This window comes from Rhipicephalus sanguineus, chromosome 7, assembly GCF_013339695.2.
Source record: "Rhipicephalus sanguineus isolate Rsan-2018 chromosome 7, BIME_Rsan_1.4, whole genome shotgun sequence".
Lineage (NCBI taxonomy): Eukaryota > Metazoa > Arthropoda > Arachnida > Ixodida > Ixodidae > Rhipicephalus > Rhipicephalus sanguineus.
Genome location: NC_051182.1, coordinates 98,634,455 through 98,746,021, shown reverse-complemented (window position 1 = coordinate 98,746,021; position 111,567 = coordinate 98,634,455). Strand labels below are relative to the sequence as shown.

Sequence of the window (111,567 nt, the reverse complement as noted above, 5' to 3'; positions counted from 1 at the left end):
TGATCGTCATCGGCGTCTGAACTCATCAAAAAATCCTCGTCTGTCAAACTGAAATCCAGAGAATCAGATTCTGATTCGGCACTTGGGGAATAGTCTGCATCGGAAGAATCGCTGCTCGACTCACCAGAAGCAGAGCAACCGGCGCGCGCTTCCATAGCGTAAGCGAACTGCGTCAGTGAGCGCACGGAAGAAAACTCTATGGTTGTGCGCCCGTTCGGAAAGCAAAACGAGTGAAAAAGCTACAGTAACCCTTCGTCTTATCGCCAACAAGACGTAGTTAGTTTTTCCGAGACCCCAAAACAGGAAACGCAATTACGGAGGCGGCGTTTGTGTAATTTAGCGCGGCACGGAAACATATGTATTCGCGCCCCGGGGAGCAATAAACGAGAGAGTAACAAGCGGTCACCCTTTGAGAGATTAGAAACCAAACAGCCATCAGCTTCGCGGGCGCAAGAAGCGAAAACCACTCGAAGGACAAAACAAAAACCAGCCGGACCGCGTGCGCGCGTTCTGATGCGCAACTGAAAGCTGCCGTGGCTCTTTGGAAAGCAAAAAGAAAAGACCGAGAGACATCGGCGCAAAAAAAATTCCACGTATTCCCGAAGCGTTGCAGCACGTTCCAAGCAAGAGAAATGATCGAAGAAGGCGCGTGCTTGAAATCAAGTGCGCCGCGGGCGCGCTCGGTTGCGCAAGCGATAGCCGGCACGCCGTTTTGCGAAGCATAAAAACAGCAACAACGGAGAGACATCGCCGCATGAAAAAAATTCCACGTATTCCCGAAGCGTGGCAGCACATGCAAAGGGAGAGAAATGATTGAAAAAGGCGCGTGTTTTAAAAATAAACGCTATGCCGTACATGTACGACTAAAACCCTTTGGTACCAGAAAGCTTCTGCCGTACATGTACGGCGAAAACCCTCAAGGGGTTGATTTCAACATGTGGTTGTGCTTTTGCCCAATGAGTGGTCCCAGAAATGCTTGGCACGATCTACCAAACAAAAAAAGAAACAACAAATGAGATGGCCTAAGGCAGGCATGCCGTCCTGTCAGCATTTATAAGACAATGGTAATTAATTACATTAAGTGAAACGGAATAACATGCCACTCGAAGCAGAATAGCCGGGGCTTCAGCTTCAGCGCCAATGTCCAGGGGCAATGCGTCGGCACACACTTGGAAAAGAAAAACACCTCATGACCACTATGTCAGCTGTAGAACACCGCTATTGTGGGGTCTTCGTGCTGCACAGTGAAGAGCACCTCACGAAACTTGTCCAAAAGAGCGAGGAGGTTAGATCGACGCACATTCTCGTAGTACATAATCTCCTCGAGGTGGTCTTTGCCCTTGAAGCGTGGGCACAACCTGAAATAAGGGGTACCACTCATTCAGTTATGTTATAAACGTCACACAGAGCACACAGTGATGTAGAATGCAGTTTAGATTTGAATCTTGCATGTTACGAGCCAAAACCACTGAAGGATCATGAGCCACACCATAGCAGGAGGCTCCACATTTATTCTGACCACTTGAGGTTCCCACCTAAACCTGAGTACACAGGTGTTCTTGCATTTCATCCCCATCGAATAGGAAGTGAATAAAAGGGTCACACTGTACTGTAATAAACTGTTGAAAGTTTTCACCTTTTTTGTTTCATTGTCATATGCAACGCTATACCAACTAATGGCATACCAACAGAACCGACTCTTTGTTTGTCAACATCAGTGTCAAAGTTTTATGCAGGCCCTACTATTATTCGAACTCGCTTTGAAGTTAAACAGGACTAATTAGTACTACTGTATTCACTCCGAACCAAAAAGAGTTATATTCACAAAGCCTCTTAATATGCACCTATATCTAAGTACATAAGTGTCTTACATTTTGTCTCGAACGAAATGCAGCCGCCACGCCACGTGCAGGAATCGAACTCGCACCCTCGCGCCTAGCAGTGCAAGACCTTAGCCGCTGCCCTGAGTGGTATACTAAGTGCAGCTTATAAAGTGAAGAAAGTAAATGGAAGTCCATGGTGTGTGTTGCTAAATGTCTATTTTCTGTAATTTCTCATTTATGCTTGCAAAGGAAGAAAGTTGAAGATACCGTGCCACCAACTTCACATGCCACACTCATAAGAACAAACACTATGTAAATAACAAGCTCACTGTTACAAGGATAGAGAGATGTTGTAACCATCCCATGCAATATTTCACACGGGCAAATCGCTTCTACTGAATTTCCTGCCTAATGTACATCCAGCATTATAATGCCCACTAAGCAAGACATAACAAAGCAAGCACAGTACCAGCGATTAAAATAAGATACGAATAAACGTAGAGTAAAAACAGCAAATGTAGTTATCAAGACTAGATAATGCAAATCTAATACTGTAAAGTCAAAAGAACATATAGAGAAAACACAGTAATCACACAAAAAAAACGCTAATTCAGTAAACAAACAAAAATTTAAATTTACAGCATGACTGATATGGTGTATAAAAATACACGTAAATGTGCAAACTGCACGTGAAAATAAAATACATTATTGACTAGCTACCAAAGTGGTGTTTTTAAATAGTTTTATGGGATATGCTGCAATTGACACACACTCAAACCTCATTGTAACAAAGTTACATCTTACACGAAAATAACTTCGTTATATCCAAAAATTTGTTATAAACGTTTATTTGTAACACTGCAGCTATGACAAGACTATTCTTCATTTACTTCGTTATAACCGATATTTCATTGCATCCTTTTTCGTTATATCGAGGTTTGAGAGTATATTTGCAGCAAGAAATCTCGCAAGGCACACATCCCCTCGCAAAGAATCCTGTGGATGAGACCAGTTTAGAGATGTGTTCCCATAATGTGTGACAAAATACATTGGCATTTCTTCCGTTATGTTAGCGCTGCAGTGCATAATAAGGACTTTTGTTAAAAATGTATGTATATAAGTAAAACAACAGCAGATTTTACCGCAAGTTCTTTTCACAGAGAAGATGTGTATGGCTAGGTTCTGGCGGATTGCATCTTTGGACAAAACAACGCCCCACCGATGCCTCTTTCACGAGTGTTACGATACTCAGTGGCGGCACATCCCACCAATCGTGGTGCCCCTCTGTCTCGTTACGTAGAGATTGCGCTAAGCGCTGTTATCAGTACAGTAAAAGCTCGTTAATTCGGATTTCTAGGGACCGGAAAAAATGTCCGAATTAACCGAATGTCCGAATTATCGAATGGTCGAAATAAACACAATAAATGCACGAGTTTTTTCAACATACCTTTACTTAACAAAGTAATCGCGGATGCTTGTGTTTTCGAGCAGAAATTCGCGCGGACACAATTTTCCTGAGCCCTTCAAGGTGCTCAGCAGCTCGCATGATGTCTGCATACCGCAAAAGTTTCACCCGTCATCCACGCTTTTCGGTTGGCACGGTAATCCACGGGAAGATTGTTGTTCTTAAAGCAGCGTGGCTTTTGAACCTTTCCGATAACGAGAAGCGGCAAGCGCTCTGTTCCCGTCACGTTGGGGGATAAAAGTACGGTTACTCGTTCCTTGCTTCTTGCCGCCGATTGAAGGATCCCCTTTCATCACTCTTCATCACTTCTTGTCGGGAGAGCCCGTTATTCAGAGCACGCAAAATTTCTACTTTGGTGGTGAAGTCCTTGGCCTCGTACTTGGGCCGCTTCGCCGGCGTTGCCATCGGCGGAGAGTGCGGTCGCACGAGAAGTCGGCACAAAAGCACCAGCAACGATCAAGCTAAAGGAGCCGTACTGAAACTTTCCTCGATAAATCGGCGATCAACGATGCAGCACACCAACGGGAACAAAGCAACAAAACCCACACGCGAAAAAAAGGCGTTCAACCAGTCTCAATCCAAGCCAAGTCGATAATTGATGTCCATGGCGATGCTGCGTTTGAGCTTCACTTCTGTCCCGAATTGTTCTTTTTTCGTTTTCGAGCCTCGCCAGCGGCCCGAAAGTCGCCGAATTATCCGATTTGCGGTCAAATCTGTCCGAAATAACGAGCGCCCAGTCTCATAGAGTGATGCGTATATTTACAGGGACCAGATGACGTGTCCGAATTAACCGATTTTCCGAATTAACGAGAGTCGAATTAACGAGCTTTTACTGTAGTTGCCCTTAGAATTGGCTATTGGACGGACGCGTGTCATTTGCTTGGTGGAACAAGAGCGGGAAATGAGGGAGTGCCAGCATGCACAGAAGCACGAATGGGCGTGAAAACGATGTGGAGTTGTTGCCGCAGAACGTGCAGTCTCAGCCACTGGCTTTGCTCGCTTCCATCTTCGCACTAGGGGAAGGGCTTTGAATTTTTTCAGAACTGGTGCGATTTCAAAGCTCATAAAAAAATGTAAAAGTGAACATGCCTTCACAACTGACTAGGTTAAATTGAAGTAATAAATGCTATAAATAATCAAAAATTATGGTTCGTGAAAAACTGTTAAATAGTCTATTATATTCGGTTTCACAGCTTCCGCAAGCAATGCCTATTTCAAGCCCTCCAGCTTAAAATTAATGCTTTATCCTACAGGCTATTACTTATTAGCTGCCTTAACTCTAAATAAGAACCCCTCTATAATGATGCTACCAGATGGGTAAAAAAAGCTTTAGGTACCTGAGGAAGAGTTTTCGGTCTTCAAGGTTTCGGTAAGCGGGCACCCTGGCCACGGCCTCCTTCTCATCCCAGGACAACGCAAAGCGCCCATCAGACTCTGCCGGTGAGAGGTCTTCGTCGGAGCCACACTTGGAAGACTGGCTTGACTGACTCGGGCTACCAATCATGGAATCCTCACTGGGCACTGTAAGGATAGCAACAGCATCGGGAATAGAAGCTGGCTTGCAAAGATGCAGCTAGTTTAGAGGTAGGAAAATTCAGACGCAAATACACGCTTAAGGTTGCCAGCACTCGAGTAGACAAAGCCGATTATGTAATGTCCAAAGTCTGGAAAAAAACGTGCAGGCAGTGCGGGGGTGGGACAAAGTGATGACGGAAGCATATCATGGAAAGAACAGAAAACAGAAGTTAATTTTGCCAAGCAGTGCAAGGAGAGTACTGTATTTTCTCAGATATAACCCGCCCCTAACCTGCATAAAAATTTTAAGATCCCCGTGTATAACGCACACATTCTAGCTACGCAAACTAATTCTACACCTCGATAGAAATGGTCCACTAACAGACTTGTACACGTTACAGAAAATAAGTAACCGATTAGAATTACAATTACTTCCTTTAAAATGTAATTGATTATACAGTCGAAACCCGCAATAACGAAATCCCGAGAGAACGAAATTCTCACCGCAACGAAATATTTTTGGAGAATCGGCGAGTGCCCGTAGGAGTCAATGCATTTCGTAACTCGCGACTACGAAAGATATTCATACCGCAGTCCCTCATTAACGAAATTTTTGAAACACAAGTGCGCAAATAATGTACGCTCGCAACATTAACTACATTCGAAAACTGCTGAAATACATTCATGCTACACTTAAATTGCGCAAAACTATCGCTACAGCGCACTTCAGAAGCAGCCGCCATCATTGTTTACAAAATCATAAAGCTGGCGACAATGATGACGATGATGGCTAGCCGAAACACCTGCCTGTGCTCGTTATCGTGGACTACGTAGCCAAATCCACATTCCTCATGGAGTTTCGTTCATTGGCTTGGCTCTGTGCTTGGCTTTGTCGGCTTTGCGCGCACATGGTCGCGTGTGTGGAGCCATTTGTGGAGCGTTTGCTTGGCCACTTGGTGCAACATGAACTGTGTTTTGCGATTGCTTCGTCCGACTTTGCTGCCTGCGAAGATGCCGCCTCCAACGAAAAAGCGGAAGTTCATCACGCTGGAAGATAAGGCTGCAATCATCAGTGAGGTGGAAAAGGGAGGAAAAAAAAATGGAAATGGCGTGCAGCTCGCTGTGCACGATTCTGTGCTGATCCGCGCTGATCCAGCGGAGCCGGAAGGTTCGCCTGTGGGCGCATTTGATGACGGTACTGGTGACAGCGCAGTGCCGCTGTCACTGACCAGTGCATGAGGCGAACTTTGTGCCGCGGCAAACGAGATTCCCGATCGACAGGCATGAAATTGCTACATGGTAAGGCCCGCCAAAGCAAACTTACTGACTTTTGGAAATAAAATGTGTTTTTGTAAATTCCATGTCTTTTCTGCCGCATTCTGGCGCCGACGAAATTCCCGCAAGAGCGAAATTTTGTGCTTTCCCCGCCGATTTCGTTATTGCGGGTTTCAACTGTAGTGGTCAATTACAGCCCCGGAAAAGCAATCGAGCAATTACAGAAATGTAATCGATTACTTTTGCGTTACTTTCCTTCAAAATTTTATTGCCAGAACACAATAAAACAAGTTTACTCAAACTACAACAAACTACTGTGGCTTGCATGGTAGAGGGAAGGCTGGAGGCTTGCGTGAAGGCTGGGAGGCTTCATGGAAGTAAGTAGCGCGAAAAGCAAGACAACGCACAGAGGAAGAAATGACAAGAACAAGCACCTGACTTTCAACTAAGCTTTTCAACAGTGAATCAGAATCAGAAGTAAAACATATATACATACATCACCCAGCTGAACGGTGCCTCGTCTTGCTTTTCGCGCTGCTCACTTCCATGGATCCATACAAACTGGCCCAGCTATCTACACTTCTGGGAGGCTTATTGCGGCTTCCATGACATAGTGTTACACGTTGTTAACTTCCAACAGGAGTTGTTTTGCAAGGTTGTCAGCGCTGATTCTTCCATGTTTCCTTGCTGAGAGGTCAGTTGCTACACTGAACACTCTCTCAATGCATGCACTGGAGGGAAGGGCGGTATTATAACATAGGAAAACCTTGCGCACCAGCTCGTAGTTGCGCAGTGCTTCGATGCTAGTGACCATGTCCTCTATGAAGTAACGCGCTCTGCTATTGCTTGCACTCGGGTATGGCGTTGTAGTTAAGGTCAAGGAAAAGGCGAAAAACTAGGCTCTGTACAGAACCCCCCCACCCCCGTCTGACAGTACGGGGGGCGGGGGGCCCTACCAAGCGGTCGCATATTTTTTGGGACGAGAGCTGCCATAGAAGCCGGTTTCCAACTTGATTTTAGAAAAGAAAGTAATTGATTACCAATAATCAATTACAAGAAAATGTAACTGAATTACCTGGAAGGTTACAGTTTTGAAAAAGTAATCGATTATATATTACAAAATTACAAGGAAATGTAAGTGATTACAAGTAATCGATTACTTTAATAGATTACATAGAATTCTGCTCGCTAACTATGCCAAAAGAGAGCAAAAAATTTTATTTTTTTTTCAGTTTAAGTCACCATTGCCACTCCCCCGTCTTTACCTACTGTTTCATCTGTCACTGCCACAGCCATCTATGCTGCATTGTTGTGAAGCCACCTAGCACACTGAAATTCGCGTACAACCCAAACCCCGACTTTAGCTCCAAATTTTCTTTTTCTTTTTTTTCTTTTTTTTTGTGCGGGTTATGCACAAGAAAATGCAGCAGTTCACTGCTGAAGTCCATCAATTTCACCTCTGACCTGAGCCGCTGAAGTCCGACTGGCTGGTGGCCGGTCGGTGACTCAGGTGAGGTTCGGACAGGTAAGGTCGCGACCCGAGGTAACCGTTGCTAGGCTGCTCGGTTGGCACGAGGTAGACGTAGGTGTGCAGCTGCATCAGGATCCTCTCCTGAAGCATCCACACCAGAATCTGCAGCAGCTGCTTCTGCATAGTGACAATGCCCATTAAAGGCCTACTGCAACCGAATTTAAGTTCACTTCACCTTTATCTTTACAGAAACAGTGGTGAGACCTGACAGAGGCACCTGCACAAGATTTTGGCAGCAGCGAATAACTTACACGCAGTACAAAACTCAATATACACAAACCTCAGTATAACGAACACGGATATAACGAATTATCGGTTATAACAAATTATTGGTTATAACGAAGTAAATGAAGAATAGTGTTGTCATAGATACAGTGTTACAAATAAACGTTTATGACGAATTTTCGGATATAACGAAAGTAATTTCGTGGCTGATGTGACTTCGTTATAATGAGGTTTGAGTGTTACAACATTGTCAACTCACGATATAACAATCAAAATCCCCGTCCCAGCACTCCGTACGGATGGTTAACCAGCAAAGCTGAAACATGTGGCCATGGTGTTTATCACAGAATTAATCCCGACGGTTCATTAAAGTTTTCCTCAATTGTTGGTTATGTCTCCCCAGAAATCTTTATAGATGTTTGCCTACTGTGTGCTCCTTTCTTCACTTTTAGTGGACCAGTAGTGAGTAGTGGAGCGTGCCCAATTCCTGTGGCACATATGTGCTAGGAGTTCTTGCGTACATAGGGCAGACGAATTTTGGTTTCGCCTAGCCATAAACAGCTTCGCTGTAAAAAGAGCACCATCAACTAACACATTACAATAATAGATAAGTACTAGAGCTGAAATCAATCGTCGTTTTATGATAAGCGAGCTACAGCAACTACAATACATGTGCTGAGAATAATCATATCAATGTAAATTTCACACGTAATATTGATACAATAACCAGGACTAAACCGATATTATGTAAGAGATTCTAGACATTTCAGGTCTTTACCTGAGTGAAAAACTTGTGTAAAAACTTCGGCAGATCCCACGTGCCGTGGGAATCGATGTTATGTGAAGCATGCGGCGGGAAGATGAATGTGGCGTAATTTTGTACCCGGAGCGAGACGTTACGAAATGACGCTAAAGATAAAGAAATGACCCAAATGGTATACGCACACACTTATGCAGAAAAGTCGCACATGGTTTATATAACCAGTTCTTTACAGTTGCGTAAGTATGCCTATGGCAATATGGGTATTACCAACACCAGACGCAGTAAGCTGATACGCAGGGCTTGTACTTGTCCGTTATAATGGAGATCGCACGCACGTTTCACGAACACGTGTGGAAGGGCTTCTTGACAGTTCTCACGTAGATGGCGGCGAGCGCAATGTCTGTTATTGTGATTGATGTGCGCAATGCAGACTCGGCAATTCCACTGGTTGTCTGTATGTGTTCGGTGTCTGGCAGCCAGCGAAGTGGGATGCAGCCTACGTTGAAGTTGAGCATCGCCGTGTTCTTATATGTGCCACACCACCGCACCTGCAATGAATCCGCTTGCTGTGGACGACACAACGGAATCCCGTGATTGCAGTGAGTTCATTGCCCGGGTTGCAGAAAGTGCTAATGCGCCAGTTTCAGTGAGCAGAGCGTCCTTTTTGAAGTCGTGCATGTGCGCGTTCACAGACTACATTGAGAGCACCGAGCGTGAGGGGATTGTTGTGGTTGTGGCACCAAATGAATGTGGTAGCCCGGTTCAAGACAATGTCTAGAGGCCTGTTTGCTAGCCGGATCATGCCGTCCACCGACTGTCTGTCGACAGAGCCAGTGACATGTCGGAACCTGAAGTCACCTTTTGCGTTGGTGAGGTATAGGCTGTCGAGGCTGGTAGCCCTGGAAAGTGCTACGCAGACCAACTTCAGTGGATGGCACTTATAGTATCCATAGACTACAAGGACCTATGTGGTCTTTTGTGACTTTTATATAGTTATGGCATTTGCTTGCATAAGGGGAAACTGTGTCCTCTTACACGAGATACTTTGTGGCGTATATCGTGGTTGTAGTGGTTCACAGTCCCATGGGCACCCATTTCAATTCTACTGAGGGGTGTGCGGTAGTGATGTGCTTCGTCAAAGTGGCTCTCAATCAATGTGAGGCCATCCTCGGTTAGCATGAGGCCATCGCCCATCCTCATACGAAATCAACAGAACAGTGCGGCATGCTGGCGGACCACGTGGATGAGTGGATGGCAGTCGAGCGCCTTCCAGGGGTGTTCTGTGTTCAGCTCCTTGACTTGTCTTGCATTTCAATGTGTATGTTCGCGGTTACTGTGTTGATTGAGACTGTGATTCACCTGTGGCACATACCCGCATAACATGAACTGTGGTATGCGGGTATATGCCACACGTGACTGAGGGAAAGGGTTTTATGACGTACACGATAGGCGTTTTGCGTTATTCATGTCATAACCAATGAATCTTGTTCGTCATACACTGATCCCCTGCTGTGCCATTTTTGGTATATTAGAAGGTACGGAGACGACCAGGAGAGCGCCCAGACGTAGGCGACTAGATAGATAGATAGATACGTAGATAGAAACGGCCAAAGTGCCTGAGGTTCGCTAAGAAATGCTTCGCATAAATGAGCAAAAAACATTACCAATGATTCATTTACAGAGCCCTTTGAATAGATAGTGGGAAGCGTAATACACAAGGGAGAGGCTAAATATGTTATGAGTAGTAGCAGTATACACAGTTGAAGGCGACACGTGCAACCAAGCATGCCACCTACGAGACGTTGGGAGCCCCCTCATCTCGGAGGCATGCGTTCGAGGTCATGCACTTGTTGTGTGTCACTCCTGCCAAGCAGTAATGGTGGCATCTTTCTCAGTTTCAGAAACAACCATTTCTGCAAGCTATTCCCGATGCTTCCGCTCGCATTTCGAATGTCAAAGTTTCGCACAAGCACTGCTGTGCATCTACGCCATCTGAAACCAGGCGTTTGATGTGGTCTGAAAAGTTTCAATGCAGCTGGCCAAACAACCTAGCGACAACTTTATTTGCGACTCTCCGCTGCTTTGAATTTTCTGTGGGACACCGCAGCTGAGCTAAGTGAATGAGCAGTCTCAGTAAGTAGTTGTACTAACGCGCTGCACGACCTCCTTATGTTATCACCACCAAAGTCCTGCCCCAGTTGGAGCAACATTGACAATTTCTTGCCAGTCACCAACTACCTTGCATGTCATAGCAACATATCGAGTAAGTTTTCCAAGCACCCAAATCATGAATCAAGGTTTACAACAAAAGAATGTTAAGCTGGTTGGCAATTATTCGTCGCGCGAGAGAGGGTGGCTGTGCAAACACGGACACTGGGGAAGAGAACAACACAAATGCCGACCTTGTTGTCTCATTCTCGTCCACTTTTATAACAAGGTTTACTACCCTCAGCCTCTGGCCCCACATTTCGGTTATTTAGTGGCAATGGTTTTTAATGCCACAATGGGTGTTGTTTAGAGTTAGCAGGACTTTATTAACTCCGCTTAATATGACATTCAATGCCCCTTAGATGCTTAGTTTTATCGCAGTCCACATTTCATGACTCTCATGGAGGTTGCAAACACTTGTACAGCACACAATTTTTTGAAATATTATGCATGCTCACAGATAATTACATTAGCATTAAAGCTTTAGTTAAAGCCTTAGCGTTAAAGCCTTTTGTATAAATATCAACTGCACATAAAACACTAATAGTGGCAGTGTCCAATCAGTCACATCTATGCCAATATTCGAAACCATCATTAGCCTTATTTCATCGCAATGCACAAACACCTCCTGGAAAATTGCAATTAACTCAGTTCTGCATTAAACAAGCTCGCATAATACTAGCCTCAAGTTTTGAAAACCTTAATTTATTTACTGTTAGTCTTACTGCTGACATGGCTTAGCTACAGAGCAACATATTGTCACATGGTTGTTATTGTGAAGAATTCTTCATTGGGCGAACTTACGCCCAGCAAAACAGAACATTGACAATATGAAGCAAGCACAGTTGTTGGTCATCGAAAAAGTTATGTGCAGACCTAATGCGTCAGCAATTTATACACACATTACGGTACATTTCCGGGCAATTGCTGGTGGTATCATACATTCCAGAATGTACTCCAGTGTCCAGATCATGCACGCAGTCCAAATGGAACAATAATAAAATGTCGGGATAAATTTGAAGTGCAGCTTGCATAGCGTGATAACATGTGCAAAATTTTTAATCAGTGATACCCCACTACATTGAAGAAGAGATGCAAGTACAATCGTGAGCAATATGAGAGGAAGCACCAAATTCTGTTTAGTCAACAATCACTTGTAATGTACCAATAGTATAAACGTGACGTACTGAATTGCAAGAGATACTTTTTTGCTCGAGGATTCAGTGTCACGAACACTTTTGCGCTTGCCAACTGCGTTTAGCCGCTACGACCTTTCAAAGGTAATTTCAGTGTTCCCTCTCATATTGGCTATGACTGCAGAAGTAGCAATAAACAGGCAATTCAAGGACAGCATTAAACGCAGCCAACGTTTAAAGAAAACACACAGGTTTGAACTAGACATAACACGCACTCGTTCATTTTTCAGGTCCATGGGGTCATTCAGCTGGGACAGTGAGGTAGGCAGTGAGAACTTGGACATAAATGCCGGTAGCGAGACTCCAGGAAACATCTCGGCAAACCTCTCGTGCACAGGAGACTTTCTGCAGGTGACAGAAAATGCCCATTTCAATTGCTTTAATATCCCCATTACAGCAAAGCATAAGTCAGTCAGACCAGAGCATTGAAAAACACAGATTTCATTTGGGTTCTTCCATATTTGCCATGTTCATATACAACAAAAGCATAGGTTTTCTTGTTGAACAGGAAATCCTAGAAGGATTGTAAGCTACCTAGACCACAACTATGCACGAGAACATTGCGTACCTCTTTGAGCTGCATAGACGACAAGATGTTCACAACAGAAAAACAAAAAATTTAGGACTGTAGAGCCGGAAAGCCCAGAAAGATGTGCACAGAAAGCCATCACAGCTTTCTGTGCACATGAATATTAGGCTCATCGATACCCAATATTCACGTGAATATTAGGCACCAGTGAAGGATATCAGGTGCACATGCATACAGCACTTTAACTTCCTTCTTTCGTTTCACTATGCGGACCCGAAGGTCACAGGATCAAATCCCAGCTGCAGCAGCCGCATTTCGATGGCGGCAAAATGCTAAAGGCCCGTGTGCTTAGATTTAGGTGCACGTCAAAGAAACCCAGGTGGCTGAAATTCCCGGAGCCCTCCGTTATGGCATAGCTCGTAATTATATCATGGTTTCGGGACGTAAAACTCCAACAATTGTTGTTTCCTTTTTCTCCTCCCTGCTCCAGTGTAGGATAACAAACAAATGACAACCTAATTAACATCACACCTTTTCTTTTCGCTCTCACTCTCTGCATCACGCAGACAAGTGAAAGTTGTAGCACCGTCAAACCCACTCACATATCGGTCGGTGCATTTGGAGCGAGCACATAGCAGTTGCTCTCGCACAGAGGGTAGATGATGGTGGCCTTGGCCCAGTAGACTAGATGAGCTGACAGCTGAAATACCTGTGGCAAAACAATGCTCCCGTAAACCATCCCGATAAACATGGCCCGTTGACAATTTTCGAAAAGTAAATGATGGCACAGCAGCGCAAGAACTTGACACTCTTTCAACACCTGATGCATAACATAACACAGCTACAAATCCACGCTTCATTAGAGCACAGGAATTGCCATGACTCTACCACAATGCCTGCTCTGATTAAAGGCCATGAAGTTAACCTTAAGATTTAAAGCTTGTTCTCTGAAAACCTCAGTGCAAAGGTTTGACACTGATTGATTGACTGATTGATTCGATTGATTGATTGATTTAAAAAGCTGAAACATATTCATGAAGTCAAGAAGAGAGATGACAGACCTGGCAAGTGCCACCAAAACTGACACAACTATTTCTGTACAATATTATAGTAGCAACACAACAGCCATGCTACAAGGAGTTCATTTCTGCATGGCGGCACTAAACACAAAATACTTCACTAATACATCACTAAATTATTCAACTTTTCATGTCACACTGCTTTGTAGACCAGGAGCCACTTGTGCAACAACGATCACCATGTTGCAAATCACACTAAATGGAATACAGTTAAAACTCGACCCAATGAAACCAGATTTTACGAAGCTTTCCCGGAAATAAATGGCTAAAAAGCGGTGGTCTCTTTCTAATTATGATGCCGACTGGTTTTTCAAAAGTACGCTCTGACACTATCAAGTTAAAACATCTAGCCACCCTAGTCAGGGCCCTAGTTTTACTTTGTGCTCACGGCCAGAGCAGACTCAACAGTTGGATGGTGCTAGGGACAGTGGCGGTTAATTGTGCGTGTAACTGCTCCCACAGGAACACTATGGTGGTTGCTCTCCTTGCTTCACTGCTTAAGTGACTGATGGCACTAATCTTCTCACAACTTTCTTGCTCAGCTTGCTCGCACAATCACTGCATTCATTCGTGCCGTCTTTGCTTATTGGAAGCCTGTTATCGCTTCAAGTGACCGTCTACCTGGCTTGCAATGCCCGCAAATGGGAGGCTCTACTATGTTACAAATTTAGACTTTGAAGGACCGAAAAACCCCCCACCTCTTGATTTTACAAACTTCCCAATTTAACAAAATAATTTCAGCATGGTCATCACTTAATTAAATTGAGCTTAAACTGTAGTACATAACAAAGACAGGTGGAACAGCAACGTGTCACAATCCCCATAACCGGCTCCATTAATTTCCCATAGCAGCTTAAATGACGACAATTTCAGACATGCCTGTCTCAGGGTAAGATCCGTATCCGCAGCCAGTTGCACGAGGCTGCGCATTGGGCTGGCTGTGTGGATGAGTCGGACAAGTGCGGACGATGCGTCCGTAGGCAGAGATTCTACCAGCTCCCTCGGGTCCACCAGAAGGAGGAGGGCATGGTATGGCCTGGAAGGTATGGCACGACCTTAAAGTACTATTGTGTTCTCCTAATTATTGAAGATGAATTCAACATCTTTTCTTTCTTAGTATTTCGTGCTAGCATTCCTTCTTATTTATTGCTTGCATAACTGCATATTATTCAACCCCAGCACCTACAAGAGGCAAGACGCACAAAGGTGTACTGTCATCACGTTATGCACAGGGAAAAGTTTGCGCAGAATTTGCCTACAAGTAACTGTCATAGTGGTCGAAGCATTTAATAGAGTGAGGCGAAGGCATACTGGTGGACATGTATTAAATGTGTAAGCATTTCTATGCCAGCTTAAAAAAGAACAGTGTTACGATTACGAACACTCTGTCAAGCAAGACGAATCACTGTAAATCAATAAATACAGTAAAACCTCGTTACAAGAGACACTGTCACAAGAGACATTTGAAAAATGGTTATGTATGTTTTCCTAAGTGTGCCATGTTAACGAACCCTCATACATGAGACATGGTTACAAGAGACACTCAGTGACTAAGGACAAACTTTATTAGGCCTTTAGAGTAAATTCTTCCATATTTACAGGAGAAACACAACCCAGAAATGCTCACAAAACGTGGCCGACGTCATAGCACAAATCAGTATGCACTGCCATTTTCACTCTCTTAGCTCAATTCTGTTTCAGTCCAAAGCCAGATATCATTCCTCACATGGTAGTGACTACCAAATGGACCAAGTTTTCTGTCCTTATGCTTTTATAATCACTGTTGTGCCCTCACACCGACTATGTGACAGAGTACCAGTGAGCTGGATTTCTGTCACAGCATGTGTGGCACTGGTCTTTTTGCATGCGGGTGTTTAGAGCAGGTTTCCGGAGCCATCCGCGTGTTTCTGTGAGACAGCTGTGCTTGAATTGTCGGGAGTGCCACTAGCTCAGCTATCTCGCTGGGAACATTTTCCACATCAGGACTTTGATGCTGATGTACAAGGAAGTGATCTTGCCCAACTCCTCAGCGTTTTTAGAATTTTTGGTTACAAGAGACACCTTTCCCAGGTCGCTTGAGTGTTTCTTGTAATGACCTTTTACTCTGAAACAAAATAAGTTTTCTTGGCAGTTCTGGGTTTCGAACCTAAGGCCCAATGCTCTGCAGGTGAGTGTCTTACCAACTAAGCAACACATCCATGCTTGCAGAATGTGAATACATCGAACCCATATGAATGCGATTTATTGGTGATACCAAACAAACGCAAAAGGCTTTGTTGAAATATTTCACGATGGTAGATTAAAAAAACGCCCTCCCTATGACAATGTATAAAGCTGACACATCATAACAATTCAGACATTGCAAAAGTTCAATGCCAAACACATATTTCAGTGATTGCTGGAGGAGCCTTCCAATGGGCCATTTGAGACACTGATGAACGCTAGGAGAAAGATGAAAGACACTGAGTTGACGCTGCCCCAATAATGTTCCAGGGAATGTTGTAACTATGGAGTTTTCTACAAAAAAAACTCTACGTTTACTCACTACTTAAATATTATGGGGAGGGGGGGGGCTCTCAAAATATAGCAAAAAAATCTTTAAAAATGTCAATTATCGGAAACCATGATTTCGAAGTCCTTACAGTCTAAAGTACTCTCTGTCGAAATATTATGCTCCGGCAAAAAAGTTTGCCTTTTTCTTGCAGGCTCAACACATGAAATTGCAAATGTTCTCAAAACTTTGAACGCAATTTTCTCGGCTTTGTTATTCCTGTGAAGTGCCTCTGCGTTACGGGAGTTTTGAGGAACTTTCCATGAAGAGATTTAAACAAACTTCATATCGTTCTTTTCAGCAACAACTGAACTACAGGCTAAAGCTTTTCTGTTTTTCATAACCTTGATGATGATGAATTAACTTTATTGATTGCCCTGCGAATTGGTGGGATGGGCCTGGATCCCGCCTAGGCTTCGGCCAAGGGTTGCTGGCCCTTGGCGGCTTCCTCGGCTCGCTGGACGGCCCAGAGTTGTTGCTCCAGGTCCGAGCTGAGCAACGCAGACTCCCAGCGCGCGTGGAGGCTGTCGCTGTTTAAGGCTGCATCACAGCTATTGTTTATTATGTCTGGACATCCCCATAGTATGTGCTCTAAGGTGGCTCTAGAGTCACAATGTCTACACTTGTCTGTCGTGTATACGTCTGGGTGTATTACATGCATGATAGCTGGACTCGGGTAGGATCGGGTTTGTAACTGCCGCCATTCGACAGACTGTTTCTTGCTTAATTTCGGGTGAGGCGGTGGGAATGTACGCCTCTGCAATCTATGGTGTACTGTAATTTCGTGAAATGTGGTCATTCTATCTTCCCACTCCCACTCATCGGTATTCCCTGAGACGGCACTAATCGATGCTCGGTCTGTAAGCCCTCGAGCCATGCGGTGCGCCGCCTCATTACTACCTTCTGATAGTGTGTGAGCGGGTGTCCATATCAGATGGACACTTTTTTCTTGATTATTACCGAGTTGTAGAATTTGAAGTGCCTCTGGGGAGATTCGGCCGTTTGCAAAGTTTCGTATCGCCGTCTGCGAATCACTGACGATCACGTCCGCTTGTGTTTGTGCTATGGCTAATGCGATAGCTATTTCCTCTGCGGTTTCTACGTGTGGCGTACTGACGGTAGCACTCGTCAAACATTTTCCCTCATAATTTATCACCACGGCTGTGTAGGCGCGCTTGTGTCTGTATCTAGCTGCATCTACGAATACGGTGTCTATGCTGTGACCAAATTTCTTTTGTATATCGCGTGCTCTGCTTTCCCGTCTGCCCTGATGGTGGGCGGGATGCATATTCTTGGGTATAGGAAGCACGGTTATCACGCCTCTAATATGTCTGGGCATATCTACTTTGACGCCATGTTGGGTGTGATAAGTAATACCAAGCCGATCCAATATTTGCCTGCCTGTTTTAGTTTTGGATAGGCGTTCGTATTGAGCGATGCGTTGTGCCTCGATTAGCTCATCCAGGGTATTGTGAAGACCTAGCTGCAGTAGACTATCGTTGCTAGTGGTGATGGAGAGTCCAATTGCTTGCTTGTATATTTTCCTGATTAAACAATCTAATTTGTATCTTTCTGATGAGTGCCATCGTAAGTATGATGCTACGTAAACTATTCTGCTTATTACAAACGCTTGAACTAGTCTAAGCAGATTGCCTTCTTTCATTCCGCTATATTTGTTGGCGATGCGTTTAAGTAGCCGCATGATTTGAGACGTTACAGCGTCTAATTTGCGTATGGTCTCTCCATTATGGCCGTTACTTTCAATAATGAGTCCCAACACTCTGATCCTGTCCACCTTGGGTATAGGTTTACCATCCGCCGTAGTGAGGTGAATTTCCAGGTTGTTCTTTCCTCGTAATAGCGTGGTTTTCGGCCGCGTCGTGATGGTTTATAAATGAGGAGCTCAGATTTCTCTGCCGAACACGCCAGCCCGGTTCCTGATAAGTATTGTTCGACTGTTTCTATTGCACGTTGTAATGTATTTTCAACTTGTCCATCACTGCCATCGCTCACCCATAAGGTAATATCGTCAGCATAGATGGTATGATGGAGGCCGTCGATTTCCTGTAGCTTTGCTGGTAAGCCAATCAGAGCAAGATTAAACAGCATCGGAGAGATTACTGACCCTTGGGGCGTACCTGCGCTTCCGAGCTGTAGTTCCTCGGATACTATGTCTCCTATCTTAATACGTGCTTTTCGGTTAGTTAGGAAGTCTCGAATATAGGTGTATACTCGCTGGCCTAGGCCTAGCTCTGTTATTCTGTTTAATATTGTTTCGTGCGTAACACTGTCAAAAGCTTTCTTGAGGTCTAATCCTAGAACAGCTTTGGTGTTTCGACTTGTGTTATCTATGATTTCATGTTTAAGTTGGAGCATTGCATCCTGTGTCGACAACTTTCTCCGGAAGCCCAACATGGTTGGCGGAAGAACGTCGTTGTCCTCGAGATAGTTTGTTAGTCTTGTTAGGACAACGTGTTCCATAAGTTTTCCCAGGCAGGAAGTGAGCGAGATGGGCCTCAAGTTCTCCAACTGTAGCCGCTTGCCTGGTTTAGGTATTAGAATAATCTGAGCCGTTTTCCATTGTTGTGGTATTGTGCCTAATTCCCAGCAGTCGTTAATGTACTTGGTAAGTTGTTCTAGAGAAGCATCATCGAGATTTCGGATCATCTTGTTTGTTATACCGTCAAGACCTGGAGCCGAATTGGTATTAACCTTTTGTAAAGCTGCTCTCAGCTCCGCTTCACTGATCTCTGCGTCTAGTTGTGCGTTTTTGGTGCCTGTGTAATGTGGGTGTATTGCTGGCTTATCCCGAGATAAATACCGTGCGGCTACCTCATCAATAAAATCTTCTTCGGTGTTTTCATATGCGTGTAATATTTTGTTTATGTTTTGTCTATACGTGGCTTTAGTGTCCTCGGGACTCAAAAGGTACCTGAGAAGGTTCCAAGTTCTGGATAGCCCTAACTGTTTATCCATAGAGGTGCATGTTTCCTCCCAGTGTTGTTTGCAGAGCTGTTGTGCGTATGTTTCTATGTCTCTGTTAAGCCGAGATAGCCTTCGTCGGAGCGTCCTGTTGTGTCTCTGGGTTTTCCATCTTCTCAGGAGACCTTGTTTTGCTTCCCACATATGTAAAAGTTTACTGTCTACCTGTTCCATTTGCGCTTCCTGGGGGATGACTTGTGTTGCTAAGTTAACATCCTGTTTAAGCTGCGTGCTCCAGTCCCCTATATCTGAGATAGTATTATCCTTTTCCTTGCGAATTTGTCTGAGTTTGTCCCAGTCTACAATTTTGAGCTGCTTGCCCTTAGACTTGCGTGGCCCTGCTTTTACAGTGATTTCGAGGATACTGTGATCGCTGCCTAGATCTTGTAGCGTGTTGAGCCATTTTGCATCCTTAATGTTCTTGGTAAAGGTGAGATCTGGCGTAGTATCCACACTAACACTAGACCCTCGCCTCGTAGGAGTCATAGGGTCTGTGATGAGAGTAAGGCCCTGTTGTTGTGCATCTAGCCATAGCTGTCTGCCTTTGGGGTTTTGATATTTGTATCCCCATGCCATGTGTTGAGCGTTAAAATCCCCCCCAATAACTAAGGCTCTGCCATCCGCGATAGAGAGGGTCTTGCAGAGAAGTGATCGGAAATTGGGATGTCTATTTCTTGGGTTGCTGTAAACATTAGAATAAATAAACTTTGATTGTTTTTCCTAGGAGGTATTAACTCGATTAATAAATTATCTACATCCGCAATACCTGTATCATGCTGTACGACCGTGTGGTGACGTTTCACTAGAGTAGTGACAACTCTTGTCTCCCCGTCAGCACTACAGAATGATCTGTACCCAGATAATTTGGCCTTACAATGTGTCTCTTGTAACAATATGACATCAGGATGTTCCTTATTAATTAGGTATTGATGTAAGTTGGATCTCTTTCTACTGTAGCCTCGACAGTTCCATTGCCAGATAGTATAATGGTCGTGTCGATCCATGGTGGCAGTTACGGTTTTCCGGTCCCCTCCACTGTAGATGTCGAGGGTCTCATATATGGCTTACTGGTTGTTTTGATGAGGCTGCCTCCACTGGTTTGAGGTCCCCACGTCTTCACACAAGTCTCAATATCGGTAAATCTAGTAGCTATTGTGTTAAATTGTTGTTGTATTTGGGTCATAATAGCCTGTGTAACTTGCTGGGTAATTTGTGCAGCCATGTCTTTAAAGCTTGAATCTAGGATATCTAGTTTGTCTTCTAGACTGTCAATTTTCCTGTCGAGTGCATCCTGTCTTTTCTCTATAGTTTTATTGGACTTAGTCTTTTTAGCTGTGATCGTCTGGTTATCGTCTGTGGCCTTGCGTTTGGCTGGCGTGTTAGCCTCTTCCTCCATGTCTGCCACTTGTTCTTCTATACTATCTATTTTGATACCTCGCCCGTTTTTGAGAGTGGTGTTTTCTGCCCTCAATCTACTGTTTTCTTCTTCTAGAGCTACAATCCGCTGATGTGTTATAACCTTGATGCAATTTAAATTATTTGATAAGTGGGCTAATTACTGGAAGCTAATTTTTACCTTCCAAGTTTGAAAATTATCAATGAAATAGCTGTTTGGCATTTAAGGGGGGAGGTGGGGATCGAAGCTGAAATTCTTTATTTTTTGTAGTAGAACAATGAAATTTGGCATGCTTATTGGGAAGTGCACTGAATGACTATTTACAAAGTTTCATTAAGATATCTCCAGCAGTTCTGACATTATAAATTTTTACTTGCATCATTCTTGTACCATACTTGCAGAAAGCCTGGCGTGACAACAAAACATGGTAAAAGCCCAAAGTCGCCCTTATATTTTAGCCATAGGAATGGTTCATGCTGTGACATTCTCCAAATATTTTTATTACCTCAACTTTTTTTTACACGAAACATTACATCCATGTTTGCATAATGCATTCGTCATCGTCACGTCAAATTAGCTAAAGAGTAAAAAAATGAGAGAGTAATTCAAAAAAACATGGTTGATCCCTCTGTCATAGGAATCGGTATAACACGAAAGTAAAACGTGTCTTCACAGACGTAGTTGAGCGTTTGTTGCGCATTGTTTCGCCCCGACAAGTTGTAATGTCACGCGAAGAACGGCAAGCAGCTCGAAACTTCCGACGCGTTGCTCAAGCAGAAAGGGCGCACGGAACGAACATACACAAGATGAGCGCGAACAAACAACTGTCACAGCTCGACAGTTAAAGCGCGCTGGTCAAATACAAAGGAGGACGCACGAAATGAACGCACAAGTATACGCAGGATGAGCGCGAACTGTCACAGTTGTAGCTTATTCGTTTGTGAGCAGCGCGCTCCTTTCGCAAAAGCGGCCGCTGCGGTGAGCGAAATGACCTTCGTGCTCTCTGTAACTTGAACGCAAACTTGCGGTGAGAGCGCAAGACGTACAAGATAAGCGCGCGGGCAGGAGCGACCACGCCCTGTACACGTTGTACAGACACACGCTCATCTCAACGCGGGGGGGCGACGACAATTAAAGCGCGCTCTTCGAGCCCCGCGCCATCTCGCTAGTGATAACGAAAATACGCTGATGTACCCTGATCTCTGAGTACCGCCGCTGGTAAGTGGTGTATATAAATAGCACGCCGTCAGTATGGCGAAGAACGTGCTGTTTGTGGCGCAGTCGTTTCGCGCTGCGTGCTGGGGATCGAGAGGTCGCGAGTTCGATTCCAGGTGACAAAACTTTTCCTTCTAGTTTTTTCTTTGCCATATGTTAGTCTTTATATTTTATAACGTCATATCCGTGACGGAAATGCGTCAGCAGAGCCGTGGTGGACCCCGGCATAAAACACTTTCGTGTTAAAATACAGGAATGTCACAGCGTAGAGAATTGACTAGGGAATACAATGCAACAGACCTCATGAAAATCCATCAAGCCATAGTTGTGCTACGCTTTCTGCAAGTGAGACAGTCGGGTCAAAACACACTTCTGAGAAAACGGGCCCTAAAGTTGCACAGCCAGTACATGTAAATCAAAATGCCCTGGGGCTGTAATATTTAGTGTCTTTGCTTCCAGGGGTTTTCTTATGTCCTTGATCTTTAATTTTTCTGCACTATGTGCTTTCCTTTTTCTTTATTGGTTATTTTTGTCAGCTCTTTGAAGGGTGAGCCTATCAGGTTTAATGCCCAGACTTGCACATTACAAGTCTGTGGCATGCAAATTTAGGTGTGCTGTGGCAGTTATGGCCAAGACATTAGTGGCACAGGAATTTCTGCGTTGTACTCAATGAAGCGAGTTTGGCAGATAAAAATTCATCCACACCTTTACACAAGTTCATTTGTCACCCCCGCCTTGATACGCTTCATCATTCACCCGGTCGTGGTAATGGTAGTCGGCGAGGCTTTCATTATTTTAGTACATTTACAAAAGCTTGCTGCGAAACCATGCACGGCTTGAAGCGCGCCTAAATTACATCACCACTGAGTGCTTATTTCACCGCGAAGTGCTCGGCTGCGGGGTTCGGGAAGTCGGTGCCCGATATGCTGGGTGGCGGCATTTGGTGGCACGCACAATATGCCAAGCCGCAGCGATGAAACAGCGGCGTGCGATATGCTTGGCCTCGCATTTTGGGGCGCCGACGCGCGAAATTGTCGCGGTGCTTCGAGCGATCGCTGTGCGACGAACTTCGGGAGATCGAGCGGCCGTGGCCGTGGGGTCCGCGGCGCTGCCGATCAGTGATTCCGAGCTGCCAGCGGGCGATGTCATTAGTTGCTTGCAACAAAGCGCATTGCAGATTGTTCGCTTTCGCATGTTTGCTAGCACGATGTTCTTCCTCGCAAAGTTCGAATTCGTCGGCGCCGTGAACGTAGTTAGGCCTAGCCACGACTCCGAGCAGTAAGCACGGTCGCGGTGTGCGCTGCCGCGGTGCCCGATGTTTCCGAGTTAGTCATGTTCGATCACGAGCACAAAAGGTCGTCCCGCGGTGGTCTTCGTCACGAGGTCCGAGATGCCGACGGGCAGAACTTCTAACTGCGGGTCCCACGAGTGAACGCGACGTGCTACTGCGATGTTCGCGACGAGCGCGTCGGGCTACCGCAGTCTGATACACGGTCTGATGATTGAGCTTCTGGGTGCAGCTGCTAACGCGTAATTATCGTCGACCAGCGAACACAAAACAATACGAGTGCGAATGCTTCTGTAATTAGCGTGATTTTTGACAGCCGTGACCCCGCAACGCGGAAGCCGCAGACGACGCACACCGAAAGCGACCATCGGACCAATGGCGAGGCGCGCTGGAGCATCATGGCGGTCGCGGCCAATCGGGGGCCTCGAAACGACCTTTAAACGTTTGCTTTTTGTGCGCTTGTTTTTAAATGGAGGAGCCAGCTGACGCGGGGAATTTGAAGACTGAGAAATGCTCTTTCAGACGAGCCCTAGATGGTGGTGCTTGGTCGCGTCGTTGCGGAGCTATTATTTTTTGAAAAACGCTTTCTTTTTTTGCGATTTCCGCGATAATTTTCGCCACCTCAGCGGGCGCAACAATTTTAATAGCACTTCTACGTGGTTTTCAGCGACGATATTTTGGAATTAGACAGAAAAAGGGCTACAGAAACTGAAGATGTGATTCTCAGAAAATCGATTTTTTTGTCATTTTTCGCGATTTGATCCCCGCGTCCCCCCTTAATTAGCTTCAGCCTTGTGGGGTGAACATTTTAGAAGAACCATGTGGTTCTGAAAAGTAACTTTTTGAACTGCTAATTACCATAACAACCCCTAAGAAACCATGTAATAAAATGTAGGATTTTGTCATAATTCTTTTCTAAACAAGATATTTTAAATCTATTTACAGATTTGAAATCTCCATTAAATTATGCACATGCATGCCCATTTTAATCAAGATAGAGCAATAAATAAAAAAACCTTTTTTTCAAGAGCCTCCTTAGTTAACACCCAAAGAAGATTCTACATGGAGTTTTAACTTTATTACATTTTTATAACAGTGAACAACTCACATTAATGAATAGAAAAGATCAATTAGCAAACACCAGCCAGCACAAGTCGACAATTCAGCACAATTCACACATCTGTGAAACATTCTTGTCACATCATTATCGCAGTGCTGGCATCTGTCATGCAAAGGTGCTTTCCTTCCAGCTTCCTCTGAATAAGGACACACCAATGACATTAGCCGATGCTCTTAAGGTTGCCAGAGTCCCATTTGTGAAGAGAAAGTACCGATAGAATGCTGCATAATATCAGACATTACCGGAATGACATGCTGAAGCATTTGATAGCTGTGAGAATATGTCCCTAGCCAACATTGGCCCTTGCTGGTGCTATGTAAGCAAATATGGCACGCTTCACACAAGCTACACTTTCTTGAAAAATAATTGTTGTTTTAATGTACATTTCGCCTGGATAAGAGCCTTATATGACAGCACTACAAATGTGCTAGTTATCAACCCTACAGGCTTTTTTTTACTGCGCAGAATTTTGACAAACCATCAGTATGAACATTCATGGAAGGCATGATTAATATATGTGGCCATGCCTTCAAAAGGAACTTTGCAAAATCCGCTGATAACAATGAAAAGGAGTCAAGGTAGTTGCATCTCTCTTGCAAAGTGAAAGTGATTTCTGTTAAACAAGCATGCAGCCCGTCTACAACACTTGAAACTCGATATAACAAATCTGGATATAACAAACTATTGTTTATATTGAAGTACATGAAGGATAGTCTTGGCACTGACACACGCGTTGTGAATAAATGCTTATAAAACATTTTTGAATGTAATATAAACTTGAGTCAACTGCGCCTTCGTTACACTGACCAGCTTTGACTGTACGCATCAATGCAGGTTCCTTACAATATGCAATTAACGATCTGCATGTTTCTAGTGGAGCACTAGAGGTGACTAGAAATGCCCACAAAGTTACAAAGAAATGAACTGTAGAAGTGTCAAGGCTAGTTGGTATACATTAATTTTTACAGCGCAAGAAAAGACGGGACAAAAGGAGAGAAGCTACAACACAAGCGCTACAAAGAAAGTAGCGCTCCACATGCAAATTTCAGCGTGCGTAGGGTTCACACAAACACGCAATACGAATGCTCACCTGAGTTGTGTCAGGCACTTCTGAATAGCTTCGGCCTGTTGAAACAGTAAAAAGTGCGCAGTGTGATGGACTGCAGTGCGAACACGCACACGTGAAAACAACTGTTGCTTCCAACCACAAAACACGCTTGCAACACAACCTCTTCAGTGTGCTCCTGTCTCTGCTGCACCAAGTTACAACATCTACGCAATGCCGCACCCTCAAACTGAGGTATTACGAACACGGATATAGTGAATTGCTGGTTATGTTGTCCTGGTCATGTCGGATTATTTTCACAAGTGTGTTTACCGAGTAAGACACCACTGTTATACAGCAGCTGCATATTAGAAATTTTTTGTGATGGATGCAATTGTGGTCGATCTTACGGGAAGAACTAAACCAATTCTAAACAAAAAACTTCTGACGAACTTCCATATGTAGCAGTGATGAAACTAATGCAAAGTTTATGAAGAACGTGCATGTTTATTATTCAACTTTCACTTGATATCTCTTTACACATTTCATTGAACATAGCACGCGGCTATCACATTGGAAGGTTGGGAAAGTGGTGCCGCTCTTTATATTTGGGAACAGGTACTCTCATCTCAATTACCGACTGACTTCTTCAAGTGGTATCCCATGCAAAATTTTTGAAAAATGTTATTTAACTTAATCCCGTACCAAGATTCAAATGACTTCTTTTTCCCTCCTGCCAACGTGGAGATTTGAGATTTCGTTTATTTCACCATAACAGACACAATTGTAACAAAGATGAAGAACAAGAAGAAGGAAAAGAAAAATGTATCCACCAAACGTACCCAAATGCATCCACAGAAATGTAAAAATGTTGATTCAGAAAAAAAAAAGAAAGAAAAGAAAACCTATTCACGCTAAACACAACTTCTGTTCTTTACTCGTCAGATCGCACCATCCCTAAACTGAGGTTCTCTTCTTTAGTCTACTTTTCAGCGTTTTTTTCACTGTATGTTTAGGGCATCCGAAAACGTAGATATAAGGCAGAGAACCTGAAGCTCTATGCTCTCTGCCTTATACACACTGTACTATTCCCAATAAAAAGCAGTTGATAGTCAGCACTCTGTCTAGCTTGTTCTTTCGCTGTCCCTACATTTGTGCTACTAGTATTTCATTGTAAAATAGCACAAGATGGTTAGAAACGCTTTGACAAGGGCTAAATGGTGTGACCTCTCTCAGTTTGTTATCTTGACAATGAGCAATGACAATTGCTAGTGTGCACTGTCTCCACGTGTTTCATGTCTAATGTGAATACTCTATGCGTGTTTCATGTCTGTGAATGTGAATGTCTGTGAATGAATGTGAATACTACGCGTGCTTCATGTCTAATGTGTGACAATTGACAGCATTACTTATCCTACCAATACAAGATGCTGCAATGATGCAAAGTAAAATAAAACTGGCGGATCACTACGTACTGCTTAACGGGCGATTTCCAACTCTCTCGCGACCCTTGATGCTTATCATGCCAGCACAGTTCTTGTGCCTTTGAATGGTCAGCTTTTCGGCATAACAGGCACACAATGGCGCGAGTTCGCATAGTTGCACAGCTACGACAAAAGATGGCACGTGTTACGATGCTAGTACCATGCGATGGTGTGCATAACTTTGGCATGATTCGCTCTTTTCTGGCTTCGGACATCCACCTCTGCAGACCAACAAAGCGGTTGTTGGCACCATAGAGTTTCCTATAGACACACTAGAGGGAACTGTGGCGCTAGGGTCTATGGCAGCTTCAACGCATGGCACTTCAGCCAGCATTGGAATGATGGGTAGTATACACGGATTTGCCTAAACTTCGTCCTTTGGGCTATGTTTGGCTCCGCGTCGCCTGCATCCACTTTGTCGCAAGACGAAGTTCAGCAAAAGTCAGCAGATCCACTTCACCACTTTAACCTTCTTAGGCTCACCAATTTAAACCTGGTCACAAAGTTCACAACGGTTCATTATTTTATGCGAAACGAACGCCAAGATACAGCAATACACAAAGCCACAAGGGCATTTGAAGCCGCAAGCACGAAGATTAGGCAAATTCGTGATGCAACCTATCATTGCCATGGTGGCTTAACGGTCGCAGCGCCAGAGTTCTCTCTAGGTAATTGTAGGAAACTCTATGGTTGGCGCACTTCACATCACTGTCATGTGCAAGCGTTCTCATTAAGTTTCAATGCAACAGATCGAACACTTGCTCCGGTACAGTTTGGTTTGCAATACCGCACCCACAAGCCACTCATGCCGCAATTTCCAGCACATAATGAACATTAACTTGGTTAACGTGGGACTTGAGCTCCCTGGATTTCTCGGCATGTCTTAACGAGGAACAATTCCTTGCACAACAGTAAGCTAGCACTGTATAAGAGTATCAGTACGTATTCATCTGCGTGCTTGCACTACTGTCCTGCTGTTTGTTACCCCAATCTTTTTTTCTACCAAGCAGCTTAGAGTTTGAGTTGATGCTTGATGGTTCAAAATAAAATTATGTCACCTTGACACAACTCCTTGCCAGCTGTAGCCTGTGGACCTTGTGTGGGAGGCAGAAGGAGACATTGATCCAGCGGTTGATGTGCAGCTGCACCGAACCACTGCTGTGCAGTCTGCAATGACCACAACGTCCAATGCAAGTTGCCAAAAAAAAAAACTCTCGAACAATTCTTTAGGAACATTACTGGAAACATGGAAAGTTGTCTTTAGCAGCTAATTAGGTCATAAAGACCAATGAGAAGCAAATGAGAAGGTGATGTGAACGAGACCTGACGCTGTTGCATTGCATTCTTAAAGGCAAAGCTTAAGCATCCTCCAAGTTTTTTCTGACGCAGCTGACTGTGAAATAAGACTGAAATTTCATTCAGTTGACTCCAGCAATAAAAATAAAGAGTTTTAAACATGCATGATATAAAACAAGGGCACTCCCTGTTCCGTGTGTGCATAGGTCGGCAAAAAAATTGGGGCTCACTCAAACTCCCTCAAGAAAGATATTTTGCTCTGAGGGCTCACTTGGACTCAGACTCACCAAAATTTTCCTCAACCAGACTCACTCGAACACAGACTCACTAAACTTTTTCTCGACCGGACTCACTCGGACGCAAACTCACCAACATATTACTCAGCCGGACTCACTCAGACTCACGGCTTGACCTGAGTCTGAGTGAGGCTGAGTGAGTCGAGTCACGAGTCCATTAGCATAAAATTTAGGGGTGTGCGAATAGTGAAATTTTATCTCGAATCGAATCGAATAGTGTCGAATAATGGCCAAAAATATCGAATCGAATATAGAATGCAAAGTATTTCATTGAAAATTGGAAGAAAGAAAGAAATGAAATCTGCTCATGTCCTCGAGCGCATAACGCGGTGAGTGACTGCTACTGAAAGACTACAAATTGTCATGCAGAGGCACAAGCTGTTCTACAGGACATGATTTCAGGCTCTCTCGTCGTGATGTTATGGTGTTTACGGCTCATCTGACAATGGTAATGTAGTGCTTCATCGTGCTCCGGGCGCGCAAAAATCTTCGAGTGCGCGCCGGAACGATGGGAGTTTCTGAGCGAGTGTTGCTGTGCGGCAGTGGCGACTGCACAACGTGAAGCCAATCACCGAGGGCTTCCAGGCCAAAGCCTGGACGTTTTACGGTGCATGCGGCTTACACGACCGAACTACGCAAGGAGTTTGTGCATTTGTTTCGCAAGCGAAGTTGTGAAGGGCTTGACGGTTTTCTCATGTGTTTCTTCCTGCAGAAATGACGTAATCTCTTTAAAGTAAACATGCGCTCGCTTTCCAACCAGGATATCAGTGGAAGTTGTAACGAAAAGCCTACTGTAACGACGTCAGCGTTAGTTTTAGCCACCCCACCCTGACCAAGTTGCACCATTGGCGTTTATCACGTTTTAGATATTCGACCCTGTCGAATTATTCGAAACTTCGAATACTAGCAATTCAAAAGTCGAATCGAATTATTCAACTATGTATTATTTGATTCGAATTCGAAAGTCGAATATTCGCACACCCTTAATAAAATTAGCTTTTTAACACGAAAGTGTTTTATGCCAGGGGTCCACCAAGTACATCCGTCACGGATATGATGTTGATAAAATGGACGCCAACGGGTGAGAAAGAAAAAAAACCAAGAAAAAGATCCCCCGCTGTGAATCGAACCCACGATGTTGCGGCCGCGACGGCAAGCGCCCGACGCCCTACCGACTAAGCTAACTCGGGAGATGCTGGACACGGCGCGAACGTGCCTTATATCTTTCACACGTTCTCTTTCGCGGCGGGCGGAGCGGGGCGGTGCCGCCGTCTGTGAGATGTGAAAACAAGTAATGCTTCACGATCGACACTTACTAGCGCTTACTCCGAGATTGCACGCGATATCGGAGGTCATGGTTAAAGCGTCTCGATACGAGAGAGCTAGACTGGCCGCGCTGGTGTCCCCGAGGCACCCTTGATGCAGTTACGTTCTTTGCCTTTGGCTTCGTGTTAGCGTGCGTCGGCTCATCGGAGTAGTGCAGCTTCCACGTGCACCAACGGGATTTCTCCGCCGCCGACTGCTTCAATTGCGAGAGCACCGACTAACAAAACTGCTGCAATACGCTTTGCAGAAAGGACGCGATTTCGACGGGCGAATGTCGTGCCTTGGTGGAGCGAGAGCAGCGCCTGCGAGACAGAAACCAGCGGGACGCACGCGTTTGCGGCTCAGGCTACGAACCTCTACCTCCCGTGTTGCTGAAGCGCAGTGTGTGTTATGTATGCATGAGCACAGGCGTCGGCTACCCTTTACTAGAAAGCGCACACCGTGCCGTTTCTCTCCTTAATTGACGACGCTTTGAAGAAGTGCATACCGGGTACCAGTGTTGATTATGAGCTTGATATCATCCTTATGCGGGATTCACGATTCGCTATGTCCAAATATGTGTTCACACCGTCAGCTACCACAACGGTTTAATCATGATCATGGGCGTTAGTCGTCGCGATAGAGACATGCTGTCAACATGGGTGCATCCACGTCAAATGGTGCTATAGCTGCCAAACACGAATAGACATTGTACAAGCTGTCATATATCACTACACAATAAGCACTACTTCTGTGAAGACATGTTTCACTTTCGTGTTATACCGATTCCTATGACGGAGGGATCAGCCATGTTTTTCAATCATGGTATCAATGCTCTTTAACGACAATATCTCATGTAAGCGGTGCTCTACGATATGCCTTTTGATCTGGTACCTTCAAATTCGTGTTGTCAGTGGTTTCAATCCAGTAAGGACATTTTTATGACATATGCGACTCACACGAAACATTTTTATCAAGAACTTCCTGTGAAAGAGCTTGCGGGGGGAGGTCATGGCAATTTAACTGATCACGCCTCTGATCAATAAATATCGAGGTGGCGCAAGAACACTCGTGTGGCGAGATACATGTGCAACACTTGAGTATAAACGTAAGCCAATATAAGACTGATAGAAATGCTGAAGATGAGTAGATAGGGCCATAGGTCGGCAATAGAAGCTGGAGCTCACTCAGACACAGTCAAGCAATATATTTTGTGCTTAGGGCTCATTCGGACTCAGACTCACCAATATTTTCCTCAACTGGACTCACTTGGACTCAGACTCACTAAAATGTTCCTCAGCCGGACTCACTTGGACTCAAACTCGCCAAAATATTACTCACCCGGACTCAGACTCCCAACCCAATCTGAGTCTGAGTAAGTTGACTCATGGGTGAGTTTGCCAACCTATGCATGGGTGTATGTATCACCCTTTGCCCACTGTCACAACTTACACTTCAAAATTTCCAGAGGGTGTTCCAAGGACAGAGTTTTAGTCAGTCAGCTTTTTTGGTTTTTTTTTTGCCCATAACATGTCATTTATGCCCCAATGCACCACCAGAGCACTATAAATGTAAAGAGGCCAACTCACTCATTGTATGCACGCTGCAAATCCCTGGCTAGTTGGCTGCGTTTTAGGATCAGGTAGTACGGAGATTCCCCGATGTCTGGGCAAGTGACAAAGATACAACTTAATGGTCTGTAAACTTGCAGCAAAATGCACTGATGTTCTGTTCCAAATGTTCCTGAAGAGCCCTCTCTATTCGATACACAAGGACAAAAATACATGGAACGCCAACGTATTTCACAACCAATATTGGCGCCAAACATTTCTGAAATGGTGGCAGCCTCAGAACTTTTTCTTAGGCAGCCTCAGAAAAAAAGGAAAGAAAGTGCTCAAAGTCATCACAAACAGACGTTGCTTCTTGGCCCCTTGTCATTCCTCCCTGCGTAGCCTTCAGCATGCTCACTGGTATGAAAGGAGAGAGAAAACGCTTAAAGCATGCGGCAAATCTCTTTAACTCTGCTTGTACTTGACAGATTCGAAAAATTTTTGAGCCAGTCGATTCGTGAGGCAATCAACTCTTTAACGAAGCCATTCGATGATTACTTGGAAAAGTGTTGCAGGGCCCCTTTAAACACGTTCTCTTGGATCAACAAAACGCGAAGGCTTCAGAGAGTGCTGCTGAGATCAAAAGCACCTTGAAAGAAAGCTTTTCGACGCTGTATACAATCCTGCCAAACAGCATCACGGGCAGTTTCAAAAATCAAGAAACTGAGCGTAAGGCTGGCTCACCTTCAGGCATTGCGACAGTGTCATCATGGGCTCGTAGCATGATCTTGAGTTCAAAACTCAGGTAATTGCAGCGGTTCTCTTCCGAAGACAATGCTATCGCAATCTTATGTGTAAAGTCGTGATAAAAGTTGACGATGTCGTGACTGGCATTGGCCTGCACAGAATGTGAAAAGATGTGAAAGAACAATTGGCACTTTTTAATTTGGGCAATGCTAATTCAAATGCACTGTGAAGTCCCGGTGAGTGGCAATAATACATTGTTATAGAATGAGACGTCAATTAGTTACGAGTGCAAAAGCACCCTACTTCAGGTTATCAGACCACCACCACCACCCCTTCAGGTGTTCAGTGATTAATAAAAGCAAGAAAAAGACGAGAAATTCAGCAAACAGTGCTTTTGTCTCTTTTGAAGGTTTTGTTAGTAGCACCAAAAGAGTGTAGGGTTCTGTAGGCCGCTGACCAACGAAGACAACAGAAATGTGACAGTACAAAGTTGAGGTAGCATTTAAACTTGTCAACACCCTTCACCGCATGCTTGTTAAGTCACACTTCGGGGTCAAGAAGCAATTTCAAGTCAAAACCATGATACAATTGTTAGGCACACTGCAGTGGGGGACTCTGGCTTAATTTCGATCACCTGGGGGTTCATTAACATGCTGCTAAATCTAAGTACACAGATGGTTTTGCATTTCACCCCTATTTGAAATCCAGCCGCTGCGGCCAGGAATTGCACCTACGCACGCGTATGAAGGAGCAAAGAGACATTACAGGCTTTGAGAAATAAAACGGATTTGAACTTTTTCATTTTACCTCAGTTCGATCAATCAGCCTTCTCGATAACTTAATCGGATCTTGGAGTTCTGCAACAGCTAAATTAATGGGAGTCGCCTGTCTTAAAGTGCCCCGTCTCGGTGGTCTAGTGGTTATGGCGCTCGACTGCTGACCCGAAGGTCGCGGGATCGAATCCCGGCTGCGGCGGCTGCATTTTCGATGGAGGCGAAAATGTTTGAGGCCCGTGTACTTAGATATAGGTGCACGTTAAAGAACCCCAGGTGGTCGAAATTTCCGGAGCCCTCCACTACGGCGTCTCTCATAATCATAGCGTGGTTTTGGAACGTTAAAGGGACTGACAACCAACGTTTGTGGTACCCGTTTTCTTGAGTGCAACGAGAAGCTTACCGGTCAGAGCTTCTAATCACGGAGTGGTAACGCGGAGAACGCCGTAAAACATTTGTAATCAGAGTTTTTCTATCTGCAGCGATTACGCAGTCTTATTATCACATGCTGCAAACAGTGAGAGGTGAGCGCGATAGCGATTATACGCCAGCAGTGGTGACAAGTTATGCCCTAAGTATAAAAAGGCAATGTTACGTTTGCAAAGCCTACGGTGCCGCGACTACTGCTTTCTAGCCTATTAAATTATTTTACAATAATTATAGCGTTTTTCTGGGGCTTCTTATAGAAGAACTTTGGCTGTACACAGGTCGCTTTATCACATTTCAGTCAAGCCAAGCCAAGCTAAGCCTTCGAAAACGAAACAAGTGGTAGGATACACCAGCAGTGCTGTTCATGAAGTGCTATAGTAATCCTCCACAGAACAGTAAGTCGATGGCATTTTGCGAGCAGCAGTGCAAACTCGCGTGCTACTCTTCAAAAGTCCGATACGACGAGAGCAGACGAGAGTCGAGCTACGCGGGAAACGCCGCCGGACGACGCGCGCATGCGCCGCAGCCTCCGTTTCACTGGAAGCCACGAAAGCAGCGCCGCATCTCATGCTTTACTTCTTTTACCTTAGAAACAAACGGGAATTGACAATAACATACATATTCAAATTTTCAGCCCTCATTCTGGTGCGTGTAAAAGCATTAGACTACGTACAACAAAGTGCTTAAGACTGCATACGTCTGGTTCATGGTGCTCGCGCTAGGCTGCGCGGCATACCGGTTTTCGCTACTTTTAAATGCGATTTAAAAATATAAATCCTACTCAGATCGCGAAAAGTGTTCTGGAATCTGTCACTATAATTCACGGCCTTTTCATTTCCACCAGGATCTAATCACCCGTTCTGGCCAGTTGTCGGTCCCTTTAAACCCCAGATATTATTATATTATGCTTTAAAGTAGTACAATTTTACGTTCTGACTAACGCTTAGGAAGCAAGCACAAGTCCAGTGTATTATTGACATTTTCATGACAAGTCTAAAGCATCGACCGCTGACCCAAAAGTTGCAGAATCGAATACCAGCTGCAGCGGCCACATTTCGATGGAGGTGGCATGCTAGAAGCCCACGTACTTAGATTTAGGTGCATGTTAAGGTACCCCAGGTGGTCCAAATGTCCGGAGTCCTCCACCACGGTGTCCCTCATAATCATTACACGGTTTTAGGACGTAAAGTACCAGCAATTATAAAGTCATAAAGCAAGCGAAGTGTCAATAAGCAAAACGCTGGCCACTGCTTTCAAACCCTATATATACCGTATTTACTCGAATGGAACGCGATTTTTTTTTTCAGATTTTTGCTACTTAAAGTTGACCCTCACGTTACAATCGAATACCGAAATAACTATTTTTTCTACCTAGATGCAATGAAAAGTCACCCCTCGTGCTACAATCGTGGTCACGTTAAATCGAGTAAATACAGTACGAATGTCCCTCTGGAACACTTTTTTCACCATTTTCGTAATGTCATACCGACCTGGCCAGCTTGTCATTTTGTCACAATGCTGTAACCTACTGCGAACAAGTGCACATGCATTCAGATTCTGATATATGAGCCATACTACCCTGAGGGCGAAGACAACGTTGAACATGAGAAACGTTGATGTCTCGCGCTTCGAACACAGCTGGACGGGGTGTCCCACAAACCGCACATCGTTCACCTTCAGTTCGAACTTTCTGTTGCAGAGTTCGCTCTTGGTGGCGAAAAGGTTCGACAGGGCTTTGTCTGTGATTCTGCCATGAGCCAAAGAAAAGAAACCGTTTGTCAGTTATTTACACACAAAGATATATTACTTATCTCAGCAAAGCTTTCGCGAGAAGGCATGTGAAAGCACACACATGCTTAAGTCCTTCGAAACACATACTGAAAATGTAGTACACACTACCAATGAAGGGTGCCTGTGTAGCAGCAAATGACTTTCGTGACAGTTTGGTTTTGCACCCAAGGTATTTCAACATTTAATATAGTAGGGGGGATTGGCACCAAGAAGAAAGCAGGTTTTGAACTCAAGTGCTTTTAGCTATTCACAAGTCGATAAGGCCATCTTTACTCTTTCGGTGTGTTATCGTCGTAAAGAAAAACTGCCTAAATAACGCTGTATAAAGTTCTGTAATTCGTGCATTTACAAGGAAACTAGGACTAAGATATACTTACAAGACTAAGTTTTTGTCTGAGATCTCTGAGCAGCTCCTGGCTCTGAAATTGGACGTTAGGAGTAAATAAACAGCGTCAGATCAGCTACGAGGGAGCAGTTGTTCGCGGCACTTTAGAAAAGTTTAATGGTCCGCACCTTGTGATATTCGACGTGTCTTCGTTCGGAATCAGCGAGTACGGATTGGTCCGTCTCCCTGGAAGAAGAGAACAGTGAAAATTCGGAGACGGATCGCTGCTCCACGTGGTCTTTACAGAGCGTGCGCTACAGCTGACGGACACGCCGAAATGCGGCCGATACAGCTGTCGCCGCCGCTGTAGATCATTTAACTCACTGTTGGCATGGGTGTCACTTTCCGTATCGACTGCGTACGGGTAACGGAACAGTAACCGGTCCCCTTTGCTGCCCGATTTCACTAGGTAAACGCCTAAGGGACTGGCCTCATCCATGATCAAGTCGTGACGTTTTCTGCACCCGGCGGTGTGTAGGCCGACGCCGAAGCAGTTTACCAAAGTAGTCCCACGTGATGATAGCGTAGGGATACAATGTTTATTGACGTTCGGGACAAGTCGATCTATTATTTCAGCATTTTCCCCCGTTAAATGTAACACGTACTTACGGCGCGTCCTTAGTGACAAATTCCCTTTCAACTGTACAAGAACCGTCGACTTAAATGCTGTAATTTCGGCGTAGAACTATGAAACTACATTTCGCACGCGGATGTGCGATGTGCGGCGCAAGCGAAACAAACATGCTCTCCGTATCGCACTGAGCCATCAAATCCCGCTCGGCGTGGTGTGTTTTTTTCTTGCTCGCGTTTGGGGCTAATCTGACCGGCGCGACGGATTCCTTGACAGCCTGCATTCAACGCATGGAGATAAACAAGGCGAAAATTCTCGAAGAGAAACTTCGGGAAGCGGCGTGCTACGGCGATGAAGACAGCGTGATCGCGCTCATCGAGCGCAATGTACGCGTCAACTCTCAGCACGACATTAACGGATGGTGAGTCGAAGGCGCAGTAGTATGGTTCCAAGGCCGATTGGGACTTCCAGACGCGCGCTTAGCGAGTGATCTGCAGAACTGACGCGAGAAAAACAAATCCTCTAGTGCGGGGTCTCCCGAGGGTGGGTCTTCGGCGCAATGCTTTCGTGCCGCGCCATGAAGCCGACCGCGTGTTTTGCAGGGGCGTCAACCTGACCTACGGTGTACTCGTGATCATGCCGCAATCCGAGGCTCTGGTGCATACTAATGCGCTCATATTTGATTGACCGAGCTGTGTGCTAACATGTTCTTGTTTCCCCTTGGATGAATATTAAGGAACCGCCCCTGATTTTGTGGGGCACGACTGCGTGTTATGTAAGTGCGCCTTTGCCGCGTTACTTGCGTGCCGAGCAAAGAAGCTGCCCTCTCCGTTTAGAGTGGGCGGAAAGTACGAATGTTTTAAATGTCACTAGAACCTTTTTTTTTCTTTCTCTATGGTAGAACCGCGAAGAAGTGTTTATGGTTCGGTTATTTTACCAGAAATGCTTAATCATTATGTCTGGTACTTTCTCTATCGCGATGCTGTAGTCGTTTAACTATACTGACTTCATCATTTATTGCACAAGGTTTTATAAACATTGAATGAGATATTACCGTGCCGCCATGTTCTGACATGACTTTCGGTTCAACGTAAAAATTATAGTTGCTACTGCGTAAGAAAATTTTGACGTGGCTTGTTTTTTCCGTCGCCCTCATATTTATAAAATAAAAACAAATTCAATTGATTGATTCATTGATTGATTGATTGATTCATTCATTCATTAATTGATTGATTGATTGATTGATTGATTGACGACTGGCTGACTTCAGTCATGAAGTAAATCTCGCATACCTACTGATATGAATCAAGTACATTTAAGTATTTTTTGTTCTTTCAAGGTTGAAGTAATTATTGGTATTAATTGACAAACAACAGAGCGTGTACGCCCACTGTAGTCTCTGCTACGATATTGTGTTCAGTTGCTCCATTTTATCATCTTTAAAAATACACATACTACAAAATGTGACATGTTGTGCATGTTGTCCACATGAGATTGCATACTTTCAATAACAGGAGTGTGCATGTTCAAAATTTCGTATATGAATATAACAGTCTTTGCTGTTTGATTCATACCGGTTTCGGGAATTCGAGGCTGCCTAATATTACTTTACATTCAAATATTAGGGAAAAGCATCATATAATGGAGTCTATGAACAGAATTACGAATTTAAATCATGACTGTTGAAGTGATCATATGTTCCGCGATCATAAAGGCTGCAGTAATTGAGGAAACACATGGAGTATCTTGCATATATTCAGTAATTCACAGCCCGTCAATTAGCATAATTTTTTTATTTGAAACAGCACTATATTTGTTCTCTGGATTTAGGCAAACCAGTTTTTATCATTTGTGCAGTCGTACCATGTTGCAATTCGCATCCCTTTAAAATGATGCACGTTGCTGTTTTAATATTTCACTCCACTCCTTCAGCATCGTATGAGTGCCACAATCACTGAGTGACACTCCTGTTACTCTTCCAAGCACGAATTCTGGTCGAGTATTTACTTATGGCTTTTCGCATATTCTGAAAAAGACCTGCAAAACATAAAACTGGTACGAAATTAGTAGTTCTGCTTAAAGTTTGGAGTTATATTACATACATATGATATTGTTGCATAAGTTTACTTAATATACGTGCCAATTAACTGTCAGAATAATTTTTTAAGTTAATGGAATGGGTTAATTGAAAAAGAAGACAGTTTACTTGTGAGCAGCTGTGATCATTGCGCCACCTGGTGGAGCACGTCTCAACCGCATACTTCTTTGTAGTGGCCTCTGAGATTCGCTTCGACGGCGTGACGAAACACACATGAATGCCAAGGCACGAGTGCTATCAGGCACCCTAAGTCGAGGATTAAGATCGCTTCCAATTCTTGTGGTTCCTTTGTTTCACGAGGTTACATAGGTCATGGCTGGCCATACAATAACCTTTCATTTGTTTCTCATTTGCCAGCTTTGCAGACTAGGAAAAAACATTCACTCGTGAACAGCTTTACGTGTATCGTATAATATCAATTATTTTTCTTTTCTTTTTCCTCCTGAGAACTGCATGCAACCTTTGTATTTCAATCAATTTCTAAATGAGAAAGCATTCAGTTTAATATTGGAAGTAGGTTTTTAAAATAAGTATTTGTATTTTATTCAGTTCTGAAATTCTGTTATTCAGACACCAGTAATTTCAATGTGACACATTGGAATTTGTGGTGAAAACAAAATTCTCTAGTGATGTAAACTAGGACATGCGGACTACCATGCCCTGTAATCAAGATGAGGTATGCATTATGACATTAATTAATTTCGATAAAGTGTATAAGTTTACTTGAATACTGCTATATTTACCCACATTGTACCAGCGCTTGTTAATGGCAGTAATTTGGCTATGTCAACTATTCAATCTTACAACGTAGTGATAAAGTAATGTAATAGTACATGTGTACCACTATGCGTCTGTTTTGCCTTAATAAATGCTTCACGCACTGTGACAGTTCCTCTTAGGGAAATTCGCAGAAGAATATTTTTTTGTAAGGAAGTCTAATAAATTAAGATGCTTCACTTAAATTCTTACCTGTTTGTGTACAAGGTTTGGATTCGCATATTTCATTGTTCGTGCCCCATAATTATAGTGGCATGACAAATGTAACGTGGCCTCAACAAGGAAGAACACTTGTTTAAAGATCCGACGGTTGTTTGAGTGTTCATCACTGTATTTACAGGACGCCACTGCACTGGGCTTGTAAGAGGGGTCACATCGCTACCGTGCGGTACCTGCTGAGCCAAGGTGCTGACCCCACCATAACGACATTCAAGGGAGAGACACCAGCCGCACTCACAGACAATGAGGACATCAGGGCTTTGCTTGGAGGTGATGATACGATGTCTCGCAAATCAACAGCCATCATCAGGCGGTTGATTAGCCTAGAAAGATGCTGGACAGTCCAACATACTTCTGTCCACTTGCATTATTTTGTAGTGTGATATGCTAGAAAATTTCACTGATGCACTTAATGGTGGTTAGAAGTTCAAGAAAGATTTGCTGTTTTCCTCGTGGTTGCAGTAGTAAGTACTGTAGAATCTTCTTAAGGGTACGCTAAAGTAAACAATGAATCGATTTAAATTGATTTACTATGAACACTCTAATGTCTTTAATGTCACGATCATAGCCTTAAAGGGGCCCTGCAACACTGAGAACACGCGAGCCAAACATTATAGCGTAGCACACTGCGTGGAATTTACAATTAATTCTCAGTCAGCTAGAAATCGCGCACTCTTCTCTCTACAAATAATGCCATATACCAATATTACTGCACCATATACCCCAAAGTCCACGGCCATTGGCTGATTTGAGCATCGTGAGCTGCATAGTTACCATGGCTGCCGCAGGATGGCGCCACGTGCCCATGCACACGCTCACAATCACACTGAACGTAAGCCGCGCAATCGAAGAAAAAATTAAAAGAAAGTGCTCAAGGTCATGACGCGCACCGACGAAGGAACGCATCATCTTGCCCCCTTGTCATCCCCCTCCCTGCGTAGCTTTCAGCGCGCTCGCTAGTACGAGAGGAGAGAGAAAGTGCTTAAAGCGTGCGGAAAATCCCTGTAACTTTGCTTGTACTTGACAGACGCTAAAAATTTTTGCGGCAGTCAATATGTGAGGCTACAAGCTCTTCTAATGAAGCCATTCCATGATTACTTGCAAAAGTGTTGCAGGACCCCTTTAATAGTTGTGGAAGACAGCTGCATCTCCGTTGTCCAGGCCTGCAGTCCGCATCCACCAGCTGAGCACCAACCACCAGAGCACACCATGCACCACACGCACCCTTCGTCATCTATCTGTTTCTTTATATAGAGTTCCTTTGGCAGTGTTCCTATATGTGGAGCAAATCAAGGTCATAGTTCTCACTTCTAAATTTTTGTGCCAAGAATCTTAACACATGATGTCACGAATGCCAAAGTGTTTTTTTTTTTTGTATTTTGGCGACATTGGCTCAACGAAATTTACTGAAACTTCGTATGTTAAGGCTCTGGCCCCTCTTAGAGGACAATGTACTTCATTTTCAGCGATTAGCAACTATGTTATGTCACCCCTAGCAGACACCATCAAAATGTATGACGTTATGGCGATTGGTACAGGAACATCAAGGTGGCGTTGCTACCAGCATTTTCTTTTTGCGCGTTTTTCTCACTTACCAAGTGTCTTCTCGCGGAAAGCGTTTGGTGATTTTGGTATTGTGAAAAAGTATTTTACGAATACGAGAAAAATCGGTTTTCTCTTTAGTGTCCCTTTAAATGCAACCTGAATAGCAGAATCACAGATAGGTGGCCGAGTTGGTTTGGGTTCATAATGAAGGGACAAGGGGGCAGCGCTAGGACGAACACAAAGGACGACATGTCCTGTTTTTATCTCGTCCTTTGTGTTCTTATAGCCTCAAGAGCTTATAGCCTCACAAATTGACGATATGTCCTGTTTTCATCTCGTCCTTTGTGTTCGTCCTGGCGCTGCACCCCTGTCGCTTCATTAGCAACCAGAATAGACTCAGAAAATATGCTCCATTCAGCAGGAGTTTCGGTCACTGGGAGAGATCTATAGGTGTGCAGCACCCAACTACAAAACCAACCGAGAGAGGGCCAGTTGTTTCATTTGAATCGTAACTCCATGTGAGCAATTTTCGTTTATTAGAGGAATACAGCTTCAACAGAAAGGCCTTTATGGTTGTGCGTTTCCACTACGCAGAGGCTGGACAGGGTGATGCACCCAGCTCCACGCCATCGCTGCCGATCACCCCTCACTTTCTAAGTCACCCCAGCATGGAATACAAGGTGGACCTGTCGGAACTCTCGCGGAGCACCAGAAACGTCGATGCAGACCTTCCGGGAAAGCACAGCCTGCCCCACGACAACGGCCAGTCAGATTACTCCAGCGGCCATCAAGGTATGACACTGCTACGCTCCATGACGGGTAGAAATGCAGCAGTGAATTTTCTTCGACGGGAACAAACACATGCTCTTTGTCAAAATTATGCCCACCGTCTCAACTGAAGTTTTCTACTGCTAAGCTCAAGGACCTGAGTTCGATCTTCGGTTGTGGCAGCCATATTTCCTGTCAAAATATGTAGACCGTGTTGCCTGCGACTGCCAGACTGAGTACCAGGCAGTGCCCAGGCTCTTCAAGGGCATTCCTATTGTATGGAACAAGTTTCAACTCCTTGTAAAATGAAGAGAGCTGTTGTACTTGCCAAATTGTCAGGGGTATAAGGCATCGTAGTGCCATGAGATGGAACTGTGCAGCCGAACAACGTACACATTGAAGCCATAAGATGGTCCGCATACTTTTGACAAAGCCTGTACATGTGCCTGTGTAATACCTTATCGCAACCTCCTTTTCGTTCATTTTACTTTGCAGTTCTTGAATGCGTAAGCTGTGCTACTAAGGCGACCAACAAATGACCAGACTCAGTGATATATATTAACTCGTTCACTGCAGCGTGCTTTCGTGAGGTCTCATTTTACGTGCGGAGTGACCCACCAGTGGGCCATTCGGCATATTTTCCAGGTGCGCCGTGACCCACTGGTGGGTCACGGCATAGAGTTTCCTAAAATTAACTAGAGGGGACTCTGGCGCTGCGATCGTTCAGCTACCATGGGAATGATGGGTAGTACACAAATTTGCCTAGTCTTCGTGCTTGCGGCTTCAAACGTACTTGTGGCTTTGTTTATTGCTGTGTTTTGGCGTTCGTTTCGGATAAAAGAATAGACCGTTGTGAACTTCATGACCAGGTTTGATTTGGTGAGCCTGAAAAAGTTAAAGTGGTGAAGTGGAACGGCTGACTTTTGCTGAACTTCGTTTTTCGACAAAGCGGATGCAGCCGACGCGGAGCCAAACGGAGCCGAAAGGACGAAGTTTAGACAAATTTGTGTACTACCCATCATTCCCATGCTGGCTGAAGCGTCATGCGTTGCAGCTCCCATAGACACTAGCGCCAGAGTTCCCTCTAGTAAGTATTGTAGGAAACTCTATGGGTCACGGCACCTGTGTATGTTTCACTCACTCCAAAGAGATGGTGTTGCACCTTCACGGCTGGCGTTTAGTGTGTTTGTTTGAAAGATGCAGAGCTATTGTTCGCCTTTGTTGTGTAAGCCTTTGCTGAAATCCAATGTGGCTGGCACCAGAAAATACAAACACACATTTGTTTCCTCTGTGTTGTGCTTTCTTTTTCGTCTGTAAACGGCATGATGATCCATTAGTCGCCCTAAACTTTTTTGGGAGCAACAGGAAGAATGCTCGTACGTATTCAAGTGAAGCGTATTTCAATAACCACGGCAAAATGGTGGCAGCACAACAGAGAAATAGGCCACCACTCCCATCCTTAAAGGGCCCCTCACCAGGTTTGACAATTTTGAGCTAACGAGCGCAATGCATACACTGGGCGTTCACGATCACGTCTGCCAAAATTTGCAACGCTACGCGCCGCGGAAATGGGTCAAATTTCAAGGTGAACGCTGCTTGCCCTTCCTCTCGCGGGCGCGCGCTTTAGAGAATGAGGGGATGACGTACATGAGAAAATGGCCCTACGTAGATCGTAGTGCTTTGACGCCGCTCCTCTACGTAGGCGACTGTGCTCTGACGTCGCCAACAGTAGCACGTGACACTGCGATAATTATTTGACGCGACATGTGTAGTTTGTGTAATTTGTTGCTTGAATAGATTATTAAAACTTGAGAGAAATAATGAGACACACAAAGGGAATGTGTGCGTCTCTTTCATTTTTTTTTTCGTGAATTGCAGCGAGATGCGGGGCTAGTGTGCCTCCCTTTCCCATGCGTTCGTGCCCCCGCGGTTAGCGCATCGAGCAGACGCCAGCCCTGGAAACGAAAGTAATGTTCTGGCGCGTTCGAGCACTCATTATGCTCATTTATTCCACCGCGTCCAACTAAACGTTAATGCGGCAGTGGCTCATGATACCGCCACTCTCGTGCCCGTACAAATGTCTCAACTTTCATGCCCGTCCCGCAGAAACAGGCAGTACACCACAGAGAACGCCTACAAAACGCCCACGGCCGCTACATAAAAAAAAAAGGTAGCGGCCGTGCAACGCCGCTCGCGTGCTCGGGCTGGCTCGGGCACGTCATGCGCACGTGACCATGCATGCGCATGACGTGTTCATGCGTATGTGTCAAGTGAAGAGGGCAGGGAAGGGATTTGGCTTGCTAAGGCTACACGTGGCGAGTGGCAAGGGTTTGAAACTCGCCTCCTCTCATCATGGTTTCACGCCGCTACATATTATTGTTTTTCTCAGCTCGTAATGAACCGATTTGAAAAATTCTTGCGGTATACTGCTCCTCATTTGGCACGCAACAACTTCCAGCGTCTAACTAAAATTTGCTACGTGGCCTGGTGATGGGCCCTTTAAAAAAAGCAGCACCATCCCACGTCCAACGCAATAAAAATATTATACAGGTTTTTTTTTTTAGACAATACAGATTTTTTATAAAAATCCTATGACAGTAAGGTTCCTGCCGTTTTTGCACACGAAGTCCATGTCGAGGCGGAAATACTTTGGCGCAGTTAAAATGATGTTGATGTGATAGCTTTTTAATTATTGACTTGAGGGCAGGTGTTTATATTACAAAGTTGTAGTGCGTGCGAATTTACAGCATACATATTTTTTAGAAATCACAGCAGTTGCACGTAGTTCGAGATATTCATCATCGAATTTCAAGGTCGAAATCGAAACTGATCGCGCGCGAAGCGCGACTGTTCTGCTACGTCAGACCGGAACTACCCGTCACATGGAAGTGACGAAATTTGAATGACGGTGAGCCGCGGCCGTATGTTTCTGTGAAAAGCTGCAAGTCATCTCACTTGTGCCCACGCATCGCTTTACTTTTGCGCGTAGTGTTTGGTGCTTATCTGTTTCTTTCGAACTGTGCACAAGAAAACTGCAATATCAACCTTTCCTTTGTCTGGGAAGCATAAAACTCAGGGGCGGCCAATGCGGCACTTCTTCTTGCAGACAGGCAAAATAGTTTTTCACACCTCTTTATAGTTTAAGACAGGAACAGATAGGCACCACCCATCGCACGCAAACATTAAGCTGTCTACTAGGGTATTTAAGAATGCTTGCCAATTTTTCTGACCAGGTTCTGCTTTGGCACGCCTTCATTCAAATTTCATCACTTACCTGTCTCGTGTCATTCCGGTGTTCCGCCGCACTTTGTGTGCGCCGAGCGCGATCAGTTTCGATTTCACCCTTGAAATTTCATGATGAATATCTCAAACTACGTGCAACTTTTGTGATTTCTAGAAAATAGGTTTGCCATAGATTGGCACACACTACAACTTTGTAATATAAACACCTGTCCTCAATTAAATAATGAAAAAGTTAATTAACGAGTCTTTGTTAATTAATCGCGTGAACACCATTTTCGCTACGGGAAAGTATTTCCACCTCGACATAGAGTTAATGTGTGAAAATGACAGCAGCCTGACTGTAATAGAATTTTTATAAAAAATCTGTATTGCCTAAAAAAAAACGCCCTGTATATTGGTAGCATTTTCAAACCTTAGACGGCAGCATATGATGAAGAGTTCTCGAGCGTGGGTGACCAATGGGTCACATTGCAGGCAGCATGAAAACGTTTTCAATGAGTGCATCGTGGGTCACCGGTGGGTCATGTCATCTAACACCAGAAAAGTATTCTTCTGGCTATTTATAACCTCTTGCAGCAGGAATCGTACCTCTGCGTTCAAGTGTGATGAAGTTATCGCATTTGCAAGCAAAGGCATACTCATAACATTGCAACCACATAGTAGGAGTACTGGCCGTGACCCACCGGTGACCCATGACGCAGTGGACATGTCAACATGTTAATGGGAAGTTCATTTGAAGTTTACACTGTGTAGAACCACTGTACAATACAGGCTCCAGACATGTACAAGATACTTAAAAATGTACTTAAAATAAGTTACTGAGTCTTGCATGAAGAAGGTATTAAAAATGAGTACAAATGACCAAATTCAGAGTAGTATCTGAATAGAGTACAAAATACTTGGAAAAAAATATTCATTGCTTTAGAGATTTTCCTGAGATAACATTCTCATTTGAAATTACTTCACTTTCAAAGTATTTCCAATACACCAAATACTCTGAAAAGTATTTAGGGCAGCATAGCTTTAGAAGAGTGTTTAAGGTATTTACAAGTCTGATATGCTGCCAGCAGGGGCAGAGTTGCACAATGATCCTCTATTTCCACAAAAGACAAACAAAGGTTTTGAGAGAAAGTCACTGGTCATATTCGCAGGCGGCAAGCTCATTGCGACGTGAACACTAGAGGTCCATCTGTGTCCTGCCCACTTCGAAAATGATGAATGAGAACCACTGGATCACAAGCTTGAAAATATGAGCTGCGGTAGTTGCTTGATTTCATCTGAATAAATAGAAAACATCGATTTTGATGGATGCATCATCATGACCATGTACCTTGCACCCAATTTGTCGAGTGGGAATATCAAGACATTCATTGACACGGCATTGTGTAATTATGACAAGTACAAGAATAGACCATTTGTGTTAGTTGGTGACCTGAATGTCGATATTACCGAAAAGAACAATGAGTGGTTAATACAACATATGGCAGCCAAATATGCTCTCACGTGCACGTCCTTTGATCATATGAAACCAACGACCATCCAAGGGACGTGTATAGACCTGGTATTTTCAAATTTCTTATTGCAACCCGTACAGGAACCGCTATCCCTTCATTTCAAGGACCATAAAGCCGTGATAATGAAGGGACAACACAAGCCAAGCATCATCTAATTAGGAAAAATAAATGTTTGATGTTTGTAATACACACAGTGTTTCTCACTCTTTATATGATGATTCATGGGGTGTTACACGGAAGATTCACGGTTTACCGATGATTCCCTCCGGAGCTTCGCCCCACTCATCATCATTCACCACGTGGATATGCTGTGATTTTTTTATTCTTAAAATTCTTGTTAGTGCTTGGCTCAAGTTGTGTTATAATGGCCCTGCCAAATGGATTTCCATCAAACAGTTCATTGCACTTCTACCAAACAGACAAGGCAGATATCCACACCGAATCACCCAACGAAAAAGTGAATCAGGACAAACTGTTTTCGTTAATTTGCCCAAGTACAGGTTTCTTATGAATGTGAAGCAGTGGGTGCTGTGATGAAAGCTCTCTCTTTCTCTCACACACTTTTCTCTCTCTCTCTCTGACAGAAGAGACAGACCTGGTGCTCAAAGTGAGGATTGCGTACCTTGATGACCCGGACTTCATCGAGGTGGAGCTGCCAAGAACAGAGCTGACATTTGCCAACCTCCTGCGTACCTGCTGCGATGAGCTGGGTGCTGATTTGAAACGGGTTAGTCGTCACACCACACAGTTATGATCGTCAAGCTTAGAACGACGGAAAGTTGACCTAGTTAGCAGGGATACATCATGAAAAAGGGTAGACGTGCAAGCATAGACGGGGAAGAGAACGAGACGACACAAATGCTCTTTCTTGCTTTCTGCAACCATGTTCGGACTTGATGAAGTGATGGACCTTCTTAAGCGTTCAGTGACAGTGGCAACTGCAATGTGATGATGACCTACGTCTAATAAACTCGCAACCTGAGAGTTATAATATAAAAACGTAACGTAAGGTCGTAGCGTAAGAATCGTAAATCTAATAATGTAACGTAAGACAGTGATGTAAGTGTAACGTAAGAATTGTGTTTCGGTTCAGGCTGTGGCAATCACATTTTGATGGAGGCAAAATGCTAGAGGCCACTGTACTGAGCAATGTCAGTGGATGTTAAAGAACACCAGATGGACGAAATTTCTGGAGCCCTCCACAACGGCGTGCTTCGTAATCATATTGTGGTTTCGGCATGTAAAACGCCAGATATTATTGTTATTAGTAAGACTTGTGTTTGCACAAAATGGGTGCCAGCATTAGTGCGCAGATAATGCATTTATGAGAAGTAGGTTTTCCTCGTGTTTCACCATCCACTGTCACTGAACGCTTTAAAAAAGTCAGTAAATGGCAGGTTTTTTTTTTTACCTTTGGTGTCTACGATGCAACGCCCGAGACCGTATGGACTTAGTGAAGAGTATGGGCACTGCAAACAGTGGCGATAAGTTCGTCAGCGGCTTTATAAGATTCAGAGGACAGTAGACACTCGAGAGGTTAACAGAAAACAAGACAGCTTATATTTATAGCACTTTGTACAGAGCGTGACAGAGTTACATATAAAAGACACTTAGAAATGAATTATCTGTCGGGCATCCCTACTTAATTTGGTGCTGCTTGTTCAGAATGATAAATTGCAGCAAAAGAATGATAAGCCGAACACCGAAGCCACCTTTCATAGACCCGATGCTCTGAATATTCTCACCAGCGATTCGTCGCCAACTTGCCCATGACTGAACAGTTAATCCACTAGTTGTCCCGATCACCCCAATCGACCAGCCCGATTGGTGAATCCACCACCCTCAGAATGAACTCATTCGAGGGGAACTAATTCTGCACGCATTTGGGCCCGTGCTCTTCGCGCAAAACAACACACAAACAAGAGCAAGGTCACCCAAGATCGAAATAATGAAGGCAAGCTCAGTGCGTGCATTGAGCCTGATGCACTGAAATTCCATGTACCATGATTTATGGCATGAGAGAGACGTCAGACTCGTTGCGAGAAGTAAAACAGGCCACCCTTCTTTTGGGGTAATGCTTCTTGCAGTAAGCTAGAAAACGAAGGAGTTGGCCATATTGTGATCAAGAAGCTCAGTCACGATACACGTACGAATCATGATTGTCTTGATCCGGATCCGGATCTGGATCTAGCCCTGCTGTTATCAAAAGGAACCATGTGACTCTGGCGTAAAGCAACGTTAATTAGAACCGACAGACAATCAAGCAAGGAAAGTATAGGAGATGTTATTTGTAGTGATTATGGTATAAATGTGAAAGTCAGAGTGGACAAATCAACAACTTGCCGCAGGCAGGGACCGGCAAGTTGTCTTTTCGTCCACTTTATTTCTTCACATTTATATCATAATTACTACAAATAACATCCCCTATACTTCCCTTGGAAGCTGTGTCTAACAAAGAAAAAAACGGACCCTTAAAAAATTTCCCTTTCGTTGAGTATAAAACACTAATGTCTGCAACATCACCTTAACCCTTTGAGACGCTTTGGACACATTTGAGTACACAACTTGCTATTTGTGGCGACTAGCGGCTAAGAAAAGGCAAGATACCTTGGGGTTTGGATGAATTGCACATCCTGCGTAATAAATATGCCTTCATTTTGTTGTGTACTGCTGCATATGATCACTTTGCACTACCATGTTCCACGGGTCATTCGACGTGCCACTTTCTGCGAGCCACGTTAAAAGTAGCATTTTTCCTTGCTCAAAATGAACATAACCGAAAACAAAATTGCATTATATTTCCAGCCTGAGATTTGATTCTATTTATGCAAAAACAAACCATGAATGACTTCAGGATAAATGAATATTTCATTACATTTCAGTTAAGCTGAATTACTGTAAAACACATAAATCAACATACTGTGACATAATTTTTGTTGCAATAGGGCAGGGACGGCGCCAGGATTTTTTTACTGGGGGTGCACCCACGACAAGCGAGTTCCTTCAGGAAAGCAGGGAGCCAGAGAACTTAGGCGTTGTGTTTTGACTATGTTTCCTCTTGGGGGGCAAGGGGGGGGGGGGGCGAGAATTTTGGAGGGGCTCCAGCACCCATGGGCCCCCCGCTGGTGCCGCCCCTGCAATAGGATATCGAATGTCTCGAAATAATTTTGTGCAGATTTGACACATTTACAGACAGTCCTTCATAGGTCACATCAAATTTGTGGCTTGCACATTTTTTGTTGCAAACGCTTATCGCTTCAGGAAGCATGATATGTGCTCCGAGATTCATGTGTGCTCACTGAATAATTTAATATCGCCTTATTTATGTGAATGAATTTCGGTATTGGTTTCTGGGCACCGAATGGGACAGTGACGTCACTGTGTAAGAAGCTTGAACACGTGGGCCCACAAAACTGTGACGCATGCAGTGCTGCATGAGCTGCTCTCGCATACACAAAACAAGCAACCGTCCGGATGCCTTCAACACTCGCTAAAATTCTCTCATAGAGGATATTAGCATGTACAGTATACCGGTATACGCACAGGTGTTTGCGGAGTACCGGGTTACCGGACAATGGTATTGACATCTTGTCACATTTCGTGCAACCACAATTATAGGTGCGTTTCTTTGTTTTCACTGAGTGACCGTGACACAAAAACTTTTTTTAAAGCAACGCATCCTGAATTACGCCACTGCCAAGAATTTACGCCAGCAGACTAGTAGAATACCTTAGGTTTTTGCAACCGCAATTCTGTGTTTGCCTGGTTCATCTTAGCACCACCAGGTGGCCCACCGCGGCCTTCTACATCTATGGCTACGGTAAGCCAGTATGCTAATGCACAGAAGTGTGGAATTGAACTAACCTTCTCTAATGTCGCCTTCACAGGGTCACGTGACGATGTGAAGCACTTTGCAAAATGCGAGCAAGTTTGGCTACTTCAGCAACAAGCTCAGAAAAAATTAGTGTAGTTCGCAGCTGATGCTCTCTTGGCTTGCCCGGTGCAGCAGAGCTGTAGTCACACTAATTTGGTTAGACTAAAACTTTCGTTACGCTTCCTATGCAGTGGCATCGATGTCATTCGCACTAGCGATGGGTCTTGATCGCGAGAATGAGCATTTAGGCGCACTTTAGAAGCAAATTAAAATACATTCTGAACATTTGCTGCGTCCAACACTTCGTGCTGAGTGTCCTTGCATACAGAGGAAGCCTACGGCTGGCTTTTTATAGCATCAGAATTTGGTTACATCACCCCTTTAAGCATCCGATCAGTGCTCGCAACCAAATGGCAAGTTGGGTTAGTTGGTGGGTACTCATTTTCTAAAGAAAAACAGCACACGAAAATAACATAGACAAGAGTGGGAAGGCACACAGCACTGTGTGTCTTCCTGTTCTTTCTTGTCTACATTTTTTGTGCGCTGTCTTTCTTCAGACTATTAATGCTCCCGACAAACATCTCGCAGGTACGCAAGCTTCGCAAGCTGCCCAACACCATTCTTCGCAAGGACAAGGAAGTGCAGAGGCTCTCTGACTACCAAGAGCTGGAGCTGGTGTTGGACAACATCCAACCAAAGCCGCAGCCGAGCACGAATCCAGCTCTGCCCACCGTTTCGGGAGGGAATGTGAGCACCGCCCTGAACCCCGTTGTTCACCTCGCCGGCCTGCTGTCGGGCGCCAACTACAACTCGCCGCCGGGATACCTGCCCAACGGCAGCGGAGGACCGACACCGGCTCAGACGGCGTTCGCCAAGTCAGCTTACTGCGTGAACGGAACCATCCTCTACTGAACGAACGGGTCCACGTAGTATAAGGTTCGACGTCGGCTTGCTTTAGGAGCGGTATTCCCTGTCGATCACTTTCAAGGGTGTCGCTATCGGCAGAGGCTCATTGACTGAGCCAGCAAGCAGAACACCCATCATTCTAGTAACATATTCTGTTTGATGCTGTGTCATGCAAAACTGAAAGTTCACCCAAAAGTGACCGACCGAGAACATGGCACCTGAGCTAAAGCATTCCTTATGCAAGTGCATCTCACGGTTAACTGATGTGTGAGCATGTCTTAAAGGGGTACTGACACAAACTTTTCAGTGATCGTTTTTTTGCATCAAATGAAAGGCCAAGCCCGCAAGGGCCTGAGAAAATGCACTGATAAGCATGAGTGGGTCCTGAAAAGTTACACATTTTTAAAAGCTAATTTTGGCTTCTACGGTACTCTGACGTGACGACATGGCATGAGCTTCTCATCACATGCTCACGCAAATATCAGGACGTTTCCACATGCACGCCCGCTCCGTGGCTGTGTTGGTCACGCACAAACGACTATTTTGGATGCTTTGGTACCTGACGTCGTCACAGCTAGCCAAGCTGGTGCATGAAGTTACCAGAATTGACACTGTAGCCTGACGGCACGCTAGTGTCGATGCCAGTAGGTGCACCATGCGAAAATTGACTTTAACGTCCAAGGAAAATGTCTTATCAGCATTTTCTGAGCTTTTCTTAGCTATCAGCATTTTCTGAGCGCACTTGCGCAGAGCCGTCTGTGAACGCTGGAGATTTGTATGGCGGAGTAAACTCGCCTTCTAAAATTGGTGTCAGTACCCCTTTAATGATGGATCGGCCAACGCTTGGATGCACGTTTACGGGATGTTGCCGAGAGATGGCAGTGGCATCGTCTAGTCACCACTGACCAGCATCTGTGTGCTGGCTAATTATGGTGCCTAACTTATCTCGGGTCGATAACACATGCTAGTCATGACTGGTGTACATTCACACGCTGTTTTATAAGTGATGGGAAAGGGTGCAAGTCAGTTGCAGTCAGATGACATTCGTGCAGTGGCCTGTTACAACTGGTCTGGACTCGTGCACCAACTAATTTGGAAAAGCGATGCAATAGCAGTAACTGTGAGCGCTGTAGCTTGCCACTAAATGTGCTCCAGCTAGCCCCGACAATTGACAGCCTGACGGCCAAGGCATTGGCCAACCACAGTTTCTGTGCAACACTTCCATGGCTGTGCTATGCAATGGTTTGTGAATGTTCAAAAATTTCGGATAGTGTCCATCTAGTTCAGTCTTCGAATCGAATTGCGATTATTTACGAATTACAAACATTTCAAAATGTCTGCTGCACCTAAATGAACACAAGATTGGTGCAAAAGTATGACAAATTTCACACACGTGGCATAAAACATCCGAGCTTACATAGTGTGGCATGCTACATCACTCGAGGAGCCAGACTTTAACGTCTGCACGACAATTGTGTGCACTCGCCGAGGAATTGTGTACATTCGAGTAATCTGTTTATCCGTTCACGATGCTCCATTTCTGGTCTTAATGTTAAATTATTAATATTGTGATGCGAATATCATATATATTAATTTTAAGAACGACTTGCTTGGAAATATAAGGTTGCGCAAATGAAAAGACGCATTCACAAGAGAGGGTACGTGGACAGGTGCAAAATGGCTGTTCAGTATTAGGAGAATATTTGATTCAATTCGCCTTCGGTACTGTTCCATTTGTATTAAATTCTGTTCCAAAAGTTGCTGCTTGCACACACCTACTGTCATGACTGACAGCCTAGGCACCACTTCAGTGTGAACAGCCACAAAGTCTTATCAAATGGATAATGCATGCCACGGTGGCTTCAGCCTCTTGGCTTTCAGCATAGATTGCATAGGTGTGTACAAACGTCACCCAAGCAATGGTAAAACGAAATGTCAGAGGGATCCTGCAACGCCTTGCTGCGTTATCATAGAATGACGTCACTATTTGACTCTGTTATCTTATGAATCTCCTGCCGCAAAAGTTTTTCTAATCCGTCAAGTACGAGCGGAGCTATCACGTGTTATCACGGGATATGCACACTTTCTCTCACCTTACGTCACCACAGACGTGCTGGAAGATACACAGGGGGAGATGGCAAGAACGTCATGTGCGGCCCGAGAGCTTTATTTCTCTATGTGTCATGTCTTTGAGTAGGGATGGGTGAATATTCGAACTAATATTAAAGTATTCGAATTCGCTTCGATACGAATTTAGATTATTCGAAATTTCGAAGTATTCGAAATGAACGAATATATGTATATATTTGACCGCACATAACCCCTGTAAAGGTGGTTTCACTGCAGCGTGTGGCTGCTGTGCCGTGAAACAACCCATCCAGGGAAAATCTGCACTGCCGCGAAGCCACACTTCGAGGTTAAACGTACATAATTTTTAAAGTTTAAAAAGCGTGTTATATGGGCTTACATGCACTGTATAGTAATTTTTAAATTGTAACTTATTGCACCACTTATAACTTGCACCCTATTCAAATCTTGATACTATTCAAGGCTGCTTCATTTCAAGCCAAAAAAGTGACATTCACTCATACCTAGTTCCAATCCTTAAAAATATTGTGCAAGGGTCATGACAAAAATGCTCATTTTTCTTAATAATATGCGGTACATACTATTCAAACTATTCGATACGAAATTATTCGACCAAATCACTGTTTGCTTCGGATTCGCTTCGAACCTCAAATTCACTATTCGCCCATCCCTACCTTTGAGGCCTCTGTTGTCTTAACACAAAAATATTTCATTCGGGGGTCCACCAAGAACTAATATCACTTCCGTCACCAAAGTGACATCAATAAAAGGGCGCGTAAGTAGGTCAGGTGTAAACTCAGAAGAACAAACTTTAGCCGCGTTATTTGCCCAAGAAATCAAACCTATGACTTCGCGACTTTTAATCTTAGACCACCACTGGATGATCAAAGGAATCCGCGTGCCGCGTCGTGTGGGCAGAATGCATGTCTGAACCAGACGTAGCGGCTATTATGATCAAAGAATAACAATAATAATTGCTGGGGTTTTACTTGCCAAAACCGTAATGTGATTACAAGACTTCTGGAAATTTCAACCATTTGGGGTTCTTTAATGTGCACCTACATCTAAGTACCCGGGCCTCTAGCATTTTGCTTTCACCTAAATGCGACAGCCACAGCCGGGATTGCACTCGCGTCCCTTAGTTAGCAGCCAAGCACCGTGACCACTGTACCATCGACATGGCATGATCAAAGAAGAAAGGAGAGAAAGTGCTTGAGGCTGTGAGGCATGGCGATGGAAGTCTGCTTGTACTCAGTGGATCAGAAAAAAATTTTTTTCCTAGGTAACGAAACATGAAGGGATGTTTGCAGGGCCCCCTTTTAAAAAGTTACAAAAAACATTGCACAAGAGTCTTGGTACATTCTCTGAATCCGTTTCAGCAGCATTTGATGTAATTTATCTGTGTATTTTTTGTCAAAACACAATTATGTTACTACACGAAGGATCCCAAATCTTACCTCGTGGTCTGAACACCGTTACGTCTGGCATAATTAAAACAAACTGATTGGCACACAATAGCATGTCACAGTGCAACAAACATGGAACATTTAACTAGTAATCTGCAAACTAATTGTTTATCTTCACCATTTAACTCATTATCTCTAACATCGAAGTTAGTGTTAGTCATGTGTTAAATCAAATTCTGGATTGGTGTTAACCATCGGGCACTGAATTCCAAACGATAGCGCATAGAAAGTACAGTAATCTCTGCTGAAATGTATCTTCATGGACTATTAAAATAAGCATCACTGTAAAAATACAAAAACATTACATCAAAAGCTGACTTCAAGCTAAAGATATAGCCATCTCGTAAAACATGCTGGTCTTAAAGAGTTCGAGAGTGTGCGAATTTCCAGGCATTGTATTACAATGTAAACTATGTCAGTGTTGAGTACTTGAGACAGATTTTATGTGCAAAGTAAGCTCATGACTCTCTTCTTATCTTTCAAGCCCGGCTGTGAACACTATGTGTAAACAGTGTTAAAACATTCTGGTCTCCACATGCTTGTGTCGCTGTTTCGACCCGTGACAGTTGCTCTCACACGATAGGTTGTGATCCCAGGACCCAGGCATATCCCCTACGTGCTGAGTGTTTTGACTGTACATAAAGTGTGGGGGCAGTTTGTTTTGTACATAATATCTAGGAGGTCAAACTGTGTTTGTCACTGATTTTTCATTGTCACGTTTCGATATGTACATTATGCTGGATCTCCCAGTCCGACACCGCACTTTGCTTTTCTATGCGTGTTAACTCATGAAAAAAATGTGGGTTGTTGCGTACGCAATTCTCAGGTCCACTGAGGGCGACTTTGTATACTGTGTTGCATTCTGCTTGGCATTGCGTAGCACAAAGTGGGCATGTAGCTACTTACTACTCATTGCTAATTAAATTAAACTTCATCGCTAACTATATTAAATTAGGCGTTAAACTTTTCTAAAGTCTGACTGCTACAAAATTCCAGACCGCACGCAAAGCCTCTGCGCGAAATACGTTTTCATTAGAGTTAAAGTGTCAAAAAGCAAATATGGGAAAAATAGCAGTTTTTGTTATTTAAACATAGAAAGAAAAATGCCATTAATACCACTTTACCAGTAGTGATGGCCTTAGAGATGAAGGGCAGTAGAACACCTCAGAGGCATTGTGCCTAGACCTACGTTACACGAGGTGCCCGCGATGTTCACCTAAATGCTGTTTTGAAGACTGCTAACAGGAAAAATGTACCATTACCAGCCTTGCCGCCTTTTCGGGATTGCTTTCACTATTCAATTGTAATAAATTTTGCCCAAGTGAAATTCCGTTGCAGTTGGCCTTTAAGGAGATTAAAATGGCATTTTAGGCACATTAACAGCAGACTCAAAAGGAGCTTAATTTTTGCACTTTTAATCGAGTTTCCGTGCCTCAGTCTTCCGCAAGTCTGAGCGAATCACGAGGTTGTCAGATGAGGCTTGATCTGAGGCTGGAGGCAGAACTGCATCACGCTTTTGGGGAGTTAGGTTCAGAACTTTGAGATTTGCAGAAAGTCTGCTGACAGCTATCTACCAGTGGCTTCATCGAGAATATCATCCGTGTTGCTGCTTCAAAGAGCACATCATCGATACTGCTAACTTCCATAGTAACGGATGGTACGCAACGTTAAACATCCTTCAAGGTGATCGCCTCATATTAACTGCTATGCACTCATTGTGTAAGTTGTGCTTTTTTTTTTGTACACAATTATTGCTCATTTCAGCTGGACACTTGGAAGAGTTGGCATTTTAAAACTTCATTCCGCAGACATATTTTTTTACGATAACTTGTTAACCTCTCGACTGACGTTTTTTTAACAGATGAACACCTTTTTTCGGGCTCACTTCTTTGCCAACGCCTTTACGAAAAAAGTGCATGACTGGCTTTTATTTGTGGCCGTTGTCCACAAAGCTGTCTACTGTGTGTACAAACATTTTTTTAATGTCCTGCAACAAGTGATAAATTGCGACCGTTTGCAGTTTTTTCTTGTGGTCTTATCGGGGTTAACTTCATTGTACGGCATGCGGGTCTGTGTGTTGTCTCAAGTATTTGCACAGAGAAGTGCCTTTTATTAAAATGTGTCGCTCCATTGCGCTTTTATTTTGAAACAGTGTTCCTAGTTGTCGTCAGTACGCGATGTGTTGTGCAATGAGAGTTCCGTCTTACGTTAACTGCACTTCTTGTCGTACTTGTAAACGTTATTTTTTTGTTTTGTCAAGGAAATGTCGCTAACTGTAGATGACATATGGTGGTTTTCAAAAATGATCCAGTCTTTCGCAGCTTCGCAAGCATTTTTCACATTTCCCCGAAAAAGAAAGATCGATTAATAAGAAGTGCACGATAGCTGCGCGACACTCGTAACAAGATAAAAATTCAAAGAACAAAAACAAATCTGGTGGTGGTTAACTGTTCTTTAACACAATGCAAACTAAAGTCTCGTATAAAAAAAACGTCCTTCAATCTCACTCACCAATGGCAAGTGCCCTCAACTAGTCATGCGTTACCCTTTAATGGAAAGTCTTAGTTCCTTCATAAACGTCTTGCCATTTGCAGATTGCCAGTTGGTGTACGGCAATAGCAAAGCTCGTAGCGACACATTGTGCCGTTATGAGCAACTACAATATTACTCGAAGAGTCTTTCACGTTGCTTTATTCTTCTGGTGGAGGAATAAAACCATAAAAGCACTGCAACTAATGGGTATTTCACTGGCGATAGTTTACTCGAGCAGTAGCGTAGAATATGCAAGTCAATGCAGGTTTCACTGTGCACATTTCTGGTGATAGTCGGCGTCAGCAGTTGTTGCTACTTGTGTCACTGCTGCTGTACGCTTCTCTGGCAAACCAATAAACTGCAAGTGATAAGTTTACGGGCAAACTAAGACTCTTTACTGTAACCAATCTTAAAAATTGGTATTGTCAGTGAAATGCCACAGTTATGGACCATTTTTGAAAATGCCATTGTACATTTGTCGAGTGTATGTATTCATAGAAGCAACGATGTAGTGCTTTTTTTTTTCAAGGCAACCCCAATTTTGTAAAAAGCTACGTTTATGTTTATTGAAGTAAAAGAAAAAAAAAGAGCTGATCACGCTACCTTTAAAGGGTTCTCATTCAAATGACATGCGCAGGGATGCAGCTGAAAGTGAAGCAGGTATCCTAGCGGCTGAAAAAAAAGTGCAAGATCGTTACTAGCAAAGTAGCTAGTAACGAACAGTTACTAGCATCAGCTGCTAGTTTCACTTATGCTTTTGGGGACCAAGATGTAGGATTTGCAAATGCAAGCTTCTGAAAAAGAGTGCTTAGTGGAACCTCTGTATGATATACTATGTCTGCGCGAGCAAAGCGATGTAGCTCCGCATAAGTGTATGATAAAAGCACAGCCGTTGAAAAACGTCTTTTTTTGTGTGTGCTGTATTATTTTATCATATCTAATGTATGGTGCATATGCTTGCGCATATTCAGAGCTTCGTATTTCACTAGATCAAATGGTTGATTTGAATAGTGTTGACACACCCAACTTCATTTGCAGCACAATGCGAGTGCTAATTTCTTAAAGGTGTAGATATCCTTTGGCTCTCCTTTGTAGGCGATCAAGTTGCAACTGCATAAAATGTGTGTTCAACTCATTTTGAGTGCGGCATCTCTCGGCACTGCTGTTTTCGTTTCTTACTGTGCAACGGCAGCACCGGGATCCCAAAAATGTAGCGCAAATCTAATTCTTATGTACATTGACACCTTACTGTAATGATGTTGTACCCGATGATAAAATTTTCACAATGATATTATCTGTGAAAAGAAATTTGCAGTCAAGTCTGTGCAAAATAAGCACAGGCATGCTTATTTTGTACGACAGCACGTGATGTTATACGTGCGTACAGTACTAATGGATTGTAAAGTGAAAATTTAGGGCTAAGTAATGCACATTTTCATCTCTACCTTCTTCAGTTTGGGTCATGCCGGCATAATTTCGACTCAAATAGAATGCCTAGACCAGAGCCAACATTATCCTTAAAGGCCAGATTCGTAGCAACATGTTGTGGTTACCTCGAGCAGTTCCTCATACCAGTTGTTAACTGGAAGTTTTGATGTCACGTTTCAATCCACGAGTACTGTACATCATACATATGGCAACGTATGATATTGCACACAAGAGAATGTTTTCATCTTTGTTTTTGCTATATGACCATTTATTGCCATATTGAATGTTGCATTAAAAAGTTCTGTGCATTAGACACATGACTGGAAAAGGGCAGGTCATTGACATTGCTTACTGTGACTGTCAAATGCTGCCGGGATAAACAAGAAATGCACTGCTTGCCACTGTAAACGCACACACCACTGATTCAAATGAGCGGCAGCCAAAGGAACACTTCCATTGCGCACACAGTAACATGAACGAATTATGATAGCAGTTTTTTATCTATCTGTTTATTTTTTTTAAATATTAGTCTCATTAGTTTTGCATACCAAAGCATGATGCTGTAGCCATCTGAAAAAGCTCTGATCTTTCCCTTTACGACAATATCAAGCCATTGCGTCATCAAAAGGCTGCGTAATCTGCTGTGCGATGGGGCATTCCAAGTGTCTATTTTCAGTCCACGTTATGTCTGCAGTGCAATAGAAAGACACGCAACTTTATCACGTGCAACTCGGACAACAAAAACCAGAGACTAGACAAACAGAAGTGCAAACCTTCGAGTGAATATTATCTACGGAATCGATTAATGAAGTCTTGTCCGTAGATGATGTCTACAGTTACGAAATGCTACAAACTTGTCCAAACAAGTGCCCTACTTAGAAAAATGCGATTTTCTATTTCTACTTAAACTTCTTTTTCTACATTTTTCTGCACAATAAAGAAACAGCTCGGTGTGTCTTGAAATATGAAAGAATCAGAAACATTGATCAAATTTACCATTGCCAAGTCCCCACTGAAAGGGACGGGATTTTGACTGACAACTGCTATTGCACGGCATGCCTACAGTAAACACTCTAGCAGTGGAACAATGGCTTGAAAGTGTATTTCGTGCAGCTGCCATGTCACATATTGTTTTAAGCTCTGCTGCATCCATTCTGTTATCTATTCCGCTACTTTTCTGAAGTGATAGAAAGCACAAGTCTCCGGCATTATCATTAGGGCGAATAAGATAAGGGGAACAGACGCGCAGAAGGAAGAACAATGCGTGTACGTCATTTCATATTGTCATTCCTAATGGGATTTGTCACAGTGGCACTTACAAGAAACCAGTTATGCCAGTGAGCCTTACCAAAGCAGCATATTTCAGGCATCAGTGAATTCATTATCCAGGGCTTCATACCGCCATGCTACAAAACTAGCGCAGCTGTTTTGTCTGGCGGCAGACGTCATGTGCATGATTTCGTTGTGTGCATGAAAAAATAATGTCGATCTCCGTCTTGTCATTTACTCACTGGAATCGAAATTTCTTTCTTAAACAACGAAAGAGATGTCAGGTCTTCTAGATGCTTCTTCTCACCCACCAGCAGCAATGTGACAAAAAAATGAGGAATATCGTGAAGTGTTGACGGAATGTCTTAAAATATCTGAAACAAACATCACTGTTTTGTAGGCATTTTGGAAATAAAGTGTTTTGTTTTCCTTCGCCAACCAAGCATCTTGTTCAATTCCACAGAGACTGTGTTTGTGTGTGCCAGCACTGTTTCAAATCATGACGCTACGCACCGTCGCAATCATAAGGGGCGATATAACATCACAGGAAGGAAATGCTGGGCGATTTGGTGTTCTACAGTGAAGTGGCAGCACAATAAAGTGGTGATGCCAGTGCAGACTAGTATCAAATAAATGACATTGTACGTATAAAAAACAAAGTATCTGAAGACGTATTTCTGTATTTTCCACACATAGTAGCCTGCATGGCAACTATTGCAAAAAGAAAAGGTGCCTGAATGTACGTGCACAAAGGAAAGCTATGCGTAAACCATGCTACAAAGCTGAACATCTCGTGCACGTAACAGGACTTTTAACAAATGCTTTGGCAATCTCTTGTACCTTCTATCCAGTTGCACGGACTGACGTGTTTACACTTGATAGTAGCAAGTTGTAATACCATTCTTCAAAGTGCAGTGGTAAAGTCAAAGGTAGCTTACTCCTCAAATACGCTTTGTAGTCGTTTCAACACAGGCCAGTCTTAGAGTAGTGATATTTCCCAGATGTGCTGCTCTTTAAATAAACTTCGTTTGTTTCCACTGAACCTCGATACTCAGAGCTTCCGTCACCACTCCATTCTATGTGCATGCCACTGCGTATTCATCATTGCTGCTAAACTGCAAGGCTTAACACAGGTGATGGTTGGCTAGCAAAGTGTGACTGCGTGAGAGACAAAGATTTTTCGCGATCATTGCCTTGGCATAAATTCCTCAGCTACAGCTGTATAGTGTCATTCAGGAAGCTGATTTTTTATTCAATCACATTGTTCACTGTAAGTTTTGTGCCAGACCTGTGCCGTCCGTATGCCAAGAGACTTCTTCTATTACTCTGGAAACAATTGTTTGCACTCATGAAAGGCGTACATACGCACTTCAGATAAGCTGCTCAGCCCGTACTGATATGACACCTGTGACCATGTGCATGATTATAGACTCTGTGTTCGAAGGATAGATAATTCGCTCTAATGTGGAAGGCAAGATGAGTGCTTAGGTGCTTCACAAATGTTAAAAAAGAAAAGTGGCGGACACAAAGCGAGCTGCTTTGACCTTTGTAGGTTTCGCTGGAGGTCAGTACTTCCGTTATGAAATGGTCAATTGACAACCACCTGTTATAGCACGAAGCTACAAGGAAGTCAATACAGATTTCTCAAAAAAGAATGCACCTAGCTGAAAAAAAAAATTCGCCCTGGTTCAGGGATCGAACCTGGGACCAATGCATTTCCGGGGCAGTTGCTCTACCAACCGAGCTAACCAGGATGCTCTCGATTGGCAGCGTGAGGATGAATTAGACAACACGAAGCACATGGACACAGAATATTGCTAATGAGTTTTGCGGAAGCCTGCAAGATGGCGGGAGGGTTATGAAAGCGATAATTGACAACCACCTGTTTGTAACAGGAAGCCACAAGAAAATCCATACGGATTTCTTATGGATTTCCTTATGGCTTCGTGCTACAAACGGATGATTGTCAATTGCCCCTTTCATGACCCCTCCACCACCTTTGCAGGTTTCAACAGAACTTATTTGCAGTACTCCAGTCATTGAGATAGAAGACGAGTATAAGCAAACTGCATTCTCGGCTAGGCTGTCACTTGCACAGATATCCAGATCTGATGGTATTTTTAAGCAAGAAAACTGGTGCAGGCATGTGTCGAAGCGACAACATTATTGCTCCACAAAAAGAAACTTGGAGGGGCGCTTAAGCTTCACCTTTAAGAGCGCGACGCGACAGCATTATCAGGCCCCATTTGCTTGCCACGCTTCGCATCTCGATGGACACCTCAACTGTCCCATGAGGGAAGCAACATCTGTGTGAGTGACAATGGCCATTGTGAACTCCCCCAGGGTGCATACTGCAAGTGTGGTTGCAAAGAATCCTGCTATGCGCCTGTAAAGCCATATGCACATCAACTGATGCTGTGGCTGATTAGGATGATGATGAATTACGGCTGAGCCCATCATAATGGGTTGGCAGCTTTCAACCACCCGCTCATTATGGAGTTCACATGGTGTGATGCCTGGTGCGATTGCACGCTTATGCCTCGCAGTGGTATGTTAATGCGACTTTACACCCGAGATTATGACTGTAGAGGCTCTTTTTCTGAAGCAGTTTCAAGTGCCGGTGTGGCTCTGTGGTAGAATACTTGGCTGCCAGGTAGAAGGCCTGGTTTCAATTTCTGGGTGAACCCTGGTTTTTAATCCTTGCATTCATCGGTACTTTTTGCTCACAGACAACGCCACCAACGGCAACACGCATTCTCTGCAACACAGGCTTTCAACGCCTGTCACGTTAAAACACCACGCTGGGTTTCCCTACTATTTTTACACCCTTGGTTTATCAGTTAATACATCAAATACCCCAGCAATAGGTTTCACGAGGGATGGGCTATTGCTTAGCGCGATTGATTTGGTGGCAATGTTGAAATTGCATTAATTGGAGTGAAGCACAGGAGCCTATTCCAGTCCTCCGCAGTCTTCACAGAGGAGGCGCACAGATGTGCAGTAGTCTACGCTAAAGAGGCGGTAGACTGTTTCAAAACGGTTTGTGCGACAGGAGGTACGACGAGCAGGCAAAATTAACAATGTGCTAGAGGAGGAACAATTACATTTGCGATAACAGCATAACCTAAATGTTTGAAACCTTAGGTCTAGGTTAGCAAGATGCACTTCTGATTTTAAGTTTTGTTACGCTGGTGTGATGGAAGTGACCAGTGTAGACGTAGCGAGCTTTGTGGTTTTGCCTCATTTTAAAGGCTGATGTATTACAGCTTTGCGTGGATACAAAGGTTGTTACATTAATTATAATCTTTTGTTACTTCCCCGTAATGACGCAGTGACAATGGCCGAGAATCAAACCTTCGACCTCGATGCTCGGGCAACCCTGCGGATGTGGTTACGTTACACAGATGACGAGATCTGAGAGTATATAAAAAATAAAACTGGGGCAGGCATGTGTTGAAATCATTATGGAAATCATTAAATGCTCCTTCCTCGCGTCCCATTGCTGGTTGTTGCTATCGTTTGCATGTTAAAGCACATAAAAAACCCTGGAGCCCTTCCCCTATCAAGGAAATGGTGGTAAGCAAAGCTTGGCATGCCTGACCCACTGCTTTTCTTTCCTTCTTTCACACTGCACAATGCTCCCTCCTAACATAAGAGTCGTTTCACCATGGGTTGTGGTCATCCCCGGAACGTTGTTTTCAGGCAGAATCGGCATGGCATCTCTCATGTTCCTTAAAGAGTTTATGAGCCTCTAGAAAGGCCCATCATGAGATCATGGAAATGCAGTTTAACAATTCAATTTTCTTGAAGTCGGAATTTTCCGGAAATGTTCTATTCCCGGTATCGACCTTACGCGTTGTCCAGCAGATCGCTTTTAGTCTGCCAACACGAAATATTTCAATGACGTGCCCATAGCAAGTGTACTGCTTCCCAATCGTTCTCTGCGTCGGTTGGTAGAATGCATTTGTATGCTTCAGTTCAGTTCACATTGGTCAAGCATGGGTGTGTGGCCTAGTGGTCAAGGCACTTGCTTTTAAACCATGGGGACCTGGGTTGAAACCCCAGCCCCGGAAAGAAAATTTTTGTTTTATTATTTCCTTGGTGCGTGCAAACTGCAGGTGAGGAGGGTTTTCGGGTGAGAGTGTCACGTGCTTTTTCCATGTTGGTGTGTTTTTTGGAACACTACCAGCTTCACAGGTCAGCCAACACAGCTTCGCTTGACAAAAGCAAAACGACGCTAGGGCAGCACATTTTCGCTGCGCTAATGTCTTGACTCAATCTGACTGAGCAGAAGAGTATGTTTGGTTCACAGTTGCAGGTGGGTAAACGTGGTCGCAAGTAAAACAAACTGCTGTGAGTGCCAGCATGCATCCACGATCCATGGGTTATTGGCTGTGCCTTCACTCGTATGCGAGCAGATTAGTTTGTCTTCCTTCATTTCGCCACTGTCACAACCTTGTAGGTGACAGTAGGTGCTTGCGAAGCGTCATTAGTTCTAATTGTGTCCGTGTTGGCACACCCGCCTTTCCGTACCATGTTGCATATTGTCAAGTTTCAGTTCCTCCAAGGACAGAAGCATGACGTGCTAGTGTCCACAGTTTTTTTGCTGCAACGATGCGTTGTTCTGTCATGGCTTCGCTGAAGAACAGTCTTGCGCATAACTGCACGAGGTATATGTAACATAGTCATTCCGTAAGTGATGAATGACAAATAAGTTGGAGCATGACTGTGCCAGAATGAAGGTCATTTGACGGTCACAGTGCCACAACGGGATAGCGCTTCACTTCGTCGACTCGGACGAGTTCGAAGTCATTAGCGGCCGCTCTGGCGCGCAGTCGCTGCCACCAGGCGTCCACGTGCGGTCGCAGCTCGCCGTCGAGAACGACAGGGAAGCTGAAGGAGTAGACGTCGTCATGCGCGGTCGTCCGCCGCGCCCCTTCGGGGCGTCCGACAGTCGCCGTTACGGACCGCACTCTGACGACGTTCAGTTCCTCCATGGCGAGGCAGTTCCCGGCGTCGGCGCCGCCCTCAAACCAGTAAACGACAGGGTATCCCAAGAGGACGCCGAACGCCGTGCAGAGGTTCCACTCGCGGTCGGCTTCCAAATCGGCGAGTTTGTCGTCGCAGCGTGAAGGCGTCGAGGCCATTTCGGCCAGACGTCGTTCGAGAGACGACAGCATCGCGAGCACGCCCTCCGGCGGAGACGCCGGCGACGTCGGGGCGGGCAGGCCTGCCGAAACGTCGACGAATTTAAAGGCGAAGTCTGCGAGCCTCCGAAGAGTCTCGGGAACGTTGCAAACCAGCACGTCATCACGTCCCAACCGGAACGCTCTGACGTCGTCTTTGCCCGAGTCCGTCACGCAGAGGCGCAGGCATTCGGCGACTCCGCGTTCGGTCGGTTCGCCGACGTCCCAGAGGTAGCACGGTTTGTAGCCTCGCGCCGTCCACAGTACGCCCCCCGGACGGGAGGCCGCCACCGTGCGACGTCGATTTTCTTTTTGGTTCGCGGAGTCCGGGCATCCGCGCACGACGTTCTCCAGCATGTCCCCAGCGGTGCTACCAGTCTACAGCCAGTGCGACGTAAGCGGCTCAAGCACATGCGAGAACGAGGAAAGCGAATATTTTCACCTTAGCGTTTTCTCTACGATTTCTTGCCTTTCTTTTTCTTCAAATTTTGATTTCACGTGGCGCTTACTTAGTGGAATGGAGTGGAGCAACCAAGAATGATCGAGTAGCATTTTGCGTCAATACACGTGCCATGCGACTTGGCCACTGACTTGGCTTTATATGGCTTGGCCGTCATGCTAGACAAGTCAACGGCCAACATCAGCCAACATCAAAATAGTAATCAAAATAAGCGCCTTAAAGCGAGAAATAAATGAAGCTGCGTTTGTGTGTAGTAAGCGTCACAGTAAGTAAAGGCATACAAATTTAGTTTTTTTTTATTGTGCACGTCACACAGAGGCCGCTGCTGTCGCCACGTGAGAGAGAGAGAAAAGGAATATTCTAGAGTTCGTGGGTGAGAGAGCCCTAAAATTTGGCGCGCAATCACGCAATCCGCGGCCGCGCGTTTTGTGCGGTTTCGTCTCGAAAGAGGTTTCTTTACTGCGTTGAAAACACGCACAACAGAAGACGAAAAGTACAGCGCCTCAACAGTGTCAACTCTCCGAGCACTGCTTCATCCACGCGGGTAGCAAAAAAAGCAGCGGATATGACAACTCCAGCTAGTTTCGACCATTGGTTTCGACTAAAGCCCCTCCATGCGTTTCCGCCGGCTGCAGACGCGATGGAGCGGCAGCAGACGCGATGGAGGGGCTTTAGTTTCGACAACGCAGTCCGGGCACTTCGGCAAGCAGACACCGTCACCCGTTGCATGGAAATATTCGCCGGCTGTTTGGAGTCATTCGTCGGCGGACCGTCCCGCCTCGTGTACGTGGGTCTCCTGACGTTCGACGATGAACTGAAGCCGTGTTTGGCCCATCGCCCGGGAGACGATCGCTGGATGGAAGAGGTGAAGCCGGCGATCGAGTTACTCTGCAAAGACCTGGCGATAAGCAAGAACAATTCTTCGATTAACTGGTGCGAAGCCGTGCCCCAAGTGAAACGACGCGACTTCGTCGGCAGGGCTGCTACGTTCGATTTCTATCTCATCGGTTGCCACGGCGTCGTCATAGTGGGCGCGCTTTCGCCGTTGCAGCCCGAACCTCTTAGGCGGGCTTTACTAGAACTGGCCACAAGGATGCGTCAACTGAACGTTTCAAAGAGGGCCATGGACGCTGTGCGAGACCCGCTTACTTCGTTGCTCACGAAAGCCGCCTACCGCGAGAGAACCGAACTCGCGTTCAGTCTTGGCTCTTCAGTGCCGCTCACCCTTATCGGTAGCCATTCTCGACCTGGACAACTTCAAGAAACTCAACACCGTTCTGGGCTACCAGGAGGCCGACGAAGTCATCCGCAGTCTGGGACGCCTGATCATCGAAACCGTCGGTGACGACTTGTATAGGACTGTGCAGGTGGGTAGGTTTGGGGGTGACGAGTTCATGTTCACGTTCATGGGAGACGGCGAATTCGCCAGAAGCCTCCTGGAGCGCATTCGACGGGGCGTCTCTAGTCTGGAACTCAAAGTCACCGAAGAGAACCGTGCGGAACTGGAACGACTCGGCGGCTGTAGCGCTTCCGTGGGTATCGCGACGTGCCGATTTGACGGCGCGGTCGAAAACTTGCACGTCAAAAAACTAATAGACAATGCCAACGTAGCCTTGAATAATGCCAAGAAACTCAAGAACCGCGTAGTGCTGTACGATTCGCTAACGGAATCGGAAAAAAACGTAACTGCACCCTGAGGTCTTAATCGCCTGCACCACCTGGACCAGTTCACTCGGTGCTGCACGCTGTCGTTCGTTTCCAATAGTTTATGCAGTATGTTCCTACATTTAAAGTTACGCCTTTTAATTCCAATTAGTAGTCGTTACAGCCACAGAATGTTGTCGCATTCTGTGGTAATCTGTTCCTATAATTGAATGTGGTGGTTGGTGTTCGCATAGAATCTTGCACAGTGCGGTGTTTACAGACTGCATTGTCTGAAAGAAAGGAAAAAAGACAGTTGGTCGAATATTTCTACAGCCTGTTACTCAAACGTTTCTGCAGTATTGTACTCCTTTTCAAGCTTACGGTCGCACACTGTTCAGAAACGTAATGTTTTCTCAAATATCCTCTCATATGAAAAGCATATTCATTCGTGTTGGCACAAATAAAAAGCATTGTTGGTAGTTCAGCGTCTGGTCCCGTCTGTTTCTTTCTGTGTCGTATTTTTTGCGCTGTGTCCAACCCATGAAGCCTTACCCATAAGCTCAGACCCATACCCTTGTAAAGTTTATTTTTAATCCTTGATGCCGACTGTATGATAAAAATGTGCTTTTTTATTTTTTGCCTTGGATGGTATTTGCTAATGTGACTGAGTGCCTCATGGGGTTGCTAAAGTGTTGCATACGTTTGTAGTGGTTCTTCATTACATTTGTGTTGATAGGTTTCATAATGGCAGTGCATGCTATTGATCAGCACGTTATTCAAGTTCATAGGCAATTTGAATACCACACGTTTCAGTTTTAGTTCCTTATTTGTCATAGTTCCTACATTAAAGTTAAAACGTACAAGTAGTGTCTCCCATTATCTTCCTTAGCTTCATTGTCTATTGGTTTCATGAAGTTGTTGTTAACAAAAACGAGCCCTCGATAAATACCCCCTTTTTTTGTTTTATTCAGCGAGGGTCTCGTTCCGGCAGACTTGATCCCTTAGGTAGTAGACGAGGGTTTATTCCTGAGCTGCCACCTTGTGAAAAGATCACGTGCTACATGATGCCTCCTGGCAACAAAAGAGTGTTCCACACTCGCCGTCATGGCTGCGAGCAGCGCTGGCTAACAGTCCCAGGTTTCCACGCGCACAAGTACCCAATGAAGTGGATGGGAAAGCGACCGCCGCTGTAGCTCAATCTGTAGAGCATCGACGCGTTACCCGAAGGTTGTTGGTTCGATGCCCACCTGTGGCAAGTTGATTTTCATCACTCCTTTCCATTTATGGCATAATTACTATACTACAATTAAAACATACAAGTAATGTCGCCTATACCTTCCTCAGTTTTAATGTCTGTTGGTTTCATTACGTTGTGCCTAACAGAAGAAACGAGCCCTGAATCGATCCCCCCATCTTACGTTTCAGTTTTAGTCCTGCAACCTCTCCTGCATATTTATCAACCTATAATAACTTTCATAATAATAGTTAATGAGTGAATTCCCCTTTAGAATGGAGCAGTGGCACATGCACCACCATACTAACAGCGCATTTGGAAGTTTTCATTAGAAAATTCTCCAATGCTGTATTTATGCAGCGTTGAATGTTGCGCCAGTTAGTGCACCGTTGTAATGTAGAGCGGAATTCAATGCGAGAATAAACTTTGTGGACAGGACGGACCCTCATTTACAACTGAAGTTGGATAAAAGGTCTCCAACGAAGCGAAGTGAGCGCGCTTGCGATGTCATAAACGAAGCTCGAGTGTAAGCGCATCCATAAGTCTTGGAGATGCTAATGCCTAGTTAGATGGCAGAGTTCTTTATCCGTCAGTGCGCGCAACTGACAGTACACTCACACACGCCTTATAGTGTGTCCATTGGCCAGCCTTAACAGTCTCTCACTAGATTTGTTTACAATTGTTGCGTTCTCAAAGAGCAGTGTGCAATCTTTATGTGTACAGGTAGGTGCATATCATTCACCGCCAATCCCAAGACTGTTGTTTACATATCGACCAGTTTGGTCAATGTAAAATTTACCGCAGCTTAGCCAGAAGAGATGCGTAAAGCCCTGTACAGCTTGCGCCTCCAAAGACGTTTGCAAGATCCTGCTAAGCTGCAGTAAACTACATACAAAAGCCTTGTTAACAAGGCTTCCGTAAACGTAATTTTGTTTGAACTTTTATTTGGTCGGTGCACTTCCTTTTCGTTAGCTTTAGTTTTATTTCGCAACCATGCTCTACTATTAAAAGAATAATCACGACTACTAACTTACTATAAACAGTCGATGTTAAACCACCTGGTTCTCTGCTAGTTGCCTGTGTTTAAGCTACCAAAGAGGAACGAGAATAATAAGATCTATTACATCACTTGGTGTCATAGCAGCAGCTGCAAGCTTCAGCAGTCTTCAGGACTGAGTTGACTGTCAAGTTCTTGTACAGAGCTCGTCATCTCCACAGAAAGATAGTGTTTGATAGGCGCTGTAGGCTGAAGTTTTCCAAATGTGACGGCAGCGCCAAAACACAGAGCGTAACAAAGCAAGATTTGGCACTGACTGGACAAGAGGCAAATGTGATGCATGCGTCTACCCCACCCCCTTTATTGCCGCCATGATTAGGCTACAGTGTATTAGTGTAATTAGGCGGACCATGCGTGTGCACATCTGTCTATTGCGACTAGATGGGGCTACGCAACGCCCTCCGGTCAATGCACGGCACCTATTTCGCCATTATTGAGGCATCACAAGTGGCATGCATTCTCAGGCACTTAAGAGAAACACAACTAGTTTAGGAAAAACACATTATTCATTGATTAATCTATTCACATACGTGTATTTCACAAGAAAATGTTGATTACTGAAATGAAACTTAATAACACACTTGCCTTTTCTCAATTTCATGCCAGAACTGCAGCTCCGTTGGCATTTCATAACGCCGTGACTAGTATGCAAATATTGTGTGCCCTTTCTCTGGCCCAAGGTCCAACAAGACTTCACAGAATCAGCCCTCGATTAATTTCAAATGTAATGCGTTCATATTTCTTGGGCGAACATTTGCGTACCATCACAGGGTAGCTTGTTCAAGGACTTCAACATGGTGTTGCCACTGGATCTTCACAGAACATTTGCGCAACGTTGTTCTTTCTGTCAGGCTAAACTGCTGCTAAAGATGGGGCCATACATTTAAAGTTCGAGTGCTTTAAATTGTAACACTACCTTTATCTTTTGCCTTTGAAGTCTATTTAATGCTGCTTGGTATCAGCAATCCGACAGTACTGGCACATTCATCTAGGCATGGCCAATATACACCTGGTGCCACCGACTGCCAATTGGCAGTGCCGTCACAGCTGCTTCATTTGAAATGTAAAAGCTGTTGTGGCAATTGGACAGCTTTTTTCTCCATCACCAGATGACACCAGTATTCTATGGGCCAAGGTCGCTGAAAATATTTTGTACATTGCCAGTACGTTCCGGAGAATGCAATCACTTCCTCGAAATCTTTCTAGCACCTAAAATGCCGCACGGTGCGTGATTCATCCAACATGAATATCTTTATTTCGAAATCTGTCACAACTTTATTACGCTGTTTTGTATATGAGGACAGGCACAATCTGGACTGATATGCTCTCACTGGTCGATTTCTTGTACGCTTTGCAGAATCGCTCAATTATTCAGACTTCCTCGTGGCAGTACCACCATGTTCACAGCATCAATGATGAACGGTGACTCAAAGAGCTGGGCACTGTGCTTCGTGCCACTCAATTATGTTGCTGATCTGTGCACTGGGTTGGCAATGTGAACAGTTGACGTCACTAAGGCTGTCACCGGTGCCTTTAATTTCACTGTGGACAAGATTCCTTCGTCATCTTTACTTAATACTAACCCAACTCGTTTCGCACAGTATAATAACTTCATTCTTCCCAAAGTATGAGTTAATTATGGCAAACAGACCTTTCACTTTGCAGCCACATCATTATGGAATACAGTACCATTTCTAATAAAATCCAAAAAACCCATAAATTTCGCCTTGAATTAAGGAAATTTTTATGTGACATGCATTCTTCTGTATAACTGTTTTTTTTCCCTTGACCTGTTATTCTTTCTTCAAACTGTTGCCTTTTTTTTCCTCATTGTCTTCTTTAATGTTATTTGTACTGTTTATATTACCGATGACACATTGTTGATGTTAATATTGTCATTTTGTTATAACTGTATCTCAATATTTATAATTTTGTAATCTTGCTATCTTTGCTACTGTCATTGCCGATCAAATATTTATGTTTACAGCTCACAGGAGGTCCCATTTCAGTTTACACTACGGGACCTCCTCCTTTATATCCTTATCTTGTACACTGTATTATGAAAGAAAAAAAATTGATTGATTGATTCCAAGTGCTGCATGGCCACTGCTAATAATAATATCTGAGATTTTACGTCCCAAAACCAAGATATGATTATCTGAGAGACGCCGTAGTGGAGCGCTTCGGAAATTTCGACCATCTGATGTTCTTTAATGTGCTCTGACATCACACAGTACACGGGTCTCTACCATTTCGCCTCCATCGGGACTTGCAACCTTGCAACATCGGGACTTGCAATGCCACATGTGCACTTGCTTGACTTATGTCATAGATGCCACTTGCTAATACATTATTACACTCAAACCTTGGTATAACAAACATGGATATAACGAATTATCGGTTATAACGAAGTAAATGAAGAATAGTCTTGTAATATATAGTGTTACAAATAAACGTTTATAACGAATTTTCGGATATAACGAAGTTATTTTCATGGCATATGAGACTGTTATAATGAGCTTTGAGTGTAGTACCAACTGTTGCACGCGCTGCACCTGTCGTATTGAAAATATTGTGAATTGTGAACGCTGTCGTCAGTTTGACAATGAGACACAAGCATCCAATTGGACTGCGTACATGATGAATTGAGTAAATCAACCTCAACTACATTCAAGCACCCCTGTTATGGAATATACGATGATCCACATCCTGATTGGTGAACAGAGAACAAGTTTTAGCAGTGCAATCAAATTTGATGGCCACCAACCATTCAGTACAATGGAAAGTTGTGCGAGTTGCTTTTGACTCATGATGTAAAAAGGTGTGAAAAATATGACGTACAATAGAAATCACAGGATGACACGTTTTATAGCAAGTCGTCCTGTGATTTCTATTCTGCCTCATTACCTTTTTCGCACTTTTTTTACATCAACCGTTCTCGTCACTACTGTCGTAACATGATTTCGTTGATTTCCAGGCCACAAGTTCGCCCAATGCATAGTTCAGTTCCCTCGTTCAGACTGTCAGCCACAGCTTCCATCTCTACAGTGTCACTGCCCTTGGAAAGAAACAGTGCACATTACATTGTAAGAGCTGAAAATGCAGTATTTTAACAGCAGAGGCGCAAATTGCTGACTCATGTCTGTGCCTTCTTTAGAAGATGGTACAGACATGAGCCAGCGCTTGTCCCATCTTCTTCCTTCGTGTTTCGTCCATTTGTGCGCTACCCAACAATGGATGGATTCCAATTCGCCCACGTTTCAGTCCTACCATCATCTTCTTCCTTAAAGGGGCACTGACACCAATTTTCGAAAGTGAGTTTACTCAGCTATACAAATCTGTATGCAGCGACCACACGCCGCATGTGTAAATAAATGTTATTTCTCTCTCTCTGGCTCTGAGCAGGCGTGGTGCTCAGTAAATTCTCATATTTTATTTTGACATTAAAGTCTATTTTGCGTGGCACACCCACTGACATCAACACTATCGTGACGTCTGGCTACAGTGTCGATTCTGGTGACTTCACACTCAAGTATGGCTAGTTGTGATGACATCAGGTACCAAAACAAAACATTCAAAATGGCCACTTGTGCATGACCAACGGAGCCATAGAGCAGACCAGCCATGGAAACGTGAAGATATCTTGCACGAGCATGTGAGAAAAAGCTCATACCATGTTGCGAGGTCAGAGTACAGTAGAAACCGAAACTAGCTTTTAAAATTGAACATACTGTAATAACTTTTTCAGGGTGCACTCACGCTTACCAGTACATTTTCTAGGCTCTTGAGGGCCTTTCATTTGAAGCTAAAAAAGAACAACTGAAAATTTTCGTGTCAGTACCCCTTTGAGAACGGGTTCGTTTTTCAGCAAAAGTGATGCCATGGACATACTGAAGCACTTGTGTGTCTTTATGTGTTTCGTATAAAAGTGAGTCATCGTGGCTAAACTGCTGCACTGCTATGCTAGAGGGTTTGAATTCAATTCCTGTCCATGGCACATAGATGGGGGCAAGATGCAGACACCTGAGCACTTAGATTAAAGTGCTCATTAAAAACCCCAAGTGGTCAAAAACTGACCCGGAGTCCTCCACTTCAGCATGCCTCGTAATCATATTGTGGTTTTTGGAACACAAAACCCCAGAACTTCCTTTCTTTAAACCGCGCTGTTAATAAGATGTGCTGATTGTTCTGCTTATGAACATTAAGGTCATTTCTTTATTACTATAGTTTACAGCGTTATCTGTTCTGTTTCCTCACTCTGTATTGGACGGTAGCACTGCAATATATGAAAGCCCCATTTAATGCGAAAGGCCACGTGCATTCTTCCTCAGCTTATTGTCGCTTCCCACTGACTGTAACTTTCGTTCCGCAGCTTAGTTTCCTGGGAGATGGGGCTAGGGAAAGCTGTGAAGTGCAGCTCTTTTTTATCACACCTAGCAACTTTTCACATATTCTTGTGTACTGGCCATGTGGTTGAATGGATCCAAACTTATCTGTTATCTTTGCTTGATTTATTTCCCTCTAATCTTCCTTGAATCCCTTAACCGTTTTGGACGAGCAGTGCAGCTTGTCCTTGCCGCACTGTGCCCAAATCGTTTCGGACGAGTGTGGCTCGTCTGCTTGAGATAATATCTCCCCATGAGCAGTTTGAACGACACTCGCTCGTTTCCAAGCTAGTTCGTACGTCGCTTCACTGATGGCTGCACTTGCCTGGCGATTTCTTTTATTTTAACCACCATTTCACATTGTTTCGCGACTTGTGTTAGAAAATGTTGTCCAGGGAAGGTGACGCGTGCTTTGCTCATGCATTGTCGCGGAAAAGAAGGCTTTTATCATCGTACAGCTCTTCAGGTGCTCATTATTCAGATACTAAAGTTTACTTTGATGACTTGACGTGTTATATTCGCCTGTTTCTCAATAAAGACATTATTTCGCAAATCGTGAAAGACACTAATGAGCCATGAGACAATAAACTTCGTTATGCTAATTTGACTTAATATACGCTTCAATGTTTTTTCTGTCACTCAAAACATGCTTTTCAGAAGCAAAATGTTCAATATCGTTGAAAAAAAAAAGTTTTTAAACAGAAAAACTCTCAAAAAACAAGAGTTAAGGGGTTAACCAAGGTCACCTTAATAAATTACAGCCAGAACAAACATGTGAGGCATTGTTGTTAGTTTTTTATTTTTATGATCATCGTACGTGGCATAGTTGTTATACAAGCACAAATTTTGCTCTGTCATAACAACTTAACGACTACAGCGATGCAACGACCAGGCACTTTGAGACCCATCTTTAATTTCAAATTACAATGTGCATTCGTACTCGTCGAATGCCAACATTTATTTGCAGGAAGCATGTGCCAGAATTCTGACAGCTTCGAAATGATATGGCATATTTGAGTTCTAAGTGAACCCCAGACAACACCCAATATGGGGCTCTGGGGGCTGCAGTGATTCTAGATCAGATGTAGAAAACTTCTGCATTCCAAATAATTCAAAAGGAAAAGAAAAGCAATCCTTAAACTTCAGCTTACAAAAGAAACTTGGCTTATATACCTGCATGCCAAGTTCAAACTCATAAGACTAATTGCTAATTGAAGATGAATCAACTGTTCCCTCTCATTCAGCTCATAAGTGTATATCCTATTATACGACACTAATAATACATTTGGCTGATCAAAATCGAGCACTATGTAAAGGTTCAGCTGCTTCTCAGAATGCTTGGAGGCATAGGTGTGTGCATGAGGGGGTGCGGGCACCCCCCCCCCTGTAATCATCAAAGGCGGGCACCAAGTCTGTTCCGCATATGACCACAAAGGTTTTTGACGATAATGGCGACCAAGGACGCCTCATGTTGCATTCCAAAACTGTTTAGTACTTTCCACTTTTATCCTCGGAAAGCCATGGATCAAAGGCAGGCCATTGTGAGAAACACGTCATCGCTTCATCTTCACGTTTGCATCATTGTGAAGCTTTTCTTTTCTTTGGATTCGACCAATAAGAGCAATAAGAGGGGGGCGGGGTGCGGCGGCGAAACTTTGCCCCCCCCTCCCCCCTAATGTAGAACTCTGCGCACACCTATGATTGGGGGCGCTCGTGCCCTCGGCCTGGAAGCGGAACAACGATGCAGCAGAGTTCCGGTCACATGGCTGCGGCAGCTTCCACAGAAGTTGCGTCTGATATGACACCATTTCAATGGCAACACCATGAAGCACGCACACCTTGTTTTTCTGCAACAGAAGATGCGCTGGCATGTTCCCTGTTCCAGCCTCCAATTGGCTAGCAGCTTCACATTTGGCTCGTTCACACTTTCTCTGGCTTCGATCAGGATTGGGGTTCCATACCGCTGTGATTCAAGTAGAACACGGGTAGGCACCAGTCAAAAGCACTGTCAGGCTCCAACGAGCCAGTTCTGTCCTTAAAAATACAGGCTCACTTCCTAACCTGTCTCATGCAAGATGTCTCTACACAACACTTTGGCTCACGCTCGTGACGACACGGATAAGAGCGATGACGTCATCACCAACGATGTTGAGCGCAGTTTGTCGTCTTCTCCAGGGCGTGGTAAGTAGTTCTCAACAGCGTTGCATCACCACTGCCACCAGTTCCAGTCGAAGCGGGTCCTCGAGACCCAGCCAGTCGCGGTACACGTCTAGCACGGCCGTGTTGGCGCCCGGCGGCTGACACTGGACCTGCATTGTACTGCGTCTTCGACGCGCCTCAACAGTGCTTTCGAGTCACCGTCAGTCCGGTCGCAACTGCGCTCCACCATTGAGGCACCCTGCATGCATGAAATCGTTAAAAAGATATTAAAGAAAAACCGCCGCCAGCGCCCCATGAGCGTGGCACGGAAGTCATGCTGTACATGACATGCGTGTCATGATTTTCATGGTGACTCGTGTTATTTATGTTCGTTACACAGTCACGTCGCGCAATACCAATTTCGGGGTAGATCAAACTAGCGAAACGGCCGCCAGCGCACCATGAGCGTAGCATGTAAATCATGCTGTACATGACATGCGTGTCATGATTTTCATGTTATGACTTGTCATTTATGTTCGTCATACAGTCATATTATGCCATACCAATTTTGGTGCACATTCGATGAACCAAGCGACCAGGAGAGCACAAAGTCGTAGGCGGCTCGATGGATGGATGGATGGATGGACGGACGGATAGATAGATAGATACGCTCAAAGTCGCAGAAGTTCGCTAAGAAATGCTTCGCATTTAAAACACGGAAAAAAAAAGAGAGAAAGGTTGAATAGGTCTGATCATTTCTACATGCAGTAGTACTTGACACAAAGAACCTGTGTTGGAGGGCTAGTTGGTAAGACATTATTTCAGGAACTGAAACTGCACTGGGGATCACAAGAGTAGAAAAAGACTGATCAAACACAGCATCCCTCCAGTCTTTTTCTATTATTGTGGTATTTCATCCCCAGCACAGTTTAAGTTTCCAAAATAATTATTCGACACAGTTTTGAACAAATGGCTATACTACTGGAAGTTTACATGTGTGCACTGCCCACACGCCAGCCTGCACTGGGGCTGCGTGACGACAGGCATGAAAGGGTCCCTTTCATGCTTTAAAAGGTCTTTTTTGATTTTTTTTCCCACTTCGCACATGCCATACTTTTACCATAACCGTGTCTGAAGTCTATGTTGTAAAAGTAGGATGCTTTGAAAAAAAAATTACACCATCTCCCGCTAAAGGGGACCATGAGGCGATGCGAAGCCGGAGCACTTGCACGTTCGCGTTCCGATGGCATTCGTTGGGCATGCTACCAACCTCGTGTCGTAGAATGCGAAGAGGAACACTACGCGTGTCGTGTCTTCCCTCTAGCCTGGCCGTTAATTCTCACAGGGCGAGCAGGAAACGCGGTCGACAGGCGCGCGAGAGGGGGGCAGCGTAGGAGAGGAGAGAGAGGGGGAGGGGACGCGCATGCGCTGGCGCTCATCGCGGCGTTGCGCAGGAGAGAATTTCAGCATGTCGAGCCCGCATTTCAGAAGAGTCAACTGAAGCAAGCGCTGGACTGAACGCGCGCAGCGCTCTACCACTTGAAAGAGAGGAGACTAGAGGAGGAGAGTAGCGCATGTGCCGTGAGAGCAGAAGCGAGAACGCAGGAGAAGCTCAAGCAGCTGCTGGGAGAGAAGTGCAGAGAGTAACGCGCAGCAGTTGGAAAGAGGGAAGGAGGACAGTTGCGCATGCGTAGTGTGAGTGTGGACTACCAAGCCGTGGGACATGCCCCTGAGCAAGAGATGCTTCGCATCTAAAATGTTGTGTGATATGCGGATGCAGTTTTCACGGGTAGCATAGGAAAATCATAAGTGCACCCAAATATGGTCATTATAACTGATAGATCATTACAAGCTGATGTACAAGACAGTTGGGAATAAGAGACACCAGTGTGCCTACATCAAAACAGAGGTTGATCAGAACATGAGATTGTGGTACCATGCTTTTGGACACCTCTTATAAGGGACAAGAACTGCTCTCCAGTGGGTGTCTCTTATAAAAGGGCTCAACTGTATCTCAGATAGTTATAAGTGGGTTCAAATACATATCCTTCACCATAACTGACAAAGTTAGTCCTTGTTCAGTTACTGGTGCAAGTGTTTCTTTCATCGGCAATGAATGCAACACATTTTCATAAAGCTTGCACTGCTTTCAAGAAAAGTGACAGGAGAAGATGAATCCCTGGCCAAGGCTTACCCGCGGGACAGGCCATGATCTCGATGAAGTGGTACGGACACTTTGACCGCTTCATCTTCTGCACCACGTTCTGGATGTTGCGGAAGCCATTGGCGATGGCGAAGCGCAGAACGGTCTCCCCACCAAGCTCCAGTGTCACTTCACGAAAGTCCTGGTTCCTGCGGGGTTATTTAGGGGCGAAGCACCTTAGGGCGTGTCAGCGTGCATCGTCGTCTGCTGTCGTGTCAGTCCATTTGCTTGAACGCAAGAGAGGGCGCCACCGCCTCAGCGCTCGCCATGTGGCGAGAAAGAGCAAATGGTGCGTGTTGCCTATGGAAACGCTCTTTCTGCGATGAATGCTGAACTACCAGCTCACGCGAGAGACAATGTAAATGCAGGCAGCGTCTGCTAGCAAGTTTCTTGATTGAAAAATCGACTACTCACGCTGCACAACTTGACCTACAATGTAGTGCTGGTGGGAGATTTCTCTTGTGCGTAGTTGAACAATAAAGATTCGCAGCGTGCACGTTAACTAAAAGTGGACTGCGGGCCCCTGTGTATAACACAATCTTTCTTCTGTCTCTCGTTGCCCATTAGCAGAGATTTTGCTGTGGGAAACACCAGTGCACACTGCATGCATCACCCCTCCACAGGTTTCACGTTAGTGCAGCTGAAACACCCTTCCCTACATGCTTCACCCCTACCCAATTTTTTTGGCTGTCGAACCAATTAGTACCTGAATTTCAGTGTTATCAGAGGTGCCATTATTTATAAAATGTGCGAGCCTCACTTCTGCAACGTGCACGTACAAATCCGAAAATGAAAGAAAATGATTTTTTTAAAAGTCATTCGGAGAGTGCCAGTGACTGACCATAGTGAGGATACGCACGGTCATTGGGCCAAAACTTATCAGAAATTATGAAGTGTTGTTGGGAATTACTTCTGAAAGCTATGAAGCTCATACAGAACTCCGCTCCTTGAAACCAAAGGCTGCTATATTTTGAAAGACAAAGAACTGCGAAGAGTACCACGTACGCCACGGCTATGATAAAATCCTGGTTAACAAGCAGTAGATAAAACGGGCCACCTTTTATCGCCGAGTTTGCAACAAATGTTTTCTCATGGAAGGCCGCGCTATCAGATCCGAAATTTCTAGCGTGTAGCTTGTCGCAATTCACCTCACTTTTAAAGCTTGTCGTAGCGCTCATAAAATTTGCTACAGCTGTAGTTTGCTCAACACCATCTGATGCTCTACTAATAGAACTACGGCAGTCGTCATCCTGCCGTCAACTTTGTATTTGGTATTTATGTGCGTGCAAGCCTGGGAGTGTTAGCCAGTGCTGCTCACGGTTATGACAGAGAGTGTGGAACACACATCTTTTTTTGCCAGCTGGCTTCACGTAGCATTTGATCTTTTTATGATCTGACAGCTGACCAACAAACCCTCGCAATTGGTAGAGCATCGGACGCGTTATCCGAAGGTTGTAGGTTCAGTCCCTACTGGCGGCAAGTTGTCTTTTCGTCCACTCTAACTTCTTTACGTTTATATCGTCATCACTAAGCTACATTTAAAGACTACAAATAAATATTGTCCCCTATTGCCGCCTTGCCTTCATGGTCTGTTGATTTGATTAGGTTGTATCTAACGAAGAAAACAAGCCCTTGATCGATTCCCCTTCTTTCGTACACTACATGCAAGCATCATGTAACACAGCCTTTGTACGGGAATCCGTTTCATCACCTGAGTGTCTTGAAGACCACCTCTTCGGGTCTGCGGTGAAAGAGTAGCCTCGCTGCTTCCACGAAGACGTACTCACAGTAGCCGCCGGATCCAGACCCCGGGTGCCTGTAGGGACGGCCACCAGTTTCGCAGCGGAACCTGCAAGGCGTTGCAAAGTTTATTAAAGTGTTTTAGAAGTGATAGCAATACCGTGCCATTTACACTACGATATAACTGAATGGATATGGAACAAAAATATGAAAAAATAAAGGCATTCAAATTCAACTCAGAAAATGAGACTGCTCCGATAAGCAATGTTTGTTTCACATATTTTTGAACAGATGGCTGTATTTTTGGAGGATTGTGAGCATGCGGTGGCTGCATACCTGTGAGCACGGAGTGATGTCAAGCGTGCCAGTGATGGTAGCACAGTGTGCGCTTTCCCGTCCTTCTACTTCCCTTTCTCCGCCTTTCCTTTACAACCCTCTCTAACCCTTCTACAAAGGCATTGAAGACGTGCCCCTTCCCAGGAGCATTGCTCGTTGCCGGTACTGTTCCATAAACTCATTGATTTCAGGGCAGTACTTAAAAAGAAACTATTCCTCCATGCCCAGGCAGTACTTAGACAGCTGAAGTTTCCACTTAACAACTCAGACTGGTGTAAAAGTAAAAAAACATGCGCTGCGGCACTAGTTAGCTAATCAGCAGCGGTGACTGTCCACTCACAGTGAATCTGATGCTGCTGAGGGCAATTCACCAAACGACTTGTCTTCTTTCACCAGCATCGATTCAACTTCAACTGCAAATGAAAAGAAAAGCTCCTGCTTACACACTGAACAACTGAGACGCTCCTTAAATCTACTGATACATACAAGCAGAGAAAATTGTTTCGAAAGTTTAAAATGACATGAGAAGAACGCCTCTAAAGAAAAAACTGCAGTAGACTCTCACTAAATGGAACCTGAAGGGACCAGGAATATATGTTCCGTTTAACAGGAGTTCCGTTTACTGAAATATGAAAAGGGGGGCGGAGTTCAAGTATGAAACCAATCATCTTAAAGGTAATTGTTCCATTTGAGGAGCAATTCCACTTACTGAGAGTCTACGGTATGTGGTCCAAAATGTGGCATCTTAAGCAAGTGAAATAACTCAGAAATTGCATGCTGTGAGCAGTCAACTGGCATTTGATACAAATATGCACGTACACATAGCAAGTAATCACATACATATGTACCAACACACTCAGCTCTCTACCTCACCAGAGTGTATTTTCAATGTTTTCCATCATGAACATATGAATTACAAAAACTTTGACTGCATAAATGAGGTTTGACCAATATATTATTTCTGGGTAATGCAGGCAATGTCTACACATACTGATGCTAGCACCAAACATGACTTAACGACTTTGTGGCACTGAGGCTTACTTCCAGTCTATTTCATGAACAGTGTTTGCAAGTGCTATTTTGCAATCTGCAAAAACAAATAAATATCAGGACTGGAGAAAAAAGAAAGCAACAGGGTTGGTCATTGTTTGCAAAGTGCGACCAATTGTTTTGCGACCACACATATTTCGCAGCATTGGCACGGCATTTCCACTACCCGAGTATACGTTTCTAATGTGGCCGAAAATTTCTCTGCAGTTCACCTTTAAAGGGCCCCTGAAACATTTCTTTTGAATTATGGAAGAGGCCAGGTTAATATCTAAAGCAAATTATCCATGTCATAATTTAAGCAAAGCACCTAGTAACGAGTGATGCAGGGGCGATTAAAGGTTAGGTTGCCATATTCAGTATTCGTCTAGTTGATCTCTCTGCCACCAGATGCCACCACGAACCTAGCCACTCACATCTTCTCTTCGGTACGAATACATGACTCGCACAAGTGAAGTCCCAAAATAAAGATGGCTGAACACTCAGTGCTGTGGTGCATTAAGATCTGTAGCGATGCGGATGCTTAAAGCCTCGTAATAAATCATACTTTATGTAAAGCGCTTCAACCAGGTTATTAGTGATCTGAAGAACCCTTGCTAATAGCTCAATGGGTTTGCAAAAAACTGTCAAAATTATTTGAGGGTTCCTTTGAGATCCTCTCAACCGTAAAAGATCGCTGTACATTTTCCCTTGAACAAAGAAATACAAAATCACTTTGTTTTGAGTTAGCACATGTTCTTTGCTGCACTTTCATGGGAACATGCAGTTAAAACATAAAAGTACGCAAGAAAGCCAAGACGAGGAACACATGTCGTACCAGAAGTGATGACGCAGTCAACATCTCTCGTACTGTATATCTCATCGTAGAAGTCTGCCCGTGACGCTTCCAGCTTCTTGTCGTAGCAGGGCATCACGCTGACGTGGTAAATCTGGGTGCAGAATACAATGAAAGGCAAAGCTCATGTGAAAGCTACCTACAAGCTAGCAATGACATGTCAAGCACCCTCTATTTTAACAGGGGAGCTGTTTAAACTCGAGGTATAGGGAACCCAAGCTCAAGTTAACGGCGCGACAACAGCGCCACACTGCAGCTCTGGAGAGAAGCTTTAGCGAAACTGGGGGCAGGCGCAGCCGACTCAGCCTGTTTGCCAGCAGCGGGAACATGCTCGTGCTTTGCTCAGTCGGTGCGGGAAACTGGGGTGGCGTGCTGACAGCTTGGCACGCTGAACCGAGAGGCTTGCTGTGTGAAGCTGCATTTCCGTGTTGGCAGAAGCGACCCCGTGGAAGCGGAAGCAAGGTATTGCTGTGTCGTGGCCTGCCACAACAGTGCAGACAACACCAAGGCACGCGATTCACGTGTGAAACTGTATCGGTTCCCGGACATGTCGCACGAGAGATAAAGGCGACAAGCGTGGATCACCGTAGTAAGGAGAATCAAGTATGTCCTGCTGACAGCGCTGTCTCGCCTTCTGCTTTGGCAGTCTCAGTTCATCGCTTTCGTTCGTTTTGATTACCTGAATTGGTACGTGACACGGCACATGCACACAGCGACTACAGTAATGATTACTCGCTGTCTTCTCGCATTGTGGAAGCCCAGTTACGGTTGTAGGTGAAACAACTTTGTGTTTTGATTCCCCGTGTTTGTGAGACGTACCCGTCGTTGAACGTTCACATTCGCGTTATACCACTAGTGTTGCGCAGTTGGTTGAATTCAACTGAACTCGGCACATTGTCAAAAGTTCAGTGCCTGCAATTTACGTGTCGGGAAGGCTGCTTTATCACACCGGAACAGACGTCTGTGCATTTTCAGCAAACTTTGACATCGTTCTGCTGGTTCGATTTGTTTTTTCACTTTATTAGGGTGATATATTTAAGCCGCTAAATATAGACAGGCACCTGTTTTCTACTGTTTCATGGGATGGTGTAATGAAAACTGTGGAAACTGATCACCTTGGAGATAACTACCTACACGCGTTATATGCAGAATATGACGGGATATGCCGTGTCATCTACAATGAGAGAGATCCCTTACAGGGGCAGGGACAACACTGAAGGAACTAGTTTTGATCCAGCTTTCTGGATGTGAGGGAGGGTAGCTGAAAGGTAAATTAAAATCTCAGGGGGGCACTGCCTCCCCAACTCCTCCCCTGGTGCCACCCTAGATATGACCGCAGTTCCACTGTTCCCTCTTCATGTGATCGCTCTCAACAAGCTATTGATAAGATCATCATCATCATCCTGACTACACCCACTGCAGGGCAAAGGCCTCTCCCAAGTTTCACCAATCAACCTGGTCCTGTGCTTGCTGCGCCCATGTTATACCCGCAAACTTCTTAATCTCATCGGCCCACCCAACTTTCTGCCTACCCCGCATGCGTTTGCCTTGTCTTGAAATCCAGTCTGTTACTCTTATTGACCAGCGGTTATCTTGCCTATGTGCTACATGCCCTGACCTATCCATTTCTTCTTCTTGATTTCGACTAAGATGTCCTTAACACCCGTTCGTTCACTGACCCACTCTGCTCTCTTCTTGTCCCTTAAGGTTTCACCTGTCATTTTCCTTTCCACGGCTCGCTGTGTTGTCCTCAATTTAAGTAGAACCCCCTTCATAAGCCTCCAGGTTTCTGCACCGTAGGTAAGTACCGGCCGGTATAATGATATTAAAGTGCTCAACACCAACACTCTGTTCACTCACCTGGTCAGGCTTTTTTCCCAGCCTACCGGCCAGAAACTTCTTGACCAGCGACCCCATGATCTGCTGCGGTGAACGGGCTCGGCTGATGTGTGGGAGCAGTACGTCGCCGTGGGTCTTCTCGGCATAGCAAACAAATCCTGGACAAATAGTGCGGTTTGTGCTGAAATGCAGTACAATGGTGCACCACCCACCTCAATTAGGTTTTGAAGAGAGTCACTCAAGGCATAGGTCTTAGTTTTTGTTGCTTTTTCAATCTCAGTGAGGCCTGGTCGGCTAATTACATTAACTAAGCACAGCGGACGAGACTGCTAGTCTTGAAATTACTTTGATTAATCGATTTACGAAGTTTAATGGCATATCACCTGAATTGACAAGACGCAATCTAACAGACGATGACTACAAGAAACCATGAATTCTGTGCGAAGCCAAAAGGAAGAACCACGGGTTCAAACGGCAGAAACACACATGACTATAGAGAACTAATGACGCTAAAAAGAAAAGATATCTTTTTGTGTCAAAGAAGGATAGATGGGACACTGATGCACAGATCACCAGCTTGGTGATTCATGGTTGGCAATTCATGGTTTGTTGTAGTCGTCAGTTATATATTGCATCTTGTCAATTTAGGTGATATGCAGTTGGTGCTGTCCTTTTATATTTATGTGCTTCTTGTTTTCAATAAAATTTCAGTTGCGAGTATGTGCTTGTCCGTACATCTTCTTTCTTCGTCTTTGTTAGTGTTGCGCTACCAAATAATCAAAATGGAACCGTACACCAACTCGCCCATATGTCTACGCTTCCACAGTATATTTCGTTCTGATCACCCTACCTGGACACGATGACGCCAAGAGAGGCAAGGCAGTTCGGTCGCTGTCCCTCCGCGCCCATCGCTCAATGAAATCCCAAAGCACCTCGATGAGGGCGAACTCGCGGCCAAACGTCGAGTCCAAGACATAGTGCGCCCCTGCAGTGGCACAAGGAAGACTTGTTAGGTTTCATTCACACTGGTAACTTGCAGTGGTTGTGTGAGTTGCGAAATAACCAGTCGCAACTGGTCACTTTGAAACCCAGAGTTTGTCAGAAATCCTTCTAGTTGGGAGTAGACATTGCAAGTAGTAAAAGCTCCTATAATTGTTCATTTTTACAGCTGGTGTCTAACTATCACCTACTTACAAGTGATGAGAACTAACAGACAATAATGCCAATGAAAGTGAGGACTCTTTTTTTGAAAAAAAGTGTTCCACACTCACCACCATGGCTGCAATCGGCGCTGACTAACGCTCCTAGGTTTAAATGCACACATATACCCCATAAAGTGGACGGGACGATGACCGCTGCCGTAGCTCAGTGGTAGAGCGTCGGGCGCGTTATTTGAAGGTCGCAGGTTCAGTCCCTGCCGGCGGCAGGTTATCTTTTCGTCCACTTTACTTTCTTCACATTTATATCCAAATTTCTACAAATAACATCCCCTATGCTTTCCTAATAATAATATCTGGGGTTTAACGTCCCAAAACCACGATATGATTATGAGGGACGCAGTGGAGGGCTCTGGAAATTTTGACCACCTGGGGTTGTTTAACGTGCACCTAAATCTAAGTACACGGGCCTCAAACATTTTTGCCTCCATCAAAAATGAAGCCGCCGCAGCCAGGATTCAATCCCACAACCTTCGGGTCAGCAGTCGAGTGCCATAACCACTAGACCACCGTGGCGGGGCCCTATGCTTTCCTTGGCATTATTGTCTGTTAGTTCTCATTATTATTGTGTCTAAAAAAGAAAAACAAGCCCTTAAAAGTCATTTTCTTTCCTACTTACAAGTGGCATTTTGGCACAAAGGCAACCGCCATGGGCCACTTGATAACCGCTCAATTTTTCAGTTGCACAACAGCAGTCACAAACAGTGATGCTACCGAGGACTTCTGATTTGGAGCAATTTTTGGAGCAGCAAAATTTCCGTTTTGGAGCACTTTGGAGCAGCAAAATTTTCATCTTGGAGCACTTTGGAGCAGATAATTTTGCATCTGGGAGCACTTTGGAGCAGGGAATCTTATATCCTGGAGTGCAATACAGAAGCATATTGCATTAACATTCAAGCACCTGAGTATTATTATGGGGCTCTTATGCAGGCTAGAAATATTTCGATTCATTGCAAATCTCATGGAAAAAGTTATCTCAGGAGCATAGGCGTGCGCACAGCCCCCCCCCTAATCACCTAAGGGGGGGGGGGGGCGAAATCTGCCCCTTACATTGACCCTTGCGATAGCAATTATATGGACACTCTCGGCGGATTTTTGCCGTCGCCGTTGCCGTAATTTTCCGTATAAAGTCCAAATTAATAACATCACCACGCGCATTCTAGCCGCGAGTAAAAGCTCGCGAGCGTGGCGACGAACGCGGCTGAAGCGGAGATTAAACTAGCCGGCCGTCTGTCTCCGCCGCACGAACAGCGCATGAGATAACATCTTCCGGCGTGCGGGCCTGCCGTCGATTGCTCATCAAACAGAGGGGAAACGCCCCGCCTGTCTTTCGTAAGGAGCATGAGGGGACGCCAGGGGAGCGGAAGGGGGGGGGGGGCATCGCTCGAAGGGCGCAGTCGCTTGCGCGCGCGCTATCTCGAGGCATCAGGAGACGGCTCGTAAACTTGCTGTGCTCTCAACGCTTACTTCGCGTTTAGAAAACTCGGAGCAAGAAAACGCTTCGGTTCCTGGAGGGGCCATATTCCCTTAAACCAGCGTTCTGTTGAGTTACGCGAGATCGGATCCAAAAGAGTTAGCTGCTAGTCTTACTTCGTTTCACAATACAATTTTTTGGTATCGCATTCATTTCTTCGCTCTTAAGCGAAACTTAGTTTTTTTAACCATTAGCTATTGACCCCCGAAAGCAAGGGGCGGACGTGTAACATGGCGTAGCCGCTTCATTGTGGGCCGTCAGCGACGGGCCCGCTACTGACAGCTGCGCATTTGCGGCTGCTCCGACCAGGAGATGTGATTTTACTAATGAGATGACATTTTAAAAAAAAAAAACAAGCAAAAAATTCGAATTGGGCTCGAAAGGGCAGGGCCTTTTAGGGGGTATTTACCGCAGAGTGATTACAAACTCAGACGTGCTGGCGGAAGGAATTACGAAAAAGCTGTTCTGGATGAAGATCCATGGATAAAGTATATCTGAGGAAAAGTGTCAACGCGTTTCCACCGTTCGCGTGCTCTTCCATAAACACGAAGCAAGGAAAATTCGATATTGTCCCATATATCTACTGCGAGCGATATCCCAGATTTCATTCCGCGATGTCCGGAAACAGAAGTGACAGACATTTTAGCGGCACTCATGTAGTTGTTACTGAACATTGCTTTCCTTACGTGCCATGCGACGCTTGAAACGAGCTATCAGCAGCGTTTCTGGAACAGACGATGTCCGCCGAAGAATCGCCGTCGCACTTTCTCGCTACCGATAGGCCTAGACGTCACGAGCCTCTGGGGAGAGCGCGTTTTGCTGTCGAGCCAACTTGCAAAACAGGAGCTGCGTCGGCACCGTGCATGGCATCGTGGCTTACTCGGAACGCACGCGCGAGCGCTATTTATTCAGCGGAATAATTCTTGGTCCATGATTGCGACTTTAATGGCAGCCCCAAGATCGAGCTGCACATGTTCTGACGCGCCGGCGGTGCGATTGCCGGTGATAGGCGCCCCCAAACCCGAGACTTTGGCGAAGTTTGGCGCAAATTTCGTCGATATTATCAGGATGGCGCAGTAGATACAATTTGGCGCACTTTGGCGCAGTTGGCGCAGGAGTGGAATCACTGCACAAAGCTGCTGAAGCAACAAATGCTGCAAGGCATCTGTATGCACTGAAGCTTAATTTATATTATTAAAATGGTTTGAGTATATGCGAACGGTACCAATTACTGGACACTATGGCATGGCGACAGGCAGGGCAAGTCCCGCTTGTTGGTCTGGAACATCGGTCCACAGAAGATTGCAGTTGCACTATATAGAACCTTTCATCGTTTACAAACACAGGCCCTGGAAAGCTTCCGGTTTTGTGCGTTGACGTAGCCTAATTGGCGGGGAACAAAAAGCATTGGCGAGTAGCCTGCAGATTTTCAACACTTTTTCTCTTTGTCTAGCTGAATATTTCAAATGAATAATCTTCTAAGCCATACGCAAGATTAAAAGAGATAACAATTGATTTTATGCACCTCCATTTTACCTGAAAAGGCAAAAAGAGACTTTCCTTATTCTGAGACTAATTAAAAACATGCTTCCTGCTTTGGTGCTAGAGACAGATAAATGAAGTAACCAAAAGTTTTTTGGGGCACAACACTTGCTGCTACTATCGCAATTTTGAAACTGTCCATAGCTCAGACACATGGTATAGGTGCACAAACCTACGCAGAAAACTTAGACACAACAAGCGCTTCTTGCATCTATGTTTTTGGTGTCCATGTGTTTACGTCTTGACAAGAAACATCAGTTTCTGTCCGTCACTCCTTGCTAATCAGCAGTTTGTCAGTCACTCGGCCTCTGTTAATCACCAGTGTGAAAGTTCCATTAGAACACCATGACGTCAGTGTAACTGTATGGCGACAGTGACAGCTTTCTCATTTATAGGCACGTCAAAGTGATGTAACAAACATAAAGCAGAGTTAAGTGAAAATGTTGGCAAATGCTGATTCATGCAAGTTCCCACATTGCAGAAGAACCATGTGGTGGACAATCCGGTGCACGTTAGCGGCTTCATTGGGCAGAACTGCACCTCTGATACACAAAGATATAAACAAAGCAGCAGGACAAGTGTTAAACCTTATAGTTAAACTTAATTATTCTTACAAGCATAAATCAATGCAACAAGATAAAGGAATCTCTAAAAACATGAAATAAAGGAAAATAACAGGAGCACAGCAATGAAAGTAAATGGAAAAGCAAGGAAACAAGACTAATAACTGCCTTCGCCAACACATATACAGAAGTGCTTATGACACTGCACCACATTCAAGCGAGTGCTGTTAACATCCATTAGTGACTGCTTGTTTTGTATCTGAGCAAATAACATTGGCTGGTTGTCACTGCTAGCTGTGCGAGTCTCCGTTCATACGTTTCTCGCTTTTATTGCGCTGTCAGAACAATGCACTCGATACCATTCATGAAATTGGTGCAGCTAGGCGCTAGTGGTGCGAAGACTAAGGATACAGCAAAGCTGGCGGTGTTCCCCTCCCCCTCATTTCCCTTTCCCACCCCTTGCTATAATATACTGTACAGGACTATGCTATGCTTCACCCTCTCCCCTCATCCTTTCCCTCCTCGTAACCCTCACTTCCCTTCCCCACCTCTTGCTATACTATACTACACAAGACTATAGTATGCTTTATTCTTTCCCCAACCCATCCTTATTCTTCTAGTTATTTCACTCTCATGGTTCGGCTCCGTGGTTACTACCTGTCCTATGTAGACGTACTCCTTTACAACTTCCAGTGTCTCGCCACCTATCGCAAAGCGCTGTTCTCTACCAAGATTGTTCCACATTACTTTAGTTTTATGCATATTAATTTTCAGACCTACTCTTCTACTTTCCGTATCCAGTTCAGTAATCATGAGCTGCAATTCGTCTCCCGCGTTACTCATCAATGCAATGTCATCAGCGAATCGTAGGTTACTGAGATACTCTCCATTGACTCTTATCCCTAGCTCTTCCCAATCTAGGGCCCTGAAAACCTCCTGTAAACACGCGGTGAATAACATTGGAGAGATCGTGTCTCCCTGCCGTACGCCCTTCTTTATTGGGATTCTGTCGCTTTCTTTATGGAGGACTATAGTGGCTGTGGATCCGCTGTAGATTTCTTCCATTATGTTTATATAGGCTTCGTCGATGCCTTGATTCCGCAGTGCCTGCATGACTGCTGATGTCTCCACCGAATCAAATGCCTTCTCGTAATCTATGAAGGCTATGTATAGGGGTTGGTTGTATTCCGCGCATTTCTCTATCACCGGATTAATAGTATGAATATGGTCTATTGTTGAGAATCCTGTACGAAATCCTGCCTGGTCCCTTGGTTGATTGAACTCCAATGTCGTATTAATTCTGTTAGCAATTACTTTTGTAAATAGCTTGTAGACAACCGACAGTAAGCTTATGGGCCTGTAATTTTTCAGGTCTTTGACGTCCCCTTTCTTATGGATCAAGATGATGTTGGCATTCTTCCAAGATTCTGGTATCCTCCCCGTCGAGAGGCACTTCGTATACAGGGTGGCCAGTTTCTCTAACATAATCTCTCCACCGTCTTTCAACAGGTCTGATGTTACCTGATCCTCACCAGCTGCTTTGCCTCTTTGCATTCCCTTTAGGGCTTTCTTTACTTCTCCTGTCAATACTGGTGGGATGTCAGATTCCTCTGCGCTATTACTCCTTCTTACGTTATCATCCTGAATGGCTCGGCTGCTGTACAGATCTCTGTAGAACTCTTCCGCTACCTCAACTATTCTATCCATATTGTTTGTGACCTTGCCTTTCTTATCCCTTAATGCATACATCTGATTTTTGCCTATGCACAGTTTTGTCTTCATAGCTTTGAGGCTTCTTCCGTTCTTTAGAGCATGCTCAATTCGGCAAGCATTATCAAATCATGAATGGTAATCTACCACTATCCCTCAAGAGGAAGGTATATAACAGCTGCATCTTACCGGTACTTACCTACGGAGCAGAAACCTGGAGACTTACAAAGAGGGTTCAACTTAAATTGAGGACGACGCAGCGAGCGATGGAAAGGAAAATGATAGGTGTAACCTTAAGAGACAGGAAGAGAGCAGAGTGGGTCAGGGAACAAACGGGGGTTAATGACATCATAGTTGAAATCAAGAAGAAGAAATGGATATGGGCCGGGCACGTAGCACGTCGGCAGGATAACCGGTGGTCATTAAGGGTAACTGACTGGATTCCAAGAGATGGCAAACGCGTGAGGGGGAGACAGAAAATTAGGTGGGTAGATGAGATTAAGAAGTTTGCAGGTATTACGTGGCAGCAGAAAGCACAGGACCGGGTTGATTGGCGGAACATGGGAGAGGCCTTTGCCCTGCAGTGGGCGTAGACAGGCTGATGATGATGATGATGATGATTCTTTCCCCTCCTCCTTCCTTCCCTTTCCCACCACTTCCTACACTGTACAAGGCTATGTCATGTTCTACCCTCTCCCCTCCTCCTTTCCTTTCTACTCACCCTCATTTCCCTTTCCCACCCTATTGCTATACTATACAAGGCCCAAAAGGGCAGACTGATGGGCTAGTTGGTAGTGCATAATACTGAACAGTAGTGCAAAGAAGCACACGGACGGCGACAGATCAAGACGGATCACAGCGCCAACTAACAACTCAGTCCAGACAGGCAGGTGCATGAATGATCGCTTGCGGGAGCACCGGTACAATGTCGAAAAACTCGTCTTGTCAGGCCACCTTGCCACGCATTGTGCACGTTGCGGTTGCAAGCCACCGTTCAACCGCGCACATTCGCTAGCCGAAAATTCTGACCAGCTAACGAGAGAAATTATTGAAGCAGCAGAGATTAAATACAGAGACGCTGCAAGTTGCCCTTCAATCTGTTTATGTTTATCGGAAAAGGAGATGGCATTTTTGTCGCGTCAGCCGCCTGTTTGATATGGTGGGTCGATTGCCTTGTGTACCCCTCCCCCCCTCTCCTTTTCCTTCGCGCGGTGTCGTGTGTATGTATATGCAATCACGTGCAATAAACATCTGAGGTGCTAGTTAGCACTGTGTCCCGTCTTGATCTGTCGCCGTCCGTGTACTTCTTTGCGCTACTGTTCAGAACTATACAAGGCTATGCCTTCTTTTTCTCTCTCTCTCTCTGTTTCTTCTATCTCTTTCTCTGCCATAGCGAGGCGGAGTTTTCTGTACGATCCACACGGACAAGTGAAAAGCTTAACAGCTCTGCTGTAAAAACATTGTTACCGCAAGGTCCAAAACAAAAGCAGCCACTCAGACCCACCCAATGTCTTGAAAAATCCAGTCAACCTCGCCGAAGCACTCTCGTAGCCAACGCCATACTTCCCAGCGAATGAGGCCGCCACCTGGGGGGCCACGGTGACGACGATGAGCTTGCGTTTTTCTTCAGGCTGTAAAGTATTGATTATGCACATCACTTGTACTGTTTGGCAAAATATTGCATTGCAAGCAACCACAGTGAGGAAAACAACAGTTTTTGTGAAATTAGTGCACGGAGGTTACATCAGAAGATTGTAATTTACAAGCGTTAAACAACGTAGAACAATTTCAAGCCACAAACAAACAAGTCACAACCATTGCACGGAGACAAGATGGGTGTTCCACGGGATCAAAAGCACATGGTGATGCTTATACAGCAGTGTCTAATGAGTTTATGGTGCAATGTACCGATATTAACTCGGCTCACAATATATCTATAGATGCTTCGAAATCATAGGAGGAGCAGGATTATCTTTTCTTTATCTGGGTGTTGCAATGTATCTCAACGTGATATTGGTGTCATAATATCTTAACGTTGTATGGGTGTCGTAATATCCTAACGTTTAAAACCCGCCGATCCAGTGGCACAGCCAGGGGGTGGCAGACTGGGCACGTGCCTCTCCCAAAATTTCTCTCTGCCATGGGGCACAGAGAACAAAATGACACCTGACCACACTTGCCTGTGCAGTTCCCACTTGGGATTAAGGACGTGCCCCAACCGGAATAAATTTCTGACTACGCCACTGCATGTGTTGATGTGGCCACTGCACATTACGAAATAATCACTGTAGGCACACTTCAGACCTTAAGATAACAGGATGCAAAGATTGCAGATCTTTATTTACTTGAGATTATGGAAAGATCAAACATCATCTATTCGATCCCACCAAGCAGTCGTGTGGGCATGAACTGATTAAAGTTTTTTAAATATCACGTACAAGCTTTGTTACCTGGAATTAATAAAGTTCATTAATTGATTGAACAGTTGATAATTTGCTCAGGGGAGGCTAGTTGGTGCCCGACTTTTATACCAAGAGCAGCACATGTTGACAAAACACGAAACGGAGACTTCAGCTGACTTCAGCTCATTCATGCAGCAAGTACACAAGCTTGCAAACACACTGTGAAACGCCTCCGCTTCTGCAAGTTTGTAAATCTAACAGTGGTACGTGTCATGCGAGAAATCGAGTAATGTGCACGTGCAGTCCTTGGTTCACGCAAAACAGTCAGGTGCAAGTTAGGATAGGCCTTAGGCGCTACTGCGCTTTTAACCTCTGTCGACTGCAATTCTTTTCACATGCTGCAGTTTGAACAATGACGGCTGAAAAAGACAGCAGAAAACGCACTCACCAGTTCTGCGTTTTCCTTGAGCACGGTGTAAAGCTGCTCAGAGCTCTGTTGGGTGATGAGCACGGTTTCCGCCGAAGTCACGCAACCGCTGCACGCCAGGCAGTCCGTGAGCGTTATCTGCGCCTTTTCCAGCTTGGATGCCTGGCCGGACTGCGCGATGCAACACCCACAGCGATCACTTTCCTCAACCGCATTTGCTGTTGAGTAAGACTGGTTGCACTGCTGCACGGTGCGAATTCAGTCGCAATCGAGCACGATCGGGATCGACTTTCTTGATCGCGGTTGGCTTATTTGCGCAAGTTGCGGAAGGGAGCCAATCGCCATCGGGAAATCCGATCCCGATCGGGCTCGACTGCGATTTCTCGCTCGCGATTGGCTCACAAACTACGGAGAGCAGCCACTCACCGTCGAGGAACACAATCCGCGCAAATGCTATTGGCACCTTTCCGCAGCGTGTGCAAGTGAGCCAATCGCTGCCGAGAAACTCGATCCGGATTGGGTTTGATCGCGATCGAAAGTGGCACCGTGCGACACGCGTTTAGGACATCGTTGCGAAATGCCCGCTTGTCTCACCTCGTCAACTTGAAGATAGGAGCCATCGTCCCCGATTTTGATAGACCCGAGTTTTCCGGGTCGTTTCTCTACCGTCACCGGCTTGATGCACTCCTGCAAAAGCGGAATAAAAGACGCGGAAAGTTGCGGAAACTTTATCGACAGAACAGGGACGTTCGCGTTTCTGAATAATCGACATTTCCGAGAGTCGACACTGCGACACTCTAATTATTACAGTCGCTTCGTCCCGGCGTTGGAGCCTTCAAAACTGCACTCAGCGTGTCGTGACACGCACCTGTGAGGGCCCAATAAAGTCATTTAAGTCCGTAATTCTCAACACGCCGCTAAAGCCGTCTGCCATTCCGTCCGAATCCTGCGTACGAGCTAAACAAGAAACTCCAGCCAATCGGAAAAATAAGAAAAGTTGACTGCGGTATCCAGCTGCGAATGACCAATCAGAGAGTCAGTTTGCATTCGCTGCGGTATCATTGTTGTTTCGGAGGAGGCAGACGAAAAACGCGTAAAACTCGGCGCGGACCGTTTGCGCTGCCTGTAAATCGTAATTTTCGTTCTGTATAGTCGCGATTATGGTGTAAGTGGTACGCGGTAATGAAAGACATGGTCGCGGACGGCGCGGGCGATCAGGTTATCCTGGCGACGGGTGGCTACGACCACAGCATTCGTCTCTGGCAAGCGCACAGTGGATTGTGCCAGCGGACGCTCCAGCACGCCGACTCCGTATCCTTTTCACGCGTTTGACGGATCTGTGTCGCGATCTCTGTTGCAAAAGTGGCCTCTCAAAAGTCGTCGTCAGAATTCGTTGTCACTTGGCCTTAGTAGGCGCGATCGGGAATGCTTAAGTGCACGGTATTCGGCTAAACGTCGCCAACACTAAACACTCCTCACGTAAACTCGAAACGAATAAGGTCGCATGTGCTCCGTCTCCAAAGTACGGGAACACATAATGTACCAAATCTGCTCTCGCAAGCCATTTAATCTTGACATAAGGTCCTTAATGTACGCCCGAATTGAACGTTCACCAAAGACATAATTCTTGAGCTAAAGACAAACATGGTCTGTGCGTCTCGCTCGGCGAAAACACTTTTGAATATTCTTAGAGGCGCTTGTCTTACTGAGATACTCTAGTGTGTTTAGGGTTGTGACCTGTTCTGTATGTTACATGTAGACGTAGATCCTAAAATTTTCGCGCTCTATGTATGTATCCCACTCCATTCTTCAACATTTCAATCTGGAGTGGCATTCTAGACGTGCCGCTAAGGCAAACCTCTCCAGTTCTCATTAAAGAACACCCCTGTCTTTCTTTCTAATATTTGTTTCACGAGTTTGTTCCCACTAGCAACGGCAATGCACGGCTTGGTATTCCATGAGATTGCCGTTCTGTGACCTCAACTCACTCACTCGTTCAGCAAGTGAACGTGCTTGAAATCACGCCTGATCGCCAGCACATAGCTGCTGGAGGTGAGTTTATAAAACGCATACTACTTCTAGTATACCTCAATACCTCAGATTCGCGAAGTGAATGTAATCTTTCTACTTTTCAGTAAGATTCATTTTGCTTTACTAATTTTTTTTCTCAACGGGTTCGAGCTACAAGTTTGATGCGTGCATTCTGACACCGAATGCCATGAGAACTTGAATTATAATCAGTCCGGTTACAGCTTGTCGCCCATCAACCACATTGCATCTTTCATGCATTTTCATACTAGCAGCCGCGTACTGCCTGGTAGTCAACTCTCAAATGTTTCTGAAGCCACCATCTAACCTCCAAACGGCATCTGTGCATCTTTGTTCTTGACTTCACAATAACAATACACTTTGTGAACCCTGCAGCCCAGTGTGAGCTCAGAATACACATCCCGTAATAAGTTCATGCTTTAGTTGTGTAGCTAAATCCTTCTGGTTAGTCGAGTTTCGTGCTTCTGTTAAGAATACATGCCAACTCACACGTAAGTCAACTACTACTACCCACAGATTCGATTAGGTGGCTCATTAACTCGTTTAAACGAGATGTGTCACTTAGTTCATTACTTCCTTTAGGGCCCACAGGCACTATGTAACGGAAGGCAGTAACAAGTGATTCAGTTGCTTGGAAAATTACTGGAATGACAAAATACTGAAAGAAGAGGTCTGGACACTGACCATGTGTCCAGATCTCATCCGTTTGGTCGGCGTTCAGATCCCTTATTGTATGTTTCACCCCAACCAGACGGGCTTCCGTCATACTATTGACCTTAACTACATGATAAAAAAACAATAGGAAACCCAAGAGTGAGCAATAGGAAGGGATTGAGATGCCCGTTTTTTTTTTTAATTATTATTGTTAGACGCAACCATGAGAATACAGCCAACAGAAGCATAGGGCTTGTTGTTTGTCTCCATGCTCACAAGTTCCAGAGCCACACATTCAGAAATAAATAACACTTCAAGGGTTGCGTGCTCTGCGCGAAATAACCAAGAGAGTGGATGGAGGAATGACCACCGCCATGGTGCAGTGGTAGTGTGCTGTTGGCATAATGCAGAGGTTATGGGTTCGGTTCCCACCGACAGGAAGTTTTTGTTTCGTCCACTTTCATTTCCCCTTTTGCCTCATAATTACTTCTAGTCAATTAGAAACTATACATAGTGCCCCCTACACTTTACTTGGCTTCATTACTTGTTGGATTCATGTGGTTGTTTCGAAGCAAAGAATGAGCAATGGAAGAATGCCAGTTCAGTAACTTGTATGCATTACTAGTCAGATATGTTTGTTAATTGTGACAGCTAATTATATAGCACTACCATTGAACTCAATACACAGTGCTTATGATTAACATGATTGATAATTAGTATGAGAAGTAGAATGCGCATCAGTCAACAAAGCATGCATTTGAAAGTTTTTTTTAGATTTAATGGACCTAATTAGGCAGGATGTAATGTTGGTGAATGTGTCACTACATGCAGTCATGCTTTATGCGGTGCTTTCAGGCTACCAGCACATCCGCACTTACGACATCAACTCGACAAACACAAACCCCATCATCAACTACGAGGGTCTCGGCAAGAACGTCACTGCATTGGGCTTCCACGAAGATGGCCTGTGGATGTACTCGGGCGGCGAAGACTTTTCCGCCCGCATCTGGGACTCAAGGTGATGAGCCAACATTTGGCAGCGTAGCCTCATTGAGCACAAACTCTACTGACACTTCATTAGATAAATTTCTGTGTCCACAGTTATCAGTGCTGTTCGGTGTGCCATTTTAAGCAGTACTGAATTACGTGGTCATGGTAGCTTTTGAAACAGTCATGAACCACCCCTGGGGCTTGGTGAAACGACGCATTCAATGAGCAGCCAACACTGCTGTCAACAGTACAGACAAATTTTGTAGCCTTGCGTGGCACGTAGAGTTTACAAGCGGAGTGCAAAGTTGCCACTTTCTCAAACACCCTCTCTTCATACAGAGTCTCACTGCTCACTCGCTTCAGAGCTTCTGGCACCTGTTCTCTGACGCCAGTGAACAGATTGCTGCTATTGGCTGATAGTTGACATAAATCAGGAGTGGCGTTTCGATCAGTTGCGCTTCTTGTCACGGGATATCGCTACGTGCCGGTGCCATGCTGTAGTGTGCTAAAATTCACAGTAGCAACAGTAAGGCACCAAGGAATCACAACGGGTGAGAGCTATCACATTGCATGGTTCGCATTCAAGGTCATGATGCGAGCAGATGTAAGTGTCCCCATGTCATCCCCCTCTGTGTAGCTTCCAGCGCACTCGTTCGGATGAGAGAGAAGAGAAAATGCTTAAAGTGTGCGAGAAATCTCTGTAACTTCGCTTGTTCTTGACGGATTCGGGAAATTTTTGTGCCAATCAATTCATGACACAGTAAACTCCAATACTGAGGTCATTCAATGATTAGTTATTAAATGTAGTTCAAGACCTTTTTAAAATCTGAATTGGTGCAGGGAGGCTCCTTGTCCAACGCAGATTGCTATACACACAGTTTCCGATTACAAATTAATGAAGCTAAGTGATTGGTTGATTGATTCATTCATTCTCAGTGCAACAAGACAGCATATTAAAACCGCTTATAAGCACCAATCCAAACTTGTGCAGGCAATAGCGAACACACATGCAAAAGGTGGCACAACTCTCGCCTGACTTACTAGCAGCGCCATCTGGGCACACTTTTGTCTCCTTCCTTGTCTCCCTATGCACACTTTACAGTGATGCTTAAAATGGAATGGATCGCCACCACTCTAAGAACACTTACAATCTTTGGGGCATGTTTCTTGTCGCACAACAATAGTTCTTGTTTGGCTTGCTTGTGTTTCCTTTCCTATCAAGAATGCTATGTCATGATGATAGCCCACGCTCCTTGACGTAAAAGTACCAGACATGCGATGAGAAAGTATGGAAAGGCACTCGGGATTATTGTCGTGCAACAAAAAGACGTCCCATAGAGCCACACGTGTTCTTGTTCAACTTTCATCCACCCTGGCACTCACCAATGACTCTTCTGTCGTGTTTCTGTTCGCCTCAGAGCAAGAGCGCAGACATGCCAGCGGGTGTTTGAGACCAATGCGCCGGTCAACTGCGCCTGCTTGCACCCGAACCAGTGCGAGCTCTTCATCGGAGACCAGAGCGGCAGCATTTACGTCTGGGACCTCAGGAACAATCACAACGAGCAGTTGGTGCGTGCGACACTTGTTCTCCACAAGCTCGCCTGTTTTGGATGCCCGTTGGGTCACTCCTCCGCGCTGTCGAACCTCCCTTCTCTTAAGCATCGCTTCAGGTTGCAGTGGCGGGTGATTTAAGAGGAAATGTTAAGGCCTCGAGTGGTTTGTTCTAGCGCACCAGAAATTCGAGGTTAAAAGAAATAAGCTCTGTGCACAACTGGTTATAATGGTCGTCTTCACTTTCACCACCTTTGTCGTGGATTGTGAAATGAAAACCATCATTCTAGCACACTACGGGCGCTTTGTCGAAGGTAGTAGCAGATGCTCTCCCCACCTGGCACCGGCACAAAAAGACAATGAACCGCTGTGCATGGCGTTTCGTCGCCGCCGTCGAAGCTCCCCGCCGCATCACCGCTCGCACCTCTCTCCCTGCGCTGCGCGCGCCGCACACTCACTCGCTCAGTCATTCCCGCCACCGAGCGCAGCAGACACTCTCCTTACCCGCTCCCCACCCTACCGCCTTCATGAAAGCCAGCAGCGAGATCAGGCGCATAGTCGTTTGCGTCCCATTTCTAAGAAACTTCGCTCATCGGTTGTATTCGTACACGGAACAACTGCTAGTTTTCAGTGTTTTTCTTGGCGAGGTATTCTCAGGTGATAAGTTTTGTCAATACTTGCACTTTTGAGAGATTTCATGGGACTCGCACTGGACTATTGTGGTGTCTACGGGCCACATCAGCCTGGCACTGTGCCAGTTGTACTAATACAGCGTACAAGAAAAGTTGCCGCTTGTATACATCAATGCACCTGATGCTATTCTTGTGAAAGTTAAAGTATCATTGATTATGATCGACCTCAGATTACTCCTGCCCCTGTAGTTGAATAGACATCTAATAGTCTGGCTAGATGTATGCAGCATTGCAACTCACTTGACAGTTGGTCGAGTCATTAATGTAATGTGCTTCGTTGCAGTGCAAAAGGATGCAGTGGTAATTTAGACACACAAGACGTGATGAGTCAGAACTCGTCTTTTGTGCCTAATTTACGTCAATGCCTCTTTGCAGTGCGATGAATTGGTGCAAACCATTCTCAAAAGGCAAGCGCTTGCATCCTTCATTTTGCTCTACAGCAATATTAGTAGGTTTGTAATGCAACAGGCATAGTTACAAAAAAGAAAGAATGGTCTACAATAACACCTTTTTTTTTTGCAAAGTGTTAAAAGCTTGGTCTCAGCTGCTAACTTTGCCTTTAGAGAAAACTTGCTCTATTAGAGTTAGCCACAATTTTTTGCACAAAGAATGTGATGGTAACATGCAACATGTTTTTGCTATGTCTCGCTCTTCAGCTTCTCCGTAGGCCATTATGTTCTTCAAGGTTTCCAACAAATGAGCTCACTGTGGAAGATTTGAAGTGTGGGCACTGGTGAACTTTGGAGAAAAAGATAAAAACCCTGTACTGCTCGCCAATGTCAACCTCAAACCTGAAAGCAAAAAGAGTTCGACATCAAATGAGGATGCAATTTTGAGTTCCTTCCAAGTTGTTCAAGTGTAATTAATACTGAATCATATGACCAACATAACTGGTGTGGCACAAATGCTAAGGTTTTGTGTTCTTTCTATAATGAACCTAGTGGCTATGTCTTAAGACATTCCCTGTCTTAAGGTTCTTCTCTAAAAATTCAAAAATTTTAAAGTATTCAAAATGACGAATACACGTGCATTTTACCGCATGTAACGTGCCTGAAGACTTGGTTTCACAGCAGTGTCAGGCACTATGCCATGAAAACACATATTCATGGGCAAATCCGCACTGCCACGAAACACACTTCAAGATTAAGTGTATATATTTCCTGCATCCTGATTACTTCTTTTAATTTGTAAGTTTAAAGGTGTATTATATGGGCTCAGTGTGGCAACTTTTAAAACTGTATTTTACCACTTGGAACTTGCACTGTAATACTATTCAAATACTGTTATTGTATTCTAATTTTCTTCGACTTCGCTTCAAACAAAAAAAAAAGTGACATTCGCACAAGCCTAGTTCTAATTCTTAGTAATGTTGTGACACTTAGTTGGGTCATCGTAAAAATGCTAGTTTTTCTTGATAATATGTGATTTGTACTTATTTGAACTGTTCGGCTCACTTTTTTTGACCAAATCGCTATTTGCTTCGAACCTCAAATGTACAGTTCACCCATCCCAAATAATTAAATAAACAAATAAATAAGTGAACAAACATTCGAGAACGTTCCGATACTTGAAGGCAAGCCTTGCACCAAGTGGTAACATTTTAACTACTTTTAGCCAGTGAAAAATGATCGCTAGAGAATGACAGCCTATTAGTACACTTGTTAATATACCGTATTTACTCGAATCTAAGCCGATGTTTTTTCGAAAAAACGATGTGCGAAAGTGAGGGGGTCGGCTTAGATTCATGTACAATGAATAGGTTTTTTGTCTTTTCTGGCCTTGCGGATTTCGGGGGTTGGCTTAGAATGGGGGCCGGCCTAGATTCGAGTAAATACGGTATCTGTTAAAAATACGCCTAGTGACAAGCCTGGTATGTCATTCCAGGTGACATTGTGAACGATAAAACAAATGGAGCAAGATGAAACGACACGCAAGGCCAACATGCATGAACACATACTACTACAACAATGCAAATTTACCAAGAGCATAGGTACATCCTGAACTCTTTATATCATTGGTCTTTTGCCACTTAATCCTAGAGGTTAATGTCTGGGTGACTGGTGTTGTTTGCCAAGGTCCGGTGTAGTAATTAAACCCGTGGTTCGTAATTGGCTACATTGAGTGCACATCAAACGAACTCGGTACGAGCATGTGCATAACGGCTTCTCCCATTCTTTTCCTTTGCAAACCAGACATTAGACTTGGATGTGTCTGTCCAGCACCTGGACATCGATTCCACTGGCCAGTACCTGGCTGCCATAGACAACAAGGCAAGCTGCATTTTATTTGTTTCACTTAACCCCTGCGTATTTCTTGATGTTTGTAGGGGTGTTTGAATATTCTAAATTACGGAGATGAACCGAATAGTTCTTACTAATGGTGTTTGCATTGCATTTGAAAACTGCAATTCTTGTCCCCTCCGAACCTTGTCCGATTTTATTTCACCATGGGAGAGGGGGGCGGGGGGGGGCTTGCTCGGGATTTTACAGTACAAGCACCATAGTTCACTGGATGCCCAGTAGTGGAATGCCATTGCATGTAGTATCATATAATTTAGACAAGCCTCATCAGAAGGAATGGCAATAACATTTATGTTTGAATTTGCTTAGAAGTGAGATAATACTTTAATGTTCACATCAGTAGATGGACGTAAATTTTCCCCAAATATTCAAACATTCCTAGCATCTTCATCTTGTGTAGTATGTGGCAATGACGTTCTTGTACAATGCTAGGTTTTTGTTTGCACTGCGGAGATTGCGGACACTTTGATCTGCAGCGCTTGATTCTGCATGGTAGCAGTCGTTTTGATCTTGGACAATGCAGACACGCTTATAATGTGAAGAGAAGTGATGGTGTGATCCCTACGGTGAATTCGTCACTTCATTGAAGAGTCTGCACATCACTTAGCGACAATGATGTGATTCATCATCAACCTGACTGTGTTACTGCAGGGCAACGGGCTCTTCCACGTTTCTCCAATTATAGCCCGGTGCTGTGCTTGCTGCGACCACGTTATACTCGCAAACCTCTTAGTCTCGTCTGTCCAGCTAACTCTCTGCCTCCCCCTCGCACTCTTGCCTTCTCTTGGAGTCCAGTCAGTTACTCTTAATGACCAGTCGTTATCTTGCCTACGTGCTACATGCCCTGGCCCAGCCCATTTCTTCTTCTTGGTTTCAACTAAGGTGTCCTTTACACCCGTTTAGTACTTCACGTGATTAGCACTTCGTTGAAATTGCACCTTCATGTGTAACAACATGTTTTTAATGGACTCAGTCACGTTGCAGACGTATATTCCTTGTCCTTTACTTTCAGCTGCTCACTCTTTTTTTTCTTTCACCTCATTTTCTTGCAGGGTGTGTGTTACCTGTTCCTTCTGGGTAGCGGCAGCGACAGCCAGATCTCCAGTCCCGAGCGAATGCTCAAGTTTGAGGCGCACAAGCGTTACGGACTCAAGTGCCGCTTCAGCCTGGACTCCGAGTAAGCAGCTCGCACGATGCTTGAGCGTCATCGCTTGATGACTCATAGGATTAGCCCCATAGCTAAGGGGGGTGTATTGCTGCATTAGCAGTTGTTTACTTTTGATGTGACTTGGCTGTTTTGTACTGAGCACATCAATTATCGTCAGGTCACTGAAGCTAATGTAACCTGACAGGCATTGTGCTTGGTTAATACCTTTGAGGAGGATTACTTGGAAGCATTTTATTTTAAGTATTTTTATGCTAGTAGATATGGTAGGTGTCTCGCATACTGTGCACGTATACCAGAGTTGAGTAATAACCTATTTACTGGATTGTAACGCGACCATGATTGTACTGCGAGGGGCAGGCCTGTAGCCGGAAGGGGGGGGGGGGGGGCTAGCCCCCCCCTCCTCGAATTTTGGTGAAGTAGGTGTTTTTACCTGAAAAGAATAATGAAAATAGGTGTTTTTCTCAAACAGTCAAGGTTTTCAGCAAGTGCCCCCCCCCCCCCCCCCCCCCCGAAAAAAATTTCTGGCCAGGGGTGACTTTTCGTAGCGTCCAGGAACTTGAAAGAAAAAGCAAGCGTTTCGGTATTTGATTGTAACGCAAGGGTCAACTTCAGGTAGCAAAAATCTGGAAAAAACTTGCGTTACATTCGAGTAAATACGGTATCCTAGTGTACATTTTCGTCTTGATTAGAGCTTTGTATTACATGCAGTATTATACATGTTCTAGTTTACATCACTACAGGCTGTTTATTATTTTTTTTTAGCATTCTGCCCGTAAAAATTTTGTTTTTATGTGGACCCAAGAACTTCTTATCAAACCGCAGTCTAATACTACTTCCCGTAGAAAACTTTGCATTAAACCTTTGCGGTTCGTTGTCAGGCCCCTCCCAACAATGCAACATGGCTGCAGCAATCTGCTGTTGGGCACCACATGCTGTACAAATAATGCTGAAAGACTTAGGCACAATGTCAACTGCAAAAATGAACGTCTGATGAGTTTTTCTTGCACAGTTGTTGTTTTTATTTTGGGTTGCACAAATTTGGCACATTATTTTAGGACCAGAACGGCTGGAAGGTACGTAAGAGTTCCAGACCGCACAGGGTTAATGACATAGCAGTTTATTCAACTTGCTTGGTTGTATGAAGTCTCGTTGCAGTCTGGCACTTTGTGATCATCGTCTGTATATTTTTATGCCATAATGTAGTTCACATGTGCCATAAAGATCAACTGATTAAATTGTGACGAACGCATTCTGCGGCGGCAGGCTCCTGGCGACATCGTCGGCCGACGCGACAGCACGCGTCTGGAAGGTGTCGAACCTCATTGCCTCCGGCGACGACAACGGACCGGAGCGACTGGTCCGGCGGAGTTCTTCACAGTCGTCGACGGGGACCCGCGCTTGGAAGGTGGCCAACATTCCCCCAATGTCCGAGATGAGCAACGTCAACCAGCGCTGGGTGTGGGACATTGCATTCAGCTACGACGCTCAGATCCTCATCACAGGCAAGTGGCTGGTTTTCGTTATTGCTATCAGATTTTGCAACAACAAAGTCATGCCTGGCATGGGAATATTTTCACGATATCCTATATTGAAATTATGGTGTTTCGTGTAGTAAAACTAGGTGTCGCCATGAGGCACGCTGTAATAGGGTGGATCTAGATTCATTTTGACCACCTCGGATTCTTTAACATGCGCATGTCAGTATACAAACTTTTCTAATAAGTCAAACCTCATTATAACAAAGTCACACCTGTCACGAAAATAACTTCGTTATACCCGAAAATTCGTTAGAAACGTTCATTTGTAACACTGTATCTATGACAAGACTGTTCTTCATTTACTTTGTTATAACCGATAATTCGTTTTATCCATGTTCTTTATATCGAGATTTGAGTGTAACAGTAATTGTTGGGGTTTTGCATCCCAAAACCGTTATATTATTGAGAGATACCATAGTGGAGAACTTCAGAAATTTCGACCATCCAGGGTTCTTTAATGTGCACCAAAACCTAAGTGCACGGGCTTTTAGCACTTTGCCTCCATGGAAATGCAGCCACTGCGGCTGGGATGCGGTCTTGTGACCTTTGCGTCAGCTGTCAAGCGCCATAGCCACTAGACCACTGTGGCGGGTACGAGCTTCTCTGCATTTTGTCTTAATTAAAATCAAAATGGCTGAATATAGGAGCTTGCAACCTCGTGCTTGGCAGAGTAACACCACATCCCCTAAGCTATTATGGGGTGTTTTATCCTGCACTCATTATAAATGTACTATACTGTAATAGCAGCTGAGAGATTGATTTGTTATACACTGAAACCTGGTTATAACAACACACTGGATATATCAAAGTAAACAAAATTTCTTGGAAATTTCCATACAGAGACACTTATTAAAACCTCGGTTTATCGAAGCAGAATTTACCTGTCGATGGAATATAGTGAACTAAACTTGTCTTCGAAACGACCAAGTCCCCATGGTTTTGTGACAACTGTATCTATATCGTTGATGAACAGCTTCCAGTATTTGGTTGCAGTTTCGCACGGCAATTCAGTACTCCTGCACCCCATGACCGTTGCATGGCAAGACACACACAAGCACCAACTCACTACTTCCTCTTTACAGGGCCCTAACGAGGGGGTTGGGGGTGTTCTGACACCCCTTCCTCGAAAATGTTTTCATGCTTTAACTTTTCAGGTGATACTAAAATATTTACACGTCTGCACAGCGACCACCAGCTACTAAAGTTAGCTGTTCTACACACAAACTCCCTCCGAAAAAAATTCCTGGGTACAGCCCTGCCTCTTTAATTGCTGCCATTGCACTTTCCCTCTCTTTCGCTACACATGCTGGACAGGTCACACAGTAGGTGTGGTCTGGACATGGCCTCCGAGATTGAATCACAGGAATCTCGGAGGTCACATCTAGGTGCGCAGAGCAATGTCCAGCAGTAGAGAGATAATCGCAGTGGTGAGCTGTTGGTTGTGTGTGGCAGTGAGAACGATTGTCATTTGTTGCTCTTGTTGTGGTGGCCTACGAGCACTACTGAATGGTGGTATGGCCAGGCTTGGTCTCGGAGACTGCATCAGTGCCGCAGCAACTTTGGGTGGGGGCCGCAAGCTGTCCAAGCCAAGCCGGCACAGCTACGTTCAGTCTAGTGTGTTTCATTGACACAGCAGAACAGACGAGATAGGCGGCAAAGTCAGCCTGGTGTGTTGTGTACCACGTGCTGTTTCGCTCATGGCGGAAATTTTTTTTTGCTCACTGCTGTTTGACTAATTACTGTTTTGTGACAAGGGTGGAGGCTTGGGCTTGTTGGAAACTTATGACAGTAGACTTAAAGCGCGAGGACAGAAAGACAAGTGAGAAGACTACACACTGTGCCGATTTGTGGCACTGTGGACAAGCAAGCTGCGAGAAAAAGGTGCATTGGAACGGAAGTTGGCTGTGATAATGGTGGTCATGTAATTTTTGTGCGTTTGAAGTTTTGCACTTTATGAGGTGAATATTGCACTGAATTTCTAAAATTGGTGCAACGAAGAATTAGATATAACAAAGTAATTTCATGTCTCCTTTCTAGCTTGCTATAACTCATCATATTCAGGTTTACTGACACTGAGAATTACTGCCGACGACCCTATCACAACAGGCATCTCCGACTGTCTGTTCAGTAGTGTGTGTCATAGCAGTGATGAAAGGATACTGCACCCTTTTAATCCTTTGCAGTCTGAAACTTTTACCCACTTTCTGGCTGTCCTGGTCTGAAATTATTTCGCCACTTTTGGGCACCACGAAAGACAGACACCAACTATGCAAGTATAATTCATCGGACGTTTATTTTTGCATTTCATATTGTGCCCAAGTCTTTCAGCTATATTTGGGCAGCATGTGGTGCCCGACAGCAGACTGTTGCGGCCGTGTTCCTTTGCTGGGAGGGGCCTGACAATGGACCACAAAGGGTTAATAGGCGACGACCCATACACACTGTGCCTTCGTTCGCTGCCAACTCCTTGTATGAAATCGCTAAGTGTGGCGCAGAGCGCACGTCACTTGCACAAACGAAAGCAGCTTGCCATTGCCACGTTTTTCCGAGACATTGGCCACCACACTGCTCTGTCAGGAGCAGAGACGGTACTGCGAAACTTCACTGCACAGACTCTGTGCAGTGATAAGCAATTAAGCTTATCAGAAGTGACAGTGTGGGCTTAGTAATAGGCAATGCACTGCACACAAATAGCGTAGGATCATCGGTTCCACATGGCAGCTGGGTACCTGATTTCATTGAAACAGAGCTCGTTCTTGCTGATTAGCATGTCACTGTACGATCATGCAAACATACATCAGGTAAAGCTAGATGAGTCATCCGTTTTCTTTGCCACCAGTGTTTTTAAATGCTCCTCCATATTGCCACCGCAATCGCACGACCATGTGAGAGAGCCCGGGGGTGTTACATACTTTTGTAAAAAGAAAGAAAAGACCCTGTAGTGAGTACGTTACGCATCGTTGACCATGGCATCACATCTATTTTTTTTGAGGTGGTGCTTTGCATTAGATGTACTTGGCAGTTAGCACATGCTAACGTGTAGTGTGTAGTTATGCCACGCTCCTGGCAGGTACAGATTGATGAGGTTTTGCGATATAACCTGCCTCGGGAGGGACTAAAATTGTCTTCAGATAATCTTTAGCCTAATAAAACATCATTATAGATGCAACTTAATAAGTCTGAACAACAAATGCTGCCTGTAACAGACCAAGTTTGGTGTTTCGTGCAAAAAAGCAAGATCTTTAGCTTGTTGCCAGAAGCTACAGTGGCTGTTCTTCCTTCATCATTTGCCAGATTTAGTCACTCAGGTGCGCATAATGTAAGGATCCCCACTTCAATAAAACAAAGGCGAGGCTAGTTTTAAGGCCAATCTATGCTGTGTCTTTTGCAGCCTCATCAGACACTGTTGCCAGGCTGTGGAGCGTGTCCCCAGCTGAGGTGAAGCGGGAATACAGCGGCCACCAGAAGGCGCTCACGGCCCTGGCATTCAGGGACAGTGCTTGACAAGACGCCATTGCATCGAGCGAACTTTGCCGTGGACGAATAAATTTGTTAAGTTTCTCTTCCACGCAAGGTCTCCTCTCTCTTCTTAAGTGGATTGAAACTTCTGTGGCAAGTGCAGCCCGTCCAAGAAGCACGAGCTGCTGGATGTAGCGGCGTTGAAAAGTGTAAATTTGATGCATTTTCACTTCCTTCTTTCAATCAGTGTATTAACAGGTCTTTCTAAGTGCATATCACTTTAGGGGCCCAGGCTTGTCGTCCATCCATAGATCTCAATTGGGTCACGCATCATATCAAGTGGTCAATACAGGCCTAAAACAAGGCTAGCAATGCTCAAAACTGGGTTGAAATGAACAAAGAAGGTCTAAAATAATGTAATTAACATAAATAACCAAGTACTAATCGCAATAATGAACTTAAAATCGGTAAAAATATTTCAGAAACATGCAACCGACTACGGCACCACGCAAGAGAGGGTGCCACCGCCTTGTTAAGCAAGCGATTGCTCTGCCCACCGGCTCTTCTAAGGTGCTACATCTGAAGGGAGATACAAGCCGACGAAACTCTCTGCAGACGACATGTATCTCGACCGCCGTAACAAACAGCAAGTCGATACAGCGCAGCAAAAAGTAGCTCGCATGTCGCACACAGAGTTTGCGAATCTCCCTAACAAGATTCTACTCATGCCGGTGAAATCCTACATGCTTACCTCAAACATTGGCGTCGTCAACGGTTCGGTAAACGGAGCAGTGGGGACTCTGTGAACGGTAATCGCTGGCTGCCCGTGCTATGCACTTCCTCGGGTTTCAAAGTAATGGAGCTCCATTTAGCGCAGGATTTAGAACTACACCAATCGCTAGACAAGAACGACATTTTTTCCCCTCTTTTAATGCAACATGATTTTATAGGCTAACTCGTTTTCTTCGTATCATTGCTGCTGCTGATAATGTACTGTGCTTACGGAATGAAACTCGTCAATTTACAGCTAAGTAATGCACCTGGTTTAGTTTCCACCCTCTGCAATTAGTTTGTGTTGCATTGATGTAATATGGCCACCTTAAATTACCACAGAGCAAACATCACCTATAGCAGCCAGAATCACGGTAATACTATGTGGTTACCTCGAGCAGTTGCAAACACCAGTTCATATAAAGAAAGTTTGGATGCGAGGTTTCATACGATAAGCATTGTACAGTTGTCGGCAAGCTTAACACGAACGATCCACAGCGTGATCTGGACTGGAGCTGCGAAGCGCTGGGTGCTGTTGCAGAGATAATACCTCGGTGTGCTTGGATAGTATGTCTGCACAATAATAATAATATCTGGGGTTTAACGTCCCAAAACCATGATATGATTATCAGAGACGCCGTAGTGGAGGGCTCCGGAAATTTCGACCACCTGGGGTTCTTTAATGTGCACCTAAATCTAAGCACATGTGCCTCAAACATTTTCACTTCCATCGAAAATGCAGCTGCCGTGGTCGGAATTCAATCCCACGACCTTCGGAGTATGTCCACAGATATGGTTAACATCTTGGGAACAGAACCCAAAGCTACGCGGCGCTAGCGTCAATCAAACCTTTCCAGGACATGCTGCAGAGCGTTCGAGTTAAGCTTGCTGTGCATTGCCCATCGAATGAAACATCAATTCAGGGCCAAGTTGGCACATTCTTATGTTTACAGTTTTTAGTTGATATCACATTGGTGTAATGTTGGCTGTTACAATTGTATCAAAGCCGATAGGACGTCTACTGGTCATACTCATAGCAACACAATGTGGTAATCTCAAGCCTTTGCACGTAGCTGTTGTAGAGGCCCTACAACACTTTTCCAAGTAACTGTCGAATGACCTCACTGTTGGAGTTTATTAAGCCGAAAGCCTCAAATGCCTTGTCAAACGCAAAAACTGATTGGCGTATCCCATCGGCGGCGTCAACATGAGTGATGCGAACGATCATCATCACACGATGACATCATAATGACATCGCAGATCGCAAAAATTTATGCCGTCATTCTGACGTCATCGTGACGTCACAATGACGTAATGTCATGTGATGACATCATCACATAACCTTGTAACTTGTTCAAAGGTGGGCTGATCACGGAGGCAATGCAAAACCAAGTGAGGTGCCTCTGATTCTGGAGGCAGTGGAAAATCATGTTTGGTGCAGGAAGCTTTCGGAAGGTGATGGGGTAGGATCAATGCATCAACCGAAAAGAAGATGGCTTTTGCCTTCCAGTCATCTTAGGCGAGTTCACAATGGGCCCTGCGAGTTTTTTTATTTTTGTCTAGCACCGCTACGCTAACCGAAGTGCAGTGGGAGGCCAAGCTATCGGACCCAGACCTGAAGAATCAGCACAGCCTGGTTCAACGGGCACGAGAGATGGCGAAGGCCCATGCCTACCTGGAATAAGGAGGCCGCCCACCTTGGGCACACAGTGCGCTTGCTCAAAATAAATGTTTACTCTCTCTCACGAATCAACTGCTGCAAAAATGTTTAGAATCAGTGAAATACGAGTGGAGAGACAAGGATTTGTTGCACGCTTTAAGCACTTTCTCTCCTTTTGTCCCAGCAAGCATGCTGAAAGCTACACAGTGGGTTATGAAAAGGGGCTATATCCATATGTCGCCATGCACCATGACCTTAAGCAAATTTTTTTTTATTTGAATGCGCAGCTCACTCTTAGTATGATGATGAGTGCTCTAGTGTGAGGCGCGGAGCAGGCACGTTGCGCCACATTGTGGTGGCTGCTGCAACTATGCAGCTCACTATGCTCAAATGAGCCAGTGGCCGTGTCTTTTTGGGTAGGCGAAGCAGCCGATTTTGGGCATATGGCATCATTTGTCGGAAAAAGAGCGAGCAGTTTCAGGCTGGCTTAAAATTCAATCCATAAGTTGTCAGCATTTTCTGATCATGTTCAAAAAGTGCTGCAGGGGCCCTTTAAGAAGTTGTGATGTCGCATTTTATCCCGTGAGCACTGTACGTGGAAGCAACATTGGTGCTTCGGTATTGTGTAGCCTGTCTAGCAGTGATGATGAACTAGTTATACCAGTGCGCTTGACTGGTTCCTGTTGCGCTTCAAAACTCTTTGCAGGGATATGGAGTTCAGATTTCATCCCTGGAGCCAATTATTCTGCATCTCTCGGGAAGATCAGACAAGACACATGATCAGTTGCACCACCCTCCCAGCTTAAAGTTTTTGCCACCTACGAGCACTCCAAGCTGGAGCATGGTGCTCTGAATGAACAAGGCAAACATGAATCGAGCACACACTCTAGTGGCTTAGCAGCTAAGCTGTAGTGCTGCTAAGCTCGAAGATGCGGATTTGATTCCCGGCCATGGCAACTACATTTCAGTGTGGGCAAAATGCAGAAACCCTTGTCTACTTAGTTCTAAGTGCACATCAAAGAACTCCCGGTGGTCTTAATAGAGTCTCCATCTGTAGCATGCCTCGCGTTCATGTTACTGTTTCGGCACATACAACCCCACAACTTAATTGTGTGTATCGAATGATTTTGACGAAGATAATGCGCATACAAGACTTTAACCATGCACCTGTGTCTGCAAGAGCACTTGGACCCACTGATACTGTTCATTTGCCATGCAAATTTATAACCAATAGATATAACTGGGTTGCATTGAAAAAAAGGGGGTAGGCAGCAGAGCTGCTGTTACTATAATGGTGGCATGGCCGACGCCCGTTCAACTCAAAAGCTTGTTGAACTCAAAAAGTCGCCCTCATTTCAGGCACGACACCATATTATGGACAGCTTCGCCTACTGCAGTACATTGACTACAGTGACCATCCCAAGCGCTCCAGTCACGTGCAACGTGTGGAGACTACTTCCTTTAATAAAGCGAATAGTTTTCTTGAATTGTTCGGCTGCTCACTTACATTGACAGTCATCATCAATTGCTTCTCTGCAAGATAACACTTAGTATCTATTTCGTACTTGGAAATAACTGCGTCAAACCGTTTTCAAAAGGACGTACATTGAAGAATTGGGAATATAAGAGCACTGGAGTTGGCAAGAGGCTCGAGCAATCCTGTTTCATTAGATGGCTTTGAGTACACTGCTGCTTTTGGCAGCATAATTGCCATGAAAATAAGATATACAGTGGA

At 44.7% G+C, this 111,567-nt stretch overlaps 5 protein-coding genes across 5 annotated transcripts; 2 read left to right on the top strand and 3 right to left on the bottom strand.

Annotated features, from left to right (window-relative positions):
* Positions 1-1,034: 1,034 nt before the first annotated feature.
* Positions 1,035-35,769, bottom strand: LOC119399649 (GATOR complex protein NPRL3). Its single transcript, XM_037666465.2, has 14 exons — positions 35,587-35,769; positions 35,391-35,448; positions 35,255-35,296; positions 34,665-34,833; positions 31,882-32,035; positions 31,177-31,252; positions 27,749-27,857; positions 25,252-25,286; positions 14,489-14,645; positions 13,133-13,239; positions 12,217-12,346; positions 7,543-7,726; positions 4,626-4,809; positions 1,035-1,358 (listed from the first exon to the last, which is right to left on the bottom strand). Exons 1-14 carry the CDS (start codon positions 35,699-35,701, stop codon positions 1,202-1,204), a joined length of 1,677 nt encoding a protein of 558 aa, XP_037522393.1. The 5' UTR covers positions 35,702-35,769; the 3' UTR covers positions 1,035-1,201.
* Positions 35,770-35,989: 220 nt separating this feature from the next.
* LOC119399650 (ankyrin repeat domain-containing protein 40) lies at positions 35,990-59,988 on the top strand. The gene is made up of 5 exons (XM_037666466.2): positions 35,990-36,254; positions 39,049-39,197; positions 41,067-41,264; positions 46,582-46,724; positions 50,460-59,988. Exons 1-5 carry the CDS (start codon positions 36,124-36,126, stop codon positions 50,781-50,783), a joined length of 945 nt encoding a protein of 314 aa, XP_037522394.1. The 5' UTR covers positions 35,990-36,123; the 3' UTR covers positions 50,784-59,988.
* Positions 59,989-64,268: 4,280 nt separating this feature from the next.
* Positions 64,269-65,137, bottom strand: LOC125759332 (UPF0739 protein C1orf74 homolog). The gene has a single exon (XM_049417803.1). The coding sequence runs from the start codon at positions 65,101-65,103 to the stop codon at positions 64,315-64,317; it is 789 nt and encodes a 262-aa protein (XP_049273760.1). The 5' UTR covers positions 65,104-65,137; the 3' UTR covers positions 64,269-64,314.
* An 8,709-nt stretch (positions 65,138-73,846) lies between these two features.
* On the bottom strand, positions 73,847-94,003 carry LOC119399646 (cytosolic Fe-S cluster assembly factor narfl-like). Its single transcript, XM_037666463.2, is given in 14 exon segments — positions 73,847-75,758; positions 75,761-75,838; positions 75,841-75,888; positions 75,890-75,924; positions 77,860-78,017; positions 79,580-79,717; positions 80,285-80,357; positions 81,809-81,920; positions 83,687-83,823; positions 84,516-84,650; positions 91,676-91,802; positions 93,022-93,171; positions 93,595-93,687; positions 93,869-94,003. Coding segments are annotated over 14 exon segments (1,446 nt in total). The 5' UTR covers positions 93,935-94,003; the 3' UTR covers positions 73,847-75,662.
* Positions 94,004-94,049: 46 nt separating this feature from the next.
* Positions 94,050-107,508, top strand: LOC119399647 (target of rapamycin complex subunit lst8). The gene is made up of 8 exons (XM_037666464.2): positions 94,050-94,311; positions 95,001-95,052; positions 96,559-96,721; positions 98,112-98,262; positions 101,129-101,206; positions 102,289-102,413; positions 103,668-103,906; positions 107,334-107,508. The coding sequence occupies exons 1-8, from the start codon at positions 94,183-94,185 to the stop codon at positions 107,444-107,446; spliced, it is 1,050 nt and encodes a 349-aa protein (XP_037522392.1). The 5' UTR covers positions 94,050-94,182; the 3' UTR covers positions 107,447-107,508.
* The last annotated feature ends 4,059 nt before the right edge of the window (positions 107,509-111,567 follow it).

Bases quoted from the DNA above. Each gene is read 5' to 3' on its own strand.
- LOC119399649 (XM_037666465.2), bottom strand. From the start codon at position 35,701: ATGGATGAGGCCAGTCCCTTAGGCGTTTACCTAGTGAAATCGGGCAGC. The intron at 34,834-35,254 runs GTAAGTATATCT...GGCTCATGGCAG, and splicing joins TCAGACAAAAACTTAGTCTT to AATCACAGACAAAGCCCTGT. The intron at 4,810-7,542 runs GTCAGAGGTGAA...CTATCCTTACAG, and splicing joins GTCGGACTTCAGCGGCTCAG to TGCCCAGTGAGGATTCCATG.
- LOC119399650 (XM_037666466.2), top strand. From the start codon at position 36,124: ATGGAGATAAACAAGGCGAAAATTCTCGAAGAGAAACTTCGGGAAGCG. The intron at 36,255-39,048 runs GTGAGTCGAAGG...CTGTATTTACAG, and splicing joins CAGCACGACATTAACGGATG to GACGCCACTGCACTGGGCTT. The intron at 46,725-50,459 runs GTTAGTCGTCAC...AACATCTCGCAG, and splicing joins TGGGTGCTGATTTGAAACGG to GTACGCAAGCTTCGCAAGCT.
- LOC125759332 (XM_049417803.1), bottom strand. From the start codon at position 65,103: ATGCTGGAGAACGTCGTGCGCGGATGCCCGGACTCCGCGAACCAAAAA.
- LOC119399647 (XM_037666464.2), top strand. From the start codon at position 94,183: ATGAAAGACATGGTCGCGGACGGCGCGGGCGATCAGGTTATCCTGGCG. The intron at 98,263-101,128 runs GTGCGTGCGACA...TTTGCAAACCAG, and splicing joins ACAATCACAACGAGCAGTTG to ACATTAGACTTGGATGTGTC. The intron at 102,414-103,667 runs GTAAGCAGCTCG...CTGCGGCGGCAG, and splicing joins CGCTTCAGCCTGGACTCCGA to GCTCCTGGCGACATCGTCGG.